The sequence below is a fragment of the Alligator mississippiensis genome, chromosome 7 (genome assembly GCF_030867095.1).
Source record: "Alligator mississippiensis isolate rAllMis1 chromosome 7, rAllMis1, whole genome shotgun sequence".
Lineage (NCBI taxonomy): Eukaryota > Metazoa > Chordata > Crocodylia > Alligatoridae > Alligator > Alligator mississippiensis.
In genome coordinates, this window is record NC_081830.1 from 69,819,999 (window position 1) to 69,964,177 (window position 144,179).

Here is a 144,179-nt window from a genome sequence, read left to right on the forward strand (position 1 = left end):
GCCATCTTTACTACAGTTGATTAACACATTATTTCATGAGCACTTGTACTGATGTGCTGAGTAAGGGATTCTTTCACCTTGAATATGGGAGGCAGAATAGGCTCTTAGAAACTTTCTGTAGTTTAATGTACTTTAATTGTCTATGATCCAGAGTTGCTTGGTGTCAGGATAAGCTAGAAAAATGCTTTATAAATAGGTAATTTTTCTAATGTCAAGAGTTCCAAAACATTAATTTAACATCCCTTTTATTAACATGGGGTCCCATTTGTGTCACTGAATTTTAAGGAGCTCTGAATTTTATGTGTTTATAATATTACAGTTAATGAGCTGAAGTTATTTTAGGCAATATTGCCTTTGGAGGGTCATTTCAGTCTTTAAGTAGGGCTTTCTGTTGAAATCACTGGAGAATTTTGCTTAAAAATTTAGGCACAGCATGGCCCAAACTTTATGAAGTCTTGACTGGATTTAATTTATGTAGTTTATATCCTTATTATCACATAATTCAGGCAGGCTGTATCACATATTAAAACTATTGATATTAAAGAAATGTTAAAATTCCATAGAAACTCTACCAAATTAGCTATTTCCAAGCTGTAACCTAGGTACAGAGATCACATAGATACAATTTTTTTTCTGGACTTAATGTTTAGAAGTTAGTCAGATAAATTAAGTAAAGTTGAAACCCATAGCACCTAGAATCCTGTGATTATATGCACTCGTTTTGAAATGCTAACGCAGGGTTATAGAAAGAGAAGTTGTAAGAGAATAAATTATTATTATGTCCAATTCTCTTTTCCTTTAAAAAAAAAATCAAAGAATATATATATTCTTTAAAAATCCAGAAGTTTTAACAAAACATTTTTCTAGGGCAGGAGCTGGGCAGGACCCCTTAGGCTGCAAGCAGCCTGTATGCCACCAGTTGCACAGCTCTACTATAGAATTTAGTATTTGAATCTCAAGAGTTATTGTCTGTAGTTTTTTAAGAGAGGTAACATAAATGCAGTGGAGGCATCTACACATGCATTAATGCACATTTGCTACTGTGCATTAAAGTTTAGTACCTCTAATATGAGGTACTACATAAGTGCACAGTAGCTGGCATTACTGTGCAGTAACAAAGGTGCATGGTGTTTTTGTGATGCTTAATGTGCGGTAGGCTAATTCTACTCTGCATTAGCATGTTTTTTGCTGTGACACGCTAATGCACATTAGAATTTAGTCTTCTGTGCATTAAACATCTCATGTAGACATGCTCAGAGATAGTGAACAAGGTTACAGAGAAACAAATATCTTTCTGTGACTTAACCACAAATTCATTTTTTAGTCCATACTAAATCCCTCCAATCCAGAATCCACAAAGATATCCCTCTCCAACCCTCCACTCCCATCAGGGCTTCTGATCAATTATGCCTAGCTGGGCCAAACCCTTGAGCCTTCACACCTGCCCCTTATCCATGGGTAATGATATTGCCCTAGTTTTCAGTACAGGCAAGCAATCAGATTTGCTGCTGAAAATGTGGCTCACCCCTTTTGAGCACACCTGCAGCCTCAAGATGCAGGCACGCCTTGAGGCATTTCAGTCCATTCTGGCAATCCTCATGTTTATGGCTCCTTCTGATCTCTTGGCTTCTGACTCGGCTTTGGCTTTTCCCAACTCTTGACCTTGGATCACCCCTGGAATTAGACACCTGCTCTCTGACCCCTGGTTTCTGATCTTGGCTCACTTCTCAGATTATGCCTTTTGGATTTCACCTTTCAATCCTCCTAGAACTTGGTCCCCATGTTCTCAGCCCCCCCTGACATATACTTTGGTCTGATACCCTGGTAATCTGCACTCCCACCTTGCTTATCTGCTCCTAGTGGCCTACCTGCAGGCCTGGTTGCCGACATCCCAGCTAAATCCTTATACCCCTGCTCCCTGAAATGCCACACAACCTTATTATAAGTTGTACTGGGTGTTCTCCCTTGCAAATCCAGCTTGCATATTATATTTGGATGCATAATACTTTTATGGTACCATCTGACTTCTAACAAGGGGAGTTAAGGTATTAAAGATTTATCAGCCCACCACAGTAACTGTTTAGCTGCAGCATTACTCCTTAATGGAGACACAATCTCTTATCAACCTAAGTAAATTAGCAGTCAGCATTTCAAAACCAAAAAGGCATCATAATATGAATGATACATATTAGGAAGTATCTCACTCTGCAGTGAAACTTCAAAATGAAACGAACACACACCCAAGACCTTTTCTCTTTAATTAGTCTTACTCAGCCTTTTTCACTCAAATACAGTTGGAAGGTAAAAACAAATTTCAAAATGTGCAAATAATCCTAAAAGCTTCTAACAGTAGTTTGTCTTAGAGTCCCTGGAGTCTCTATCTAACAATTTATATTGGATGCCAAAAGCTGGGAACTAATTTGTAGTTGTATTAAATCTACCAGTCTTAAAATAATGTCTAAGTAACAGGGATGTTATTGGTAGCAGGCATATTTTTAGTAGCTTATATCTTCTGTACTGAAGGAGGTGAGGAAGTATACTTCTAAAGCATGCTCTGAATCCTTCAGCTAACTTTTATTACCTTGGAAAAAGTTGATGAATATCCACGCCATTGCTAATTAATGTATTTGTCAGTAGTTTAAGCTGTTATTTAAAAGGTTTGTCTTTAGCACTTACTTGGAGAGAAGCAAACACAACATTTAGTAATTTACATACGTTAGAATCAACTAGTCAATTTCCACCACAGACGTTAGCGTGCAATGAAACTGTAGAGTTTGGAGTCATCTTAATGGTTACATTTTTCTCCTTTTGTAAATGGGCCAGTACTTTAAGATTTCCAATTCATCCACATAGGTATATGAGATATTTATTTACTTCAGGGGTGCCAAACATTCAGCCTGCTGGTGAGATCTGAGGATCAGCTCTCACTCACTCCAGCCAACTTCAGAGGTTGGTAACCATGGAGCCCACTGCCCCTGGACCTGCTGCAGCTGCCACTGTCCCAATTGTCTGAATTCAGCCTGGAGTAAATTTAACACCCTTGATCTAATTAGTACAATAAACTTAGGCCCCTGCCACATTACACTTAAGACATGATTAGCCAATTAATCACATCTTAAATTGTAATCTGGCCACATTTTAAAGCAATTAATAGTGTCATAAAACAAGGAATAAGTCACAAAGTTACTTTACAAAAAACATGGAATAATTTTGTGGCTAGTCTCTATCACACCATTAATTGTATTTGTGGCCAGGTGCACCCCTGTGGCTGGGAGCCCTGAAACCTGATGGGGCTCCAGGCCACAGGAGCTTGTTACTTGCTGGTGCACAGGGAGCCCAAAATTGTGATATTGGCCTCTTCCTGCATCAGTAATAAGGCATGTTTGGATCTGATGCTTGATTTCCCACAATCATGCCTCCTGCCATGCACATATGGCATAGCAGGAAGCATGATTGGGTGACTTATGCATCAGATCTCATCATGCCTTTGCCTGCATGTCTTGCATGGGTCTTAGGAATGTATTTATGTAGCAGAAATGTTCCTAATATCATAACATTTTCTGCACTCATATCTGCATTGACTTTGGACCTTAAATATGAATTTTGTGACATTTAACCAGGACTTAAAATCAAATCGATTTGATTGCTTGCCTGTTGTGAGCTGAACACTATTGTGCAGCACTGACTGGAACTTTTGTGCTTTCTGACAAGCAGAAACATTTTGTGAGATCACTCAGTGGGTTCTAGAAACACATGTATGTAGGCATATGTGTTGCCCTGTGAGGTCAGGCCAACACTCAGGATCTCAATATCGCGCTGTTAGACAGGAGGGTGTGGTGTACAATTGCACATACAAATCAATTAGGTGGATGCACACACATCAATTAGGTGCATACATCCCCACCAGGCATGCACACGCACATGCACATTACCAACTCGGGCACATACACATCCAAAATTACCAGCCTAGGCACATAAACACCTCTTACCAATTCAAGCTCATACACACCGAAAATTAGACAAAAATCAGTTGTCAATACCCATACACTCAGTACACATACACGGATCACTAATTCATATATCATGAACACAATGACACATATATATATATTCACCAGTTCACACACAACCCACGCAGCTCATATACACACAGGTGAGTTCCTAACTTGGATGGTATGGTATTTATGTGTGTGTTTGGGGTACTTGGGATACCTGGGGGAAGGTTAAGGTGAGAGAGAAAGCGTAAGGAGTGTAAGTTGCCGGACCCAGGATTAGAACTGGTAGACTAGAGAGAAGCTGACTGAGGAACTGAGCCTTGGGGTTACTTAAGGTCAAGTAGCCCCAGGGTTACTTGGGGTCACCTGGTGCCGGGGTGGAAGCAAGGGAAAAAGCCCAGTGGCAAGGAGGAAACAGAGGCAGAAAGCTGGGAGATCAGGGGAGAAGGCAGTGGGGACAAGGCAATAGAAGTGGCAGAGATCTGGGGAAAAGGCAGTGGGAATGAGACAATGGCAGAGATCAGGGGACAAGGCAATAGCAGTGGCAGAGATCCAGGGAAAAGGCAGTGGGGATGAGCTAATAGCAGTGGCAGAGATCAGGGGAAAAGGCAGTGGGGATGAGACAATGGCAAAGAAACAGCTTTGCAGGCAGAGAGGAGCTCAGGACAGCTAGAGCCACACGAGCATGGGACAGGTGTTGGAGGTGGTGCTGAGGCAGAAGCAGGAGAGGGAGAAATGAGATAGAAGTTAGAGGGACGAGGAGCAGAGATTGGAGCAGGGCTGAACCGTAGTAAAGCAAAACCCAACTCAGGGGTCCAAATAACAGTTTTATTAAATGAACACTGTACTGTACAGCTTGGTTCCCACACACACTCACACAATGGTAGCAGGAGAAAAAGACTCAGTGAAAGGGTTGGAGTCCAGGTAGGGAAGAGAAACAGAGTCCAAGTCCTTAACTGAAGAGAGGGTAGGGGTGATAGCTACCTATCCAGGCTGGAAGGGGGTCCTTGATGGTCAGTCAGGGTCTTTCTCCAGCAGGTGTGGTCCAGAGGGGGGTTGTCAGCAGGGCCTCTGGGTTGATAGGCAGTGTGACATGGACCAGATCTGGTCCAGGTGAAGATGGCATCCCAAGGAGTCAGTCTTCACTACCCCTTTTTATGGGGCAGACTACCTATGATCTCCTCTGGGGAGGGCCTGTCCAGGCAAGGTCAGCCATGCTCCAGAGGGCTCCAGGTGTTCTTACTGAGCATGTGCAGTCTTGGCACAATGGTGGGTTGCCTCATCTTTTGTTTCTTGAATGCTGAGGGTGGTTCCAATTGCTGGGTCATTGGTCCAAGTACTGGTTTTGATGTTGGGGTGATTTAGTAGGGGGTCCTATTAACATTGTGTTTCACTCGTCCATTCACTCTTTTGTTTCAGGCATTCAAGGAAAACCAATTTACATGGGAGAGGTTACAGAATTGCAACATACTTATACAACAGGGCATGGGGAAAAGATGGGAACAAGATAGGAATGTGCTTGACATCACTTTACAGACATAGGCCTAAACCATACAATATTAATATGAAACAATAAAAAAATCAATGCATAAATGACAGGAATACAATATAAAACAGTAAAAATCAATACATGGATATATAAAAAAAATCAATATATGGATTTTTTATACATCCTGGATATATGGATATTATCCTGGATATATAAAAATATACATACCAGGATATATAAAAATCAATACAAACAGAACACTATTTACAATATATAAAAAGGGGGCTTATTACAAGTATTTAGCTTAGCTTACCTAGTACTACTTATAATCACTTAGAAGGGATAGAGAGGGCAGAGAGAAAGTCAGAAATGGTTGGGGAAGGGGAGGGAATATATTTTTAAATAACACCCCCAAACAAAAAAAAAACCTTGGAGGTTTTGCTACATATGTATGCATGCTCACAAAGCTTTTGAAATTAAAAATGACGTTAAGATTACTCAGTTGAAGGTATATATTCACTGAGACTGATTGGAAAACAAAGAAAAACCAAGTGTTTGACACAGGCATGATGGCTGTTGAGTCCTGTGTTTCCACTGGCTTTCAGTAAAATGGTATATCTGAGTTCTGTGATTCTCAGCCAGAGTGCCAGGGTACCATGAGATTCTTTTAAGGGTCTTGCATGATATTAATACTGTTAGACATGCAAACATATTTCACAAGATAAACTCAGAGATTTCAAATAGGAATCCATAATCTCTAAAACATTTTGACCGTTGTGGTCTCCTGGAGTTCTTTGCAGAACAAGAATTGCTATATTATTTTTCCATAGTAAAAAAACCCCTCAAAATAATGAAAAGGTGCCTAACAGGGTGTGCCTTGAGCCTAAAAAGGTTGAGAACCACTTGGACAGCTGGGGATCCTGGTGATTATTCTATAATTTTGTCTTGGAAGAAGCTGGAAGAAGCTTTGACTGTTAGAAACTTTTTGCTTCTGTGTTTTTAGAATGAAATGTTTGAATATCTTATTTTGGAACAACTTTTTTGAATTTTTAGAATTTTGATTATACAGTGTGTGCGCGTGTGCACATGCACATATGTGTATGTTCATACATGTGTGCACACACACACGCCCCCTCTGAAGTTAAAAAATGAAGGCAAGAATACTGATATAAAAGTACATATTCACTATGTTCAGAAAACAAAAAATATTAAGATTTGCAATCCATCCACATAGGCGTATGAGATAGTCATCTACTTCATGAGTGTTAAACATCCAGACTGCAGGTGGGATCTAGGTGAACAGCTTTTGTTCACTCCATTGTCACCCAACCCCTGACACTAGTTACATGACATTGCCACTGGCAGCATTCCCTCTAAGCTGTGCGATGTGTGTGGCCACACAGGTGCACTCATGCTGTGATGCCAGGCCTGCCTGAGCAGCCATGCTGCTTAGAGGGAACACTGGCCACCGGAGCTGCCATATTGATAGATAGATAGATAGGTAGGTAGATAGATTTATAAATAAAATATTTTGATTGACCCAAAACATTTTTTAAAATGTCCTTCAGGGAGAATTTTGATATATTGGTATTCGCTCTGAAAATAAATGAAGCAAATTTGGAAAAGTTAGAAATGTTTTTTAAAAATTGCAGTTTTCCCCTGTAGAGTTCTTCTCATAGCTTCTTATATTCTAGTACTCACCAGTTTAGTTGTGAGTAGGATTTATGATAAGCAGATATCAGTAAAAAGTCAGGATTTAGCTTCATCAGAGTAATGTCTTTTTTTTTCCTTCTAAAAAAAAAAATCATTTTTGGGGGTTCATTTTTCTGTATGCAGGCCCATCATCCTTACTATGACAGGCATATTCATCACAAGAAGAAATCTGTAATACAGTAGAAGCAGCTAGGTTAAGCTAAGCTGTCAATGAACCAAAACAACTCCAGTGGGCAAAATTTTGCAGATGCTACCGTGACAGCAAAGAACATTTTCTTCTTGTCTAATACAGATCCAACATATAGTCTTAAAAATAAATCAATCTCAGTGGCTCAGACTATCTATAGCAAAGGTTCTCAACCTAGGGTACATGTACCCCTGGGGGTACTTGGAAAGGGGCTAGGGGGTACTCACAGGTGGGTGGGGATGGAGTGCTGCCACACACCACCCTGCGCCACCACCGCCCAGGAGCAGGGCTGGGGGGTGGGAGTAGCGGCTCTCCTCCGTGGGCTGCACAGGAACTGCCCAGTGGGCTGGACTCAGTGTGGGGGCAGGGGGAAACTCTCACATGGGGGCTGCTTCTGCCATCCTCCACCCTGCGCCACCACTGCCATGTGCAGGCCCCTCCTTCCCACTCCAGGTCTGGCCACTGCCATCCCCCCACCCCTGCTCTATGTCTGGCTACCACCCCTCTCCCCCTGCTCCTCAACAAACGTACCCAGAAGAGGTACACTCCTTAAAAAAGGTTGAAAACCCCTGGTCTATAGGGTATATAGTAATACAGACTGGGTGCATCTACACATGCAGTTAACGTCACGTGAGAAATTCTGGAACTGTTTGTGCTGGAGTCAACTGCTCCTGGGTGCAGTGTTTGCACGTGTACCTGGGATAGCAGTAGTTTGAGCCAGGGCAGAGCATCCCCGAAATGGCAGCAGGCTTAGGGGGGCCAGCCCTGGGCTCTGGGTGGTGGCATCAGGCAATGGAGGGGCTAACTGGGGCAGGAGAGTGCTAAAGTACAGAGCTGTGTGGCTGGCAGCTCCCACGCTTTAGCACCCTTGTGCCCCAGCCAGTCCCTGTCACCATCTACACATGCATTTTGGCAGACTAAGTAACTGTGCTGTAAGATAGTACTCTCCCTGACAGTTCTATCTTATGGCAGTTAACTAATTTACTGCGCCCTAATACCGGCACACAACTCTTCAGTAAAGTGCACGCGTAGATGCACCCACTATGTCCACATAGGGTTTTGTACTGTTAAGCTTCACTAGAGCATCTTCTTCGTAAAAACTGAATAAAAAATATCAATAACATATTCCTTAGTCAGCTTCATAATACCCCAGGCACATTTACCTTTTGAGGCTAATGAGGAAAATATGAATGAGTGAGTGGAAGGCATAGGGAGAGCGAGTGGACTGGCAGAGAGGACATTTACTAGCTAGTATAATGAACCAACTCCCAAGAGTTCACAGAATAGTCACTTGATAAAACAATATTCCCCTAGAGCTTCCAGGAAGCTCACTTGTTCAATTAACCCTGGGATCAGACCATCAGAACAGATCACAGAAACTGAGAGAGGGAAAAATTTAGTCTCCTGGAAAGGTGCAATATTCACTGTTCAACCTCCCATTACACTAAATAGAATCATTAGCTAAGTATAACCCTGCTGTAGCTTTAACGGGAGTAAAAAATTCTTAATTTATTGAGAGGAATTTTATCTATGTAGATACAGTAGTCATAAGCTCTATCAGTCTAAGCATCCCCAAAATGAGGAACCTGTTGAGTCCAGGTTGGGAATCTGTGTGTATCACTACGAACACTGCCTTTTCCTTATGCTTTCCATACCCTTTTATGGTGAACACAATACAATTATTCCAACTCAGATATGAGTAATTTCCTACATATTAAGATGAGAAGCAAAATGGAGAACAGCTGCTTCTCTTTGATATCTCTTTTTTAAAATTCTGTTTCTTTCTGAGAGGATCTCTGGATGCATTTCCTCATTTTGCAGTTGCAGCACACTTCAGTTCATTCTTGCCCTTCTTTGCTGATTCTACTTTATAATACCCTTCAGCACAAAAACCTTTTAATTGCATGTTTCCTGTAAAAGATATACCTGAATGATTCCTATTCACATCTGTTCAGTAGTTCTGTAGTGTTTGTGGTGGCTGTGTTCATTGCACCCACATACTATACCACTTTAGTAAATGGTTGCTTTCTGACAATTATGCCTTCTGCATATTCTTAGGCTGCAAAAATGCGTTTGTCAAATATCCTCAAAACACACCAAGACATTTTAATGTTTTGATCAGTTCTTTAGTCTTGCTGTAAGTATTGTTTTCCCTGTCCTGTCAGTCATTCCAGTGAAGTCTGAATCTCTCTGCTTTTACCAAAGGGTTTGTAAAATATCCACCGTGCTTTTAAAAAACTTACCAGCCAACTTTTCTGGCACAGCTAGGCCCTAAGAGATGTACTAAACATTTTGCCTTTTTTTAACTAAGCAGAGCATATCCTGTATTCTTGACAATACAGAAATGGACTTTTTTTTAGGGAGATCTGTATGAAACCTTCCAAATCCAATTCGCACAGTATTTTATCTTGCGTTCCCATCAAATTATACATAATTTCTCATCTTATGTTTTATATTCATTCAGTAGCAGGCTACTACAGTGAAAGTTAACTGCAAAACCTACACTCATGATGCATTTTCAGTGTGGTAGGTATCCAAAGCTGTACTGGACCTGCCTTCTCCTATGCTTACCAAACTATTATAAAATAATTCCCAGCAGTCCTAACATAAGTTGACCTTTTTTTGCTGGATGAATGAAGGATTTACCTCCATCTGTTCACTGGCTTTTCAGAATAATGAGCCAAAGACACAAAGGGAAACTCTTTCCCACACACTTTATATTATCAGATTCTTGTGAGAGCAGTTCATCGTTGCAAAGTTCATTGCATTGGTTCTCCAAAGATGATGCTAAGTAAATAGCTCCTACAGTTATGATTAATCCAAGTGATGATTTTAACTATGCAATATTGTGAGATCACCACCTTCCTGGCTGCAAGTTGTGTACAGGTTCAGTAATGTCACAACAGGGCTTCAGAATATCTCATTTTTTGTAAGAGTATGAGATTAAGGCATACTCTTAAACTCCATGTACAGCATTTGCCATTCAAGTCTGTGACATAGGCTCCCTCTACACATGCAGGTAAAGGCACAATGGGAGCTAATGTGCAATCCACACAAGTGCACCTCCTGCGATGCCACATGTGCATGGCAGATGATGCGATTGTGGGTTTGTGCATTAGACCCCATCTTGCCTTATTGCCAGTGCAGGGGTAGCCCAACTCCAGTGACAAGAAGCAAGCTCCCATTGCTGGGAGCCCCATGCACCCCAATGAAGGTGATCCGCCTGCCCTAGGAGTGCTTGAAACCCCCAGAGTGGGAGGATCACTGCTCTGGTGATCTCCCTACCCCAGGCTTGTGTGAAACCCTTGGGGCAAAAGGATTGCTGCAACAGTGATCCTTCTGCCCTGGGGGTTGCATGGACTCCTGGGGCAGAAGGATCACCACTGCAGTGATTTCCCCACCCCAGGGGTTCATGAAAGCCCCAAGGCAGGGATATTGCTCCTGCAATATTTTAATGTTTTGTAATGTTCTAGCCCTGGGGTCTTCTAGCCTCATGCACCCGTGGGGTGCGGGACAAGAATCACTGAGAGGCATGCTATGGCCCTCTGGGTCCTGGCAGCTGCAGGGTGTTGCTAGAATCCAGAGTACACAGCTGCTGGGGCTGAGAGTCACCAGCAATAATAACTGAGTACATTTCAGTCCTACTGGAAATTTAAGTAAGGACTACTTCTTAGTGGGATTAACAACAAAAAGGAACTACATTCTCAGTTTTAATTTACTATGTTGAAGTACCACAAGAAGTCAAGTTCATGAAAGCTGCAGGAGTCAAATGTTAATGACAGGCAAAGACTGTCCTGGTATATATTATTGCGCCAGTGTTATTAGGTTTGTTACACCATCTGCAGCGCTTTGGCTGTGCCTGCAGCCCAAAGTCTGTGAGATAACTAATAAGCAAACAAAGTTAGCTCTCTGATTGCAAACAAGCAAAGAAAAAAGAGACATATCAGAAACTCATACAAACCTACAACGTGTGAGTCTGCTTAAATCTGCAGCAACATGTTAATTTGCTGTAATATGGTGCATTGCTTTCTTGACTGGCTTTTCTTCAGTTAGATTAGTTTATCAATAGGGTTGACTTTCCGAGTGCCTGAGACCACATAGCCTGAGATCTTTTACTGAATCTGGTTATATGGGCTAACTAATTTAATTTATTTTGCTTCCTGGCATCACGTTGTGCTTTGGGCCTTCCAAGCCTGGGAGCATAGTTGCCTTCTACGTCAGCTGCCTGGCCTTTGAAAGCCAGCCAGCATTCTCATTTCATTATGATCCAGGCCTCCCAAGCCTAGGGCGCAGCTACCCTCTAGAGCCAGGCATCTTTAGGAAATCATCAGCTATGGTATTTCTAAAGTGCCTACCACCATAATCTCTAAATTGAGTTATATGCCTTCACTGTACTTCAGTAGTCATGGAATTCAGTCACCTCCTTCAGAGCCAGCTTGCCAACCTCCTTGTCCATAAAGTCAGGGAAGCAGGCCAAAAGGCTTTGAAGTTTGTGCTACAAATTTTCAGAACACCTCAAAGCCTGCTAGGCCCCTACTTTCTAGAATTTTATCAAATTCTAGCATTCTCTTTGCAAAGTGGGGGCAGCACCATGTTTTATAGAAAATGCAAAGATGCCAATTTGCATATTTCTTCTGATTTAAAATTAGCATAAAATTCTGCTTTTGCTGTAGATAATGTACTTTATGGTTATTTTAAATGCAACAAATATAAAAAAAAAACAACCCATGCTTTGATTCCCACTGATTTATAATTTGCTTATAATACTGTTGCATTACTGGAAGAAGAAAGGTCAAGAGGTCTGGTTTTATTTTATTTAGATTGCATTGATCAGTGCTGTGCGCAGTTAGAAAGGGGGAAAATCAATATGTTTTGTTCCACATGACTGAAGCTGTAGAACAGACATCTATTTATGTACAAGGAAGTGAAGTAAAAGCAGTCTTTTGTAATAGAACTCCATTTAAAGTAGTAATTCAACAACAATTTGGGGAGATAGTATTGTTTAGAGTCTCATTAATTGAAGCTGATTGAGTTTCCAAAATAAAACTTGATTTTACAGCAATGGTGGATGAATTGCTTATTTAAAGGCTTGCTGCGAAATCTATTGACTGTAGTAGACATTGGGTCAAGAGCTACAGGTTGAAGTGTGGATGCCAGAGGACCAGATTCAATGTCTGAGAAAAGTCCATAAAATGACTTCATAGAGAAGGGGCGTTAGGAAATGAGAAAGGCTCCTTCTCTTGTGTCTTTCAGTATTCCTGCTGGTCTGCCTTTGACTGAAGAGGGTAACAGTGTTCAGTCCCCCAGCCCAGGGATCTTGTTTGGAGCCTGATTTTTGGCATTTAAATGCATTTAGCATTTAAATGCACTGGAACCAAATTCTCTTCTGATTGATGTCCCACACAGACCCATAGAGGTGTGTGTCACACAATTTCATAGAGATCTTAGAAGCAAGCCATTTTTACAACAGTTTGAGGAAAAGACTGGTAAAAGGTTAAGGCAATTGTAAACCAAGAGCTTCATCATAAATCAGTGAGGGCGAATGAAAACTGTCTCTGCAGAAAAACTGGAGACTTGCTGGAATTAACTAGACTGAAATAGACAAGCTAGGAAGAGAGAGAAATGTTGAAAAAAGAAGCAAAAAACCCTAACAACTAAAGCTCTTTTAGTTTTAAAATTTTACTGCCAAGGCTTAGATAACAAAATGCAATAGCTTTAAAAAACACCAACAAAAGAGCAACTAGCATTAATATAAAGAGAATTTTACATGACATTTGAAACCCCAAGAAGAACATACGATTCATTTTCCACTTACTTTTACATTAGAGCTTCTATAATTAGACTCCTCAGTGACCCTTCCTCTCCAAAGAAATGTTAACATAATGAAAAAGAGTCATGATTCAGCTCATCAAAGAAAGTTTTTTTCTTGCCATGTTATTAAAAAATAAAGCAAGGGCAAAATTGAAATGGGTGGATAGTGAACCAATGTTAGGTTTTCAAAACAAACTGGCATGTAATTAATATGGATGGTCCCATGAAAAACAAAGATTTTTTTTTTTTTGAAACAATAACGCAAAGCACTGGAAATCAAACACGAGTTTTTGTTTACTTTCCTAGAGACACAAGAATAAAACAGACAAACAAACAAAGAATAAAATATGTGAAAGAAAATACAAACAAAGTTTCTGAAACATTATGTAGTAAATTAAGCACTGATCCAAGTGCTATTAAGATAGTGGAAAGTGGGAGTAGGGCACAATCTTTATCAAGGAAAACTTTCTAGTAGCATTCCATAAATTGTCTCTTAAAATACAGCAAGAACACCTACTCAAGAAACAGACCTATTCAAGTAACCGTTGAAACAAGAACAGCAAGCCTTTCCTATCATATTCAGATCTGCCATGCACTATTCAAGTTATTTCAAATAAAGCAAGAAGCCTTTGCTATTGTATTTCATCTATTAGAGAACTTATTGAAAATTATTTGATGGAACATATTACTGTTGGGAAATCTGTTGATTTCAATGAAATATTTGAAAAAAACAATGAAAGGAAGTTATTTTAAGATGATTTTTTTTCATGTTGCTGTTATTGGAAATGTTATGTTTAGATGTTCTTGTTCTGAAAATAACTTTTAATTGATTTCAAAATTGATATTTTAACATTTTAAAAAGCTAAAATCAGAATGAAATATTTTGACTGACCAGAAACCAAATTTTGAGATTTTGACCACCTTTTTTTTTTTTTGGCTTTTTAAGGAATTGTCCACATGAGGGAAAAAATGCTCCAGAAATGAGTGGTATCAACTGGAGAGTAGCCTGATTTGAAATTATAGGTGCAAGTTGGAGCTGCCTAGAAAATGGAAAGTCTGTCATGTGGAAACCTGAACTTCCAGAAGAATGGGAGGGAAGAAAGGTTCATCTTGATTTGGGGTGGAATGTAAAACCTCAATTTCTTTGTAGAACAGAAATCCTCAAAATTTCTATTTCAAATGAACCAAAATACATTATTTTTCTATCCACTTTCTGCGCACTAGGGAAATAATAACATTGATAAGAGATTTAAAGGCTGGGACCCAAGATATCGTGATTTCAGTTTTCCTGACAGATTTTTTTTTTTTTTGATAGAATAAAAAATTATTTTCTGGAGATTTTGTTTTAGCAAAAATGCATTTTATATAGGTCAATTACTCTGATGGAAACTTCCCAACCAACCAGCATGGATGCAAATCCACCCATAGATAAGTCATTCAGATCTAGTTATAAAACTGGTTCCTTTTCCAGTATTTGTGGGTCTGAATTTTTTCAGTGCAGACCACTCAGAAGTGAAATGTGCAAGTCCATGATTCTAATCTCAGTAGTTTTTCTTCAGCATGTCTTCAGGGAATTTAGTGGAGTTTAGTTTAGTTAATATAAGGTCTAGAATGTGGTCTATTCATCCAAACACAGACCTTACTAATATACTATATGGTTTTCATTTTGGATTCAATCTGAATGAAAAAAAAAGTCTCTCCACTTTAGGTGCAAAAGAGTAAGCCAAGTTGTCTCAGCAGATTTGGCCATGTAGACAAGTGGACGAGCTTTGGGAGTTCCCTACAGTGATCACCAAAGACCTAAAAAGTCCATTTAAACTCTTTAACTGCATTATTGTGCCGTCTTAATGGCATCATCGTAATACAGTTAATTGAAAATGGAGATTTTCTTGTTGTTAATGGATACCTCTTCCTGATCCAAGCTTTCCAGATGTTAATATTTATAATGATAGCATCTTCATACTCTGAAACAAGTTAGTTTAATTTTCAATAAATTTTTTGGACTTATACCTGGCCCAGAAGGAATGGTACTGAAATCTGAAAAGGTCCATACACGTACCTTTTTCTTGAATGAAGATAATTGTTTGATACACCAAGTAATTTAATTTAAGGCAGACCACTTAAACTGGGTTTGCTTACATTAGACTTATTTGGTGAACCACAATTAATTGAATAGACAGAAGAATGTGTGTTCAGCTCTAAGTGGATGCATGAACTAGAAACACCTCAGTGTACTTTTTCTAAAAAAAAAAAAAATGCTCATCTGAAAACACATTGTAAAAATCCAGGCAAAGTAACTCACACATGGAAAAAACAAAACAACCCTCCACCACCCCCAAACCCCGCTCCCAGACAAACACACCAACCACCTTGTTTCTACTATATAACAGTCTTCTTGTTAAAGCCCTCTGGAGGGACTTGAGGAAATTTATTGGGACCAAATAAGATGTTGGAAAATTTACAACCAAAGTGTTAGAGTCAGTAATAATTTATTCAACAATACTTAAATTCAGTTTAGAAATCAGCTGTGTCATTTAAAAATACTTCTGCTTCTTCAATGATGCTTTGAGAAGGTCCTTTGAAGCTACGTCAAAGCTTCAGGTGAATCAGGAGAAAGTTTTAAGCTGCAAGTCTAAACAGCCTCAGTGTGCTATATAAAATTGTTCTGAGGATTGAGCCTCCTACTGTGGTACCCTGGAGCAGCCAGTCATTCTCAATAAATTTCCTTTAATAATTTCTCACTCTTCCTTGTTATTTCTGAAAGCAAGAGCATCTCAAGGCAATATCAAAATAGAAGGTTTAGGATGGATGCAGGAGCAGGGCATTTTTTTAACGTTATCAAGGTAAAACAATGCAAATATGAACTTACCGGAGAACCTTTTCTCATGTGAAGTTACAGATATGTTGTTCACCAGTTTGAAACTTTGTCAAGTAGGTCACTACATCTTTGACTCCAAACAGTTATGCTGTAAAGTCTGGTGGTGGTGATGGGGAAATTGGGGGAGGTGGAGCGGGGGGAAGGGTGTTGAACATGCTCACCATCTATTCAAATGTTCTGGAGGTCTGTTTTCTCTTTACTAATACATTGCTATTATTTTCTATTATTTCTTTGATGAGCGGGGAGGGGTGGGGTTAAGATTATGTTGGGAGTATGCACCATTAAATAATTTTTTGTATGACATAAAACTATGGCTAGCTTGAACTTTGACACCATTTTTCCAGGTTTTTTAAGGTTTACATTAAAGAAAATATTATTGTGTATTTTGGAAAAGAGCATTTTATGTGATTTCTGTTAATTCTTACCCTTACACTTGGCTACTTCATTTCCCTGTTGCATACTGTGTGCATAATGTGATAAAATATCAGGTTTGGGAATACTTGTCTGTCTTCGGTTAGATGCAAAATTTGTTCTCCACAATTTTTCCAATGAATGTATGCAAATATTGATATTGCTCTGGCTCATAATTCCTTCCAGGATAATTATCTTAGTAAATAAATGTAATTCTCTTTATAAAGTGAATGGGATCAAAGCAGCAGGTTCGCTAAAGAATCTTTCAACCTCTGTAATTATTTCCCAGCAAATGCACACACAGGTGCTATTAATTCATTTGAGCATGCAGGTCATTAGCCTTCCTGCAACACTTTTTACAAAATTAAAAAAGTTATATGAATTAATAGTAAAGAAAATCCAAACCCATATGTAAGGTTTGAAATATAAAAATTTCACTGGGTTCAGTGAAAACAAAGTTAGGCCAATGCTGAGTGTTTTTAAAGTTCCCATCAAATGATTTTTCATGGAATCACATTAACCTTCAAAAAAATAAAATTCTACATCACGTATACTCTGTCTTTATGTAAATATTCTATTCCCTATAGAAATTCTTTTTCATGAGCCAGCCTTCAATGAAAAGCCTTAGTTAACTTAACTTGCTGCCTCCTTTTTCAACATGATTTACCTATATACAGTGTTGTTAGATGGAAGTTTTCCAGACAAGACTTGAAGGAAGCAAGGCCGTTGAAAAAACTTTGCACAGTAAGGAGGGATTTTAGTCATTCAGAATACCATACAACTAGTGAATATGTGTTGGTGCCTAAGATTTTCTCACATTGGAAGCCAATAACAGAACCATGCTGTTCTTCAGGAGATGATGTTTTGTTGAGCTGTACCCTGGTGACACCAGATGAGGAAGAAACAAATCAGAATCAAATCATTCGCCAGCGATAGCTTTCTTCTTTGGCAGTGTTTTTGTTCTTGATACAAAAGCTAAGACTATGGGGAAACAGGACTCTCATATAAAGCTATGTGAGAATTAACTTTTCCTTTTGTGAATATTCTCTTTTTATATACAAAACTGAGCTTTGTTCTGGTTTCCAGCTATCTGGTATCCTATGGCAGCAGGTTGATGAGATTCAAGTTATATGAAACATTTGACAACTGCAATGACAGTTTTAGCTTGGCAGCTTGTAGAATTATCAAAGAAGGTTTACACATGCCAGCCTTGAAATTACAGAGCTAGGTTTGAAACTGATGTGGTCCAAAATTCAAATTATTCAGTATGAGACTAAGGCCCTGGGACACATTACAATTATGCAATTGTATTAATTGCCCCATAAATAGTGCTAGATGTTCAGCCAATCTGTGGTGACATAAGGTGGCAAACTAGCCACAAAGGTATTCAACAGAGAATATGGAACATGGAGAATAGAGAATATGAAGAAAAACCCTGGCCAAGCCTAGGCGCATGCTCCAAGGTGGCTAGGAAATGCCTCCTCAAGACCAGGCAGGCACAGCAGGATCATGCAAGGGTCAGCTCTGCAGAGGTGTGATAGGTATTGAAGGAATTTTATGCCCCATTCCAAACATCATGTATCCTGCCATGCCGGGTGTGCATAGCAGGATGTACAATGCTTGGGGACATAACTATGAAATGTAATAGAGATGCTTGTGACCAGATTAAACAATAAGATGATGTTGTTCTGATAGAGAGAGAGAGAATTTTTTTCATAGCCATTTGAAAATTTAATAGGATGAAAAGGACCTGGCTGGAGGCATGGCTTTAAAAACATTCCCAGTGTAAATAATGTTAGTAATTACTGGGCAGATAGACAGGGGAAATACTCTCATTTATCATTGTGATTATAATTACCAGACTGCATTAATATAAAAATTTATGGCTAGAAAGGCATGTATGTGGGAAGCAGGGTACACTGTATGCCCATGATAGGCTTTTAATCAGACAAAAGCAGATTATATTGCATTTTGCTTTTCTGTTAACTTTTCTCATTTGGACTCAGATGTTACCTTTCACACAAGAGGACTAAATGGATAGGACTTGAATCTGAAACAGCTGTGGATTAAATGTGCTTTGTCTCCAAGTTCTACTTGGTAGGAAGAGATAGAGTCTACAGTGAACATGTGGTACAAAAAGCAAAAGTGTAGAATAATATTCTGAAATACCAGCTCTGGTTGGCTACATGACAAAGTCTATCTAATGGACACCTTGGACCAGTCCACCATATGTGATAGTATGGCCAGGTCACTAGCCATTGCCAATAGCAGCCCTTTATTTCTATCTGTGATCCACTAAGGAAAAATCAAAGTGCACCAAGGAATTGATACTACTTTGTGTTCATTACTTTGGTTTCATATTTTTGACAGGATTTAAAAGTGTTGGTAAAGGCATAAATATGTTTTGTCTACAGGACTTCTGGAATAGTGGAATTCAATAAAGTAAAAATATCATTTGAACTGATTTCCCAAAAGTCAGATAAGTGAAATACTAGTGATTTACTTTGTGATATCCTTTACCATCTAGGTCATTGTGCCAAGTTTGTTATTATCATATCAGGGTTTTGAGGGAGCCAAAATATAAATTTACTGAGAAACATCAATCTGTTTTGAGCCTTCTATGAATTTCAGGTTTTACTTTTACAAGTTTGAGACTGGCTAAACTGATAGGCTTGCTCTGTTCCTTAGATGCATGGAAAGTATCTCCTTAGATCAGGGGTGCTCAACCCATTGCCCAAAGAGCCATGGCATCCAGCCCACAGTGCTCTCCATGGGTCAGAAAACTTGGGAGGGGGAAGCAGTGGCAATTAATACTTCCACCCCTTCTTGCTGCCAGATTCCCAAGACCTGTGTGGCTTGGTCAAGGCTGGGCCATGCCTCTCTACCCCTCCCCCCCACACACACTCCGCTTCACATGACCAAGTGGGTTAGGGCGCCCTGGGCCATGCTCCCTCCTTCTGTGTCTCTGGGTAAGGACCAGGTCATGTCCCATTCCCACATGAACAAATTGATCACATTGTGGCCTAGATACATCAGGCACTGCCCATCTGGCCCGTGGGGCAAAAAAGTTGGACACCACTGCCTTAGATCTCTCCCACTTTTCCTTTCAAAGGCAATCCAAAAGTAAGGCAATTGCAAAGTAAGTTACTAAAGTTTTGAGCTAAAAGACTAAGTCTGAAAATCCTAGCCTCATGCAGTGAATTGCCCAGAATTGCACCTCAGGTTCATGTATCAGGGGCAGTATTGGACTTAAAATTATATATCTATACATGATATATTACAGGTGTGGACAATTACTTGGGCCCAAGGCCCAAATAGGGAGCTTTAGTGAACTGTTGAGGGATGGGTCAGCACCCCCTCCTCCCATGCAACACCTCACCAAAGCTCCCTATGGGGCTTTTGGTGGGTAGGGAACAGTGTCCAGGAGTAGAATGAGCAGGTGAGGTTATGACCATGGGGCTGGGTCATGGGTCGGTGACAGTTCAGTGCTATGATCCACTCCCTTTACATCCCTGCACTGTGGGGGGCTGTGGGGTGCGTGTATGAGGCTGTATGGGGTGTGTGGGGGGGTTCATGTGTGGGGAAGGGTTGTCTGGGTACTAGGTCCCAGGAGCCAGCCAAGGGTGAGGTGGGAGAGCAGGGGATGTGGGGGGAGGGGTGCAGTAGAGCTTGCCCAAGTGGTGTGGTCTGCAGCTGCCCCTATGGCACTCTACATGGGGATAAGCCCCACCCAGGGCAGCCTGTACCACGCTCCCAACTGTGCTACTGGCAAAGCCCTTGCCCCAGATCCTGGTGTGCAGTTTCTGACTGAGCTGTTCCCAGTGTGGCTGCAGCCAGCCATGTGCTGCTCTGCTCCCCTTGCCTCCTTCAGGAGCTCCCTGGCTGAAACTTCCTCCTCTGCAGGGGTAGGAGAAAGAGAAGGAGCCAGTGCTGGAGGTGAGGGGAGAAGAGGAGCACCATGCCAGCTGTAGCTTCACTGGGAACTGCCCCATTAGAAGCTGCTTGTGCTGGCCAGGGCCTGGGCTGGAGGGGCTGTTCTGCTCCCCTCACCTCCAGAGGTGGCTTCTCCTCCTGCTCCTGCACCTGCTGCGCTGCTCTGGGCAGGTGGGCACGTGGTAGGGGAGGCTTCAGCAGTGGGGCTCCTCCCCCAGTGTGTGGAGCTCTGGTTCCAGCTTGCAGCCACCTTCCATCCACTCTGCTCACCCACATATGGCTGCTTGTTGCATTGGGTGTGCCAAGTGGGTGGAAGGTAGCTGGGAGCTGGAGCCCTGCATGCTGAGGCAACAGCCACCTGACTGAAGCTGCCCCCCAGCTCAGAATGGTGCAGCAGGGGCAGGAGCTGCAGCTGGAGCATGGAGAGCAGAACAGCCCTGCTGAGCCAGGTCCTGCCAATGCAGGGGGTCGGACTCGATGATCTATTGAGGTCCCTTCCGACCCTAACATCTATGAATCTATGCACTTAGTTTCCGGTGGGGCTGTTCCTGATGCAGCTGCAGTTGGCTGGGCATTTCTCAGTTCCCCTTGCCTCCAGTGGTGGCTCCCCTCTTGCTTTTTGCCCATGCTGTGCCACTCTGGGTGGGCAGGCAGGGGGGAAGTTTCAGCCAGGTGGCTCCCACTGGAGGTGAGAGGAGTAGAGCAGCATTGGGAACAGCCCTGCCAGAAGCTGTGTGGGATAGTCAGAGCCCTGGCCGGTGGGCATGGGCAGAAGCATCGTGTGGGTTGTCCTAGCGGGAGTGGGTAGGGCTCAACCCCATGTGGAGCATTGCAGGGGCAGCTGTGGGCCAAATCTAGTCAGTTGGTGGGCTGAATCTGGCCTGCAGGCCATGTTTCGCCCATCCCTGGTATTTTACATTTATCCTGCTGATCTGGAATTTCCAGGGTGAGGAAACTTTTGTATTATAGCTGTGAGAAAGTTACCAACTTTGTACAATTCTGTCCAAGGGATCTGTCAAGTTCCTCAATCATTTTTATGCCTACAGAAGTAGTTCCCAAAAATGACTTGTCCTTCTGAAGCTGAAGTGGGCTAGCCACTAAATAGAGATAAAGAACAATGCTGTGCTAGCAGAGGGTATAAGAGCATAGGATCAAAAAACACTAATTTAGTGGCTGATTCAGGGTACATTCTCTTTTATAGTTCAACTGAAGCTGCTATATAAACTTACAGTAGCAGAAGTCAGTGAAACTGCCTATCTATTGAAAGAGTAAAATTTGGTCCAGTGTACTTACTAAGTACTGGAAAGGATAATATACATCAGAACTACGTTACATCTTCCCCATCTATTGATTCTGAAGTGGAAGTGAGGACAAGGCTTTTGAATTATAAGGACTCACAATAAGAAGAGAAGGGATGGAAGGTTGTAAAAAATATTTAAAGCAAGTTCAGAAGTCATAGCATGGGTCTTGTTTAGGCTAAACACAACTCTATGGAATCATGGCAAGAGAGCTTGATGTGTGAATTAATTAAAACTTTTTATCTATGGTAATTATTTCCAATTAGTACTAATGAAATGAGGATGGTACAAACAAGCAGTATAATCTGGTGATAAGAGTTTTTTAATTAATCTCAGTGGCATGGCCGGTACTAATTGATTCATAGTTTGGCATCATATATATTTCCCCACTCCCCCATTTTTTTTTCTTTTGGAAGAAGCTTGTTGTAGAAAGAAGCAAAGCCTCTGTTTCTTTTCTTTCTTTTTTTTTTTTTTCTGATGCAAAATATTTGACTGCATGTGATTTAAAACTTACCAAAATTCCCTTTTATCATAGACAAGACATTGTCCCAGGACATGACATGACATGACATGACACGACATGGTCCATCAATTAACCAATAAATTCAATGGCTGTTCCCCATTACACTCTGCTAATTGCAGATGTGTTCTATACATGACTTTCCAATGATGTTCCTTACCAAATGATGGATTCTATTTTCCTGTGGATAGTTAGCTAAATTCTTGCCTTGAAGAACAAGCATAGTTCCTACTAGTGTAAAGGAAAGTAGAAACTGAACTTTTTTTAATAGAAAAAAATTAAAAACCTTGTGTTTCTCCTAGAAAAAAACTCAGGTATCAAAGCAACAAAATAATTTTCATATGTAATGACTGGTAGCTGATTCATTTTCAATATTTATGATTTTTCCAAGAAAGGACAGTAATAGAAAAAGTGCATTTATAATAGTTTCTTTTTCCATTACAGTGCACCATGTATTGCACTACCATTCACAGTCTACTAGCTTTGCACCAAAATGGAAAGAGGAAGGAAAGATTAGGTTTGGCTCTTCTATGAGATACAGACTTCAGCTGTGAGTTTAGATTTAAACTTAGTCAATAGTTTCAGGCCTGTTATCTCTATCCATAACACAAATGTAATTATAAATTTGATTATAAACTGTAAAAATGTATTGCTTCTCTCACGCATATAGAAAACTTTCAATAAACAGGCCACAGGAATTTTGCTGTTTTTTGTGGACACTGCTTGTTCTGATGCATCCATTACACAAATTTAAATACTTTGATTACATTCATTCTGCAACCTTCTGGGAGAATCACTACTGAAATGAGTTACTGTTCAAACTCTGGCTAATGATCTTTTCAATAAGAGCAGTAGGAGCATTTGGGCTCCTACTGTAGTAACAGACTTAAATGATCTGGCTTAAACCAGTTTATGCAATGTCTGTCTCAGATCCCTTTCTGGTTTAAGTTAAACTAGAGTCCTCCAGCATCCCAGAATGCTCTCTAGGCTACGCTGTGCTCTCTGCTCCAGAGAAGGACTGGCCCCACCTCTTTTCTCTCTAGCCCAAGCAGGGACAGGCCATAGTGAGACACTGGCTGGCCTGGCCTTGTTAAGGCAAAGTGGGCAGGGAGGGGATTAAATCTTTCCTCCTTCCCCTCCTCCCCCACCACAGCTAGGATCTACCTGTCTGCCAGGGTGCAGGGGCGGGGTGAGGAGGGGAAATGTGGCGGTGGCCCCTGGGACTGGTAGACCCCAGCTGCAGAGCAGAAGGGACAGAGGGAGGAATTAACCCTTCTCCTTGCTGCCTTCACCTTAGTGGGGCCCTGATGGGGCTCTATTCTGGGCTGGGGGGGACTCTTCCCCCTCCTCCTTCTCCCCCCAGGGTGGGGAGGGGGACTCCTCCCCTTTGCTGCTGCCGTGGGGTGCAGAGGGTGGCTCTATGTGGGGCTGCTGAACCCCAGAGGGAGGCTCTTCCTTCTGCTCCCCCTCCTATGGGGTGGGGGGGAGCTCTATTCAGTGCTGGGGGGTACTCTTCTCCCTCCTCCTCCTCCTCCTCCTCCCCACATGCCCCACCATCACAGGGTGGGAAGGAGCGGGGGTCTTTGAGATGCTTCCTGGCCTGGCCCAGCCAAGGCATGGGAAGTGGCTATAACTGAACTGCAGATGCTAGGTGTGGCCTTGCCCCTGCGGCCCAGACTTTCAGCCCCAACCAAGACAGCTGCATGGTCTGGCCAAGCCGGGCCATGGGGGAAGGGCCACCCCTGGCAGGTTCAGCTCAGTAACAGGGGTGCTGAGCCCAGTCAGTGAGCACAGCCTGGCCTGGTGCGCATGGCCAGTGGCTGACTGGGCAGCAGGCTAGCTGGGCCAGTTCAGAGGCACCCTGTGGCAGGTGGCTGCTGGGCTCCAGGTCCACCGATGCCTCTGAGCCAGTCCAGCTATCTTGCTTCCTGGCTAGCTGCCAGCCACGCACAGCAGGCTGAGCTGTATTTGCTGAGCTGCACCTGAGCTGCACCTGCTGAAGCCTGGCCAGACTGTGCAGCTGCCCTGGCTGAGGCTGAGCAAGACTGGGCAGTGTTGCATAGAACCCCACATCCCTGCTCCATGGCAGCAGGGGGAGGGGAGGAGAAGGAGGAGGGGGAAGAGTACCCCTCCAGCACTGAACAGAGCCACCCCACCTGAAGAGTTCTCCTCTGGGGCTGGGCAGCCCCACATAGAGATCCTTCTTTGCCCCATGGTGTGCGGGGAGAAGCAAAGGGAAGAGTACTCCAGGGCCGGGCAGCCTCGCAGAGCCCCCCTCCCCAACCCATGGCAATGGAGGGGAGGAGAGGAGGAGGAGTCCCCCACCAGCACAGCACAGAGCTCCTCCTCCCCGCCCTGCTGTGGCAGGGAGAGGAAAAGGAGGGGGAAGAGTTCCCCCAGGGCCCCCCTCCCTGCCCCGTGGCAGTGATGGAGAGGGAGAAGAGGAAGAGTTCCCCTCTGGTGCTGGGCAGCCATGTGTTCTGGGATTGCTCCTGGCAGTCAGGGAGCTGCTGGGGTGGGCAGATTTCTTCCCTCCTCCTCCACCCCCATTTCAGCGGTGTGGCCACACTCCCTCTTACCCCACTTTCCAAACCCTGCAGGCCAAGGTTGGGGTTTAAACTCCTCCTTAGTCTTACTTAAGCCTGTCCAGATCTGCCATGCCCCTCCCCTGCCCTCAACTTAGCTTCCCTGTGGAAAGGAGGGCTGCTATAGTGCCCCCAGGGTTCTGGCCTGAGCCACTGCAGGCATGTGCCTGTGTTTCCAGAATGAAAAGTGAATGTGTATCCACTTGCAAACCATTTCAATCTCTGCAGGTTAGACTAACCTGCAAAGATTAAATCAATTCAGACTCAGGCTTTTTGAATGTCAGTCCCTAGCCTTAAAGCCTAGTAATAATAATAATAAAACCCTGCTAGCCAAAAGTACATACTTCCTTCAGATTGACGTGATTATGTAGTTGCATACACTATTTAAACATAAACATGGGCACCATTTAAACTATAATTTTAAATTCCCTGGCATGTTAATGCATTATGAGAAAAAATTCTGTGATTTGGTATGTTCTCCTGCTGGGACCAAAGCTGGAGGTTCCTGACTATAGGATCTTGCTCCATCACTCAGGGTGAAACCAATCACTATAGTTAGGGTCAGGAAGGAATTTTACCTTGTGATTAGCTTGGTAAGGACTGTGCGGGGTTTTGCCTTGCTCTGTAGTTGGGGGGCGGGAGGGGGGAGGGGCTTGCCTCTCTAACTAAGATCTCGTCAGCATATATTGACAGCATTTAATAGAAGCAGGACATTGGCTGCCACAGTTCCCCTTTCCCCTGCTTTACCTGTGGCAAGTTTGAGTGTTAAGTTTGTGTTGTGCCAGGGTTGACAGTAGTATTATGTAGAGTTTAGATTATTTTTTGTATGGGATGGTTTGGATAGAGATGGGCAGGGGGTTAGAGCAGATGACCTTTTCTGGTCCCTTCCAGCCCTAAGATGCTATGGTATATATCAGCATGATTCACTTCTGTATGGTACTTATTCCCAGAGATATATCCATTGACCTCATTGGTATAACTCAAAGCAGAATTTGATTTTATTAATAACATAATATATACAATTAGAAATGTATGTAATATCCATATTTGCTATTTGGAAATGAGCCTACCCACTCATTCCTTTTCTAAAAGTGCTGAAAAAATACATAATGCAGCTGTTGTTTGACATATGCCTAGCACTCTCCAGGTGTGTGGCTCATTTCTGGGCATGCTTTGTGCTCAGCTCTACTCTAATTGCAGGTATGCTATTTTATTTTTTTAATTTTTATCTCTGCATGTGGTGCAGGAATAAAATGGGTGGAGCAGGTTTTAATGGCAAAGTCTCTAACATTGTAGGCATATGCAAAATCTAAAATCATGAAATTTATCAGACCCTGAGCTAAGACATTCTGAATCAATGGCAGCTAGCCTGTATCCATTAGCATAAGCTAAAATGAACATATTGACAAAGGACCATTTAATTGCATACAGAGCTGATGGTTGAAAAATAAAATTCCCTGTAGGGAGTGCCTGACAGATTGTGTGAGATCAGGCAGGAAAATCAAGGGAATCTGCAATACAATAGATTGCCTTTTTCCAAACAGCCGCTTTGCCAAGCCTGAAGAATCTGATAGATTTTCATCATAAATTCAATAACCATCACCCCTCCATGGGACTCTCTCTTGAATACTCTAGCGCCAATATTTTGTTCTTAGACACTATGATCAATATTCAGAATGGTAAAATACAATCTACCACATGCAAGAAACCAACAGACCAAGATACATATCTACCCAGAACCAGCAATTACCCTAAACACACCAAGAAAGCTGTAATATACAGCCAAACCCTCTGATACCACTGAATTTGCACTGAGGAGAACACCCATAATTGTCACCTTGTAAACCTCAAAAGGGCTTTCACCCTACAACCATACTCCTCCAGAGAGATAGATCATACTTTTGAAAGAGCCATCTGGATACCACGTGAAGAATTGCTGCAGTATAAAAAGAAACCCCTCAGAAATTGCACACCATTAGTTACGACATAACATCCTTCCCTGGAACCTATACGGAAAATCCTCAAACAATTGCAACACAGACTAGAAGAAGACCCAATCCTTAAAGACATCTTGCCAGAACCACTCATCCTAGCTTTCAAACAAGCACCAAGCCTCACCAACCTCGTAACCAGAAGAAAGCTTCCTATGGCCCAAAACATATGGAATGGATCCAAAATATGGATCAGAGTTTGCACCAGAGTTTATTGCTCCTAGGTGCAGCATTTACAAGTGCACCTGGGACTGCAGCATGTTGAGCTGTGGTGGCACAGCCCTGGTTGGCAGGAGGTCTGTGGGGTTAGATTGCCAACCCAGAGCTACTCAACCCTGGCTCAGTGTGTTGTGGAGGTGTTGGTTGGGGCACAAGGGTGCTACTGTGCAGGGCTAGCTGTCAAGCAGCACTGCACTGTAGCACCCTTGTGCCTCAGCCAGTCCCAGTCACCATCTACACGTGTTACAACACACTAAATAACTCCATTATAGGATAGTACCTGTGCCCGTCAGTACTATCTTATGATGGGATTAATTAGTTTACTGCAGCCTAATATCACTGCACATGTAGATGGTGATGCTTTACTGAGGAGTTAAGGGGTCAACTTCACAATAAAGTACATGTATAGATGCTCCCAGTGACTATGGAAGTTATTGTAATTATTAGTGCTTAAGCACAGTTTTCACATTCACATCATCTCTTTGGTACAAACACAGAAGGAAAATACTTCACCACTGTATTGGAACTTCACTAATCTGTCTGAAGCAGATTATGAGGAGTGCATTTTCACTGTGGTCTGATTAATCCCTCTTGAGCAATAAAAATGTAATTACTGTATATCAATCTAAGGGGCTGATTGTGAGAGATGTGATTTCTGCTGCTTTACAATGGAAGGCCTTTAGTCCTCAGCATATCTTAATAGCTGGCCATGGACAGGGCATCATACATCTTTTCATTACTAAAATGACTTATTTTTAAAACATGTTAGGTGTTAGCACTTAAAAATGAGGAAAAAATTAAATCATAATAACGAGTAATATTTATTTTCTATCCACATTTTTAGGTGAGCAGCATGTAGTCGTTGTCATAATAAACCATGATAGATGCTATCCTCTGAGTCTTAATGGATGAATATGGAATAAGAGGACCTTCACACAATTCAAGGAGCTTTAACAAGCTGAATGAACTACAAGAGAACTGCAATTTTGTTAAACTGCACACATTTCTAAGATAGATTATACAGTTAGCTGGCAAATTGGTGAGCCTATAAATAAAACATGTACAAGGCAATAGAAGACCAGCTATCCACTGATAATGTATCTGTACTGGTAAGTATGTTTTTTAAGTAGTTGGGTAAAATCTGCCTCTTCCAGTCATTCAAGCATCCGTTTGAAATTATGGAATGACACCCTAGTACTAACTCTCATTGTGTTTGGAGATATCAAGGTTATATTGTATCAGATGATGTACTGCGATAAATTTATTCACACCTTCCTCTGTTTCATATCTCTAGGGGCCTATTTTTCTGTTGATAGAGATAACTATCTAAAATTCTCCATTGCACTAAGAGATTTTTTTACAGCTCACAAAAGACCCAACATGTAAGAGTATGTGCTCCCACTCTGCACATTGCTGAGAGTATTTCACTTTCCAGGTTTTTGTCAGACACAGATTTACATAGACAAAATATGACTAGAACTAAAATAAGGCACATTAGTATTGAAACAGTTTTTCTGATTTTAAATATATATAAAATATATATTAAATATAAATATTATATATATATATTAAGGCTTGCAATATTTTATCCAGCTTTCCTTCTACATCGGGGTGGGCAATTATTTGGGCCTGGGAGCCACGTAGGGAGTTTTGATGAGTAGTCATGAGCTGGGTCGGGGCCCCTGCTCCTTCCCCGCCACAACTCACCAAAACTCCCTATGTCAGATGGGGCCACAGGTGGGTGGGGAGCAATGTTCAGGAGTGGGATGGGCAGGCGAGGCTGAGATCATGAGGCAGGGTCACAGGATGGTGACAGCAAGGGACCAGTGCCTGGGGTAGGGTTACAATCTGCTTCCTGCATACCCCTAACCTGTGGTGTGTGTGTGTGGGTGGGTAGAGATGTGGGAGGACATGTGCACATGTGTATGTGTGGGGTGGGAGGGGGAGCTGCCTGGGCACTGGGTCCTGGGAGCTAGCCAGGGGTGAGAGGAAGGAGGAGGGGCAGGGGCCACATGCAGAAGAGCTCACCCAAGTGATGCAATCCATGGCTGTCCCACAGTGCTCCTCATGGGGCTGAGCCCTGCCTGTTCCCACCCAGGGCAGCCTGCACCTGCTGGCCTGGTCTCAGCCAGCATGCAAAACTTGCTGGTGGGGCTGCTTCTGGTATGGCTGCAGCTGCTCAGGTGCTGCTCAGTTCTCCTTGCCTCCTCCAGCAGCAGCTCCTCTTTCTGCTCATGCTGCACTGCTCCAGGTGGCCAGGAAGCTCCATCAAGGCAGCAACTGTCCCAGCACATGGGGCTTCTACTCCAGCTCCCAGTGGCCTCCCACCTGCTTGGCCACCCATGGCAGGCAGGCAGAGGGGGTGGAAGACAGCCAGGAGCTGGAGTCATAGCCCCGTGAGCTGGGGCAGGAGCCGCCTGGGTGAAACTTCCTGCCCACCCAGAGCAGTGCAGCAGGAGAAGGAGGAGGGGCTACTACTGGAAGCAAGGGGGGCTGAGCAGCACCTGGGTGGCTGCAGCCATACCAGGAGAAGCCCCACTGGTAAGCTGTGCACTGTGCCCTGGACTCAGGCCAGTGGACATGGGCAGGAGTGCAGCGCTTGTTGCACTGTGGAGACAGCTGCAGGCTGGATCTGGCCCACCGATTGAATGGATCCATCCTGTGGGCCATATTTGGCCCATACCTATTCTTCATTGTACTGGGAAGGGCACACAAACAGTGGTGAAAATCAGACATGAGCATGTTCCTGATTTATCTAGTGTTACATAGTTTTAGGCTTATTACTGGGATTGTTTTTGGATGCAAAATTAATAATGATAATTGCATGGTAGGGGAATGGAGTATTAATATTTAGCTATTGATTTCCTCAGACTGCAGGAGGAAGGGTATATAATTACTGTATAATTTTGGGTAGGTGATTCTAGAGCCGGCTCTCTTGGCTAAAGACAGACATTCAGGAAGTTAAATTGGGTTCAGAATGGTGTCCCAATCTACACTTAGCTTATCTTGATGTTGAACTTGCACTTGCAGATCCAGTCTCAGTGACGAGCAATCAGTGTAAACCTATAACTGAACAGAAGTTCCATGCATACAAACTGATCTCTAAATTGCAGAACACAGTTTAAGATAAATCTGGATCTGTGTAGTATCAGACTCATTTGATTTAAGTCCAGTGCATGGAACTTCTGTCCACTTCCTCTGTACAGCCCCAGGGCTGGGAAAACGGAGGCACTGGTTCCAGCCCTGGGGATGCTCTTTTCACTCTTCCCTTCCACTACACTGGTCTAGTTTTTGCCTTCCGCAGGCCCTTATTCTTCCAGCTAGGCCCCTCAGCCACCCATCCTACAAGCCATTCCAGGTGCAGCTGCTTTTATCACATTCACTGCCATCAGAGCTGAGCAAATAAGTCCTGGTGATGCAGTGCACCTTTGCACTGAGAAAATAGTGGTGGTGCACTTTGAACTAAAGTATATTTGATGTGCTTTAGTTCAAAATGCACCACCACCCTTTTCTAACCATGGAGGTATGCTGTGCCACTGATACACATTACACATGAGGTTGCTAGAGCATGTCAATTTACGTACTCCAGCGGACTCGATTAATCAAGTCTGCTCCAATGCACAGGATTTCCAGTGTGTCAGAGCAGGCTTCCGGAATGTGTGTAAGTGCCCTTAGACAGTAGGCCTGAAAGAGGAAAGAGGTCTATTATTCCATTTGAAAATGCTAATTGCCCTGAAGCTTGTGTTTTTGAAACCAACAAACAACCACAGCCTTAACCAGATTGTCCCAATCAGGTCAACATTTCCATTTTAATCTTACTGATATGGGATATTTCAGTTTCCTGATTTTGGGTTTTGCTTCAGTCTCCTAAAGTAGAGAGGCAGAGCGGAGTACAAACTGTTTTTTTTTTCTGACACCTTCTCTGATTTGGGGACCTGATCCAGTATTTGTGAAAGTTAATGCTCTTCTAATTAGGACCAGAGTTGAGTTAAAAAAATCCAAACACACCTAACTGTCTTAGTCAAGAAAACTCCCTAACAAGAATCAGCCTCTCTTCAGGCTTTTACATTAAATTTTGGTTTCATTGAAATCAATGGTAAAGCATCAGTGTATTGAATGTGGTCCCCTTTCTCAGGAAGGGTTAATTAGGGTCTTTGTCTCTCTTCAGCAAAGCCTGATTTTGAAACTCACTGAAGCTGAGCTTTGTTTACTGTCTATGCCCTAAAGCTGCAATGCAGGGAAAGGAACAATGACAATAGAGTCAGAAAAGAAGTGAAAGCTGGGAGAGCTTAGGTAAAGTGGCCTTTTTAATAGAAGCTGTTCCAAGCTCAGAGAACCTGCCATTAGAGGGACACTGAGACATTTCAGTTAATTAAATTCAAGGAGCTGAAGTCATTCACAAAATGCAAGAATACAGGTAGCTTTAATAATTATAAAACAAAAGTCTTTTAGAGTAAAATAATGGTTTAAAAATCTCTCCCAGGACCTGGATTTAGGTCCGTAAAAATATACAATGTTTCCCCACAACAGTTGACAACTTACTTACTGGAAACACTTAGACACAGCCTGATGTTCCCCTATATCTTGCTAACTTCAATAGCACTGTCTGTCTACATATATTTCCCCATCACTGCAGTCAGTATCTGAGTACTTCAAGGTATTTATGGATTTATCCTCATTTAGCCTTGAGAACTAAGATAGGAAAGCTTAAACCCCACTTCATAGATTGTTGTGAAAGGATGGAGAGGTACGAACCTAAATATCTTTGAAGAGCTGGGCCCAAGTGACCTGCCCATGGTCATGCACTTGAACTCTATGGCGAAGTCCAGAACTGTACCTGCATGAAGCCCCAGTTTCATAATATTGGTCTGATATTGTATATGATGCCTATACTCCTGCTGTTACTGTTACATTTTGTAAGCATGTTCAGGAAATATCCTTAGACAAAGGGTGGAATGAAGCAATTCCAAAGCTTTTAGGTACAGTAACATTTGAACACAATAATTTAAGGGACTGGGCCTCTTAGTCCATAAATTAAAACTGAAGGAAAAAGAAGAGCGTGATCCTTTAGAAACTGATCTGATAGGATGAGATTTTTCTACCAGTTTATATTATTTGCATCTTTATAAAGATACTAAGAAAACAGAATAACTATTTTATTTTTGTTTTACACAACTCCAAAGCCCTTTGTTTTTAAATGCCCTATGCATTCTTTCTTTAAAGGATTTCTCTTCCACCCCTAAGCAAAAGAATCTCCATGGTTAACAAGCTTGTTGGGCAAACAGGGTACCAGTAGTGTAGTTTAGCTCATATCTGGCACCCAGGGGTTTAATTTTTCACTTGTTTGCTAGCCAGGAGCAGCGGCCACATTTTGGGGGCTGATCAAAACCTCATGGTTGAACACACATGCACAGAGAAAGAATTTCACTGGCCCTCATCTATTGCAACAGGATCAGTGTTTGAGCCAGAGCATCTGTTACCCTCTCCGACTTTGAGACATTATTGAATTCATTTCTCTATGCACCATCATTGCTATTCCCTAAATCTCTGTGCTATATGTTAACAGACGGTTATATATGAGTGCTAAGAATGTTACATAGTAGCATTAAAATAGATTTGGAAGTATCAAACCTGCTTGTGGTACTAGGAATTAAGACAGTTGCTAAAAGGAAATTCTGGCAACTAACTATATGCCTCAAATTTGCATAGAAAACCAGTATTAGAGGAAAACAATGGAGTATTTCAAAACTGACTGCATTGCCCAGTTAGTTAAAGTGCCTTACATTGAGACTGGCTTTACTTTTATGGAAATATCCTACTGAATTAAATAGGAATGAAACCCTATACTCTATGGTTAGAAATTACTAACCTTACAAATTCTACAGAATTTGATGGAGACTTACACCCATTCTGTAAAGATGCTTAGCCATTCCACAGAAATGCAGAGCAAGAATATAATTGTTTGTTAAATCCTATGTAATGAAAAGTAGTCTACACAAAGCTTACCATTTAGTAGTACTTTTTCAGGCTTTCCGTTAGAAGCCCTAGTTAATCAAATTCTACCCTACCCCATCTACCAAAAAATAAAAAAATAAAAAAAATGGCCAAACAAACAAACCTAATGAATGACAGAAAATACCCTGATCCACTGTTTTGATTACATTTTGGTGCTCTCCTAAGAGGCTTCAGTGCCACTGGATGTCTCCAGGAACACCACTTTTACGTGCTTGGATATCTCTGTCTTAGCTCGTCACAATTTCTCTAATCCTAGTTCACCACAAATATGACTTAAAGAATTCCACCATTTTTCTTTAGCACTATTCTACCGGCTTTTTATGTGGCATTTATTTATTTAAAATGAAAATGCTAATTATTGAAATCCGAAACCATTTACAAGAATATTTCAATTTTGAAGACATTTTCAATCATAATGTAGGACACACTTCCTGCATCCCCTGAGCAGAGCCTGGCAGTCAGGGCACTTGTCAGCATTTTCTGCTTCCAGGTAAGTTTTGTCATGTTGGAGCTGCTGGCTATTCCGAGGTAGATCCCCTCTGCCTTCCTTTCTTCCCCCAACTGATTTTGAAGGGCTTTTTTTTAAATGGAAAACCATTTTTTCCTGAAGCTAGGAAATCCTGATTTATAAGTTTTTTGAAGGGTTAACATTGTAGCTTTTACCCTGAAGGGTGAACTCTGCCCCTGCCTTCCCTGAGGCTGGCAGGGGGTGAGCCATAGCAGTCATTTTACAGTATTTTAAGTACTTGGATAGTTTCTCACAGTTCAGCATAGAAAATTAACTCCCCTGCTTAAGACTTTTAAGACCAATCTTGGAGGGCTGATTTTGGGGAAAATGTGTATGTGGTCTTTAACTTTTCAAAGGTACTACACAGAACTCTTCTTTCTGTTTAACACTTGTATTGCTGATAAGGACCATAGATTCCCAGATGTGTATTGTTATTTGTGCCTCTTGAGTATGGATTGCTTGTGTTTTTAATAGATTTGAAAAATATTTACACCTTTGCTTTGTTTTTTTTTAAGCAAACCTAGTATTTACTATAAAACAATTAGTTGATATCCAGTGCATTTCCTATTGGAGTTCATGGAAAGGTTTTTATTGTTCTCCGAGCATCTTGCAAACTGAAAAAGTCTAAGTTACCACTAGCCTCAATATTTTTATTTTCATCCTCATTGGTTTCTATCAAAAAAGTCAGTATTTGTCAAAAAATTGCTATGCATTAGTGTCTGAGATACTATAGTTTTGCAGGATAGGAGATGACTTCTTGTCATACCTGTGTGGTTATTTATGGACTAATATTGACCTTTAATGGTGATCTTTGCATATTACCTGTCTGAAAAAAGCCTATCAAAGTGATGGAAATATATAAATAACAATATATCATCTTCATTTCTTATTCATCATGGAATAATCTTACCGTACCTTTGACATATTGACATTCTTCAACTACTAGATTACCTTGGTATTTTCCTAATCTACATACTGAATGTATTTTAAGGGCATTGATCACTGAAATACTTGAACAGCAGCCAGAGAAACTGTAATGTAAAATGCACGTTCATTTTCTCTTTTATCTGTTTTTCATTGTTTCCTTTTTGCTTTGGCTAGCTAAAGGCAAAAAAAAAAAAAATGTTTAAACAGGAGTTTTTCTCCTTTACACATCCATTTTGTTATCTTTCGTGATCCTGCAGTGAATGAATTATCCTGACTATATGACCACATTAATCATTTCCATGGAAACAGTTTGGGGTGGCATAACACAGGATTTTGATTTCCCTGAATGATTAGAAAAATACGGAAAAGATGTGAAAATAGAGAGCTGGCTTGAGATATGACCCCAGTTCAAACTTGGCTTAGGTCAAAAGTTGTTACTATCTGTTTGCGGGTGTATATGTAAGGAGCGTGTGGTCTTGTTCCAGCTTCCCTGATGATAAATGTTGACAACAAACCCACAGGCATAGGATGGCACTAATTGGAACTCTCTTAGCAAGAAAAGGTACCGATGATATGAGCACAGATACTGAGCTTGCCACCTTTGTGACCTTGTCCAGGCTAGGATGAAAAGTATATTTTAAAATGAACTAGTTAAGAAAGATACCAGTAGGATATTCAGTCGGCTGTAGTGGCAAGTGAGGGCAACAATCAAAGAAATTTAACTGATCACAGAAAAAAACATCTCTAAATGAAGCTGAATGGAAGTGAAGATCAATAAAACTGGGGTTAGATTTTGGTGCAGCAAAGAGAGATCACTTACTAAATAAAAGAAGGTTATTTGGATATATGTTACTTGTGCAAGGAAGGGGAAAATAAGTTAGTAGGTTAAGCCAATGTTTTCCCTTCACCAGTGCTGTCAGAAGGGGAGACCCTTCCTCTAAAGGCAGTGTGGGCCCTTTAATGTAAATTGCTTGAATGTGAGTTAGCTGAAAAATAACCCAATATGTGCTTTAGGATTCTGTAGCTGCATACAGCATCCTGAGTACATTCCCTAGATGGGTCCAGAGGAAAGGAAAGTACCCGTCATAACAGGACTGTCCAGCTGCCCGACTGCAGGCTCTGTGGACCATGTTGCTTGGGGGGGCATGGGTGTGGGCAGGAAGGCTAGCCTGGAGACTGGCAGCAGCAAAAGATCCTGGCTTAGGGGAAGATAGAAGGAAGCAGAAGCCTGGAGACAGCACATAGGTCACAAGTAGGACAACTTTACTTTAGGACTCGGGTGCATTTTCACAGATGTTGTGTTTTTGTGACCCGGAGAATCAGCAAATGTCTTTTAGGACCCAATCCTGAAGGATGCTGAGTCTTCTGTTGACTTTGCTTAGCATCTGGGAGGATTTAGCCCATATGTATCTAAAAGGAGGATTAAGTTTTTTTAGAGTGAGAAGCTATCCAAGTACTTAAAATACTTAATACTAGAAAAAGACTCACAAACCATTCAAGAAAGAAATCAGAAACAAATAAGGACACTAAATTATAAAGAAATTGATATAATGAATTCAGCTTATAAGGGAAAACCTGCTGTGAAATGCTCTAGAAAGATTATTAAAAGAGTAAAAACCAACTGGCAACTACCTTTTAAAAATTAATGTTATGACAGTCTATGAATTGTAAAATTTGAAAGAATGAAAAAGAAGCAAGGAATATAATGATTATGGTACAATAACATCAAAGAAACAAACAAAAACGGATTTTTTTAGGGTATTGGGGTATGGGAGCCAGGCAGGATATTTATTGAACCTTAACTTTACAGGTTATATTGTCAGCTGGATGACTCATGCAAACTAAAAAAATATGGAAAGCAAATTAGATAGATGAAATACTGTATCAGGACAAAAGTACAAGTCCGTTTATCTAGACAACAGCAGATTCTAGGAACATCAGATGTTTAAATTATATATAATGAAGATATATAAAATCTTGAGAGCTATTACATTAGCTGTTTGAACATTGTACTTTATTGATTTGTCCTGATAAACGGGGTTAGATTATTTTTCAGATTTCTTTTAAGAACTTGTAGATATTCATTTTTGGTAAGATATGTTACTCTCCATCTCTCTAAATAAATAAACACCCTTCACCCCCTTTCCATGGTACTTCTACCAAGTATGTTACAGGAATAAATATTTTTGTATTTATATCACTGACCCAGGAGAATATGATGGAAAAAAATAGATAATAATTATCTAATAATTCTGTTTTCTGTGGATAGCTATTTATTTCCCTCTTTAAGTCATACTAATTTTCCTCTTGGAGGCCTGGCTACCTTTGAATTATAGGGATTGTAGGTTTCAGTCACCAGCTCAGAAACTATGACCTTAAATTCTTTAATGAACTGCAAGCAAGGAAGTAATCTTTAAGTAGGAAAGTTGTTGAAAGATGATTATTTCTTTTTAAATACAATACACTCTCTTTCGTGCATGGAATTTACTGGAAGCTCTCAGGGAATCCTGTTTGCAGCACGTATTACATGCCTGTTTAAATGACACTAGAAGTATCATAATGAAACATTAAGAACTAGGGAGTTAACCCCAAAACCAGGAACATGAACATTTTTTTTTCTTTAGAATTGGGGTTAATAAACCTCTATATGTTTCAGTGTCATTATCTGTAAAATGTGTATGAGTATTTTCCAGGCATAACAGCTAATGTCTGTTAAGTCTTGTAAAAATGTCTGTATCTATGGAAAATATTGCCAAGTATAACCTGTCCCTCTAACTTTTATCTCAGTGGATGAGTTTAGACAAAGGTGCTGCAATTATGCTTGTTTTTTTAAATTATTATATGAAACATCCGGTCTCTTTTCCCTTTGGATTTTTTCAAAATGAAATAAAAGGAGGAAAAACAGAACAAAAGGAAACAAAACCCTTCCATCTACTATCAAGCTGTTACCTACAGCCCAGTTCCATGCTTGCTACACATGCATAGACTCTGGTATCTGCAGTAGTTATGGTGTCTTTATTTTACTTACAATCACTGTTAACTTCAGCAGAGCTATGGCAATTTATATCAGCTGAAGACTTGCCCCTTTGTTCTTCAACCTTAAATGATTGTTCTGAGGCAGTAAATAACTGTCTCACAATGTTAGAATGCCAGGCATATTGGTTTTTTTATTCCCTGAATTTGCCCTGAGATTCCTTTTTTGGGGGCAGCTCTAGTCATATAACCATAGCTGGAGTTTCTTAATCTTAGGTAGTTATACTGCAGGTTGTTCTGTTATGATGATAATCACCCTCTTTATTGACCTAGATGTGTGAACTAAGGAGCTAACATTATTTAAACTATAAATCAAATCCTTCTTTAATGAATATTTTATTAGAGAGGTTGCACAAATCATAAGTGGTATTGCACGTGTTCTTAAAAATTGCTTTTGGATTTACAAGGGCTAGTTACAGGAATTGACCTGACTAGTTGAAACAGGAAAGCACTGACTTGAACTTTGGCCTAACCTTAAACTAATACTCTGAAGCCTGAAATAAGTTGTGTTCTTCTACTTGTGTCTCTGTCAGCACATATTGAGCCAGTTTTTTAACTAGTAGAAGTTGGGTGGTGCTTTATGGAAATCAATGGAATGATATGTAGCACCTGTGAATCAGGAGCTGGGCATTCCCAATTTTAAGCACCTGGCCCTTGGAGAAGACTGTCTTCAGTATTTCTTCTGTTAGGTGCTGCTTATAAAGGAGATAGTAGTTTGAAGTCCATTCCTAATTCTACCTAAGCATGTTGAGCAAGATGCTGCCTAGAGCTAATCAACAGGGAAATACTGAAGACCAGAATAAGTTTTGGGTCCTGTGCTACAGGCTTCTTGCTGAGAGCTGTAGAGAGATTCTTTCGTTCACTCAGGTTACACAATCCTGTCCTGAAGGTAGGCAGCTCTGGTCTCTTTCAAAGTGGAACAGGGTTTGTTTTTTCTGTGGTTAGACCATTTGTCCTGAAAAAGAAGGACTCGGATTGAATTATTTTGTCTGCCTGCATGTTCTCACAGTTATGGATACAGCTTTTGGCCTTTGTGTCTGAAGTTAAGCATGCAAAATTAAATGAGGTTCTGAAGATTTAGGCTTTTACTCATCTATACCTTTGTTTTTCAGCTAAGTCTCTTAGGACACTTACTTCTTAACATATAGCATTTGTGGTATGTGGGCTCTGCTGCTGCTGTCTGTTCGTTAAAACCCACATGCACAGCACCCATATCTCCCCTCACCCCTACCCCCATGATCCCTGAAAGATTCTAGAGAGATGATTATTTAGTTTTTGCAAGGGTAAAGTTGAGTCACTCTTTCATAAATGTATTCTTTAACATACAATTCAGAAAATGAGGAAGCTAGTTCTGACCTTATTATAGTTTTTAATCTGGCTTAACTCATGGATTTAGTACTCCTTGGGTGCGTCTACATATGCTGCTGCGGCACCGTTGCTGCTGTACTATCATGTAATACTTCCTTTTGGGAGTACGAAATGATGGTGTCGTAATGGCCTGTACTGTGTCGTGTGTGCCATGCACAGTTATTTTTTGGCGCTACGTCACTGTAGCAACACACTATAATGAGGAAGTGTATTCCTACAGTGGTGCCGCTGCTGGACGGACACTTTTTGTCTGTAACCTTTTTTTAGGCCATCTTTAAATCATTTGTCTTTGTGCACCAACTCCTTGAAGCTGTTTTCAGCTTTGTTGTGAAAAAAGGTTGTGATTTCTATGCCTGGACACCAAGATAAAGATCTTTCCCCAAAGGGCAAAGTAGTTCTGGATCTCAGCACAGGTTCAGCTGGAAGTGCACAGAAATGTCATGATGCAGGTGTAGCTGGTAAAATAGCATGGACACTGTCACTAGTGCATTGCTATCATGGCGTAGAGTCACGTGTAGATGCTTCCCTTTTCTCTGAGGTGAGAGAGACAATATATTAACATCTTTTGTGAGCAATACAAGATCAAATATTTTTACTTAATTTTTTGGATAGGCATTTAATTCAATTGGATTTTAACAATGGTGGCTCTATTTACTCTTGGGGAGTGGTAGATGACTCTGGAGCTTCACCCTGTGCCTCTGGGTAGGTGGTAAAATCTACTGGACTTTGGAGCTGGTCCCTTCTCTCGGTGGAAGAACTCTAAGGAAAACCTGCAAGAGAAACAATGCATCATGCAAGTTCCCAAGGCAGAAATCTAGAAATAGTTAGTGAAGGGCCTAATTACCTTCCACAACTGTGATAAGGAGATGGGAAAGAACAGTTGTTTGCTAGAAGTGGCTTTACTGGAGGATATAGGATTAAGACCCACCTCATTACCTCAATGGTATTGAGGTGCAAGGGGAGCAAGCAACTGTTCTTTCCTATCTCCTTATCACTTCCCTCACTTGTTTCCTACCTTCCCAGTACCGCTCTCTCTCTCTCTGTCCCTGTTGCTCTTCAATTAGTTTCCTGTCACCCTGAACCACTGAAAGTTCTCTCTCAGCCTTTTAGATTTTGAGGTCTGACTGGATTTTCCTGGCTGTTGAGTCCATAAGTTAAAGAGAAAGAAGGGGTCAATGGGTGGCAAAAAAATGGTTATGCCAGACCTGGGTATGTCACCACAAACTGGGGGCTCCATTTGACAGATTGTCATAATATTTTAACTTAATTGTTTTATCTATATTTATTTTTTATCTCTTTCATGTATTTTCCCCCTAGATGTTGTCTGAAATGGTAGGCCTATTTGTTACCTCCACATGATTGTGGGCTTACACCCATCAGGTAAACTATTAGTCCCCCTTAAACAGGGAGGCTACTGAGAAGGCAACAAGTGATTCACCCCTGATCTTTTACTCTCCTTGGCACAAATGGTTAATAGCTAATGTGCCAAGAAGGGACACTAAGCAGAGTACACTGGACAGTGCCCACTGGCCCTTAAACAAATGTCTGAAATACCAAGGAGCTGAATTTGATAGCTTGGGAGGCCCCTTCCCATTTATGTTTCTATGACTTCACAATGTGGTCATAGATCATGTGGAGGTGGGTTGAGTTAAAACTTCTGCTACTACAGGGTTCTATAAAACACCCTATTTTGAGAGATGACTTTTTCCAATAATAAGCTGATTGGTAATTGATCATGTATTTTGCTCGTAAAATATTTTACCTGAAAATGATTGCCTAAGAAAGGGAAAAACAGTGTGGTGGTGTTATTCAGCATCATTAAAGACAAATACTGTAACATGCATCATGCAGCACATGAAAGGAAAGCACCTATACTTAAGCTGATCCTCTTCCATGGCCATACATACTGGCTTGCTGTTTGATCTCTTTTCTAGAAAAGTCACCTTGTTCAAGCAAATGTTAATATCTTTCTCTTTCCTTTACATATTCAGATTTTTTTGTCCTGCTCTATGACTGTGCTTGGAATAGTTTCAACAAGACTAGGGTGGGGAAACTATTATCAATTAAAAACTATTTCATAACCTTGAAATACTCACTGATTTTTTTTATTTTTTTTTAATGTTTTCTACCCAAGTTCCTAACATAACTTGGCATCAAACTCTCTGAATTCATTTTTTCAAACAAAGTCTTAGTCTTAATATGTGGCAAGACAGAGCTAAGAAAGTACTAAAATAAATGTGGTTTTCACAATTTCTTGGGAACCTGGTTGAAGCACCTGCTTCCCCAAGTTTGTTTTTGGGAAATGGAATGTCAAGATCGCCTCCAAATTTTGCAAAATGGAGTTAGGAGGAGATGAACTGTTGTTTTCATAGGGGTAATTCTTTTTCTCCACTAAGCATAAAATATTGAATATTGGTGGTGATTTTATTTTAAAAAACAAACGGGTTTTATTTCAGGTTTGTAGATTTGTCCAACCTGTTCTTCAGTGAGAGCTGAACTAACCATCACTGAGGAGCAGTGAGCCAAAGGTAAAGGGTTAGTGATTTGATTGCAGAATATTCCTGTCTGGCTTCTGAGGTTAAACAGTAGTTTGAATTTTGCTTTTGGTTGTAATCTTCATAGAGCAAAGACAATTTTTTTAGCTCTGTGTTAACTATAAAGTTAGTACATATTTTCGAGGTCTAACTTTATAGCTGTTTGGAGCTTTTTCTGGCATGTTTGATATTTTGCATGTGTAACTGGTCTCAAGATTATTGTGTAATTAGCCAGTTAATTGTGTGATACGTGTAACATGTAGAGTTGGCTTTTGAAATACAAATTCATCATTTTGATGCTAAATGAGGATTTCCCCTCTTGTTTTAGTTTGAGATTTTTGCCAAACAAAACACTTGAGGGTGAGTCATTCATTAAAATCATTTAGACTTATGTAATAGATTTAAGTGGAGCCGCTGTTTGACCTGTGGTCACTGAGCCCAGATAAATGTTCTGATTGAATATATAATATTCAATGCCCCTGGCCTAATAGGTAGAGTCATGGGGAAAAGAGATAATGCAAGATCAATCATCAAACCATTTTTAGTTTCTTTTTAGGGTAGGAGTTTCCATTTGCATGGAAAGACCCTAAAAATCTCTATCTTGATTTCTAATTTCATAAATATATAATCAATCTGAGCTTTATTATTATTATTATTATTATTTTTTTTTAAAGAAATAAAGCTTGCTGCTTGGGACAATCCCAAGAAAGTCCATCCCTCCCATGTGAATTCTGTATGTTTACCCTCACTGATTTATCTTTTCTTCTAAGCTATTTGTTTTACTGCCTACCTGCTTTTCCCATTATCCTGCATATTCTTTTAATGTAAAGAAAGGAAGCTCTGAAGTTAAGCAGAAGCATTTATGAAGTCAGATAAAGGTTCCTGTTAACCTTAAGAAGAAAAATGTGGTAATACCTGTATCTCGGCAACTACGCTGAAGCTGAGTATACTTATGTCTAATATGCAGTTGCATGGTAATCATCATAGTCTTGGTCATTTATTGTCAAAAGTAGCCACAAACTAACAAATGTGCTGTTGTAATATTCCTGACTCCTGGATTAGCAAAATAAACTACTAAAGGGATTTAAATGAACCACATTGGTGTCTTGATGCATACAGTGGCAGCTTTTTGAAAAGAAGATTAAAAAAGGTATGAGAGGTGTACAGCTGTCTCCTGTTGGCTATCCAGTTTTCTTCGGTAAGCTGTCAACCAGCATCTATAGCCTGATGGATCTGGCCCTTATTTTGCTGCAAGATATAGCCCAGTGATAATGGACAGTGCAGTAACAGCAGAAATCGTTGCACTAGTCTGCCAACAGTTTGGTTGATGAACCAGAAGTTCCTACAAGAAGCTGCCCTGCAAGACTGGGACTAACAAAAGTGCCTGTGGCCAACGTTTTCTTTGTGCTGTTTTTTATATTTGACACTTTGGAGGCTGAGCTTTGTAACAGACCATTAGCTTTTGGCTCTGGGCTGCTGAGATGAGACTTCACCAAGATGTAGAACAAACATACAACTTGTGTGAGAGAGAAATTGAAATGACAGGGGTGTTGAATTAGCATTAGCTCCTGTTGCATGCTGAGCTGGCTTCTTATTATGAAGGGAAATGAAATCTGCAGAAGACAATGCTCAGCATGCCCTACATGCAGAAAGTTATTCCAAAAAAAATGTTCTTTAGTTTTCTTTCTTATTTAGTATGGATTAAATCCTTCTTGCCTTACTCATTTGACTATTCTTATTGATTTCAACAAGGTTACTCAATGGATTACACAAATAGCCCTCCCCCCCATCAATAAAAGAATAAATAACTTTTTCATTACATTACTTCTTAGCATTGACCAGTACTATTAACTACCTGAAGGGCTACAGTCTAAGATGATACAGAAATTGAAAAGATCGCAGTTCTGTCATAAATGTTTTGTGAATTTTAGTGATTCTGCAGAGCTGCTATTGTAAGCAATAGATAATGTATAAGTAATTTTTTTTTTTTTTTTTTTTAATGGGGGTGCAGGCTATGCTGGTTACTGTAAAGCTTTCTCATCATCTTCTGGCTCAGACTAAACGCGGCCAGATATGGTCAACAAACAGGGAACTGAGAGAGTGAGAGAGAGAAATAATAGCAATTCATCACCTCGCTTCTTTAATTCAGCACAGCAAAGCATTAGTGTTTTGCCCATTTTTACCAGGTATCTCCCAAAGAATGAGTGGAGCTGCTATTGTTTGTGTTGTCACAAAATTGTTCGCTTACCACCACGTTTTTCAGTAGCTCTGCTGGATAATCAAACATTTAAAACAATGTATGATGGCTGGCAGCTGACAGCACCCTATGCCAGCTGCCAGATTTTAATTTTTTTTTTAGCAGGTGCTTTTAAGATTTAAAAATACACATGGCTGAATGTCACCTAACATTTATACTTTTCATAGCAACTTTTTTGTTTGTTTGAACCAAACGCTTACCAAGGGGCATGCAAAACTGATACTCAGCCTTTTTCTAGGGTTGCACTGGACGTTTCCAAATGTAGTCTCCTCTTCTGGAATGTCAATGTGAAAGGCACACGTTCTGTTGGTGGCATGACAGCATTCTCCTCTGAGTTTTGAATGAGATTGGATAGAGAGCTTTAAAAACTAAAATGAAAAATATTGACTATGTCACAATCAACTCTTAGCATGGCATGTTTTAAATATTGTCTTATGGCTGTCAGCTGAGTGATTCATATTTCTTAATCATAGAACAGATAGATTTCAGATGATTTGGAATTCCTTGCCTTATTGTCTTTATTGGTGCTATGGTAAATTATTTTCCCACTGCAAGTCTACCAAGAACTTCTGCCCTTGACAAAACGGCATCTATGGCGCAGATTATGTGCCACCTCCAGTATATTTCCATATATAGTGCTGTAGCTACATGTTTTATGATGCTCTGTTTTGGTGATGTGACAGACGGGGATTTGACTGGAAATTGTTTTTCCTTGCTGGTGTATATTCCATCATTTGGCCAATATTTTACAGAACTGATGCAAACAGAATGCCTTCATGTTTCTGCAGGGTCACCTGCAATTTTTTTGCCCCTTTTCAGCTTTGTGTTGAAATTTATAGAGAACTGAATGCAAGAAGGTCCGTGTGACCACTAGACCATAGCAAAAGCTAGTTTTCTTCTGGAATGTTGGAAGGATAAATTGGACTGCTACAGCTGTAATTCTCTCATGAATGCAGCAGTCAACTACTGATGTTAGGCAAAAAGGTGACTGATTGAGCAGGGAGGGGACTTTTTTTTTCACAAAAATGTATACTTAGAGCACAAATATAAACCCAAGCCAGATAACACATTTCAAAATGTTTATCCTTATCCACACTTGGTATAAGATCCAGTTTAATACTAATGTCCAACTATACTGATGTTTTGCCACACTTGAAAACATGAATGGAGTTGATTTTGCATGGACTGAAGTCAGTGGTCATTTTTATTTATTCATGATGTCTATTGCCATATTTTCTCATATGCAACACCACCCCGCAAATATACATCTTGTTTTTTGGAAAGCAGAATGAAGAAAAATAAAGGTTGGTTTTCATTTTTTGTTTTGTTTTTCTCAAGGTATGGCTGCATAGAGAAGGGACAGTGTATAATCTTCAGCTGACTCACCCTTTCACTTCCCCCTTAAATAAAAGTTGGAGCCACAGCTGTTGCTGAAGAGTAGTCTCCTAGTGTGGTCTGCGATTTGAAGCAAACCAGTTTCCAAGGATGTTTAAATGAGAGAGAAGAGGAGCAGTTAGCAGGCAGCAGAATTGCCCTAAGAAAGGTTAGCTTGATTAGTAGAATATCAAGACCATTGAAAAGCGATATTTATTAGCACTTCTAGAGTGAAGAACAAGAAACCATTAAATCAATGAACTCTCTCAGATGCCTGAATAGTAATGTAACAGCTGCTATGCTGTGAAGCAGAATGTGTTGGATACAGTGGGTCAAGCTATGCAGACTTTCCTTATGGTAATCTCCTTTTGATCACAAACTTGATTAAGTTTACGTACTCTTCAGCTAGGAAGTGAGTTTGCTTCTGAGAGAGAGAAGCACCAGAAATAGTTTCCTATCTTGGTTCTATATACCATACTTTGAGTTCATATTGTGCTATATACCACAGTAAAACTTCATCTGCCTCAATCTGGAGGATATTAAATATTGGTCTGGGACAAACTGTAATCATAACTACAGATGACAAAGTTAATGTCTGTAGCAACAATTCCTACACCTATAGCACTCCCATGTCTTTTGCAGCTTCTGGAACATCACTCATACCTCAATAATATCTTCATAAGATTATCTGTGCTTCCTTTTCTACTACTCACTTACCACCAAGCAATTTCTTTTCAGAAGAACATTTCTTAAATGAAAGCATGCCTGGATTACTTGTTCCTAATGGTGAGGATCGTTCATATCAAATATCTGCTTCTTTCCATGGTCCTGAACAAACTAAAGGAGGCCTCCTTTTGCAGGCATCTGCTATTCTGATGGGATTGTGTGCACTTCAGGGGTGATTGCAGGCTTAGCATCTCGGAAGGAGACCATAATATAGAATGCTGTTTGGCAGGCGTTCTCCAGTTTTGTCTTCCAAAGGCACAATTTGACTGTTCTCCATAACTGTGCATATCCCATTACTGATCCCCTGAAAGAATGTGATATGTGTATTTATCAAGGAACCAGTCCAAAGTGTATTCTCCCTTTCATCTTCCATTCCTTTCTCTCAGTGTTTTTTTCCTACCATAATGATTGCACTTCTTATTTTTCCCCCTAAATTAGTGACTTCGAGATATTACAACCAGGCAGGTTTCTCAAAGCACTCTCAGTCCTTGTGGCTGTAGTCCCTTAGCTGGGAAATCGCTTCTATACACTGATACAGTGATGGAACTCTAGCAGTTTTACCCTGCTTTGTTTGGTCTTAGTTCGCGGGCTATCTTTTGCAGGCATCTGCTATCTTGATGGGATTGTGTGCACTTCAGGGGTGATTATACTACTTCAAGCAATAATTATAACATGTTGATATCTTTTCTTTTCACTGGAAGACATGATGTTTACTCCAAGGTGCACAGTTAAAGATACAATTATGCAGCTAGCTCCACATGAGTGGACTGTGCCCATATAGAGCTTTGTTGACCTGATTTGTTAACATAGATCAGCTTAAAGAAGGAAGACTTCCCTTCATTCACACTGTTCATGAGATTTGTGGTATTTGAATAATGAAAGAAAATGGGACATAATGGTTAACCTACAGGGAACCGTATAAGGGAGTAGGAGAGAGGAAAAGGTTTGATAAGATTTGTTTTATTAGTGTAGTGAACAGGATGAAGCCTGTATACTCATGAACCAGAGAAAAAGAATAGGAGTGATGCCCACATAACCAGTACTGACTAATGAACTTGGCATGTACAGAACATATATTCTTAGAGTTTTTGAAATTCAGCCAAGGTCCAAAGCTGATGAAAGGTATCAGTCTCACATTTTCGGTGGGTCTGGTACAGATGGCAATATATCATTTATCGACCAAAGGGTAACATAAGCAAGCACTGAGTTTGAATAGAGCCTGGAAAATGAGAAGCCTGAATATATATAATTACAGAAATGTTTGGAATGTCCTCTCTAGTTAAGCAAATTAATGGCATGCACTTGTTCAGAATGTCCACTCAAGGCCATAGATACGAAGGATTTTTACATTTTTAACTTTTTATTTGTACACTTGGTTTTTTTTTAAAAATATGCTAATATATATAATGATTCATTTCAAACATTATAGTATTCATTTCATACAAAGTAAAAAAAAAAAAAAAAGACACCTCCTGTATATTGTCACTTTTAGTCACCTCTTAAAACCCAGAAATTACTGAAGTGAAGCAATTGTTATCTGACTGTATAGCAGCTAACTACTTTAATCCAGTGAATATAATATGATCTGAAATGAGCCCTTCTTCTGCCATAGATTTTTTTTTGAATAATTACTGTTATACTGTAAGCCAACAAGAGTTATTCTCTGTTAACCACTTGAAAATAATATGCTCTACTTACTGAAAAAATAAATCTGATTATCCCCAAAAGCTCAATATTCTTTCTACAGCCGTGCTTCAATGTAACGTTTGCTAGTAACCTGAGCAATTTTTAATGGGTCTTCTTTTGTACCTAGCTTAGGAAATATCGCCTAACCTCAAATACCTGTCAGTACCTAATGTGCTCTTCACTGGCTTTGTCTCTGGTTCAGAACAGCCTACACAGACTTTGAGTTGTGTGTCACTCTTATTGTCAGTTTCTTGCATAAAAATGCAGAATAATGAAAGTGAAGTAAAAATAGTTCCTTATGTCCCTTGATATTTTTTTCACTCTTCTTTCACACTTCAGAATGTATAGATTTGCTTTTCCTTATGTTCAATATTTTTTGTGTCTGCTTTTCACCCCCATCCAGCCCATTATCAACAGATAATTTGATTTGATAGGTGGGAATACTTGACATGAAGATAGATGGAAGGCAAAATAACTCTGTCACTCGAGTCAGAGTGGTCACAAGATGAGATGAGGGATGTATCCGTGGCACATGGCAGATCCATGCTGCACTAGCTTTGTGCATACTAGTACTTGAACTAGAAGCTGTATATGTACATACTGGGCACTTACAGATGGAATAAAAACCCCAGCGGTTTACTTTCAGTTTGGTGTGCCCCCACATTGAGTGCAGCACATGCCCAGAAAAGTCATCACATTAGTTTGAACCAGCTTGCCCAACATCTGCATAGATCAGGTGCTTCAACGGAGCTTTTTGGCACTCTTTTATTCTAATAGCTCATTGAATCGGCTATTAGATAAAAATGCCAAAAAGCCCTGCTGAAGCATGCGATTTTATACAGATTCTGGGGAGCTGGGTTGAACTAATGTGCTTCCTCTTCCAGAAAAGTGCCAGTTTTGGGTGCCCCCCCCAATCTGTCAGCGCCTTAACATACTAAGTGTAGGTTAATAAGGTCTGATGAAGGAACTAACACAGATATTATTTCTAATTCACTAACCAGTTAGAAGAGAGAGTCTTAGAATGGCTTTGACTTGCACCTGACTGACATTCATTCAAAGGGGACCAATGAGTAGCAGTTGAAATCTTTGAGTGAGTGAAGGGGACATAAATGGGGGACTGTTAAAGAAGTCCAACTTTGACTATAGCTGCTGATTATACCATACCCATGTTGTTTATAGCACTGGCACAGATAGTAGCAACCTATCACTTCCTGATGAATGGGTTGTTAAAGCAAGTATACAGTTTATTTGGGGATCGGAAGACATGAGAGTATTCTTGAGGCTTAGAAATGTGGTTTGAATCTCCACCCTAGTTAAGAACACTGATATTGTGGAAGTTGCTCTCTGGTAGTTACTTAGAGACTCTATGGTCTGTGGATCAGGAGAAAAAGAGCAGGGAGGGAGGTATTTGTTCAATTTGCACAGAATTCTTCCACATTCCTCAACCCTGGGGGCTTTGATGAACATCTAATGTACTCCCCTCCCCTTTGTACTGTGAGTTTTTTAGGGTGTCTAAGAAACAATAGCCAACCGAGGGGTTACCTGGTGACAAAAGGAGTTTGGTCTCTACAGACCCAGGCTTTTTTAACTGGGAGCTAAATGTAGAAACCTATAATTGATGATACGTCTCGAGAACTTTGTATTTTAAGTAAATCATGGGTTACAAGCACTAATGCAAAATGCTCATAACTCACAAACCCACTTGGAAATACAGGCTGTGTAGGCAAAACCAGAGGCGTGTATTCATGACACTTTAAAGTGGGCTAAATGCTTTTGCAGCACTTAAATGGTGTTGGTGTTTCCACGCCTAGGTGGCATACTGTGCATTAATTACAGTGTTACCTGCCAGCTCTGTCTTCCTGAGGGAGGGCTGGCACCCAGCTTGCTGGACTTACAAAGGACTTTTTCTATTTTTCCTCCCCTACATACACACATACCTCATCTAATCAGAAGTAAGCAGAAAAGAAGTTCACTAGGCATCGCGGCTGTACGTTCCCTGGTCCCACTGTGGGATGCCTATTTAAACTCGGTTGCCTAAAACTCGGTTGCCGGGTTAGGGAATGCTGAAGCAAGAAACTGAGTCGGAGAGGGTATGGGTGACATTTGAACAATGGTTAAGGGTTCATTACAGCATCCAGCCCATTGGAGCCCTGACCACAAACGCTGTCATATTTTTTCCGGAACAACTGGTGGAAGTCCTCCCCACAAAGTTGATAAACATTCCCAATAATCCCCTTAAGTCTGTTTAAAAGACTACAGTAAAATCTGAGAGTCATGCTAAACTGAGACTTATTAACAACAGGTAAAATACAAATGCAAGCATAATTAAGACAAATGAGAAGAAACAATGTAGTATCCCATCCAGTATATCTTTTATTCATAATAATTTCAAGCTGGCTCCTAGGTGTCTGGTTACTCCTTAAAACTTAATGTTTTTCCTGGTTGTTAATCAGTTTCTTGAGAAGTTCCCAACCAGAGACCTTTTTCAGTGCCAAGGGGTTAATTCATTTAAATTTAAACTGTTTATATAACAGGATTTTCCCTGTCAATTATGGCTTGGGACCCTCTTGATTTACACAATTAAAAGAATGCTTTGAAGAGGCTAGACTAAGGGTATACAAAAAGCTGTAAAAGCAGCAAACTGTGCTTCAAGAGAGAAGGCTCTCTGACACCATCCGCTGCTGTTCTCAAGAAGCTGGAAGAAATGGATTATCTCCCTTCAAGGATCATGCTGAGAACTTTACCTGTCAGCAAACAACCCAAGTGCTTTGGAATGGTGAGATCCCAGATCTCGCTCTATCTCTCTCTCTCTTTTTCTATCTAGGCATAGATTTCTAAATCTGAATTGTATTAGTTAAGCTTAAGTTAGTTTTCCCCAAATACTCAATTAAACCAGGGTAATATTGTAATCATTTTATTGTTTTCCCTTGCATATGTATTACTACTAGTGCCATCATAAATTTCATATACTTGGCAATAAATAACTTTTATAGTCAAACTGGTGGTAACCAGGTGTATTTTTCCTTCTCTATGTTCCCTTCCTCACTTGCTCTGCAGCAATGCTTCTTTTAACTAAGCCACAGATGCTGGTGAAGCCCAAAATACTGTAAAGTCTGCTCATCAAGAGGCTACCGTTATTAGGACAGTTAGGGCAAAAGATTGGGATGTGCTGAGTTTGAAACGCATAAGGGGATCAGCTTGTACAGCCTGATTGACCCAGTTTGGCTCAGACATACCCTAATGAACTGAATGCTGGCCCATTATGGTGTCAGCTAGACACCCAGCTGGATTCAGAGGTATTCCATTCATCTGTGTGCTGGTGTCTGACTGCATTTTATTGTTACCTTAATGAACTGATTCCTGACATATGAGGGTGTCAGCCTGTTCATGCTGATGAAGCCAGCCAGGCCAGGTGTGTCACGTTAATCTGTGTGTGTATTTGACTGATTTGGTGACTGGAGGTACCTGGCCCCATTGAAAATGAGTCCTGCAAGATGGCTTCACTGGGGGTGAGGACTTGTAGAAGGGAGAGAGACAGCTTCATATAGAAACACAAGCAGCACATTGATAGAATTACAAAGATCCTAGAAACGTATCCTCAATAAATGAGCACACTCCAAAGTGATGAGCAAATGTGGTAACACCAACTGCTGCAGGAATTTTGGTGGTGTAATGTGCCTTAAATGACTTGGGGTGCTGCAAAATAAAGTTCCTTCAAGGAGTTCTAGTTTGCTGCCCCTATAGCTGTGGAGTGAAGCACAGGGCTCTGTTCAGCTCTATGGCTCTGCAGAAAGCCCTGTAGGCAGCCTAGCAGCAGCCTGGGAAAGCAGCTCTGCCCAAGAAAAGTAGCAAGCCTGATCTATCTTATTTATTTATTTATTTATTTTTCTCCTGGAGTCTGCCTGCCTGAGCTGCACGGGGGCCTGGTGCTTCCCTCCACGGCTGCAGAGCCCCCCCCAGGACCACCCAAGCTGGATGCCTAGAGGCAGGTGTTGCTTGTGGGGGGGGGGAGCACCCCCCCAACTCTGCAGCCGAGGGACTGCTCCACAGCTTGCCCTCCCCTTCCTGCTGGAGAGGCAGGTAAGTCAGTGGGGTGTGTATATGACATGGGGGTTTAATCATCCCTAGATTGAAGCAGTGTTTTTTAAAACCCACCACTTCAATTTAGGGCCCCTGTTTCATCTACACATGCACTGTAAAAACTAAGGTTATTTTATGTCTTATTTAGTTTCTTATCTCTCTTTACAGTCGGTAAGATCATGAGAGAGAGTGCAAACAGAAGTCACTGTGATAGTCTGTCATGCTACAGAAGAATAAAAAAATATAGGGTGTGGAGAGATGTAATGTTTATAGCACTTTAAATATGTGTTAAACCCCAAGAGCCTAGATGTACAGGCCACTTTAGAACAGTTTACTCTTCCTGGAAATTTCTGAAAGCACACCAGGAAAATCAAGTACTATTCTGAGCTGATTCTCCTTGAACTTCACTGTTATGAATCCTATCTTACAGTGTGTGTGGGGAGGGAGTCTTCCTAGCTTCTTGCTGGTGATGAGTAAGTGGTTGTGCCCGTAATAGTAAACACCAATAGGTTGCTGGGTGAAGTGGAGGAAAGCAGTCGTTGCACAGTGGGCACTTAATAAAAAAGAATGGCTGTGAATTCCATGCTCATTGTGAAGTGAATTTAGCCATTTAAATGTTAATTGTTCATCACCTTTTGTGCTGTAGTCTTGCAACCAGCTTTGTCAGGCAGGTCCCACCCTGAATGCGTATCTCAGCAATTGCTGAAAATGTGAAGGACTTGAGTGGCTGGAGAAGCTGGGGAGTTCTTAAAGGGGGTGTCAGAGCACTCAGCCTCCTGGGAACTGTAAGAAGTAGTCCACATAGCCACCCAGCACCAGGCTATACCTCCACTTCAGGCCCTGCCCTGCCCCAAGTGGGTCTTCCTCCTCATTTAGGGGAATCCTAGGGACCTCTGGTCACTGATCCCTGGTAAGCATGAAGGTCTGGGTACTTTAGTTTGGCAACAATACATTCCCTGAAGGATCAAAGTTCTACTTAAAACCCTTAGCAGTGTATGTGTGGACACTTCTGTACAGGGACAATTGTGGACTGGTTCACAATCAGACATTTTTTTTGGAATGGCTCAGGTGTTATATTTGTCTTCACCCATGAAGGCTCAGGTTGCTATAAGTTATAGGATGCCTTGAACTTTCAAATCTGAAAACTACCACTAAACATTACAGTACAATGCTACATATATAATCTCTTGGTAGTTTGCAAGATGAATTATGGCATTTTAACCAAATCTGCAAAATAAAACCACTCTGTCATGTGCATTGTCCCTGGTATTAAGTTCTATGAGTCAAATTGGCCCACATGACACTTCTGCTGACGGTGCACAGGCATAGAGGTAGCTGAAAGAAAGTTAGAAAAAGCGTTTGGCTTCAGAAGCATAAGCTAGAAATAAAATATGGACTCTTCTCCTGGTTGTGTTTGCTTTTTAAAACTAATGGATATTAAAACTCTTTTTTTGTCACAAGCACCAGCCCTGATTTATATGTTCAAGTTCTTATTATTAAGGCTGAATAGGAAATTACTAGTCCACCTGGTTACTTTTCAGGATAGATCTGTACTGTTAAACAGTGATCCCTCAAGTTCCTAGTGAGAAAATTACCAACATATAAAAGAGATTCATATTCAAAATATACATTTGAAAAATGGATTAACTGCTGGCCCATGGGGGTGGGGTGGGGTGTACAAATTCAGAACAGGTGCCATTCCATTTACTTGAGGAAACTTGCATGTATTTAATACCAGGGATGATCTGGCTCTTTGGGTATATTGCCATCACTCATGGAACTGTAATTTTCTACAACTTTGGATTTGTTGCCAGCACCCTACCAGGACTATTGAATGTATCAGCAGTTTTTAAAAACTGCCTTTTATAATGTACATATTCTTTCTTTAAATAAGTTGTCTCCATGTAGAATAACGGGCTTAAAAATCAAACATTTTTCAAGGTTTACATTATAAATCAGAGCAAAATGGTATAAAGGGAACTTTTGCATATGCCTTAATTACTGTCATTTTTGTGTGAAGATAGTTAAGGTTTAATAGACTTAAAAAAAACATGGTATAGCAAAATGAATGGCAGACACTAATATTTTACCAAAATGTGCATTTAGCTGCAGCATTTAATCATCATTAATAATTATGTGTTAACAGTCTTTTTGTAAAAGTTCCAAAATTGGATCTCTAGTGTTCTTTATGGGTTACTATTGAAAAGATATAAAAAATGATGATGTTAAAAAGTGATCCAAGGGTTTCATTAAGTTTTACAGTTCTGGCTGCATGGAGACAAGATCTTTTCAATGAGTATATGAATATGGGCTTGCACATTTGAAAACCACATGAGTGGAATGATAAAACAAAATGTTAAAGACTGAATAATGTATAGAATATGAATGCTGTTGTATGCTGCCTTCTTTTCCCTATAATATGTCGATCTTGTGAATTATTTACACTCTCTACATTATTCTCTCTCTGGTAGGACTAAATGATGATTCTTTCATGAATTTATGATTTTTTTTTTTTCTGGAAAAAACAATTTTCCACAGTTCCTAAATTGTGATGCTGATTACAGATAGTCCCTCAGCCTTTTTATCTGTTAAAAACTGAAAGCTTTTTCTTTAGACCCTGCATGGTACTGTGGTTTTCCTTTTCTGATGGGCCATGTCACAAATAATACAACTTTGAGCAAAATGCTTGTTACCATTTAAAATTCAGTTCAAATTGTAAAACAAATAATTAATGGGGTAGGAAGGGCCGGGGGCGGGGGGAAGGATTTTTGCCATTTTTTGTTTGTATATCTTTCTGTAATATCAAAGAATGATGGCCTCACAAGCAAATTAATATTCTATACTGTCCTTTTTTTTTTTTTTTTGGATTATCTGATTTAGTTACCTTCCTGTTGGGTACCTTGTCTTAAAGCAACACAGTCTTATTCTTGGATAAGTCCAGGTCCTGGACTAGCTTACCCTATGTTCTAACAAATCTTTCTTCATTTTTTCTAGTTTAACCCTTATCAAATACCGGTTGTTCTTCTACTAATCATAATTTAGAGAATGATGATCAGACAGCTTTCTAAAATCAAAGTAGTGTTAGATTTGTCAATAAAAATAAAGAATTTGGAGAAACACAATTTTCAAACAACAAATAGTCCACATGTTACTATCAGAGGATGGTAAACCAACATAGCCGGGCTGAACTTCTTCAGACACCTCTACTGGGTTTCTGCACTCCAGCCTGGTTCCTCCCACTTTTTCAACAGTGAACCTTTTGAAAGATGCCAGTGTTGGGGTTTGTTTGTTTGTTTGTTTGGGTTTTTTTTAATCTTTTGTATTAGCAAGCTGCTTCTTGTCCTAATATTCTCTTAACAACCTTCAAATGTTTTTGAAAAGGTGGCTTATCTGGATCCTTCTTTCCCTTCTTTGCTTGTTCCTCTTCTGCTTGTTCCTTCCCCTCCCAACAGGCTCCCATTATACTAAACCAACACTATTAGTAAATGACTACAAATCAGCTCCAAAATTGTTAGAGAGAATTCTTTTGAATGAGTAGATAGTATGGCTTGTAAAATACTATGACTTTTTGCTTAAGTAGAATTTTTTTTTTTCTCCCTAGAACAAGTTATATCCATGTGTATGAAGTAGAAATAATTGGCATTTTCATTCCAAAACATCCATCATTTCCCCCAGTATACTGCATTCTCTCCCTAAAGTGTTTCAATTTTAACTGTGAGCCACAGGTCATTGTACATAACGAAGCCCCCCTGCATTTGATTCACAGAGGATACAGGCCTATTACAGCCTTTAATTAGAGAACTTGACTCTAGCTCTAGTTGTTTAGATGCTCGGGTTGTCCTCAGTAAATCACTGTCAAGATGGCAGCCCTTAAATTGAACATGATTCAAGCAAAGTTTATGTAAAAATCTGAGAACTAGCAATCATGTTGTTAGTAACAGCTGCTGTTTGTCTTAATTCATATACAGGTCAGATTAGCTCTCTCCACCTCTCACTTGTAGTGAACTGAAGTGGAGCATAACAAAAAAACCCAAAAGGGTTAAAACCTCAAACAAGTATTTAATAAGCATACATATATACAACCAGTGTTGTACATTCATGTCGAGAATGTGGGCTGGATTAACTTGGCAAAATAGCACATAGCTCTGCATTTTTGAAGGGGTTGATTGGGATGGATGGCAATGGCACACTATCGCCAGTTCAAATGGTTCTTTTACTGTTTCCCAGTACACCGTAAGTCCTGACGTGGCCTGCCTGCTTCACTTTGGGGATTCCTTTGCACAGTAGCCAGCCTGGGCAAAAGCCCCACGTTGGTGTCAAGCTCACTTGCAAATTTCTTCACCAACAGTAACATTTGTACCTTCAGATTAGGTTTTTGAAATCTTTTAAAATGTATTTGGCTAGGATAAATAATGAGCATTCACCAGTTTTGAGAGTGTCTTGGGATGCTACCAGACATGCTTGAGGTGTAGGCATCTCTCTAGGGTTTATAATGGAGGATGGAAAAAAGGGAAGGATTGGCTTGTGGTAAAACTATTTTTCTAGGGAGACATGAAATGCAAACTTTCCTTTCTCCACAACCCCTCCCTCCCCTCTTTCAACATCTTTGCTTAAATTGGAATATGTAGCTTTTGGAGTCTTTGAAAAGACATAGCAGAATGGTACAGAGTGATACTGTAATCGTCCTTAACCCTAAGCACCAGGGATAGCACTGCCCTGCTGCATCACTAGTACTGTCCCATATATTCAGTTCTCTATGAGTACATCTACACATGCAATTAATGTGACATGATAAACTCTGGAGCAGTTTGCTCTGGAGTACACTGCTCCTTGGTGCAGCCCCAGGCTGGCAGCAGGCTCAGGGGGTCAGCCCTGGGGCCCAGGTGGAAACATCATGTGGTGGAGGGGCTGGCTGGCGCACAAGAGTGAGGAAACTGTGGAGCAGTGTGGCTGCCCCCCTGAGCCTGCCGCCAGCCTGGGGATGCTCCATTCTGGCTCAAAGTGCTTCTGTGTCAGTCACTATCCACAGGTGCATTGCAGCACAGCGACTCTGCTGTAAGATAGTACTGTCTCCAACAAAAGTATCTTACAGCACAGTTAATGAATTTATGGCATCCTTCTTTCATAATGCTTTAGAAGCAAGAGCTATTGTCACAGTTCTAATTCCAAATTCCCCAACCAGACTAATGCCCTACTGCAAAGCGACTGTAACTCCAGGATGTCACACTCAAACTTGTATCTGGAACAGGATGTTATGTGCTCCATGGTTTAGTCAGGATTTCCACAGGCACAGCCAGGTGAGGTTTATAGGTGCTACTTGTGCATCAGGTGGCCACACTGACCAGGTCCTGTATGTATCCTATTAAGAGTTGTCCACATGCTCCATGGAAGGCTGATACCTGGTTTTTGCATTGTCAGGTCAGAGACGAGGTGTTTATTTGGGAAAGCATTTTCTGTCCAAGCTTCCCTCTAAGGTTCTTTAGTGTTGTGGTATAGGAGGTGCTCAGTTCATGCCCAAAAAGGGTTTTGTGAAATCATGTGAGAGATTGGGAAATCTTGAAGGTCTCTGTGGATGGGAAGGTCTGGATTCCTATTGATTACTACTGATATGTATTATTTCTCTGTATGTTGCTGCATCACATCAAATAGAGGAAGGAGTAATGTTTGAATATACTGGTAGCCACTACACTGGAGCTGATATCAAAGTTCCAGGGACAATTCTTATTACTGAGTAGAGTTGTGTGCACCCTAATACTGTTGCACATGTAGACAGTGGTGCTTTACTGTGGAACTAATTAGTCAACTGCAGGAAAGCACATGTAGATGCACTCTATAATGAGCAAAATTTTGTGATCATGTTTAATGTTGCAACTTTATTCAGCATAAGGCTTACTGCTACTCAATACTTAAACTACTTTTGAGAACAGTATTGCTCAAACTCTGGTTCCATGACAGTGACCAGATGTACCTGGTGAACAATCTCATTTGGATTTTATTACTTCATTTTTTTTAACTTCAGCACTAAAATGCTGAAAGAGCTGAGTGTATCTCTTTATGGATCCCAACCGCTCACACACGTGACCTCTCTTTTAGCTTTTTTTGGATGCAGAATTTTCGGTGTTTTTGCAAGAAAAGGAAACTTCAACATTATCTTAAAAAGGATGTACAAAATGTTGTCATTACACACAATTTTTTTATGTCTTTGCAGAAGTGGTATAATCTTCACTGTAAATAGTGCCACAAAATGCTATTCAGAACAGAAAAATGTAGCTGCAATCTTACATTGACACATCTCCGGCACAAAATAGGTTGTATTCCATACCTGACAATTATGAACAGAAAGATAAGTAAAGAAAACGAATTGTCAAATGACTGCAAATTTCATACGTATTTGTATTATGATAGTCTGCAGTAGTCACTGATTTAAAAAAAAAAAATGTGTGGGAGCTGTTTTGAAGGGGTATGAACATGTGTGTGTGATATATATATATATATAATACATACATGCACGATGTGCGTATGTGCTGTTTAAGAATGATGGTACCATTAACAAGATATTCTTTTATCTTATAGTAATTAGAAAAATAATTCCCCTCTAATTGTAGCCACATAATGGTGTGTTTTTAGTAGAATACTATAATACTGTGTAAACTAGGGGACTTTAAAGTTAGTGAATTTTAAACTTACCTCAAGGACATGAGCTTGATCTGAATTTTGATTATCAGTTAGTGTTGGACACTATTCAACCATGTCTGTACCTTCCAGGACAGGTGGATTTTCACTTACTTCATGGATCTTCTTGAAAATTATTCATTTTAGGAGTTATATTGGAGCAGGGGCCAGGTTCCATTGCCGCTACTGGTACACCCATCTGGGAAAAGCCGCTAGAGCTTTCTGTCTCTTTCCTTATTCATTAGCTTAGAGGGTCTTACGATTTGTCTGAATGTTCCAATATGATACGTTCACCTAATTTTAGGAATGTGCTTTTTTAGGAGCAATCCCGGGGTTCGGCAGCCCTCTGGCCTTCCTTTTGGGGCTGGACTCAATGATCTTCCGAGGGCCCTTCCAGCCCTAATGTCTATGAAATCTATGAAATTTCTAGGTGTTCAATAAGTCATATCACTACCATAATTTTCATGGTCATTTTGGTAATGAGTGAGGCCATGGAGACAGGGTGGGTGTCTCTCTGGGTTCTTGTAATCCCAGTAGTTCAAGTGAACATGAATAGTTACACAATCAAGACATACAGTCAGCACTGCACCTAGACTCCCGGTGGCCCTGGGCAAACTTCTGGTATTGGTCCCACCCTTTGCCAGACACGAAGATAATGATAATAATAAAAATTGCCATTTTTTGGGCCTCCTTTCTGTCTGGGCCCCAGGCAGCCACCTGGTTTGCCTATGCCTGTGTCCAGTCCTGTATACAGTCTAGAAGCAGAAATGAACTTCTATATGAGATTCTGTAAGCTAAGGCTTCTCCTCCTTGTGCATCCACAGGACCTACAGGGTTGAAAGTCTCCAGCTTTTGCCGGCTTCACCTCCTCTCCCCAGATGGACCATTACAGTGCTCAGAAGCTGTGCTGGGTTAACTTAATTATGCTTCCTGATCCTTATGCCACCCTTCTTAAGGGTTTCTTCATGGGTAGAGACAACTCATTCCTGTTGTTCTTAAGTGTGAACGTATTCATATAAAGAAAGAGTAGGACTGTGTGATACCATAGAACTTTGGATTTTGTACATAAAAAGTTTCAGTTAAGAACCTAGTATGAAAAAATCAGCTGATTTTTTTTTTTTCCCCTTTTTTTTTTGTTAGAGGGATTCCTTATGCATTCTGCAGTTCTGTTGAGATGACAATTTAAAACTCAAATCACTTAGGCTAATATCATGATTCATTTGAAGTGAATGAGAATGTTGCCATTGACTTTCACTTCTACTATTTTTACTTTTCACATGCCCCCAAATAAGATTCACACCTTGTTTTGAGAAGGCAGAATAAAGAAGGAAAGACTTTTCCATAGTTGGTAGGATCAGAAGGGACCTAAGTAGATCATCAAGTCCGAGACACCTCCCCCTGTGCCATAGGCAGGAAAGAATGCTGGGGTCAAACGACCCTGGCTAGATGATTGTCCAGCTTCCTTTTGAAGACCCCCAGGGTAAGAGCGAGCACCACTTCCTTGGAAGTTGGTTCCAGATCTTAGCTGCCCTGACTGTGAAGTAGCACCTCCTGATATCTAGCCTGAGTCTACTCTCCATCAACTTATGGCCATTATTCCTTGTTTCTCCCAGTAGTGCTTGGGGGAACAGGGACTCTCCCATTGCCTGCTGGTCCCCCTTGGCCAGTTTGTAGATGGTCACCAGATTCCCCCCAAGCCTTCTTTTGTGGAGGCTGAACAGGTTCAGGTCCTGTAGCCTCCGCTCGTAGGGCCTGCCTTGCTACCCCCGATCATGTGAGTGGCCCTCCTCTGGACCCTCTCAACCCTGGCTAGTTTGACCCCAGCATTCTGCTCTGGCTGAAAGCAGGGGATCCTGGCTACAGCAGCTATGGCTGTGAAAGGATTGAAACTGTAGCTTTGACTCGGAAGGGTAAACTTTAGTCCCCTCCTATCCTGATGCTGACAGAGGAAAAACATGATGACAATTTTGCTTCATTGTCTCTAGGCTTCTATTCCAGTGATGGAAAAAATCAGCTTCCCTGCTTAAGACATCCGCCCCAGTTTGGACAGCTGATTTTTCAGGGAAGAGTGTGTGTGGTATGCATGAAAATATGGTATGTTAGGAATTTATTTCCCTCTGTGCTTCTCTCTCTATATGAGAGAAATATTTATAACTTACTTCAGTTTGAGATTACTTCCAATGAAATTTGAGGTAATCAAATTGTTTTAAATGAAAATGAATCAAAGGAGAGAAATAACTGTCTTGGGGGAGGGGATACTCTCTGAATTAAATAACTCAAGTTAACCTTTTTTGCAGAACTGAGTAACAATGATGCAATGTATGCCCTTATGTTTAACTTTGCTAGTGCTTACTTGATGCATTCACTTTGAAAATTTTTGGTCTCCAAACAGCCCATTGCCATGGTGAAATCTATTTTGTCAATGACTATAGGACATTTCAACTTTGTATGTATATCTGTTGGAAAAGTGCTAATTTTCCTAGCAAGTAAAGAATAGAGCATCTGCCAGTCTTTCTTTTCTAAGCATAAAAAAATGAAAGGAAACAGCTTTTCCATGATATTCAGATGTCAGTGTCACAGTGTGTATTCATTCAGCATGGGATATATAATATATTATATCTGCCTGGGTGGTGAACGGTCAGCTTGATAAGCAGAGGCAATCTTTATTTATCAGTCTGTGGCGGTCGAGTGGTAGGCCGGGCTGTGGCTAATACCCCGAAACGGCAGGTGGGTACTTTTGACTGATGGAGCAGAATTAGGCACTGAAGCATATTGGTTGAACAAAGAGATTATTTACTTATGCCGTCGGTGTACACAGCGCAGGAAGAAGAACTGACTTAGGTTACAGTTGCAAACGTGAGCTCTCCGAGTCAGACAAAATGACATGAACGGCTTATCGGGCTGGCAGGGCACGGGGGTACGTCAGGACGGTTGACGACGGAGTCGTTGGTGAGTGATCAGTCCGCCAAGTTCACTCCGAGATGTGCGCGGAGTTCTCCGACTTGGGCGGAAACTGCTTTAACTTTTATATGACTGACTAACAAGCCAATCGCTAGTCACCAAATATGAATAATTATAACCGGCCAATGGTGGTGCGCGTATTTGCATAAAGTTGGCAGGAACTTTTACTGCATCGGGGTTTTCTACCATAGCAGAAAATTCCACTGTGGCGAGAAATTCCACTGTTATAGGTAAACATTCCACTGTGACAAGGGCACTCAACTACTGGGTTCTGACACTATCAAAATTAAATATCATTTACCAGTACTATTAAATTTTTTCTAAAGTGTGCAGTTTAAGTACAAACACAAATAATGATGGCTATGAACAAGTGCATCTTCTTGAGCCATAACTCTTCCAAAAATCTAGTAGTGGTTCTTAAAAAATTATCATTTTATAACTTCAACACAGCCAATATGCTATTCATAACTAGTCATTACCTTGCAGAACATCTGGTGTATTTGGGAAATGAAGGTAGACAGAGCTGTTTGGGAGGGAGAGGTGTTTGTGGGGAGGGAGAGGCGGGTGCTTTTCTGAGAACAACGCCCAGCTGTCTTGCAAGCTTGGGTGTGATCATGCTTCATTATAATGTGCATAATGTGGTATGAGGCATTGAGAGAGATTATAAATGCAAATGAAATGGTATGAGGTATCTTTTATAGTTCTGTTAAGGAACAATGGAAAGCATTTTATATTCCTTGTTGAAGGAAAAAAATCTGTTAAAATATGGACTTTATTTTTATGTTTAAGCTAATAGCACATTGAAACAAATGGACCATGGGGAAAATGGCATGCTCTGAAGACAGCAGTCCTCTTTGTTTCGTATCTAACCTTCAAAATGTGGAAAATAGTACACGGCCTATTTGACAAAAAATGCTCTGCAATTGCTATTGTAAATGTGGTTGTGTGGCAATTATTTATGGTAAATTACCTGGTAAGCTTTCAGTTTTATTTTCCCTTTGGGCATGATTGTTATATCTTTCCTTATTGGTGAGCACTTGTTATATTTCTACTTGCATTAATTCTTCACATGGAAAATGACTTGAGTAAGGCATACGCAGTTGGCCCAATAGGGTTGAATTTTCAGTAACATTCAAAGTTGACCTAACTCTGGTCCCATTAGTTTATGGTCCCATTAATCTAATTCTTCTTTCACTGAAACCAATGATGAGTCCTTTTTAAACTCCTGACCTTAACATTGATTTGATGGGTTGACTAAAAAATGTAGTGGAGCTTATTTATAAATAATAAAATCCCTTGATTCTTACAGTGGTAATATCTATTGATTTATAATCATTCAGTAGCATGTAATGTAATAGGATAATGATAAAGTTGACAGAGCAGATCATATTCTGATGACAAATACTTGATAAAATTATAATGTCTCTATATTGTGAAGTACAATAAGGATACAGTCATTAATCAACTTATAACAGCTCTACCTTTCTGTGTGTCTGATGGGTGCTGTTTTTGCCTGACAGTGAGAAGCCTTCAGAGTTAAAAAGATGAGTGTATGTAGCTTGAAATGAAGATTCAGTGCCTTCTAAGGCAATAATTTTGGACCGTCTTCCTCTACATATAAAGAGAATTGCTGAGGAAGAGAGTGTTTTCTCTGCTTAAAAAGGGGGAAAATGTAACTTCTTACACAAAATGCTACTGCTTCTTAGAGTAGCTAGATGTGATCTAGCAAACACATATCTGGCTCTAATGTGGTGTGATGTTTCCATGGTCAAGTCAATAAGTCTCACTTGAAAGTCCATTTCAGCAATATCCATCAATAGAAAAAATGGCCTGGTTCCAAGCCAAGGCCTCTTCTTGAGAATTTGCTTTTCTTCCGAGAAGGTTCTTTGTATGCATCCCTGGAACTGATATCAGGCAAAAGGCTTCATATTTCTTAGGTGTGGTGGTACACTTTGAATCATAGTGATGTACATGCATCATCCTTTACTATAGATGAAAGAACAGAATGAGAGGTACACCTGTATGGGCAGATCTCTCATGTCTTCGAGATTTCTTTGCTGGTGCTTGTTATGAGCAGCATCAGCACAAATAGGGGCATTGTGCATAGTAACACCAGCAAAAACAATAAACTCACTTCAATATAATTTCTGTAACTGTTAGCTGCTAGATGGGAAGATTATCATGAGCTTTCCATCTGATCTTCCCCTTGCATCCCTTCATGTGTTTTGGATTCCATGCCTATTTCTCTGACTAAGCTTACTTAGACAAAAATGGCTAATTTAAATGCATAATCATATTCCAGTTGATTTGGAATCCTGACTATATGACTTAGCATTTCCATTTTATGGAGTATAAACAGGAAGTCAAAATCCCTGTTAGTGTAATTCCATTCACTCCAAGACAGCCAGCTTGGAATGGCCAGTAAATGTGACTGGATAATCAAAATTAACCAGCATAAGTTTGGTAAGTTGTTACATTGGTTATTCAAATTAATTTATTTTAATAATATGTAATAATGAATTTGAAATGTTACAATGCCAATTTTGCCTCTTTACCCCCTTCCTACCAGAAACAAGCTATGGAGAACATATCTCATCTCATAACTCCCCATACATGAGGAGCTAGAGAAGAAAGTATTTGGGGCTGGTGGTACATGTATGTCTGCAACACGTTTTTGTTTCGAGCACAAATCATCTATGCAGTAGTTTTATGGATGGGCCTCATAGATTCATAGATTGTTAGGGGCTGGAAGGGACCTTGCAGATCACCGGGTCCAGCCCCCTCCACTCTAGGCAAGAAGACAACTGGGGTCAAATGACCCCAGTGAGGTGACTGTCCAGCCTCCTCTTGAAAACCCCAGGGTAGGCGACTGCACCATCTCTGGAGGGAGTTTATTCCACAGTCTGGTCACCTTGACTGTGAAGGAGTTTTTCCCTGGTACTAAGCCTGAAGCAGCCTTCCTGGAGTTTTATATCCATTGGTCCTGGTCTTCCCCAGGGGTGCCCTAGTGAGCAGTTGCTCACTGGGCTCCTGATGCACTCCTGATATAGAGGTAAGCTGCTATCAAGTCCCCAGTCAATTCTCTTCTTTAGGCTAAAGAGGCCCAGGTCCCTCAGACTTTCTTCATATGGCTTGCCTTGCCAAGTCCCAGATCATATAGGGCGCCCAGAACTGGATGCACTACTCCAGCTGTGGTCTCGCCAGTGCTGAGTACAGCGGGAGCATCACTTCCTTAGTTTTACATGAGATGCTTTGGTTGAGGCATGTCAGCATGTTGTTTGCACTGCTGGCCACTGCATCGCACTGTTGGTTCAAGTTCATGCGATGGTCAGACATTACCCCTAGGTCCCTTTCAGCTGTGGTGCAGGTCAGGCTGTCACCTTTGAGCCTGTATAGATGTTGAGGGTCCCAGATGGAGCACCTTACATTTGGAAGTGTTAAACTTCATCTGGTTCTGGTCTGCTCAACTTTCGAGCCTGTCATGCTAGACCATGTTATTGTTTTTATAGTATACATCTTTTCCTGCTCGATGATCAATCCATGCATGTTTAGAATATGGCTCATAAAATACCTACCACATATACAGAGAAACAGTAGAGGATATATTCCTGTGATCTACTCTTTCATGTTTATCAATAGGATAATATACAATTAGATGTACAGATATTCACAAATTGGAATAAAAATAATGTCCCAGATTCTGGGGAGCATGCATGTTACATTAAATCTCTCTCTGTACAGAATCTAATAAATATCCTAGGGTAGTAGGACAGTTTAGAGCCAAACCCTTATCTCTCTATACAGTTGATTCTGCTGCACTGCCTCAATATGCGACTACTAGGACTTAATTGTTTCTGAAACAGATCGTACTTTTATGAATGGAGCTCACAAACCAGTGGTGGTCCATGGACCACAGTTTGAGAACCTCTGATCTAGCCCATTCATTGTCCACTAGTAATCAAGAAAAAGCTGTAAGTGTAAGAAGTTTGGGCAGTGTTTTCTATTGATTTTGTTTATTAATTTAAAAGATGTATATAGAGACAAGCAACAACACTGGCATTCAGGGCGCATTTGGTAGTTGTTTCAAACTTTTAATAAATAAACATGATCAATGAAAAAAGAAAATTAAAATTGAGATCCTATAACTGACAATCATCATGGGTAAAATAAATATTTCCCATTTTTCCTGTATGTCACTCTTGAAGTTTTTATTTTTGCCAAGCCCAGGCTCTTTTTCCTATTTGCATTACCAGATCTTCAGCGGGCGATTTTTCCTGTTGACTCATAGGTGGTGTTCTTTCTAGCCCCATCTTTGCTTTAGGCCCCTGTATACCTCAAACTCATTATGACTCTGTTCTCCCATATAAAAATATGGTTTCATCCCTGTTGTTCTGGAGCTGGGATGCTTACATTGGATTCCTACACCTAGGTACTAATGTTGATGGGTGAATACATGAGATTTTAAATAAATATCATAACCTTTTTTTCTCTCTTCTTAAGCTGCAAATTATGCCTTGCTAACACAACACAATTTTTCTGAGAATTTCAAACCACTGTATTCCAGTGCATTCAGTACGACCTTTAGTTCAATCACTGTGTATGATAACAGTTGGCTGAACTGTTGACAAGATAAGATTTTCTTTTTCTGTAATGAACAATAAAGGCCTGGTCCACAGCCCATTGAAGTCATGGTCAGTTGACTTCAGTGAGCTTTGGATCAGGAACTGAGAGAGAGAAGAGGCAATTCATCTTGTGTTACATTTTATATTGTATATAAAATTTATTTGTTTGTTTGTTCGTTTTTTTTAAACGAAATGAATTTAGACAGGAATTGCATCCACACTGGATCCTGCTGATTTTCAGGGAGGCTCTGTATTGAGACCAATTAATGCATAATCACAACTTCAGGGTCATGGCTTCAAAACTCAAATATTAAGAGAGAACTTCAAGCCTTAATACTCTTGGGTACAAAAATGCTGCTTTTGTAAATTATACAGGTTAGCTTCTGGAGACCCAGTTAAAATCAGGCACTTCTAGTAAAGTTGTACCACATAAATAGAGCCTAAGTCTAGCCTATGCTGATTTAAACTACAACAACCCCGCCCATTTATTTATTTATGTATTTATTTGTGAATGAAACACAAGCTATAGTACTTTCAGATTGACTTCAATAGGATCAGATTCTTGCCTCTAACATTTATCTTGTTATTTACCTGAATATTAGCATTTGTATGGACATATTTAAGAAAGGGGAAAAAGGAGGATCCAGGGAACTACAGAGCAGTCAGCCTCAAGTCAGTCCCTGGAAAAATCATGAAGCAGGTCCTCAAAGAATCCATCTCAAAGCACTTGGGCTAGGGACAGAGATTACACACAAACCAGTTTAAGTAATCGGAAACTGGTTTAAACCTATAATGAAACATAAACCAGTTTCAAAATGGCTGAACCAGGTTTGAGATGAAGCTGATTGAATGTAGTATTACACTTAACTGCATTGGCTCAAAGCAGTTTATGCAATTTCTGTCCCAGACCCCTTTCTGGTTTAACTTAAACCAGAGCCCCCCAGAATCTGGGCATGCTCTCTGGGCTAGGCTCTCTGCTCCCGCCCAGCAGGGCTGGCCCTGCCCCTCTGCTCTGGGGGCAGGCAGGGGCAGGGTTTTGGCCAGAGAGGGGTTTCATTCCCTCCACCCTGGCTTGGGTCCCTGCCAGTAGGACAGGGAAATGTTGCCAGGTGCTCCCCCCTCACTGTTGCAGTGGCAGGCTGGCATGGCCCTTGAGGCGGGGGGGTGGGGGGTGTTATTTCCCCCTTCTATCCCCACTGCAGCCAGGTCTGCTTGCCATGACTGCTGCTGCTGTTGCTTGCTTCCTACTTGTGGCAAGTGGCAGAATAAGCCTCCTCTGGCTGACATCAGAGGGAGAGGGAATAACCCCTGTCCTTTATCCCCCCCCTCCCCCCCCCCCCAAAAAAGAGAACCTTCTAGGTGGCACCTTGGCACACACCTGCCCAGCCGCTGTAGTGGCAAGGGGGCATGGCTCTTGATGGGGGCAGCAGCCCCTATCATAGTGTTGGGGAGCATGATGCCTTTCCTGGCAGGGGCCACTGCTGTGGGGAGGACAGAGTTGCCATGGACTGTGCAGCACTGGGGCTCAAAGGGGTCCAGACCCCTCTAAATATTCCCCCCCCAGCACCATGGGTCATAGCAGCTTTTCCCACCATGCAGCACAGCCTCCCACCAGGAAGAGGCTTTTGTTCTGGGAAACTCTGACGGGGCTGCTGCTTCCATCACAGTCACTCCCCACTGGCCACTCCAGTGGCTGGGTGGAGGCAGGGCCAGACACCATCAGCAGGGTTCCTTAGGCGGGAGGCAGGGAGCAGGTTTACTTCTTCCCCCCCCCCCCTCCTCAGGTCACTGCAGTGGGGTCTGCTACCCCACAGCAGGGCCCCTCACTGGGAAGGGGCTTGTGTTCCCTTATACTGTGATGGGGGCTGTTGCCCCCATTGAGGGCCCTGCCCCTTGGTCATTGCAGTGGCTGAGTGGGGGGTAAGGCCAGATGCTGGATAGCAGGGCCCTTTTCAGGGGGCAGGGATAGGGTTATTCCCCCTCACTCCAGTGTCTGGTGGAAGAGGCTTATTCTGCTGCTATTATTGTGCTGGTACAAAATGGTTCAACCTAGACAGGTTAGAATTATCTGCAAAGGTTGAATCAATCCAGGCTCTGGCTTTTTGAATGTTTGTCCATAGCCCTGGAGGACAAGAGGGTGACTAGGAACAGTCGGCATGGATTCACCAAAAGCAAGTCATGCCTGACCATCCTGACTGCCTTCTATGATGAGGTGGCTGGCTCTGGATGCAGGGAGACCAGTGGATGTGGTATACCTTGATTTTAGTAAGACTTTTAATATGGTCTCCCACAACATTCTCACAGACAAGCTAAGGAAGTACAGGCTGGAAAAATGGACTGTAAGATGGATAGAATACTGGGTGGAACATTAGACTGAGAGGGTGGTAATCAATGCCCTGATATTTAGTTGGCAGCTGGTATCAAGTGAGTGGTCCAGGGGTTGGTCAAAAAGAAATCTCATGAGGTTCAACAAGAACAAGTGCAAAGTCCTGCACTTAGTACATGGGATTGTTCCATCCTGGTACAGGTTGGGGGCTCACTGGCTGGGCAGCAGCTCTGCAGAAAGGGTTATAGTGGACAATAAGCTGAATAGGAGCCAACAGTGTACTCTTGTTGCAAAGAAGGTTAATGACTTAGTGGGCTGCATTGGTAGGAGTGTTGCCAATAGGTCAGGGGAAATAGTTATTCCCCTCTTTTCAGCACTGGTGAGGCCACATTTGAAATACTGTTCTCAGTTTTGGGCCCCCCACTACACAAAGGATATGGACAAATTGGGGAGAGTTCATGGGAGGGCAACAAAAATGGTGAGGGGGCTGGGGGACATGACTTCTGAGGAAATACTGAAGGATCTGGGCTTATTTAGTCTAGAGAAGAGGAAACTGAGAGGGGATTTAATTGAAGCCTTCAACTACATAAAGGTGGGGTTTGAAAGAGGATGGAGCTAGATTTTTCTCAGTGGTGGCAGATAACAGAACGAGGAGCAATGGTCTCAAGTTGCAGCAAGGGAAGTTTAGGTTGGATAGTAGGAAGAATTTTCTCCCTAGGAGAGGTAAGAAAACACTGGAATGGGTTACCCAGAGAGGTGGTGTAATCTCCATCCTTGGAGGCTTCTAAGACCCAGTCTTCTAAGACAAAGTCTTGGGAGGAATGATCTAGTTTGGGATGGTGCTGCCTTGAGCAGGGGGTTGGATTAGATGACCTCCTGAGATCCCTTCCAACTCTAATTTTCTGTGATTTGTGTGTACACACAAATTAGAAGCTCCTTTAAAACAATGTGTTGCTATTTTATTTTTCTGTCATAATGATGATTTACAGAATCCTACATTAAAGACATCATATTAAAGCAAGTTGTTCCAATATGTATTGTCTTCATACTTTTTTGTCTCTGTGTTGTTATCATCGTACTTGTAAAGCTAACTCAGAATCTTAAATATTTGTTTGCAGCTAAATCCTAGAAATTGATTCTGATATATTTTTGTGTAAAGTGATTTATAATGGTGGTCATTGTGTAACTAACAGCACTGTTAAATGTTAATAATATCCTAATGAATAATGTTAACTTCCTTTTTTAAATGATTTTGGCTGGAACATCTATGCAGTGATTTTCTATATATTATTTGTATTGAGCTGTTTTATTTCAGACGTTTGATCATCTGCATCTAAACTTTGGAGGATCCCAGTACTCATGATCTGGTTCCAGTCATGAGTGGGGGCTAATTAATACATCGATCCTTTGTGGCAGGCATCTGGAGTTCACACCCATGTTGAGCGGTGTTAAGCTTGGTCACCTGGCTTGCAATGTTGTTCTCCTGGGGTCCAGCCAATGAACTATATATTAAATCATGAACCTTTTGGTTTTAGAATAATATTGTGCATACTGTAATTTGGAGATACCATGATCTTCTTGCACTTGAAAGACTTGATATATTTAGACACTGTCCCTTGCACTGTGGGCAGGCTGACCCCTGCAAGAGTCTACAAGTGCTTCTAAATGTGAGGATCTCAACACAATTCATGGTGATGGTGGTTTGCCCTCAGGCTTTCCCTCTATCTTGCTCCTTAAGCCTTTTGACTAGAGGCAAACAAGACTAGGAGTCATCTGAACTCCAAGGCTTCCTGGCTTGGGGCTTGCAAGTAACAAGCCTGCCATAGATTTGGGAGTATTTGAAGCCCCTGAGTGAAGAGTCTGGGAGGTAGGATACTTGCCAGTGGTAGTGACGTACAGACTTAAATGACTGAGCTCTGCACAGTCAGAATTTGGAACTGTTTTTTTTTCCCTTGCAATTGAAATTAAAACAAAAAAAAAACAAGAAAAAAAACACAAGGAAAATGTTGTACTTTAGGTCCAAACATGTTGCTTAAAAGTGTGTTTATGGAGTTACCTGTGCTAAAACTTGCAGCAGTTTCAAAAAACGTAAAATGCATCAGTTCTGGACATGTCTATGGATACCTGTAGCCATTTTTCTATGTGGCAAATTCTGTCTATTTCAAGGTCAGTGCTTTCTTCCATGTGCTCGGGGAGAGGAGGGCCTGATGGTAAGGAGAGGGGAGAAGGCACTGGAAGTATAAGAAGGTGTTGGTGGGGGTTCAAAAGGGAAAGGGGCTACTTGACTCCCCCCCCCCCCTCTTCAGATTTGTTTTCCCTGCTGTAGTTGTGGGATAGGGGCAAATTCAAGGCAAACCTCCAATAATTAGATTCTATACTTGGAAAATGTATAACAAATTTATAAAATTTCCATAAAGAGAGTCTAATTATTGGGGGTTGTCTTGTATTCAAGTATGAATGGTATTTCTGAAATCTTAATTACCTAAAGGTCTGACAAGTGACAGAATTCCTACACAGTTATATACTCTGGATTTACTTCATAGTAAACTCATTCTCTTGTAAGGAGTAGATACGTGATCAGGTCTCTCAAGCAGTTTGCTTAAAGTGTTATGCAGAGTCCGTTATCTATCTGCTGGGGGAGCCTCCAGGGAGGAATTTGCTGGGATCAATACAGCAGTATAATTTACACTGATATTAATTAAAAAAAAAAAATCATTGCTTTTTGAAGGGTAACCTTTTCCTGGAGTGGAAAAGCATGAATTATGTCGTGTAAGATTCTGCATTGTGTCCACTTTACTTTACTACACAGCAAAATGAATTTACTTTGTAGTATTCATTTTACATGTGTGCAGCCTAAAACAGATAAGAGATGGGAACAAATCCTTAATTCTCAGCCGATGCAGAAGGTTTTGTGAATAAAAATGGCAATATTGCTAAACTCAAGCATTCAAAAATAGAAGTGTCTTTTTGTTGACAGGAAACCAGCAGGGTCTCTGTGTTTGAATAAACCCAGAGGGTTGTTATGCCTCTCACCCTGTCAATTAATTAAATTTTTGGTGGACCTAAAAGGGACTCCCTGAGCATAGACCTATGGCCTGGTCTCACCCAGAGGACAATAAACCAATAATTACAAGACAGTCGGATATACATTCAGTGAAAATATATTGTAACAAGTCCAATCACTAACAGCACTAACAAGAACAACAAATAGGAATCTTAAGACAGACCAGTATATACAGTATTTACAAGTAACAGCCAAACTGTAGGCCTGTACGAAGCGGCAAATATTCACTTCGGATTTGGATTTGGCCGATTCAGAAGGACAGTGACTCGATTTGGAGATTTGAATCATTGTTCTGATTTTGATTTGGCACTCCTTCAGAGATTTGGCCATAGACTAAAAAGGCAGCAGTTCTTGCCCCACTGGATAGAGCTGCCTCCAGCTGGTAAGTCTGTGGTGGGAAGGAGTGTGGGGGAGGGAGGGATTGGGGCTGGGACTGACTGCCAAGCAAATTTAGTATCTTTAGCAATGGCCAAGAGGGTTCAGGCCTCATTTCATCACAGCCCAAATGCATCTGAACATCCTGTGTAAGTGTTGTCCCCAGTAACAGTAAAGGGTAGGGCTTCAGTTTGCAGGGCTTATAGTCAGGAAGAGGGCTGAATATAGGGCAGGTTTGGTCTAGAGTTTATCATTTCACTGATGTTAGCTGATAACACTTTGCTTTATAGGATAAAACGGCTCCTATTTGCTCAAGATCCCTCTATTTTAACTTCCGCACAAATCCTTTTTGTATAAACGGTTGTATTAGTTGGGTGAAGTAAATGTATCCTAAGTTTGATCTTTTTTTTAATTCACCTTATTTAACGGTACAGTTATCTGCTTCTCTATCTCAGAACGCTTTGTTAAGATACTTTATATTTAAATAGTTTTGGCTCAGCTGCTTTGTAATATGCCAGTAAGGCTGGGAATAATACCAGATCATTAGAGAGTAACATGGAGTAACCTGTTTTAATTAAGTCCTAGGTGGCTATTTACACTTCCTTGATGCATGCATATTAGAAATGACAGCGTTATCCCTCTTGCTTGGTTTTTATTTTCCTAAGGTGACAATTTAGGGTAGCATGCTTTTAGATAATATACCAATACATTTATATATGAGCACTACACACTTCCAGATTTTAATATAATTTACTTTTTTCCATTATTAGGTTGTTGTTTTTTTTTTTCCCTGTTTCCTTTCCTCCAATGTCATTGGCTTGCTTACAGAGGAATTTACTGGTTCTAAAATGTTCTTGTTGTATTTTTGTGAAACATTTGTTCCTGGTTTCGTTTATTAACATACCTACAGTACTTTTAATGGGTCTAATTCAATTCCTAAATATGGAAAGAATAAGACTTGACTCTCCTTCACATACATTTCAGTGCAACTCTACTGGCATCTGTAGAATTACTTCTGATTTCTGCTCCTGGATTAGAGGTCAGATGCAAAGAAACTTGAAAGAGCTTCACTTCTCAACATGAAACACTAATAGCCTCTAAGAACACCTAAGGTGAGATTTGATTTTTCTTTTGTTTTTCCCCAAAGGGGCTTCATAGAATTAGATGCCTACATTCTGCTGACTTTCAGGGGGATTTAGAATCCCAGCAGCCATGAGTTCTTTTGAAAACTAGCTCAAGTCCATATCATATGTGACTTAAGTAGGGAGGGGCACGTTTTACATTCCACAATATATCATGGGTTCTAAAGATTGATTTGAAGACAAGTATGGGATTCATGTTTTTGGGGACACTGGTGGCAGGGAGGAAGCTTAAAGAAAAACAGAGCTGACTTCTATTATGAAGATTAATAAGCCATTGATATTGAATTTGCAAATACATCTTCTCATGTGACTCATTTCACAGATTCTGTCATAGTAAACCAATATATGGGACTTTCTATTTAAATTCTAGGATATTGGATTAGATTGTTCAAATGGAGTTAACTCATATGAATTGACTCTACACTCAATGAAGAGGTGAGGTTATATAAGTTTATCTTAAAAAAAAATATATAAAATGGACAAATAATGTCAACGTTATCTCCTTCCCCTTCTCAGAATCTGTTTCTTTCCCCAAGGCAAATCCCTGCATTTTTAGTGCTAATAAAGTACTTTGCCATTGACTTTTTAAAAGGAATTAGGCTAGAGTTTTAGTTTGTCATATATTATGTTTCAAGGATGATAATTGTATATTCAGCTATCTTCCAAGAGGTGTTCATTGAGATTCTCCTTTCACAACCAATTTAAAACACACTCTACCTCTGTGAAAAATTGTTCCAACTCGGTGAATGACGTGAATCTTAATACACTGGAACATATGGTATCATCTCCAGTAATTATAATCTTGGAACCATTATTTCATCTGAAAGTTGCATAGAATCAAAATGATTATGGGAAAGTCATAAGTTTTGGTCCCCCGTCCCCACCTTTTTTTTAAATTTTCATATGAGAGAGATAAATGAGAGAGTGCAGATAAGTTTCATTGTTTCAGCTCAAACCTTAGATCTCTTTGCAAAAGCTGAAGTTCGGTTGTTGGTGGATTTGCTTAATGTATTTCTGTCTGGTTGATAAATATATCACTATAAAGTCTACACCTGGGCATTTTGAGGAAATTGTCTGCTAGCCTACAAATATTTGGGTGGGGACCTGGGAGAAAGAAGAGCTGTGTACTTTTTTTAGTAGCTAACATATAAAGAAAACGTGAATGTCAGGTACCTGCAGGTTAATGGTTGTAAATAGGATACATGCTCGATGTGATTTCTTATTGATGCCAAGGCAGATCCTATTACATTTAAAATAGCCTTGAAATATATGAGGTAAAGAGTGGCTTTCTTTTTTGTGCACAAAGTATCACTAAAAAACATTTTTTTGGATAAACTTTAAATGTGCTAAGAATATTGCTCTTCAGCTTTGTATTACTTTGAAGAATAGAAGACTCTGAACTGTTTTTTCCAAAATTATTAAATATACAGGCAAACATTTCACTTTGGTTTTGGTAACTCTGACAGCATAGAACTTGTTTTGTTTCTTTTGGCAATTTAAAATGTGTACTGTGTAAACTGGATAAGTACTTTGGACTACTGACAAGAGACTGGGAAACATCTCTCCCAGGTTGTTTTGTGTGTTGGCATTCTTTCTAATTATCTGCTATATTGTGGGTAGCTCTTTAAACTAATAATTAAGTTTGTCTTCAAGGGTTTGCATTTAGTAATAATATTAATTATATAACACATATATCAAAATCTCAAAGTATTTTACAAACAGTTGTGAATACTATTTTAATTATTTTTTTAATCCATGGTCCTCACATTACGAAATGCATTTCTTTATGGATAGTGCAAGATATGCAAGTCAGCAGCAACAGAACATCCAGTCAGAAATCTAGGTTACTCTTCCTTTGAAAACTCAAGTCATATGAAACCAATGGCCAGATTATTTTGGTGCATACTATGAAGAGGTTTTTGCTAACTGCTTGGATACTACTGTCCTGCAAAATCCAGGCTATACCTTTTAGTATAGTCATAGTAACACACAGGCTTTAGATAAACAGCTGTTAAATCATCATGATTTAGCTACATGTAGTGCCCAAGCTTTCTGTGGAGAATACTTTTTGTTGTATACCAAGGCCTTGAAGGAATTCTCTTATGGCACATGTCACTGATAGTGCATTATAGTGTACAGTGACAGACTGTAGGCTAAAACATTGCAAAAAGTATCTGCAATCTCACCTGACAGTACAGAGATGCCCTATATCCACCAAGATATAATCTGAATTTTTATGAGATCACTTAGGTTGAATATCTGCTAAAAAAGCAAGTGATATGAATTATCCAGGGATGATTTGAAACCACTGACAATTCATTGCCTCCATATCTTTTGCTTCAAACAAAGATGGCAATCGCTGCTGTTCAGAAATGTTTCATCATGGCAGGCAGCCAGGAAAGATAAAGAACCATTACACCTATGAAAGTGTGCAATGTCAACAGTCTGAGAAATGCCAACATAAAACACAAGTAGACTCTGGCACTAAGCAAGTCTCACATTTTAAATTCTGAAATGTTTAAAAGGCCCAAGGTGATACTTTTATGAAACTTGTTTAATGCATTTAAAATATTTATAAGAGAGGCCCACTGAGATGTTACAATTAAAAAGAAAAGTCTGATTTATATGGATGATCTTTTGATTAGACATATGCTGAAGTCTCTGAAAAGAGGCTGGTGAACAGGGCATTGCTAACAAGCTTTTCATGTCTGAAGCTTTTGATCTAAAAGGATGCAAGTCTTGTAGGAGTGTGTGGTAGGTGAAGTGCATTTCTTTTCGATGATGGTTTTTCTTAGGCTTCCTGCCAAAAAAGATCAAGTTGCAACAGATTTGACTTGTGACACTTAAACTATGTTGTCATTCAGACTTCTGTTCCAGCAGTATATCTGAAAAATTCACCAGGTGGAGCAAGAATTTATCATGGGACCAGACATATCACATACCCCTTTATCATATCAGGAGTGGAGCCAGAATACCAAAATGGGTGCCTGTAGATGTGTGGGATGCCTGCTCCAATGCTCTGTAATAACATGTCGAAGCAGACTTGATTAATCGAGTCTGCTGGAGCATGTGAATTGGTACGCTGAACGAGCTTTAGTTAAAGTGCTCCTGCTGCCACTTTGAAGTGCGGGATGCTGAATACGCAAGATGCTGCAGGCACTTTAATTAGAATGGTCCCAAGAGCTGCTCTAACTAAAGGCCCTCCCTGACCCCTGGAGCACATGGATTTTTTTTTTTTTTTTAAACAACAACAACAACAAAACCTCAAAACACCCGATATGTCCAATTGTCTTTTCACAGCAAAGGCCAGTGGATTTCCATTATTCTCCTATTAAATTTACTGCTTTCATGTTATCCCCTATCTTTAGTATTGTTACTCAAGACTGTTGCTAAAGCTTAATTGTTTCAGCTAATATAATGAGACATTGTGTTTTGATTCTTTTCTGATTCATTTTAGTTGTGAATTGTAAGCAACTCTGCTGAAGTAGTGCAATTATACTCCAGTTGAAACTCCTGCAAATGAAAAAAATCATCAGGTCTTTATTTTCCAGACTTGCTCTGGAGAAAGCGTTCTGAAGACTGCACATGTGTATTGGTTTGGACTGGAAGAAGGGGTCCCTAGGGAAAATCTAAGAACTTTTCACTTGCCTGAATGGCAAGGATAGCAATCAGAGTTTCTCTGTCATTTGGTTAGTTAGAAATAGGATGACCATCATCCCAGTTTGCCTGGGGCAGTCCTAGATTTTGAAGGCTGTTGCTGGTTGTTTGGCAAAAATTAAAATGAGAGTCCTGCAATTGCAGGGGTGCGGTGCATATCCTGGCAGAATGGCATGGCATGTGCTAGGCAGCTATACCTCTGTGCCAGACTGTGCTGATGCCCCTGTCTTTTGGCCTCTGCCACTGCCTACAGCTGTGCTGCTGACTTGGGGTGGGGCAAAGGGAGAGGGCAGTGTCCCAGATGTTCCAGGTTTCCTTATGGTCATTCTAGTTAAAAAATAAACTATATATTAAGTGTCACTCTGGTCTTGGAAAATGACAATACATTATTCTGACATTTTTTACAAGTCAGATCTGTTGAAATCAGAATTCTGTAGCAAGACAATGAATGCATCAAATTGAACAACAGTAAATGGGCTTTGGTCAAGTATCCAGTATTAATAGTGCAGTAAATTTTCCTTGTGGGATTTCTGTGATTATACAGTAAACAGCATATCTTTTCTTTGTTTCAGGGAGGAAGGGTTTCTTTTTCAGTGTGCCACTGTAGCCTGATGTAAGGAGAAAAAGGAGGGTCACTGTCTGTATTAGTGGATGTACTGTAATATCAAATTGGGACATAGCACAATATCTTAACATTGAATACAGCGCGATTCTTTGTTCTGGTGTGACTGCAGGCTGTGGTTCTGCAGTCTGTATAAATTTGTCATAATCTAGTGTTATAGTGGCTACGTACAGGTGTTGTATTTCTATTGGGAGACTTGCTCTCCCAGTAGAAATTACAAACATAAAAGCGTTAACTCTCTCAGGGGAAACATGCCCCCTTTGGGGGGAAAAAAAGAAAAGATCTTCCAGGTATCTACTTGGAAAATTTCTCTTATAAGTGTGAATACTTGTATGCTTCCAGTGCTAGTGTAAATTGGACTTGAAGTTAGGAGTCATAATCTAGTCTCCAGCTCAACATATCACTTGCTCCATGCTTTTCCTGCCAAAGCCAGTGAAAAGCTAGCATAGCTAGCTTGTACCCTTCTTCCCCCCAGCACCACATGTCTATATTCTGAAATGTAATGAACTGCACTACTGTTTCTATGATAAAATTTCCTAAAGCTGGTTAGGATACTTGCCTAGTCCCTGACCTCTTGCCCTGTAAGTGAACACAAATATGTGAGATATTTTGAAAACACTAGGAGTAGAATCAAATATTAAAAGGGACTTCCGTTTTTAGTCCTGTAAGGAGGACTCTGGCATATTAAATTACCTATCACTTCCCTGAAGTGTGAACCTTCCAAAGTCCTTTGTCTCCATCTTAATTAATGTACAATTCCTGTTGTCCCTCATAGAGAGACAACAGGAAGTCTTGCCCTTGAAAACAGTATATCATCCTCAATATAATTTTTGTAACTTCATCTATCCAGTGCTGTAGATATTATACATAGATCATAAAGATTATAATTTACATTATATTGCCACATAAAACTTTAGTCAGTCATAGTATTATTATTGAACTATTAAACAATGAAAATTGTTGCACAGGATGTATTTCTCTGAAGGCTACATGTGGTATTTTAATTGAGTAAAATTATAATACCAAAGCAACTTGAATTATTTTTTGTACTTTCATTACAGTCTGTAGAAAGAACTTGGTGATTATTCTGGCACAGTTCATATTCTAATGGCGAATGGACATTGTGCGTGAATAGCTACAGGTTAGAGCAGTGCCTGTGAAGGCTGGATGGTATTAGCCTGAATACATTCCCTAACATCTTTTTTTGGTCTGTCATTCAGTAAAGCCATTAGTTCTGGCATTAAGGTGTCTATTCACATTATAATTTGAGGATGAAGATGTTCAGAGCAATACAAATGGGACATATAAGTGAGATAATAAAATTTAATAATGCCATAGGACAGTTTCAAGGTTAGCATGACCCACTTTGACACACAACCTCTAAGAACCCCTTTCTATTTTTCATGAGTGACAAGAATTCCATCAAAACCCTCCAACAAAATGACAAGCAAATCTCTATGGGGGAAGAGGAGAAAGATTCCCTCTTTTAATCAATTCTTTCTATGGGAATTTTTCACAGGAAGTGGTGGTTTGACCTGGGAAAGTTAATATTACTGTTTCAACTTCTAAGTGCCAATTTTGAGCTAGCAGTTGGTACAATGGTTCAACTCTTTTAAAAAAAAAAAAAAAAGGTGGCGGGGAGCGCAGGGGGAGACCAGCACAAAGTTGAACCTATATATAAAGCTTGGCGTGGTATCACTACCTGGGAATGTAAGAAGTTCTTTCTTCTCTCTAAAGTGGGGAGAGAGACACTTATTTGGATCACATTTCCAAGAGCTGATGGGATACATGAAAGCATGCTACAGGTTTACATCGTTAGACTGAGTGTTTAATGTGCCAACGGAGAGGCTTGTACTAATTTTAGCAAATCTGCAGAGCTGTCTGAACGAAGAAAAAGGAATAGTGGTTGCTCCATTCATCACTTGTCCTATCATTTCAAGAGCCTTTCAAAATCCCATTATGTTCTGCAAACTGAAACAAGTCAAAATTACAGATTCTTAGACTTTTTTTTCCAAGGCTTGCTGCATGTTTGTAATAAGTGAATTGTTTCTAATACTGATAGTGTCAGTAATACAAAGTTTCCTATCCCAAGTATTGTAAACATGCTTTCAAATTAATTTTCTTCAATTCACTTTTTCCATTAGGCAAAGTTATTCTGATCCTCAAATTACTTTATGTATATATCCTTCAGGCAGTACTTCTGCTGTTCCATTTATACTATCTTTACCCTTTTGACTTGTATGTATCTTAAGTTTCTTTTTTTCACTCATGCCTCTACCAGAGAGTACTAATTCCCAGCTCAGTATTTTTTGCCTGTCAGTGGGTGCATCTACACATGCTATTTAGCATGGAGAAATAAACTGGTGTATATCACGCTGGAGTTTATCACTCTCAGGTGCCATGTTTGAACATGTACACAGGACCACAGCACATGGAGTTGGGTTAGAGCATCTCCGGCTGGCAGGGGCCTGGGGGGTCACCCTGCCAGCTCAGGGCTGCTCTGACCCAACTCAACATGCTGTGGAGGGGCTGGCTGGGGCATGAGGGTACTCCAGTGCTGGGCTAGCTGGCACATAGCACTGAAACACCTTTATGTCCCAGCCAGGCCCCTCACTGTTTACACACGTGTTACTATGCTGTAGGATAATACTTGTATTTGCAGGTATTAACCTGTGGTGGAGCTGATTAGTTTCTTACAACCTAATAAGGCCAAATATGTAGCCATTGAGACTTTACTGCAGTGCTAATTAGGCTGCTCCACAATAAATATCTTATGTAAATGTGCCCAGTTTGACTTCTATTTGGGCAACATATTTGATTTCCTTTCCTCAGGTTTAGGAAGAGACTTGGTGGTGGCACCATTCCCTTGATATGAGAATAACAGTCTTCTAGTAAATAGGGAAGTCATAGATATGTCCAGAGATGACTGAAGAGGTCAATTGGAGATCACATCTTGGCTGCACATGAAGACATTTAAAACCCAGGGGGCTGCCTATTGATAGCCTGCATCTTCCCTGGCAGGGAAGAGGTCCAGCTATGAAGAAGTGGGCAAGGGTGACCCAGGGAGCAGTCCCTAATGCCCCCTGGCTGAAGAACTCACCTGCGTAGCATTCTAGGCAGGGGACTGGAATGCATGTAAGCTCCAGCTTCTGGAGAACTTGTACAATATTTCCCCTATACCAGAAGAAGGGTAATTGTGCCCAATAGCTTGCAATTATAAAAATATAATTTTTTTGCAAAAATCTAGTTGGCCTAATAAAAGATATCAGCTCTTCCATGAATTCTGATTCCTTTTGCCTCTAGACCAATACAGCTACAACCTGGATACCTGCCAGCTTCTGGGCTACTTTTAGCTGAAATTCTTACCAATAGAACTAAATGCCTGTTTGCAGCTTTAGACTGCATGAGTTTTTCTGCTGGGGTCAATGAAGTAGCTCTGCCTGCTTTTTCCTTTTTTGTCTTCAGCTGTAGATTTGTGTTTTGAGTTTTTGAGACCAGAGTCTGCCTTGGTACTGGTGTAATAAAGGAGAGTAAAGGTGCTGACAAATGCAAAGTGCTCTAAGACCAGGATTCTGTAAGAGTGGCTATTGTATAGCAATGTGCATAGCACTTTTTCTACAACTAAGCAGGGAAAACTTCATGTTGACCTCGTGCCAGCTGGCACTTGCTATTCACAGCAGAATACATGCTAGTTGACTTGGGGTTTAGATAAACCCCTCTTCCCTTCAAGAAAATCATGTACTTAGTACATTTTTGTGAAGCAGAAATATTCTGCATGCTTGCTCATGCATTAAGGAGATAATCTGGAGAATCTTTTTCCTAAATGGACAAAATTATATGAGGGCTTTCTGATTCTGTCTTTGAAATGACCAGAAAATGTACCTTGTTTGAACAGAGTGAGACCCTATAAAGGCAAGTTTGATGTCCATATAAGGACCTTGCTGCATATTAATTTTAGAGGGTTCCTGGAGCTCTTAACCCTCAACGTCCACCCATTAACACCTAAAACTAATTCTAACCACAGTGTAGGTGCCTTAAATGTAGTCTACTTCAGGATAAGTTTATTTTGATCCAGGTTATCCAGATCATGTTCCATTAATATGTAGCCAGTCCCCACAGATGAGACAATCCTGGAATGCTAAAAGACTAACCTGGATATGTCCCCTCCCCCACCCTCCTGTTCTGTGTGGACAAACTGTCCACCCCTAAACTCTACTGCCCAGGGGGCAGTTGTGGAACCAAGCCAACTCTCCCTCCTTCCCTTGAGAGTGTGACCTTCCCACTTCAGGGGTGCAGGCCCACGCAAACAGCCTGCAGAGCACATGCCAGCAAGCCAGGTTGCAGTGTAGAGTACACGGTGCCCCATTCCCTGGCCTAGCTTATCCAAGGTGTTGGTATAATGTTAAAAGCTCAAGTCCTGCACATGTGCAATAGGTCAAGATTCTGCAGTGAACTTTTTACTTCTCAGGAGGGGCTAACCTAAATGCATATACTAGCATGCACAGTAGGTGCCAAAAGTGGAGACCACTATTCCTTGAGGTAGAGTGGATGATGATTGGTTAGAATTGTGAAAGGTAAGATGTTTGTTTCAACATGTTGATTGATGAACACGCCAATTTTATAAGTGTTTGAGTGACAGATACCTTAGATGTGATTGCATTGTGAATGCGGGGCAATTTTGAAGTCTGTGGTCCACTTGGGGGGGGGGGGGGAGGGGGGCAGGGAGGGAGTGTAAGGAATGGTGTGTGCCTTGAGGCCTCTGTCTGAAGAGCGACTGCTTAGGTCTAGTGAGTCTGAGACCTGATGAATTAAGGGTGTTTGGTGAGTGTCTGGTGTCTGGAGAAATTGGAGATGTGTGTATCCCACATAGAGCAAAACATGTAACAAGGCCCTAATTCTGGAATGGGTTTTCATATTTCTGGAATTGTGCATGTAGCCTGCACTGACAATTAATGCATTTCCATGCTCAATATTGATGCAGCTTTAATCTATTCACTTAAAACCCTCGTCCTCCTTGATGACGATTTAATATTCAAGTACATTTGTTATCTGTCCTTTAGGCCTTGAAAACAACCTTCATGCATTTTCATTGAAACTAAATGTAAACATGCCATTCTGTGGCATTTTTTTGTTTAAGCACAAAAAATCTGGTTATAAATTGAAGGTGTAGTAGTGCAAGAAATAATTGTATCAGTACAAAGGAGGGATACATTGCCGGCATGACTGAAAACATAGAGTTAGATTTTTATAAATCACAAAATGCATCTAAAATCTGGTGGAAGACATTCTTCTGTGTATTAAACCAAATGGTACAATGTGTTTTAAATGAGGTAGAGAATTTGATCAAGATATAAACTCCTAACAAAAGAACTTTTTAAAATATGGTAATGGAAGTTCACTGGCAGTACACTTGGAGTAGTGATCCAACCACATATACAGAATATAACCATGTGGCTCACTTACATAAGTTTTTAAATAGTTTGTTGCTCGTCAAAGAAGAAAATATGGTCTTTGCAGGCAGGCTACAAATACAGGTGGAACTGGAAAATTGGGCGAGTCAGAACCAGATGAAGTTGAACATTGAGAAATGTAAAGTGCTCCACTTGGGGATGAACAACCCCCAACACACCTACAGGCTTGGTGGTGCTGAACTGACTAGCACCATGAACAAAAGGGACTTGGGGATAATAATAGATCACTGTCTGAATATGAGCTGGCAGTGTGATGCTGTTGCCAGCAGGACAAATAATACCCTGGCATGCATCAATCGTTGCATCTCCAGCAAAACCAAGGAAGTGGTTCTTCCACTCTACTCAACATTGTTGAAACCCCCAACTAGAGTACTGCATCCAGTTCTGGGTGCCGCACTTCAACAAGGATGTGGTAAAGCTTGAGAGAGTCTAGAGAAGAGCCACATGCATGACCAGAGCCTTGCACGGCAAGCCATATGAGGGAATGCTGAAGGACCTGGGACTCTTCAGCCTAAAAAAGAGAAGGCTGAGAGGGGACTTTGTGGTGGTAAACTGCTACCTCAGGGGTGTACATCAAGGGCTCAGTGAACAACTGTTCACCAGGGCACCCTTGAGAAAACCAGGAGTAATAGCCAGAAACTCCTGGAAGACCAATTCAGGCTCAACATTAGGAAAAACTTCTTCACAGTTAGACTGTCCAGACTCTGAAATAAGCTTCCTCCAGAGGTGATGCAATTGCCTACCTGGAAATCTTCAAGAGGAGACTGGACAGCCACCTTGCTGGGGTCACCTGACCCCCAGGTATTTTTCCTGCTTGGTGCAGGGGGCTGGACCTGATGATCTTCCAAGGACCCTTCCCATCTTACAATCTATGTATTTGCCTTTAGTTGATTTAGGTTACTTAGGTGATTTTATAGGTGTTAGTAGAAATGATAAATCCATTACTTGAAAAAAAAAATGTTAATGGTATAATCATGCTGTACTTTGTGCAGAGTTAGTATTTGGTTTCTATAGCATTGGAATGAATGAATAAATATTAAAATACATATTTTCTCAACTAAAACACTCCCTCTCCCTCCCCCCAGAGCCCCCAATGTGCCCAAATTGGGTACAGGTTATAACCAGGGAAGCTGTTTTCTTTGCTGGAAAAAAAGCATGCCTAGAGACATGGCACATGCCATGCAGCTGCCCAGATGGTTGCCATTTGTGTCTAACTTAAGACTCTGCCCCTTTAGCTTCCTATTTTATTTTTCTCTTGGGTATAGCTATTGGCTGAGCACTGTAGCTTGTACCTGAAGCAAACAGTGACCTGCTAGTAGTATCTTTATGAAGCTTGTGATTTTTGAACAACAGTTTTGATTTACAGGAACTTACTTTAAAAACTACATATGGTATAGAATTATCAGTCTTGTTGTTGTCCCTGCAGAGGTCTGGGGCCTAACCTTGTGCAACACAGAGTGAGTCCCCTTGGGAACACTGTGTCCAGGAAGTGTGGCATCCCAGGAGACAGTCTGGGTGAGGCAACAGAAACTTTGACATGGCCTGCTGCCTCTCACTTGGGCTGTTTTCTGGGATGCCATGCTTCCTGGATACATTGGACGTGTCCAGACATGCAAGCACATGTGCTTGCAGCAGCTCAAATAGAAGTGGTGCAAATTTGAGCCGGGCTTTTTGCCTCAGCGCATGTACTTAGACATGCACTCTTTGTTGTGGAGCAAATTGTGCTACTTGGGGCAAAATAACCGTGCCTGGATCCTCCTGGATCAGCAGCCAGGGGAGCTAGAACCCAGGGCCAGTACTTGTGTTGTCCCCAGCAGTATAAAAAGCCACCCTGGCAAGTAGCTCAGGGCTACTCACTCTCAGGAGCTTCTGGGCCCCAGCCAATTGGTACCTGGGGACACTATCCCTTGTGCTAGCTGGACTGCTGAAGCAGCCCTGAGGGTTCCCTGCACCCTCTACCCACTGCAGCAGTCTGGCAGTGGGGGCTGCTGCCTGGCTGTGACCTGCTGTGCACCTGCCAGACCTGGATGGAGACTGCACAGCTAGTAGAGGCATCTCCCCTCTGGGCCAACTGCCAGTGGGCTGTGGTTACAGGGTTGGCCTGTGTGCGGCACTACTGCCACATGTGCCCCTTGCCTGGCCATCTGGACAGCTATTGCCCAGAAGATGTTCTGGGTGTGGTGGCCTGCTTTAAACTGTCAAAACATGTCCTCCTGGCCCCGTTTGGCCAGGAGGGCCACCACATCCAGCTGGGTCTGAGGCGCCAGCTCTGAGCAGGCAGGGTCCTGCCACTGGCCTCCTGAGCAGGAATTCTGGAAAAAATCCCTGATTGAAAAAAATAAAATAAAATCCCAAAGTCACTCTGTAAAATACCCCCAAATCCATGTTCCTCCACAAGTAAAATAAAAGACCACTATAAAGAGAGACAGACAGTGATCAGTTGGACAATGTTTTATTGATTATATCTACAGTGTTAAAGCAAGTCTGAGGAGTCTGGGTCTGAGGGGGGCACCCTGGGTCCCCCCACTGCTTATCCCCAAGCCAGAGGGGTGTGTGGGGGTCCCCCTGCCTGCTTCCTGGCAGACCCAGAAGTGGACCGGAAGTACTTCTGGGTTCGTGCCCAGTATGCAAAGGCCAATAAAGATACCAGGGGTGAAAGTATAAAAATGATTTATTGCTAGCAATAAAAGGTGCAAGCAGAATAATCTCCCAAGACAAGCACAAGCACATTCAATACTGAGCCCCTTATATACCAGAGGTTGAATCTTCATAAGCATCCTTGTTTGCTAATTGGTTATAAAGGAGTGACGCAAGGAGTTCTTTACTGAGCATGTCTCTATACCTGTGTTTTAGCTATGTATCTCATTAACGTACATATATGTTCCATTAGCCTATATCTTCCCCGCCTCGGGGTGTGATTTTTAGTATTTTAATGAGCTCTTTGCTCCAGTACCTCTGATTCTGTTTTTTGTTTTCAAGCTTCCTCTATCTAAGACTGTCTGCCCCTTATCATTGCAGATGGGCATTCGACACACAACATTCACTTTTGCTTAGGCTTTGCATAGTAGTTTCTAGGTCAAACCTTACATTTCCCTCATCTGGAGCATTTATAATTATTATTAATTATGATTGCTCCATTCAATTTGACTTAACACAAATCTAGTATTCTCAGCTTTCTTTTTTTGCAAAATCATTTGATTTACCTTAGGCCTGAAGATAGATGCGATACAAACCGGTATACAATGGATACAGAAACAGATCATAATCCCTATAAAGCAAAACAGAATAACCATACAAAACAACTGCTTCAACCATCCAAAATTGGGAAGCCAGGAAGTTAACCAGGAAAAGTTTAAGCCAGATGTTTCTTTCAATGTCTGTGTCAATCGTTGTAAGGCACCAATTTTGTCTTCAATTAGCACAGAATTATCAGTGAGGTTGAAGCAGCACATTCCTCTTAAGGTTTCACACCCCAGATTGTGTCGTAACAAGAGATAATCAATAGTGGCTCTATTCTCTAAGACAGCATCCCTTAGTTGTTTTTGTTCAGCATTCAAGGCTGAGAGCGCTCGAGATGTAGCATTTAGTCCTTTTGCTAAAACACAGGCTACTGCATTAAGATTTCTGCTATTACTTACAGCAAGACCTGGAACCCCCACCATAGATGCAGCTAATGCTATGTATTCTGCCTTAGATAATAGTCCAGGGGAATCATTCTCGTCACAATCAGCAGTGAGAGTAGTGTATGCTCGTTTAAACCTCCCACCAAGAGGGGTTTGTTCAGTGTGCATTAGGTCAGACTTCCTTGGAAGAGCTGCAGTTACCCGGGCAATGGTGCATGGTCCCCCAGTAGCATTTGCTGGAAGGCATGAATATATCATTCTCCCGCAGGCCAGAAAACATCCTCGAGGAAGGATGGTATGTGTATATACATAGGATATTTGACTGGTCTTATTACAGAAGATTTTTGTACCTTGGTTCAATTTAAAGCAATTACTGGTACAATTCACTATTAAGAAACATTCAGAAGCATTAGCTGTTGCCTGAACCCGTACAGAAAACATGTCTCTGCTTTTCTCTTTTACAATAGTCCCCCACTTATATATATCCTGATATGTATTTTCCTTCTTTACATCTTTCAGCATAGTATAATTCTGTAAAATTTTCAAAGGGGTAGGTACTGCAATTAAGCATGAGGTAAAAACCAGATGAGCATTGATCCCTCCTGCCAAGCAGAGGTCTGTTCTATTTAATATTTCCCGGGCCAGATAAATCCAGACATTTTCCTGAGGGTCAAATTCTTGTGGTAAAAGATTTTCCCCTCCTATAAGTAGGAGTGGACAAATTAGGGTGCCCCACACTAAAACCTTGAACAATTTCATAATAAGGCTTGTAAAACTTGATCAAAGATTGACAAATTATTCAAAGTTCCTTTCTTTTGAATAGGAATTTTAAGTCCCTTATTGGCTCCACCTTCCACTGTTCTCTGCCTCCGGTCCCGGAGTTTGCAGGAGTTTCTTCTTGTTCTGGTTCAGCCACCGGCTTTAGGTGACTGGAATGTATCCAAGTCTTGATTCCTTCGAGCTTTGCTGCCGTCGGGGTCGTTAAAAGTACTCTATACGGGCCCTTCCCTCTGGCTCGAAGTGGTTCCTCGTTCCACTCTTTCACAAGAGCGTAACTTCCAGGTAATAATCGATTTTTCCGGGGTAGGAGACTGGTTCTGTGTCTGCAGCAAGTCCCGTACCTGCTGATGAATGGAAGACAAAACAGAAACCAAAGACCATACATATTCTCTAATCATTCCCTCTCCTAAAACATGTAACTGTTGTTCAGTACTCATGGGCAGACTCAGAGGGTAAGGCTTACCATACATTATTTCAAATGGGCTTAATCCCAATTTAGAATGTGGTGCGACCCTTACTCGCAACAGGGCCAAGGGTAGGGCCTCTGGCCATTTGAGTCGAGCTTCTTGGCAAATCTTTGCAAGGTGTCTTTTTAAGGTCTGATTCCTACGTTCCACTTTTCCACTGGACTGGGGTCTCCAAGGGGTGTGTAAATACCAGCTGATTCCCAGGAACTCAGAAACCTTTTGAGTAATTTGTGCAATGAAATGTGGGCCGTTGTCTGACCCTATTCCTTTTGGAAGTCCGAAGCGAGGTATGATTTCTCATAGGAGTGCCTTGACCACCTCTCGGGCTTGGGCAGTCCGACATGGGAAGCACTCAACCCAATTAGAGAAAGTGTCCACAAAGACAAGGAGATATCTCATCCCCTGTTGCCGGGGTAACTCAGTAAAATCCACCTGCCATTCTTCTCCTGGCCCATTGCCTATTCTCTGATGTCCTGAAGTTTCTTTTCTCCCTCCTTTTGGGTTATTTCTCTGGCAGACCTCACATGTCTCTGATACCTTCTTGGCAGCCTCTCTTAATCCCACTCCAGTTACATAGTGACTGATCCACCTTATCAGGGCCCTGGGTCCATAGTGGGTGCCATGATGAGCTCTCTTCACTACCACATGAACCCAGGCAGCTGGGATGATAATGCGGCCATCCTTTGCTACTAGCCACCTGTGCTCCCCCTTCTTTGCTTGAAACTCTCTTATCAATTGTTTGTCTCTTTCCCTGTACTGTGGTGTCACAGGCTGGTATAAGTCTGGGAGGAGAGGTAACAGATTACTTACTTCGGGCAGCAAGTCTGTCTGAGGTTTTTTAGCTGCTTTCTTTGCTGTAGCATCAGCAAATCGATTACCTTTTGTGGATGAATCATCATTTTTCTTTTGATGAGCTTTGCAGTGCATTATCGCTACTTCTTTTGGTTCCCAGACTGCCTTAAGGAGGGCTTTTATCTGCTTGCTATGTTTAATGCCTGTTCCTTTTGAATCAAGTAGATCTCGCTCTTTCCATAGCGCTCCGTGAGCATGTAAAACAAGGAAAACATATTTAGAGTCAGTATAAATATTGACAGTTTTGTTGGCCGCCAATTGCAAAGCCCGAGTCATAGCAATGAGTTCAGCCTTTTGAGCTGAAACAGATGGGTTTAAAGGTCCTGCTTCTATCACATTCTGTGCAGTCACGATAGCGTATCTGGATTTTTGAATTCCATTCTCTATACTCGAGCTGCCATCAGTGTAAAACTCCAGGTCAGCTTTTTCAAGAGGTCTGTCTCTCAAATTTGGTGTTGAAGAATAAACAGTTTCCAATGTTTGCAAACAGTCATGCACAAGATCTGGTGTGTCACCCATAGATGGCAACAGTGTTGCTGGATTTACATTGCGAGAAATGGCTAATTTTATTTCAGGCTTATCTAGGAGGATGGCCTGATATCGAGCCATTCGTCCCGGAGTTAACCAGTTCCCTCCTTTCTGTTCCAAGACTGTAAGTACCGCATGAGGAATATATACAATCATTTCATGGTCTAGGGTTAATTTTTCAGCTTCTTGTATTAGCAGACAGGTAGCAGCAACAGCCTGGAGACAAGCAGGCCATCCACATGACACAAAGTCTAATTTTTTTGAAAAATATGCCACTGGTCGTTGCCAGCTACCCAATTTCTGTGTTAAGACTCCCACGGCTACCCCACCTCGGTCATGCACAAAAAGGGAAAAAGGCTTACTCATGTCCGGTAGTCCTAAGGCGGGTGCTTCAATGAGAGCCTGCTTTAACTGGCAGAATGCTTGCTCACACTCTTCAGTCCATTAGAGTACCTTTTCATCTCCGTGTGTTGTCTCATAGAGGTTTTGCAATAACCCCAAAATTTGGAATCCAAATCCTGCAAAAACCTACTGTACCTAAAAATCCTCGTAGTTGTTTCTTTGTTATTGGGGGTGCCAGCCGGCATATAGCTTCTTTTCTTTCAGGCAACAGGGCCCTCTGACCAGGCTGTAATTCAAATCCCAAATATGTGACCTTCTGGGATATGGGCTGCATCTTTTTCCTGGAAACGCGATACCCTTGTTGACCCAGAAAATTAAGGAGGCAAATTGTTCCTTCCAGGCAGCTCGCTTCAGTGGTGGCTGTTAAAAGCAAGTCATCTACATATTGCAAAAGAGCACAGGACAGTGGCAATTCTAGCCTGCGTAAATCCTTGCTTAATGCATTACCAAATAAGGTTGGGCTGTTTTTAAATCCTTGGGGTAAAACAGTCCAGCATAACTGAGTCTTAATGCTAGTATCTGGGTCTTCCCATTCAAATGCAAATATTTCCTGAGATCCCTTCTCTACCGGTATACAGAAGAAAGCATCTTTTAAATCAATAACCGTAAACCAATTATGATCTGGGTTCAAAGCAGATAGCAAGGTGTACGGATTAGGCACAGCCGGGTATATACTCACAACCACTTTATTTACAGCTCTCAAGTCTTGGACGAAACGATATTCATTACTCTTAGGCTTCTTCACAGGCAAGATGGGTGTGTTAAAAGCTGATGTACATTCACGGAGAAGGCCATACTCCAGGAACCGTTCAACTAACGGCTTCAGTCCTTTCCTGGCTTCCATCCGCATTGGATATTGTTTCACACATGGAGGCTGGGCCCCTGGCAAAAGTTGAATCTTCACAGGGTCAGCATTTTTAGCCTTCCCAGGTCGGTGACCTGCCCATACCCATGGAACAACAGCATCGAGCAGGGGTTGAGGAATATCCGGTGTACTCTCCTCTTGGAGAAGGCCGAGAAGGCAAGCCTGTAAATGCCACCCCTTTTCAGGAGGCACTGTTAAAAACATTTGCCCATCCTGGAACGACAACGTAGCTTGCAGTTTACAGAGGAGGTCTCTCCCTAAAAGGGGAACGGGGCAGTTTGGCATGTACAAGAATTGATGGGTAACTTCGGCCTGCCCGATATTACAGGTCATTGGCTGTAGGAAGGATCGTGTTACTGCCTTCCCTGTAACCCCTACCACCGGCACAGTCTTTTTACTTAAAGGTTTCAGTTTTTGAGTTAAAACAGAATGGGCAGCACCTGTATCTACGAGAAAATCTACCAATTCATCTCTGTCCCCTAGTTGCATTTTAACCAGAGGCTCATCAGGGGACACTGGGATCTGGGTTATCTTTCCCTCCCGGGCCTCCGGTCCCCTTCAATCTGAATCCCTTCCAAAAGCGAACAATCCACTGCTCTCCTCTTTCTTCTTTTCACCTTCCCCAACTTTTCGATAAGGGCATTCCCGCTTCCAATGTCCTTTTCGTTTGCAAAAGGCACATTGATCTTTCTCTAATGGACCCCGTCTCTGCGGCTGTCTCCAGGATCCCTCATCTCTAGGTTTTCTCGTGATTGCAGCTGCCACTAGGGCTGCCTGCATTTTTATCTTTCTCTCCTCTTTCTTGTCCTGTTTCTTTTCCTGAACACTTTCTCGGTTAGTAAATACTTGGTAAGCAATGTCTACTAGTTGGGAAATAGGCATACCTGTTGCTCCGTCTGCCTTCTGCAACTTCTTTCTAATGTCTGGTGCACTCTGAGCCATAAAGATCATATTTACCATGCGAGCGTTCGATGCATCCTCCGGATCCTCATGAGTATATTGTCTGAAAGTATTGTAAATTCTTTCCAAAAAAGCACTCGGGGTCTCATTAGCCTCCTGTTGAATCTCATACACCTTACTGAGATTTTGAGGTTTTTTCACAGCATCTCTCAATCCTCGGAGGATATATTCTCGATAGGCACGGATGGAGGTCATATCTTGGTCTGGTTTCCAATCTGGCTCCTGGATGGGGACATGATCGTCTCTATTTCCTTGCAGGTTCCCTGCAATAATTTCCTTTTCCACGTACTCACGAGCTTTGTTCACTACCATTCTCCTTTCCTCTGGTGTCAACAAGATATCTAGAAGAGCCTGAACATCTGCCCAAGTTGGGTTATGGGTTTTGAAAATCGTTTTAAACTGGTTCTGTACCTTTTCAGGATTCTCTCTCTCAAGCTGGGGTTATTGTTCTTCCAATTATACAAATCTGAGGTATTAAAAGGAATGTGCACAAAGGTTCGACGGTAGGTTGGCTCACCGTCATCTTCGAGAGGCCCGGGTACCACTTGTTCTCTTAGGGGAAATACCCCATTTCCCTTCCCACGGCCAGAATCAGATTCCCTGTGATATTTTCCCTTAACCCCGGAGTCTGTTTCTAACTGTACTCTCCATCCTCCTCCCGGGCTTATATCAGGAGAAGTTGGGGAGTTTGGAGATTGCCAAACACCTGACGGCCATGGTTGGTGCTGTTCCAGATCCCTATGTCGGGGAGTATTTACAACTTCTGCCTCAGGGGGGGAAGAAGCAGGAAGAGCAGATGCCAACGAGGAATCAGATGAATCAGGAGGAGGAGGAGGAAGAGGATAAGGTAAAGGCAACACAGAGGGAAGAGCCTCCGGCTCCAGACAGTCCAGGACAGGATTTGCAGCTGGTCGAGCCACAGCCATCTCACAGATCCCAACCCCCTCCCCCAATCCACATTCCTCCAAAACTTTTTTATCTCTACAAAGAGACATAAACGCTTGCACATACATCAATTCCTCCCATTTACCATTCTGCCGGCAGAACAAAATCAATTGTAAGATGGTATTATAATTAACACTTCCCTCCTGAGGCCAATATTCTTTATCATTTAGCTGATAGCGTGGCCATGCAGTTTCACAGAAGAATTTAACTTTCTTCTTAGTCATAGCATCCTCACCAAACTCTGCCCAATGTCTCAATACACAAGAGAGGGGGGTACATTTGCTAACCTTACTGTTAATAGTACCCATTTCAGGACTGCCTTCCCGGTTCTGACCGTCCGACTCTACCTGGGATCCAGGGATCTGTTTTTAGTCCTTGTCCTCACAGGGGAAAAATCACTGGTCTTGGACTTGGGCCAGACAGAATACTTACAGAGATAATCCCAGGCAGACATACTGACGGTAGGCCTTATGCCCTTTCTACCCTCTCACCCAGGTGCCTGTTACTGATACTTTCACTCTATGGCGTTGCACCATTAGGCTACTGCCGCCTCAGCGATCCAGCTTCTCCTGAAACAAAAGTCTCACCGGGAAAAGAAATCCCGGGGCGCGCTCGACTTTTGATAAGAAAAAGCAGATAAACCGGTCGTCAGTTAGTCCGGGCAAAGCTTATCTACGGCAGTCCCATCTGGGTCGCCAAAAACTGTTAGGCCCCAGCCCAAGTCTGGGTTCGTGCCCGGTATGCAAAGGCCAATAAAGATACCAGGGGTGAAAGTATAAAAATGATTTATTGCTAGCAATAAAAGGTGCAAGCAGAATAATCTCCCAAGACAAGCACAAGCACATTCAATACTGAGCCCCTTATATACCAGAGGTTGAATTTTCATAAGCATCCTTGTTTGCTAATTGGTTATAAAGGAGTGATGCAAGGAGTTCTTTACTGAGCATGTCTCTATACCTGTGTTTTAGCTATGTATCTCATTAACGTACATATATGTTCCATTAGCATATATCTTCCCCGCCTCAGGGTGTGATTTTTAGTATTTTAATGAGCTCTTTGCTCCAGTACCTCTGATTCTGTTTTTTGTTTTCAAGCTTCCTCTACCTAAGACTGTTTGCCCCTTATCATTGCAGATGGGCATTCGACACACAACATTCACTTTTGCTTAGGCTTTGCATAGTAGTTTCTAGGTCAAACCTTACGGGGGGGGGGGGGAGTTGCGCTAGGGGGCCTCCAATCACACTCCCTGGCAAATGCAGAAGTGGATCCGAAGTGCTTCTGGTCCACTTCCATATCTGCTGCTGAGCATACTGGGGAGCCCCCTGCACTCCTGTGGGATGCTCCACGCACCCATTCACGAGCTGCCTGCTACCTAGAGGTATGTAGAAAAAACATTTAGAGCTGTGTCTAAGTCTGAATAGCCAAATCTCTCCAGATCGATTTAGAGGGTTCCGATTCAATTCGGAGAGATTCAAAGGTCCTCTGATTTTGTTTCGGATTCAGAGATTTAGCCACCGAATCAGGCGGAATTTGCACCAAATGAAATTGGGGACTGAAGCTTTGCACAGCCCTAATAAACTCCACTATTTCTTTTTTTTGTTCCTTAATTTTGATGCAATAATTTTAAGAGCTGATTGGACATTCAGTGTAGAGTAAAAGGAATACAGTGCTCTTGGCTCCTCCAGCAGTCAACTTTTTTTTATTTAATCCATCTTTCTTCTCCTGCCAAGATCCTCCTATGGAGGAAAAAAAAAAAACCTCCCAGGAGTGAAAATATCTCTAATATTTATAGATGGTCACAGTGGTCTCTTATGGCATGGCATCCTAATTTATATGCCATCACTAACACAGTATCTAAATGCTACAAAATCATTAATGTATTTATTTTCCCAATACTCCTGTGATGTAGCTAAACACCAGTGTTTCCTTTTCACAGATGATTTGCTCAAGATTATTCAGTTAGACTGTACTCAAGAAAGGACTTAGGAAAGAAGGTAAGTCTTAACCAGATCATTTTTCCTGTTTCTTTGAAAAGAGCTTGGAAATGAATTATAAAATTTTATGAACAGTTTGGGAAGGAGAGAGATGTCATCACAAACAGGTGTTGTGGGTCCATAACATCCCTAGGATAATCTGGATTCAAGCAAGAGGACCTTGAGGCACTGAAATACTCAACTTTTCTTCACTGTAAGATTCTTTTGATTCCTGGCAATGTGCCTTATCAGGACTTATTATAGTTATATAACATAAATTATGGCATTATGAATTTTCTCCTAGGAGAGTTGTTGCTCTCCTAGCTGAAACTGCAAGTGTAAGTTGTTCTGGTTTTTTTTACTCTGGGGGGGAAAAAAAAAATGGCTGCCCTAGGAGAAACAAGCTGGGAACAAGCAGGGTTAAATTACTCCCAGGGGATTTACTCCTGGGAGAACAAGTATTCATATATTCCAAACGTGTATGATTGTGCCTAAAAACTAATTAAACATTTGAGTAGCTTAGCTCATTAGATATCTAGATAGGAATACTTAAGTTCTCATGACCGAAAGGTTCAGTTATAGGTGGAATCAATTTAGCTCTACTTCCTTCTGAGTTGGAGGATCCCCGTGCATTTTAGTGTGTAAGACTTTTTCAGATCTCATAATAAAAGCACAATTACAGCATAATCTGTGTGAATTCTGAAGATGCCAAGCTACTTCTTCTTGCTCTCCTGTAGCTGCTTTTCTACAGCTTTCTGTGAAGTGGGTATATTGCCCCAGAAAAATTGGTTTGACTTCATAAGGCCTTTCAGGATAAAATGTACAAGAAAAATAAAGATGATTGTGCATTTATTCTGGTTAGTTTAGAATTTTCCTATAATTAAAAAATTATACATAAAGAAGATGTAATGAAAGAATTAAACCATTTTGACATTTCATTTATTTAAAGTTTTCTGTATAGTTTAGCTTCCTACAGCTCTTATTTGTTATTAGCTTAAAAGCAATTGAGCAATATGGCAATTAGGCCAATGACATTTATAGCTGGACAAATTAAAATAAATTTGCTGCAGGTTCCTAACCTGCATCCTATTGTCACTTGCTTCCTACTGTTGGACTGATAATTTCTTTTGTAATATCTGTTGGTCCTCACTGAACATTCTTAGGTGCTTCCATTATTTTGGTAGGTGTATTAACTAGCAATTTTTTTATTTTATTTGCCAATGCCTGTATTGGTTCATTCACTACTGAATTATAATGTAGTATAATGAAGAATCTTTATTTTAAAAGTTGCACCACTGCATATGCCTAAATTCTTGTCTACTTTTTTGTCTCCTTTTTCCTTTTATCCTGTTTAATTCAGAAAAAGGTGTATCCTAAGGTGAAGCCTTGAGTTCTAGAAAAGGAAAGGTTATTTTCTACTGGATGCTAACTCATTGGGTCAAATGGTGAGAGAGCTCAAAACCACTGGGATTGTTCAAATTGTTTCTTTTTCAATGAGAGAATTCACCTTTATTCTCTCTTATTCCTTGTTATGTTCCAGTGCAGTTTAAGGTGCCCTTGCAATTTTATTAGCCCAGGAACTAAAACTACTTCAGTACTCCTACACATGAGCCTGGGGAAGGGTGTGTGAGCCTGAAAGCTTGCAGAACATTTTTTTTTTTGTTTTATTTTTCTTATTCATGGATTTGTTTGTTTTTATTCACGTATTTATTTGTCTCACAATTTTTAGTTGGTCTAATAAAAGGTATCATCTCTGAACCAAGAGTTCTAGAGCTTTGCATTTATTTTTGTCTCAGACCAACATGGCTACCAAATAGACCCCTGAAACATGGACGATGATGAATTTTAGCTAATTTTGGATTCAAACTTCATTGCTGAGCAAAAACAAAGATTTCTACACCTCTCTGCCTGTCTGCCATCTGACCCAACCAGGGAAGGAGTCCTGCCTGATCTGCGCAACAAAGAGCAACTCACAAAGACACAGTCATAGATCCAGAGGAACAGACTTCCATCTACAACTTCCTCTGTGCAAAAATGCAGTTTATTTTCTACCTATGGGAACTTTACCATCCCTAATTTTCCCTGAGCCTGAGAGAGAGAGCATGTGTTCCCAAAAGCTTGCATAAAATGATTTTTTTTTTTTTTTTTGTGATTTCTTAGTTGAGTGAATAAAAGGTATAATCTCTGAACTAGGTTCTAAAATGTTGCATTTCTTTAAGGAAAAAACACTTAAATACCAAAAAGTTACTTTCTCCAAGTGGGGCCAATTTAATGAATAATTAGGTTCAAGGATTTTCTTATTCAGATTGCAATCTTATATTGTCCATGGAATTCTATGATTTAGGAGACCTGTTTCAGATTTGCCTCTCAAAGACTCTCATATCAAAAATTGGTATTTTACACAAGTGCTTCATGAAGCTCTCCTTTGTGTACATGTTGCCAGATCTGCCAGTTAAGAACATACTGGACTAATTCAAGAAACTGTTGCAAGACTTGATTCTCAGATGTCATTTCTTGGTTTGTAGAAAGAGATGGATGGAGAATGATGCAAGAGATACAGGCAAAAACAAAAAGTTACCCTAAGAAACCTTTGTTGATAGCTTTTTACCTGTACTACGTATAAAAAAGGCACCCAAGAGCAAGTCTTTTGACAGAAAGCTAATTTAAATGGGGGAGTATCTGTTTTCCCTTTAGACTGCTTTATGAAGCAATGCAGCAAAGAATAGTAATCTTTTTCTGGCATGCTTAATCCTGATATAGGTGAAATGTTGACCACTGGGCACACTGTAATAGGTCTGCTAGTGACCAAGTTTATATTGTGTGCCCAGCATATCTACACATATCTAAGGTGGCAGCATTACATCCTTTTTGGGGTTGATGAATATCTAGAAGAGGGATAGAGTCTACTGTCAATTCTGAATGAGAGCAGGAATCTCTTCTTACAGAATCCATTGTAGAAATGTGGGCTTGAATAACCACATTAGCCTCAATGGAGCATACATAACGTTTCTTATTTGTGTATTAATATTTATTGAAACTTTACTCACTATATTTAATCTGTAGTCCATCCCTTAATTATTGTAGGGAAAATGCAGATACAATTTTAACCAACTGACTGAACTTTCCAGATTGCAGGATCTGGTTCTTATGGGGCACTTTAATTACCATGACTTCTGTTGGATGAGAAACACAGTAGTGCACAGGCAATCCAGCAAGTTTTTGCAGTGTACTTTAGATGGCTCTCCACCATTTGTACCAAGAAGCTCAGGGGAGATCTTCCAACTTGCAGCTTGCAAATGGGGAGAAATTGGATGAGAATGTGAATGTGAAAAGCAGACTTTAACCAACTCAGGGGACCAGTCTGAGATTGATGACAAAATATTTAGCAGATGCACAATTCTAGAAAAACATCTAGTTTCTGACAAGTACACAAGAGGAAGGGGACAGATGGGGAGGAGTACCTGAGATGCAAGTTTGAGAGGCAAAGCAATCTAGGGGAGCTTGGCTGTATTTCAAGGAGACCATTCTATGGTGGAGGAGCAAGCTATCCTGATGCAATGACTGTTCTGACTAGACAGCAATCTCTTCAAAGAGTTGAAGCTCAAAAAGAACTCCTTCAAAAAGTGGAAACTCTGTCATTACTGATGGAAAAGTATAAGAGTATCACCTGGGGCAAGGCATGATTTGAAATGCAACTGTCAAGGGACATAAGGGAATAAAAACCAGATCTACAAGTATGTCAAAAGTAGGACGAAGATGAAATAAACCATAGGTCCTTTTCACAATGCAGGACAAAAACTTGTTACAGATGATGCAGAAAAGGCTGAAAGATTTTAATGCCTTTTTTAACTTTTGTAGTCACAAATATAAGGTCCTCAATGTTCCTGAACAAGGCTCAAGATAAGTCTCCTAATGGGTGAGATGGAATGCACCTGCACCCTAGGGTAGAGAAAGAATTGGCTCAGGTGATTTCAGCACTTTTTGTTGTTCTTTCTGACAACTTGTAGAGGTCATATGAGGTCCCAGATAATTGGAAAAGGGCAAATATTGTGCTCGTCTTTTTAAAAGGAAAAGAAGGAGTATCTGGAGAGTTTCATAGCAGTCAGTCTGACCTCAATACCTGGAATCATCATGGAGAAGATCCTCAAAGAATTTTTGTGGAGCACCTGGAGATGTTCAGGAACAGCCAGCATGGATTCATTAAAAGCAAATCATATCTGACGAACCTCATTTTCTTCTCTGATAAGGTGACAGGGTCTGTGGATGGAGGGAGAACAGTGCATGTGATATATACCTTGATTTCATCAAGGCTTTTGATAGTCATGCATGACATTCTCATTAACAAGCTAAGGAAATGCAGGCTAGATTAAAGTACTGTAAGATGGATACATAGCTGGCTGGATCATCATACTACAGAGTAGTCATCAGTGATTCAATGTCTAGATGGGAGATGGTGTAAAGTGGGATTCTCCCTAGGGCCCTGATCTAGGTCAGGTATTGTCAAACATTTTCATTAATGATTTAGGTGCTGGGATTGAATGCACACTTATCAGATTTGAAGATGGCACTAAATTGGGTAAAGTTTCAGATACTTTGGAAGGTAGGGCTAGAATCCAGATTGACCTGGGCAGACTGGAGATATAGTCTAAAATAAAACCTGATGAAATGCAACAAGAAATGCAAAGTGCTGCATTTGGGACAGAATCATTGCATGCACAGACACATTCTGGGGAATGATTGGTTAGGCTGCAAAACTGCAGAGAAGGGCCTGGGGGTTCCAGTGGATCATAAGCTGAATATGAGCTAAAAGTGTGCTATTATGTAAAAAAAAACAAACAAAAAAAACCAAAATGAAACAAAACAAAAAAAACCTCAGTAGAATACCAGGTTGTAACAGGAGTGTCATGTGCAAATCAAGGGAAATGATTCTGCTACTGGTGAGGTTTCTCACTGAGTACTGTAGCCAGTTCTGGGTTCCACACTTGAAGAAATATGTGGAAAGTTTGGAAAGAATCCAGGGGAGAGAGAGAATTATTTGAGGCCGGAAAAGCATGATTAATGAGTAAGGTGATTTATAGGACAATGTGAAATCCAGGACACAGTTCCCCTTCCTCCCTCCCCTCCTGGGGCACGACTGGTATTCAGACAGCTTAAGAGTCAATTGGGGCTGTGTGAAATTTCACTGAGTGTTTCATTTCGATGCATTCCAAATTTGAAACAGCGAAATGAAACAAGGCAGCGAAACAGCTATGAAACAAAATGAAGGCATTTGAAATGTTTTTTAGTTTTGAAGCAGCTCAGTGATGGGAGGCAGGGGAGAACGAGGGCTGCACTCCAAGTGGTTCTGCTGGGTCGCTCTGACCATGTAGCTTAGCCAAGCGGGGAGCACAGGCCTACCGCTCCCCACCTCCTGCTGCCGGGCTGCTCTCCAATCGGCTCTGCCAGCCCCACGAAGCTCAGCCTGGTGGTGGGAAGTGGAGTGCAGCCCCGGCTCTGCCTATTTCCCGCCATCAGGCTGCACTCTGGCTTCACCGGCCCCATGGAGCTCAGCCTGGTGGCAGGAGGCGGACAGAGCCGGGGCTGCGCTCCACCTTCCACCACTGGGCTGAGATCCATGGAGCCTGGCGCTGGGCATGGGCTGTGCACAGTGCTGGTGCCAGGTGGCACCAGCATCCTTCTGTCATCTGGTGCAGATCCCAGGGCCTGCTCTACCAGTAGGAGTCCAGAACAGCCCTACAGCCCTCCTGGGGGTGCGGGCCCCTGGATCTTCACCTGTATGACAGGAGGCTGCCGCCTGGGGCCAGCAGCAGCATTTGTCTTCCCTGGTCTTGGGTGCGGGCTGCACCCAGCAATGGTCTCAGGTGGTGGCAGCAGCAGTCCCCTGTCATCTGGCACAGATCTGGGGGCCTGCACCCCTTGGAGGAGGTCTGGCACAGCCTGGCAGCCCTCCCGGGCATGTGAGCCCCCAGATCTGCATGCCAGGTGACAGGATGCTACCACTGCTGGCAAATTTTGCTTTCAAAACTTTGAGATGCAGTTTATGAGAAACTTGCATCTTTATGAGAAATTTGCATGTGAATCAGGCAAGAAATGACAATGTTTTAGGCATTTTCATGATTCCCCAACGAGTCAAAACAGCAGAATGGTTTTGACGAAACGGCACAGTGCTTCAAAATGAAATGAAACAATGAAATGAAGCGCTGTCCCTTTGAAATGGTGAAATGATGTCAAAACAAATGATGGTGTTTCACATAGCCCTACTATTTATTAATGGCCCATTGTCCTTTACTTCATAGGTGTTAATCCCATTTCAATCGTCATTAATGGTCATTCCACTAATCAAGCTAACTTATTAGGGCAATTTTACTGTCTGCTAGGGCTTCCTATTTCAAAACTCATGGCCAGCATGCTCATTTAAATTTTCACTGGCCAGCCAGGACTGGTCTCTGTGATCCAGGACTGTCCCAGCCAATCTGGGTCATCATACTTAGGAGGACAGACTGGAAGAACTGGGGTCTCTTTTCAAATCCCACCCCCCCACCCCTTAGTCTTCACATGTTTGAAGAGTGATTATAATCAGGATGGAGATGGACTTTGAGGACATTGCTATTATTTTTGTCTCTTATGGGCACAGAAAAGTGCAGCAGAGGGAATTTTAGTTGGCGATTAGGAAGAACTTTCTGAATATGAGGGTACTTTCTGAATTAGAATAAACTGCCAAATTGTGGACTCTCTAATCTCGGAAATTTTAAAGAGCAGGTTAGACACTTGACTGAGATGGTTTAGTTGGGGCTGATCTTGTCTTGAACTGGAGCCTAAACTAAATGAGCTCATGATATCCTTTTTAAGCCCTGCTTTCCTATGATCCTATTGTTGTTATGGAGTTAGTACAAATGTATCTGTGTTTTCTTTTCCTACAGAATCCAGTAGCCTTTTGCAGCTACATTAGTGTTCAAGAAAGTGAATATACATGAGAAAACACAGTATTCATGCTGAATGAATTGAGTATTATAGTAACAGCATCATCAGTTGTAGTAGCCTTCTTGATCCTGAAAAATATCTAAAGAGTTTAAACTTTGGGCTGAATTCAGAGACAGCAACTTTTAGCGGAGAAATGCTGGTACATCTACAGCTGGCCAAAGAAGGAGGTAGATCTTTGCTGAAAATGTTTACCAACACTTTCCACTGACCTTGTGAATTTTTCAGTCTCTCTGAAACTAAAAAAAAATTTTGGTGTTAATCAGAAAATATACCTACTTAACCATGTTTTCCCTTATGAAAGTTGTGGTTTGGGTGTGCCATGCTCTCATTGTCTTCTATTGGGTATGATTTTGTTGGAACTATATCTCATAGTGTACTGTTTGCTCTCTTGTATAGGAAAGAAACTGTTATAGGAGTCATGGAAAAAGAGATGTACCTACAGTAAGAGAGCTCAGCCCTGGAGAAGAATTGGATTGGAGAATCTGTGAGCTCTGCTGTCCAAAAATCATATTGATGCCATTTTGAATTAAATATTTAAATTTTTGTTTGAAAACACAGATCTTAAGCATTCATTTTTTCTCAAGGAATATCCATTTTTTTTCTCATTGGAAGCCCACAATCTTTCCAAAAATCACAGTGCCACTGACAATTTAAGACTGCCATTAATTAATTTTTCACATTCAAAACTAGACATTTTTTTGGTTATATTTGTGTTACAAGTTTTGATCAGACCTGTGTGTCCAAATATGGCCCAAATACACAGGGATGTTTCACATATTAATGAAGCAGATACCATTGGATTAGAATTTGACAACTTTTAATGTGAAAGGAAGTAAGTAGTATGTTTGCACATTAAAAATATGGAGGGGAATCTTAATAGCCAGAATATAATTATTCAAGTTGGAACTTAGGCAGTACATGCAGAGATGGTATGCCTATTAGGCATGATTAGGACCAGAATTTTACTTATTATGGTAATTACTTTGTCTTTCTGGTGTTCACGAGAATATAAAATCATGTGTGAAATATTTTAAGAATATTATTTTTTAAAAGAAAAGTGTATTTTTACAGTGGTTAAGAAATACTCCATATTCAGGATAACGTAAAGATGGATTTCAATAATATTGTTTGCAAATAAGTATTAGCCATGTAATAGAATTAAAGCATTAAATAAGGTTCATAAAGAAGAATGAAAATGAAAAATAAGGCTATCCTAATTACCTTTGTCTGAACTGCAACATTAAATTTATAGCAATCAGTTATTCTTTCACTTTTTCATTGTTTGATGAAAAATCCTGAAGGAAAATACTATGGAGTCTTTAATAATTTTTAATTTCAGAATGCTAATGAGGCGTCTATCTGTTTCTTAGAGCTACTTGGTAGAGTTGTAAATTAAAAATGGCAGACATTAGAATCATGAGAGCAATCATTCATTATAATCCTCTTCTAATGAATCCTTTCTAAAAAGGAAAATAAAAATACTTACAAAACTGATATTAACATCAGTTTTAGTGGACCATACCAGGCTAATTGGAAAAAAAAGATCCATTACAGTCTTTTAAGTTAGTTGAAATACTCAACTAGTATATCAGCATAGCACAGTTGATGTCAATAGAGCTATACTAGTCTACCTGAGATAAGGATCATTGGTCCATAGTTATTGATTATGTATTATGGTAACTGTTACCAGGCTCTCTTGTCAGTTACTCGTCCTGCCTGACAAACTTTCCTGCCATGCCTTGATGGGAGATGATAGAAATGAAACACGAGTGAAACAAGTTCTTGGTGATCTATCTTTTAATCAGTAACAAGGTGATGTTGCCAATTACTTCCATATTTACAGATACGTTGAATAACATGCCCTGCGTGTTTTACCCCTTGGTCCAGTCAGTTGGTACATCAGTCAACCTACATCCGTGCTTTTGAGTTGTCTCCCTCTTTCTTTAGTTTCAGGTTGCACCTCCATGTTATCCCACTCTGAGGAAGAAGCTACAGACTGTTCAGGTAAGGAACAGCATAAATGCCTACCCCTCTCGCAGTCTATTCTCATAGTGTATCCTTCTCTCCCTTATCCAGCATCTTTCTGTCAAAGACTTTAACTTCACTTGCAGTCACTCTCTCAATCCACTGCTTGTCCCCTGCCAGGGGATGAACTCTTGGGCGGATTGTCCTTTTATCTGCCAGTTAGCTATTTTGTTGGCAATTGGCTTTGGACCTGCTGCTGGTATGTCTTGTTTTGTTCCTCCCTCTCTGTCCCTTGTGGGCTTCTCAGGTGTTCTGAATCTTAGTGCTGCTCCCCTAGTAACAGGGTTGACTGCTTCTCTGTTACAGTAATCCTGAGAAGTAGCATGTGTGAATCATGACCAGAGCAGAAGAGATTAGGTCCAGATCCTTAAGAGTATCTTTGAGGATCCTGATGGTAGTGTTGTTTTGGTTTTTTTTATGTATCAACTCTTATCCTGCCTTATAGTGTTATGGTCTAATCCTATACATTTTTACAACCAAATTTATGCATTTAATGCTAAAAATAATCCCATAGTCAAGGTCATAATAAATTACACTTTAAACCTCCTCACTTTTTTCTTTCCTTGAATTGCCCATCTTCATGACATTTGGGACAAAGGATGTTCGTTTATTAATACATCAATATTGCAACATCTAGAGAGGCAAATTTAGAGGGCTTCAAAACCTTAACCCAAACTACTGTGTGCATATTTCTTGATTGGAAAAATGCTAAGGAACACCATCCTGACAGAAATGTGCCCTGGATGAGGCATTAGTCAGTCAGTAACAGCTTTACTCTGTTGCTCTTTGGCAAAAGGTATAACCACTGAGGCACCGAATGTGTGAACTCGGTCTGACCTTCAGACTCTGTCTCAGTGGTCTAAAGGGAACATGGTAGGTCTAGGGCAACCTCCCCTCTTTTATACTCTTGCCTAGGCATACACACTGAAGGTCTTGGTGTGATCTATACTTGCCAAAATGATGACACAACTCACATTCTGGTATATTCATACTCTGATCCCTAGGTTTGATTTGGGGTCAGACTTATGGAAAATGAAGTGGTTAGACTCAGAATTGATATTGCAACATTATCAGAAACTTGGTTCTCAGATACAGGTTCCATCCAAGAGAATGATTATACCATATTCTGGCATTGGAAATCAGCAGGTGAAAGGAGAGAGCAGGGAGTACGCTTTGTTGTTAGAAGTTTACTATCTTTTTGTGAAAGCCTCATTGTTTATCCACTTGACTCAGAATGCACACACACAATGGCTTCATCACATTGTTTAGTGTCTATGGACCTACCCTTCAAGCTAGCAACGAAGACGAGAACATTTTCTACCAAGAACAAAAAGAGATTGAGAACTCACAGAAAAGACGCTATTATAATAATTGGTGACTTCAATGTAAGAGTTGGATGTACTTTTAAGAACTGCCTGGTATTCTGGGCAAACAAGGAATTGGTAATATGAATGAAAATGGTCAGTGAGTGTTATATTTTGACTTGTACACAATTCTATGTGCTACCAACACCTACTTTGATGGGGAAATTACAAGAAGGACATTGTGGAAACATCCAAGAGCAGGGCACTGGCACTGATTAGATCTAGTAACTCCCTGAGTGAAATCTTGCATCCAAGTTCTTATCACAGTGCTGACTGTGACACTGACCATGACTTTGATTCTGACTTTGCAGCAGACTATGTCAAAAGGGTCCACTATAGCAAAAGTACCAGTTGCCATCAGAATAAACATCAGTCAAACTAAAGACATAAAAATGCAGGCAATTCAATGAAGAAGTTGTGAAAGCAAGTTTGACTAACAACTCAGCCATAAAGGCTTGAAAAAGCTTAAAAACTAATTTGTACAATACAGCTATAGTAGCCTTTGACAAAAAATGCAAGAAAAATGCAGACTGGTTGGAGAAGCACTCTGAAACCATTCTAAGTATGAGTCTGAATTGGTTGAAAACAAAGGGACAGCACTAGCTAACTATAAGAAATATCCCAACACTATAAGCCTAGAAAATCTGAACAAACTTTGAAGAAAAATGCAAAAAGAAGCTAAGTGGTTTGCCCACGTTTTTTGGCTGAAACTCTGTGATGATATTCAGAAAACAGTGGACACAGGGGATAGCCATGGAACGTACAAAGGCATCAAACAATTGGTCTAATCAAGAAGAAAACAGCTTTGCTGAAAGACTTAAATGGAAATGCCATTACTGATAAATAAAAACAACTTGAGTGTTGGATTGAACACTATAGAATTATATCCTCCAGTGAGACTGAAGTCAAGCATGAAGAGCTCGATGGATTATCACAGTTTGAAGTTACGATGGATTTAGACAATGAGCCTACATTAGGGCTAGGAACCGAAGTTACACACAAACTGGTGATCAGAAACTGGTTTAAACCTGTAACAGAACATAAATTCAGCATACATAACCCAGTTTCATAATGGCCAAAACTAGTTTAAGATAAACCTGGTTGAATGTAGTATCAGACTTAACTGACTGAGGTCAAACTGGTTTATGGACCTTCTGTTCCAGACCCCTTCCTGGTTTAAGTTAAATCACAGTCCCCCAGCATCCCAGCATGCTTTTCAGCCCTGAGCTGGGCTGTCTGCTCCAGAGAGCAGGGCTAGCCTCACCCCTCTCCTCCTTTAGCTGGAGCACTATCACTGCTCTGGCTGCCTCAGAAGGGGGTGGGAGACTGCAGCCAGAGTCTGCCCGGCAGAGAGACAGCAGCATATGACAGGCTTCCCCCTGCTCCCACCCCTCACTGCTTCCTGCTGAAGCAGGGATTCCCCCCTCCCTCTCCCATGGGCATGGACCTAAGCCTTGAGATGCAGTTTTTGTTTTTTGTAGTCAACAAGAAGTGGTTGATGGGCTGATAAGCTTTGTGTTATGATAAGCTCCTTGTCTTGCTTCAAAGCCATCCGAGTGCAGGCATCTCCTACCCTGAAACCCTTATATCAAATGAAGTTTCACTATACAGCAATTAATGCCTGTGATTGCTTCTATGCATAAGTTACTTAGCTTAGTTAGAATGCAGCTTCTGGGTCCCCCAATCCATCAGTGTTCAACAGGGGACAGAGAGAGGTGTGAGAAATTACTTAGTTTGCAATAAATGAGACCTGTCAGTGCTGTCAATTTGAGATTTAGGCAAGTATGAAGCACTAACTGGCAGGATCATAAGGTGGCAGCAGATCTACCTGGAACAAACAAGTTCACACTGTCACACTGCTCTCAACTCTTTTTGGGAAGTGGCTGTGCACATCCCAAAGAACAAGATAGCAGAGACACTTCTGAGAGGCTCTGGTGCCACTCACTTTCTGTCCACAGCTGCAGATGGTATGAAGAAGCAGGGAGAGGGAGATTGAAATGCTCATCCAGTATCATCAACAAATGCATGCACTCCACACAAGCAGCTCTTCCTCCCCCCTCACTTTGCCTCAGAGTGCTAGCCAGGGGCTGGGGTCTGAGAACACTTCCCACCCCTTGAGCTGGGGGGAGGGAGTGGAAGACTAACAAGGGCTGTATCCCCCTCCCCCTCCAGGCACACCCTGGCTGGGGACTGTGCAGGCCAGGGTGGAGTTTTAAACCTCTCTCTAATCATAGGAGCTTGCTGAGGCCTGGCCATGCCCCCCATCTCAGCACTGTATAAGGGAAGGGAGAGCTCTCTCTAGTGCCTCCTCAACTTCTAGCCTGAGCCACTGAAGGCATGTACCTGCATTTCCTGAATCAAGTGAATGTCTATCCACTTGCAAATTGGTTCAGTCTATGCAGGTTAGACTAAACTGTAAAGACTGAATCAGTTCAGGCTTGAGCTTTTTGAGTGTTTGTACTTAGCCCAAAAGATTTGCAGAAAGCCATTAAATCAGTTCCTGGGAACCAGGCAGCTGGCAACGACTGCTTGCTTGCTGAAATCTACAAATGTGCCAACACTCTATTACTTCAAAGCTTCATGAAGTTATACTGATCTGTTGAAGTGGTACCACAAGATATTCAAAGATGCTTGGATTTTAAAATTATAAAAAACCAAAAGGGATAGAAATGACTATTCCAGTGATGTTCAGATACCTCTATAGTTGTCAAAGTGGTCACTTGCATTATGCTCCCTGGGCTGCAATCTTTAGGTGAAAGTACCTATCCTCAAAGTCAATGAAGTTTTCGCTTGGACACTCCACCATTCATCTATTTTCAGTCAAGCAATTGCAAGAGAAGGGTAAAGAAAAATGAATGCTGATGTGCGTAGCCTTCATCAATATGACAAAGGCCTTCAATACAATCACTAGATGGGGCTTTTTTACTGTTCTGAAGAAACTGGGTTGTCCTCCCAGACTATTGAACTTCATTTGCGTATTACATCAATGTACGAAGGCAACTGTAGTGTATGAAAAGAAAGAATCAAATACCTTTGATATCCACAACAGGGTGAAACAGGATGCATCTTAGCCCCTGTGCTCTTTAACATTTACTTTTCATTCCTGCTTCTTCATGCCTTCAAGGACAGCAATGATGGCATTTATCTTTGAACCAGACTAGACGGAGACTGTTCAGCACTGCAAAGTTTAGAGTGAAAACCAAAGTGAAAGAACTGGTTTTGAGAAATTTTTTGTTTGTGGATGATGTGGCCTTGGTGGGGAGGAAGATGGTCTGTCCTGTCTCTCCTGGTGCCTTCCTTCGGTTGTCCCAGTTGTCCTTCCCATCTGGGGCTCCGCCTCCCCTACACCTTGCATAACGCCAACCAAAGATAATGTTTCCTGGACCACCAGAGTTGGTATCGCGTGTGCTTTGGTGCTTTCGTTCTTTAAACTTATGATGGTGGGATAAGGATGTTGTTTGGCCCGAGTGTTCCCTACCACCCTTTGCCTTGTTTATGTATCTTCCTGATCCCAGGTTGCCTTGTTCCCTGGTGTCTTGCTTTATAAAGTATATATTTAGGCTTTATACTTGGTTTGGGCTTTATACTTGCTCTGTGGGTCAGTTGTCCATCGATCCTTGCCCTGCTTGGTCCTGTTGGGATCCAGACTGTGCTGTGGATGTCCGATATCTATGGAGTCTCTACAGGTAAGTCCTTGAGCCTTCTTTGGTCCTCAGTATTTGAGAGAGCCCCTTCCTGGGGCAGCCACGAGGTCCTTGTGCTGGGACTGGGCTCTGGATCTGGATTTGGCCCGTCCGGGCTGGTCGGGGACCTCACTTCCAGTTCCCCCTGCTGGTCTCCTGCCTGGCTTTTTATCCCAGCTTCAGGAGCCCAGACGGCCTATTGGCCCTGGCACGCTGCCATAAAGTGTGCCCATGCTGAAGTGGGAGCTGATCCCGGCTCCTTCTGGCTCAGGTGTTTTCTCCCCTTTTTTTTATTTACTGTGGCATCTCTGCCTGCCGCGGTTTCACTTTCGCTGTACTCCGGTTCTAGCGTAGTGTCCTGCTGGCTCCACTCTTCACCTGGCTGAGGTAAGTCTTTCACAATGTCATTGACAGCTTTTGCTACTTGGGTTCAATGATTCATAGATTGTAGTGTCAGAAGGGACCACAATGGATCATTGTGTCTGACCCCCTGCCCCTGGCAGGAAAGAGGACCAAGGTCAGATGATCCCAGCCAGGTGACTAACTAGTCTCCTTTTGAAGACCTCCAAGCTAGGTGATAGTACCACCTCTCTTGGAAGCCCATTCCAGATCCTGGCCATCCTTACTGTGAAAAATGTCTTCCTAATATCTAACCTAAATGCACTTTCAACTAGTTTACACCTGTTATTCCTAGTCATTCCCTGGGGCACCCTAGTAAACAGCACTTCCCCTATTCCCCATTGACCTCCCCTAATACGTTTATAGGCAGCCGCAAGATCTCCCCTCAGCCGTCTCTTGTGAAGGCTGAAGAGATTCAGCTCTCCCAACCTCCCCCTGTAGGGTCTATCATGAAGGCCACTAATCATGTGAGTGGCCCTCCTCTGGACCCTCTCGAGATTCCCTGCATCCCTGTTGAAGTGTGGTGCCCAAAACCTGACACAGTACTCCAACTGCGGCCTGACCAGTGCCGCATAGAGGGGGAGCATCACCTCCTTTGTTCTATTAGTCATGCACCTGCTAATGCATGACAAGATGTGATTGGCCTTGTTGATGGCCTCCTTACACTGCCGGCTCATGTTCATCTTGGAGTCATAATTGACTCCAAGATCCCTCTCTGCCTCCAAGCTGCCGAGAAGGACATTCCCCAACCTATAGGTGTGCTGGGTCTTCCTCCTTCCCAGGTGGAGTACCTTACATTTATCTTTATTAAATTGCATCCTATTTCTCTCTGCCCATTGATCCAACCTGTCCAGGTCAGCCTGAATCTGCTCCCTGCCCTCCGGTGTACTAACTTTGCCCTGTAACTTGGTATCATCAGCGAACTTGGAGAGGGTGCTCACCATGCCCTCGTCCAAATCGCTGATGAAGATATTGAATAATATCAGTCTGAGGACCGAACCCTGTGGGACCCCACGGCCTACCTCCCTCCAGGCTGAGAAGGAACCATCCACCACCACTCTCTGGGTGCAGTCCCTAAGCCAGTTGGCCACCCACCTGACCATGTAGGCATCCACTCCGCAGTCTGCTAGCTTCCCAATGAGGATAGGTGCGAAACTGTGTCAAAGACCTTCCTAAAGTCCAGGAAGATGACATCAGCATTGGCTCCCACGTCCAGGCAATATGTGACCTGGTCATAGAAGGCTACAAGGGTTGTCAGGCAGGACCTACCTGTGACAAACTTGTGCTGGTTTCCCCTCAGCATCGTTTCCCCTGCTGGGCCTGCACAAATGTGTTCTTTGATTATTTTCTCTAGCATTTTCCCAGGAATAGAGGTAAGACTGACTGGTCTAAAGTTACCCTGCTCATCCCTTCTCCCTTTCTTGAAAATGGGCACCACATTGGCCCTTCTCCAGTCCTCAGGGCCCTGGCTGGAGCACCATGAGTGCTCAAACAGCTGTGCCAGTGGCTGAGCTATGACACTGGCCAATTCTTTCAGCTGCCATGGATGGAGGTCATCCAGGCCTACTGACTCGTACCCATCCAGCTCCTCCAGGAGCTCCTTAATTCTTTCAGAACTAACCGTAGGTGGACTGGTGCCATGTGGACATCTGTCAATGATTGAGGTGGGGGAATTGGCTTGGTCGGTACATAGTAATACTGAAGCAAAGAACTGATTGAAGAGCTCTGCTTTTTTCTCCGTGTTAACCACCAACTGTCCTTATTTGTCCTGCAGGGGGCATTATGTTGCTCTGAGCTTTCCTTTTGCCCACTATATATCTGAAGAAGGACTTTTTATTGTCCTTGATTGTTGAAGCCAGTCTGAGCTCAAGCCCCGCCTTGGCCTGTCTAACTGATTCCCTGCCATAGCGTGCCAGGGAGAGAGATTCCTCCTTGGTGGCTGCTCCCTGCTTCCATTGCCTATACATCTTTCTTTGCCCCCAGATTCTCCTGGAGTTCCCTGTTCAGCCAAGGGGGCTTTTTTGCTCCCTTACCTCCCTTCCTACATAATGGGATAGACTCCTTTTGAGCCCTGAGGATCACTCCCTTGAGATGCCTCCAACCCTCCTGGACCCCCATATGTTCTATGTTCTTGAGTTGCATCCCCTCACTGAAGGTCAAGATCAGCAGGAATCTTGACCTTCAGTCTGAACTGATGAACAGAATCAAAACAGCAGCCAAGAAAATTTGGCTATTACAGAAACATGGATAGAATAACAACAAACTATCAGCTAAGGTGAATATATGAATCTCTGAGACTTGTGTGCTTTATAGTTCAGAAACACGGACTACATATGCTAGGCATATCAAGAGAATGAACAGTTTCCATATAAGGTATGGAAGATCCTGAAAATAAAGTAGGGAGACACAATACCAGACAGAGCTACTGGAATGTTCATGACTGACACATTTAGAAACCACTGTCAAGAAGAAAAGTTTGTGGTGGACTGGCTATGTCAGGAGAATGGGAAAAGACCAAAGACCATATCCCTAGAGTATTTTGTATAGTGAGATTAGAGATGGGTCTAGAAAGTAGGGTCACCCTCTATGGCTGCATCACAATCTGTGGGGAAAATTGTATTAAATTGTTCAACATCAACATGGAAGGCTGAGAGAAGCATGCAGAATCCTGTCTGATTTTAGAGGGAACATCTGGCACTGGGTGCAGCTCAACATGAAATGGCTTTGATCCAGAGGATGGAAGCAAAGTGAGAAGAAGGCAATGTGCTATAAATTTGGACTCCAATTTAGACAACATACGGATCTGTCAAACTTGTGATAAGCTGTGTCACTCTCAAATTGGGTTTGTCAGCCATGAACAGATTCATCAGGCATCTGACTTAGATCTCTTATGTGTACACCATGATCCAAAGGACTGAGGGTTGCCTGCTATAATATTAGCTATTATGTTGGTTTTTCAGACACAGTTCATCAAATATTTTTATTTCATAGTTTTATAGTTGGTAGGGTCGGAAGGGACCTGAGCAGATCATCAAGTCTGACCCCCTGCCATGGCAGGAAAAAGTACTGGGGTCAAACAACCCCAGCAAGGTGTTCCTCTAGCCTCCTCTTAAAGACCCCCAGGGTAGGAGCCAGCACCACTTCTCTTGGAAGTTGGTTCCAGATCCTAGTTGCCCTGACAGTGAAGTAGCGCCTCCTGATATCTAGTCTGAATCTACCCTCTGCCAGCTTGTAGCCATTATTTCTAGTCACTCCTGGTAGTTCTCGGGGGAACAGGGACTCCCCCAATGACTGCTGGTCCCCTCTGACTAGTTTATAAAAAGCCACTAGATCCCACCTCAGCCTTCTCTTGTGGAGGCTGAACAGGTTCAGGTCCCTTAGCCTTTCCTTGTAGGGCCTGCCCTGCTGACTCCTGATCATGTTAGTGGCCCTCCTCTAGACCCTTTCCATGTTGTTCACATCCCTCCTGAAGTGAGGCACCCAGAACTGGATGCAGTACTCCAACTGTGGCCTGACCAGTGTCACATAGAGGGGGAGGATCACCTCCTTGGACCTGCCTGAGCTGCATCTGTGGATGCATGACAAGGTATGGTTGGCCTTCCTGACCACGTCCCCACACTGTCAGCCCATGTTCAATTTGGCATCAATAACTCCAAGATCCTTTTCTACCTCTGTGCTGATGAGAAGGGAGTTCCTTAGCCTGTAGGTATGCTGCTGGTTCTTCCTCCACAGGTGTAGTACTCTGCACTTGTCAGTGTTGAAACCCATCCTGTTCTCATCCGCCCACCCCTGTAACCTGTCTAGGTCCAATTGCAGCCTATTCCTCCCTTCTAGCATGCCCACATCCCCCCACATCTTAGTGTCATCAGCAAATTTGAACAGGGTACTTTTTACCCCCTCGTCCAAGTCACTGATGAAGATGTTGAACAGTGCAGGCCCCAGGACCGAGCCCTGGGGGACCCCACTGCCCACATCCCTCCAGGTTGAATAAGGCCCGTCCACCACCACTCTCTGGGTGCAGTCAAATAAAGTACATGAAAGGGTATGGAGCTAATTGTAAACAACACTTGTATATAATTAAAAATAAAATTTAAAAACTTTATCTAATTCCAGATGTTGCTAGAGCAACACAGACTTCTAGGGAAAAATATGGTTGCTTAAATCAGAGTTCACACCTGTTGATGTAATTGCATCTATTTTTTTCTGGGGTTGTTTTTTCCCCCCTGTTAAGCTGAGAATGTGTGCAGATGTGAAAGTTTGGTTATCTCTGATGATGATTATGTGAATGTTTCTCTATGACAAAATTGAATAACAAGCGGAGTTTGAGTGATGAGGGTATATGGGGAATGAAGGGCAACCTTATGGCAGAATCTATTTTCCCATGCTTCATTGTAGTCATTTGCAATATGTGGTTGTATTTCATTCCATATCAATTTGAAAGCAGTCTGTACCATATTTGTCTCGTCTTCTACTTGGGTAGTTTTGTTGGAATGCTTGGATATTTTTCCTTGATTTATTTTTCTGGAAGTGACTCAAAAGTGATTTGATGACATTAACCAGACAAATTGAAGTCTATTTTGTATTCTTTTCTCTTTGGGGTTTATCCAAAGCCTGTTGAAGTCGATAGGAAAAACCCTCATTGACTTTAGAGTGCTTTGGGTCAGGTCCTCTATGTAAACTACTGTACTGTCAGATAATTGGACATTATAAATGGGTGTGGTACAAAAATTGTACAGTGGAATATAAACAGTTTTTTGTTCAAAAGGTTTAAATAATAATTTCCATTACTGTTTCTAAATATTTTACAATGAAAATATTCAATGCAGCTTAGATGTGTTTTATGCTGTGGTGAAACTAAATGAGTCAAGTGTTTGTGAAAATTATTTGATGCAGGAAATACTTTTAAATGCTGTTGCCTATCTAAAAGGTTGAAAACCAATAAATATAGGGAACAAATTAAAATCCATTTCCTCAGTCATGAAGGGTGCCACCCAATACTGCAGTGATCACTGTAGCAGATTTATCACTGTGCAACCAATTTATCTTAATGCTGGTGCAGGCCATATGTCAGACAGGAGGCAATCTGTAACTCTTGGTTACAAAAAATATATGTTTTTACTTCATCAGCAATATTAAACCAAAATTACTTTAAAAGAGAACATAAAAATGGTAGCATTTTAGGCAAATGGGTAACTCCCTGTTTTGTGGCTGGTCAAACCTTATTTGGCCAAAATGAAATTGATTTCTCTTAATATTGAAATTTACTTTTTATTTAAAATTTTATTTAAATTTTAAAAAGTTAAAGAAATCAAACTAGGTACTTCTGAGATTTTGGATATTGTAAATAATTTTCCGTATGGTGCTCATTCACACTATTTCAGTGTCGCCACATCTGTATCTTTCACCGAAAAAAGTTGCATTGAAAATCCATCTTTGCAAATAGAGCTGGTTAGGACACTGCCATGAGTTGGGGCAGCATTTGGTGTTGCCATAATTCATGCCCCTGTTACAATAGCTCTTTCAGGCCCTTCTGGGCATTTACAGTACCCAGAGTGTATCAGTTCACAGGTCCTTTTTTAATGCATCAGTAACCTTCTGTAATCTACTCCTCTAGATCCCTGGTTATCCTAGAATTCCCTCCGCAACAGAAATTGTTGGTTGGTTAGTTCATAGTGAGCAGACACAGGGTTTGCTCTTGGCTGAGCTCCTGCTGGTGGAGGTATTGACATAATCAACAAACCAGGTGCAAAATAGGGCTGCAGTGCATGTTGGGCAGAACATATAATGAATGTAGGCAAAAGCTAGACCAAACATGTAGGGAATCCACTATAGTGTAAACAGTGTAATGTATTGTAATAGTGGACATTTCCCACAATACCTTGGACAAATTATTCAAGGAAGCATATTTTTTTTTGGGGGGGGGGGATGGGAAGGAGATGATTTCTGCAGATTTAAGCCTGAAAGAAGCTAATAATTCATTAAATGGTTCCTGAAACATATTAAAAAGGTACTTTAATGCTACAACATTAGTGTGGTGGCAGGAATAAAACAAACATAAATATATGTGAAGGCAGCTGACCTCAAAGTAGAAATTAAAAGCAGAATTTGAGGTTGTGGGCATAAGTAGATAAAGCATGCCTCCACCAGTCAGCTAACAAGCAAGTGGTCCCTGAATGTTATAGTTGGATCAACATCAGCATATTTTAAAACTAAAGACAAAGGAAAATGAACCCACATATGTTGTCCTGAATTTACTAGTAAACCCAAAAGCTAGTTTTGGGAAGGGATCACCCATTCACCTGTAACAGTTTTTGGGGTTTTTTTTGCGAAAGGAAAGAGCAAAGCACCCACTGTGAATCCAGGTACTCATTCTTACTGCCCCCCAAGTCAGGCTCATTATCTATGATGTAAATTACAGGGGCAGATGTATAATCTGGGAACTGCTCCAGATTCATCTTTTAAACAATTAGTGCAATCAGTGGCGAGCACCTAAGACTGTTCTTCTCTCTGTATCAAAGCCACGAGTAGCAATGAAGATCTGCTTTGAGTCATGCTGTTTGGTAGACAAGTCAGGTAGGGAAATGTTTGCTGCAGTTGGCCATAGACAACATATTTAGTTCAATTTACATGTAGCTCAGTTTATTGAAGACTGGTTTGCTAATGTCTAAGAAAACATTCTTGCATATTCTCATTTTATATTACATTAGTACCATTTCATACTAATCAGTTTTTCTAGGATTGTCTTGCTCAATTCTGAAAGTTAAGCCCTGAATTGCCCTTTAAAAAAAAAACAAAACTATTGTGCATTTAATGAGTTTTCCATTACTAATCTTTTTTTTTTAAGGTAGTTGGTACCTAAATTCCATCATCTGAGGACTTTTTAGGGTTACAGACCTCAGATACTTTTAACCCCCAGTAAAGAAAGATTTGAAAAAGCAGATTATATTTAAGACCCAGGAAATCCCTTTGCATTATTTTTCTAGGCCTGGTTAGCTATTGGTTTAAACTCCAGGGCTTATTAATTTCATCTCATCTTCAAGACATTTGTTTAAGCCCTAGTGTTTACCAGGGTTATTTTCACAGCCCCGCAATTAAGTTCAGCGAGAGTATATCCACCTTCCAGCAAACAAAATAGTCAGGCAGGACTCTGAGGTGGGAATTCATAGCCAAGAACATCCAAGTGACCCAGGATAAAAGTTCTCCATTAGAAGTTGCTCCATTTGACATTCAAGAGATACCCATGTAAATCTGAAGTAGTTCAGAAAGGAATGAGGCTCATAGTATATATTCTATATGTGCATACTGTATGGATTATATTCAACAGCATATAGAATGGAAATAGCCATCTAGGTTTAAATATAGACACTTTTGGGGGTTGGGGGAAGGTTAGATCAGGTTCAAAATGGCTATATGATCTAACTTAGCTTGCTCCTGGTGTGGACCTTACACTCAGACCCCTTAGTGATCAGAAATCATTCTAAACCCTAAATGTTTGGGAGTTACATGTATATAGACTTGTCTAAAATGGCTTAACCTGGTCTAAGATAAATGGATTGATGTACATTCAAACTTTAATTGATTTAAGTTAGAGTGGGGCATAGATTTCTGTACAGTTACGTGCACAACCCCTGGGCTGGGAAAGCCCAGCCACTGGTCCCAATCCTGAGGCTACACTATTTTCCTGTCCCTGCCCCCCTGGCACTGAGCTATTTTTTAGCCACCCAACCCTTTCCCCCCCCCCCCACTGCAGACTAGTGAGCTGCCCCCCCTTGCCCCCATGATGCCCCAGGTGCTGCTGGTTTTATTGTCCTTTGCTTCTGCCAAGAGCTGAGCAAGTAAATCCCAGTAAGGGGAGGGGTGGGAGAGAGAGGGTTGTAGGTTTTCTGGGTGGGGGAGCTAAAAAATAGTGCCAGGGCTCCCCAGAAAACCTACAGTCCCATTCCTCCTGCTTCTCCCCCCACTGGGACTTAGTTGCTCAGCCCTTGACAGAAGCAAATGCTGACAAAACTAGCAGCACCTGGAGCAGCATGGGGCAGGGTCTTTCTGGTATGTGGTGGAGGGAAGAAGTTTGGGTGGCTAAAACTAGCCCCTCTGATCCCACTAAACCTTCCTGGAATCCCGCATCTCCCATAGACCTTCCCCTCCATCCCTCCTATGGACTCCCAGTTCCTTTCCTAATGCTCACACAGATTGTGCCTGTCCCCCACCCCATACCCTGTGGATTGCACCTGCCCCCCCACTCTTGCGGATCATGCCTACCCCCCACCTCTTTGTAGATCACACCTGGCCCCCTTCACTCCTGCAGATTTGAACCTGCCCTCCACCCACATATACATCATACCTGCTCCCCATCCTCTCTTAGACTCCCCACCCCCTATAAGCCCCCACTGTCCTGACTTCCCTTAGATCAGATTTGCCATTTGTAACATGATCTAACCTCCTAGTAATATCCCTGAATGTCTCTGCTTAGCCCAGAGCAGTGGTTCTCAACCTTTTTGGACTTGAGGCACCCTTGATTGGACTCGAGGCAGCCTTCCTTAGTTTTTGTGAATTTAGTAGCATCCAATTTCAAAACCTAATTTAGATTACAATGCCTGCTTCCTTTGTAGAAGGGCTGGCACTGGGAATGGTGGGTCATTGAGGAAGGGGCACACTTAGCCCTAAGCTTATCTGCATAATTTAGCTGCTTATTTTTCAACACCTCACTTATTTCCCCCATACCTCACAGCACCTTTCACAAGATCCAGTGGCAACCCCAGGTGCCCTGGCACCCTGGCTGAGAAGCACTGAACTAGAAGATGTATTTTTGTTTTCATGGGTTTATCCAATCTGTATATCCAATGTATAAAACTAAAACTCACAAAAATAGCAGTATATGATTGATGTTTAAGTTGAACCTGGGATTTTACACTCTTAAACTGAAATTGATCCTCACTGCCTGATGCCAATAAAGTTATTTAAACTGACATGGAAATTCTTCTTGAACTTTATTGTTTGAGTTTCACATAAGATACCTTCACTGCTTGTCCGGGTGGGGGGGAGGGGGGTAATCCCCACTGCCCCACACTGCATGGGGGGCTCTGCACAAGCCCCCCAGCCCTCCCTCATGGCTGCCCTGCCTGCCTCAGCTGCAGGAGCCAGTGAGTCCATGGGGGGGGCATTTTTTTTCTTAAAGGGCCAGAACTGGGGTGGGTGGGGTGGCTGGGGGAGTGGTGGGGTGTTGGGGAGGGCTTGTGGCAGAGCCCTCACATGGTGTGGAGCAGTGGGGGGGAGCAGCAATCATTTCCCACCCCCACTGGGCAGCACCTGGTGAGTGGGGGCTTTTTTTTTTTTAAAGGGCCAGGAGCTGGGGTGGGTGGGTGGGTGGGGCAGCCATGGGGGGGGGCTGGGGAAGTGGGGGGGTTGGAGGGGCTGGGGGAGTAGGTAAGGGATGGGGTCTGGTGGGGGTCCCCCCCAATGGTCTCCTTCCCCCTCCTCCAGCCTCCCCTCCCCCACGCCCTATTTACTAGCTCCAGGTCCGGCTCCAGTTCCCTGCTTCAGCGGGTGGGGACTGCCTGAATCACTGAAGATCTCCAAATCTTTTCCTAATCAATTCAGGAAGCTTTGAATTGATTCAGAACTTTTTATTGGTCCCCTGATTTGATTCGGATTTGGAGATTCAGCCACCAAATTGGGCTGAATCTCCTCCCAATTGAATCAGCATCTGAAGCTTAGCACTTACTAGCATATTTTTTTTTTTTTCCAGGAAGAAAATGGGGTTTCATTTAGCTCTTTCAATCACTGATGCTAGTAAGAAAACAACAAGGGACTACACAATAGGAGACCAGACCCATTTTATTCTACAGGGGATCCCTTCCAAGTTTGTTTGCTTCTTTCTGGTAACACAACACCCAGAACTAAGAACCATATTCTGGGTAAAGCCTCACCTGTATGTAGTTACATATGCAGTGGCTTAGATCTCATAATAAAACTTGAAGGTTCTCAGAAATATTAAAATAGTAATCCCTACTGATTTTTCCATCAGCGTTACATACAGCTGTTGATTACTTTAATACACTACTGTGATTTCAGATAATGTTAGTGCTTCAGTGGGGTGTTTGTCAAATGTATAAAAGCTTTATGGCATCTCAAGGGTACAGTTAATAACATTATCAGATAATTACAGTGTTGAAAACAGGATGTAATATGTGCTCTCTGCCATGGGGATTTGAAAGGCACCCTATCTCAAAGTGCTCTTAGCAGTGATATCTTTCTCCCACCTTATGCTAATTTCTAATTTCAGAGGGCAAACTGAACATAGGGTAATTTGCTGCATTTTCCATTCTACATTGCAAATATGTAACATTTTCATTCTTCCCTGTCACCCTTCTGTCCACTGGGAAGTTAACAATGAATTACAATTCATTTTTTCTCCGTCATTATACCACATTGACTTGCATTACCATATTCACTTTTCTCCCAAAATCAATCCTCCTAAATTGGGGTGCCTGTCCTAAGCAGGGAATCTTGATTTGATTTCTGTGTTGGAATTAAAGTTGATGGAGGCTGTTATACCTTCATGGGGACGCTGTAATGGCTGCTGGGGCTGTACTTCTTTTCTAGCAAGGAAGCAGCAGAGTGCATTGCCAATTCAGCAGTTGGTGTAAGAGTTTTAAACTGTAGTTTGTTTTTTTTTCCTGAGCAGTAGTGGAAAAATCTTTTTTTTTTTTTTTTTCTTCATTCTGCCTTCCCAAAACAAGGTGCATATCTTGTACAGGAGTGTGTGAGAGATTACTGTCTTCTGTATCTTTGTGAGGATCACTTGGACCATACAGACACAGTTGTGGATATACTATGCCTCTTCAGAATAGGTGAGTGGAGAAGTAAAATAAATATTCTTAAAATTATCTTCCCCTTTCTCCCCCTTGCATTAACTAATTTGATCATGGTTTTCCACTGGTATGAGTCTGAAGTGATGCATACATCCTTTGGAGCACGAGCCAATGAGGGGAAGATTCATGACTTAGACCATGTACTTCCTGGATAAATAAGTCAATCTAATTATGGATTTGGGCCTTCACATTGGTTCTCTGTACATATATTCAGAGCTTCAGTATGGATGCAACTATTAGGTTGGTTTGAGGGAGGAGAAAGCTCTGGATTTATGGTTGTGTCGCAGGTATAAGCTAAAAGTGTTTGTTAATTTTTTGCGGGGGTGGGGAGGTGGGGGTGGGAGATTGTATCTTCACTTCCTTGTCTATTTTTTATACTCTATTGACTTGTATTCAGTGTTCACGTCTTAAGTAATCCCATACAACACTGTATGATGTACTATTAAAATCAGGAATGGTCATTTACCTCTTTCCCTTTCCTATTATGCCACACAGTATGACAGATTCCAAATGCCAGAGGGCTATTACAAATGACTGCAATGAGAAACCTGAAGGAATGTCTTTCTTTGCTGTTTCATGGTCTCTTCTTCTGTACTACCTTCAACTTCTCCAGGCTCTACTTTTTCCAAACCACAAATTGTATTTTCCTAAAACTAAATAGTTTAGTTTTAGGACACTAATTTGGAACTAGTCATACTTATGGGGTCTGATTGTTTCTTGTGACTTGTAATTTCTCAGCAGATTGCTTATCCTATAATAACTATACCCTCTGTTAGGCTGTACTCTTTAATTACCCTCTTGGAATTTGAAGCATTGCAGAAAATAGATACAGGAGGGAGAGTTAACCTCCTGGTCATGTAAGACTGGATATATTTTAGCTAGGTTTCCTCATTTAATAAAAAATGTGTAGACTTGCTCAGTTAATGAGCTTTAACTGTATACATCTGATTAAAGATTAGTGTTTCTGTGCAGAAAATTGTTTGTTCTTTGTACATTTGTTCTTTGTTTCACTGAAGTCTGAAAAATAATATATTTGGTTACATATTGAATAGCATCACAGAAAATGTTCTACAGATGGAAAGCGTTTAGTGAAACCAGCTGACACTGTTTTGGAGAACTCCAAACATACTGTAGTATTTGTCACCCTGGAGTCTTGTCAAGATTTTCAGAAAAGGAAGGAAATTTTGTTCAGCCTTTTTCAATTATTCATTTAATTCCCAATAATGTAAGGTCTCATTCTGTATCATGAAAGTCAATAAGAATTGTGACTTCAATGAAACTGGGCCCTAAAAGTTGGAGTTTTAATGGAGAACTTTAGGTTTTGGCTCAGGAAGAGTATTTTGCTATAAATTCAGTTGAAAAGTTTATAGTACAAATTATATACCCAACATGCTGTCCTAATTAAATAAGAATAATTTATTTATTTTAATGGGAATATATCGTAGAATCATAGAAGTCGGGTCAGAAGAGACCTTGTAGATCTTCAAGTCCGACCCCCTGCTTGGGCAGGAGGAAAACTGGGCTCAAATGACCCCAGCCAGGTAGGCATCAAGCTGCTGCTTAAAGACCCCCAGGGTAGGAGTCAGCACCACTTCCCTTGGAGGTTGGTTCCAGATCCTAGCTGCCCTAACTGTGAAGTAGTTCTTACAGATGTCTAATCTAAACCTACTCTCCAACAACTTGTGGCCGTTATTCCTTGTTATCCCAGAGGGCGCTAGGGGAAACAAGGACTTCCCCAAACCCTTCTGGTCCCCCCTAGTGAGTTTATAGACAGTCACCAGGTCCCCCCTCATTCTTCTCTTGTGAAGGCTGAACAGGTTCAGGTCCCATAGCCTCTCAGTATAGGGTCTGTCCTGCTGTCCCCGGATCATGCGGGTGGCCCTCCTCTGGACCCTCTCAATGATGTCCACATCCCTCTTGAAGTGGGGTGCCCAGAACTGGACACAGGACTCCAGCTGTGGCCTGACCGGTGTCACGTAGAGGGGGAGGATCACCTCCTTGGCCCTACTTGAGACGCACTTGTGGATGCACGATAAGGTCTGGTTAGCCCTGGCGATGTGACCTCGCATTGTCAGCCCATGTTTATCTTGGAGTCAACGATGACTCCAAGACCCCTTTCTGCCCCCGTGCTCTAAAGGAGGGAGTTTCCCATATTATAAGTGTGCTGCTGGTTCCTACTGCCCAAGTGCAGCACCTTGCACTTGTCAGTATTGAAACGCATCCTGTTCTTGTTAGCCCACCCCTGCAACCTATCCAGGTCTTTCTGCAGTCTTTCCCTCCCTGCTAACGTGCCCACCTCACCCCAAATCTTGGTATCATCAGCGAATTTGAACAGGTTGCTTTTCACCCCGTTGTCCACATCACTGATAAAGAAATTGAACAGTGCGGGCCCAAGGACCGAGCCCTGGGGGACTCTGCTGCCCACTTACCCCCCCCAGTCGAATATGACCCGTCCACCACCACCCTCTCAGTACGACCCTTCAGCCAATTTGCAATCCATCTGACTATGCAGGCATCGATGCCACAGTTGCTTAGTTTTTTAATGAGGATGGGGTGGGAGACAGTGTCAAAGGCCTTGCTGAAGTCCAGAAAAACTACATCCACGGTGACACCTGCATCCAATGCTTTTGTGACCTGATCATAAAAGGCATTCAGGTTGGTCTGACATGACCTGCCTCTAATGAAACCGTGCTGGTTGCCCCTCAGCATCACCCCTGATGCCGGCCCATCACAGATGTGCTCCTTGATGATCTTCTCAAAGATTTTCCCCAGGATTGAGGTAAGACTGACGGGCCTATAGTTGCCCGGGTCCTCCCTCCTCCCTTCTTAAAGACGGGGACCACATTGGCTATCTTCCAATTATCTGGCACCTGGCCTGAGCACCAAGAGCACTTGTAAAGCCATGCCAAGGGCCCTGCAATAACCCCTGCTATCTCCCTCAACACCCTGGGTTGGAGAGCATCTGGATCTGCTGATTTGAACATGTCCAGCCCCTCCAGAAGCACTCTAACCCAGTCCTCCTCAACCTTGGGTCTGGAGGCATTCCCCTCAAGTCCGTCTTGAAACACGGTTGGGGAGTCCTGGTGACTGCACGAGAAAATGGAGGTGAAGAATTTGTTAAAGAGGACTGCTGCCTTCTGTGGCACAACCGCTAGATTGCCCAGTGTATCTTGCAGGGGCCCCACGTTTCCCAGTGCCTTCTTCATCCTCCCTATATATTTGAAAAAAGGACTTTTTATTATCTTGGATGCTAGTCCTAGCTCTATGTCCGCCTTAGCTTTCCTAACAGCCCCCCTACAGGCCTGACCAGTGGAGGTATACTCTTCTTTGGAGATAGCACCCCCCTTCCACCGGGTGTACGCCGCCTTTTTGGCAACCAGGCATTGCCGGGCATCCTTGGTGAGCCAGGGAGGCTTTTGGGCACCCTTGCCCCCTTTGCTTCTTGTTGGGATCGTCACCCCTTGGGCCCCCGAGTATCATCTCCTTAAGGAACTACCACTCATCTTGGGCACTGAGTTCCCCTGCCCTCAAGAACCCCAGCACCTTTCCCACCAATCTCAACTCATTGAAGTCTAGGGCTACCACCTTGCTGCAGGCCCTTGTCACCCTGCACTGGATGATGAATTCCAGCAAGTGATGATCACTATCACCCAGGTGGTCAAGGACCTGGAGCCCCCTTACCAGATCATCGCCTGTGGCCAGGACCAGGTCCATCAGGGCATTTCCTCTGGTGGGACTGTGCACCTCCTGGGTTAAGTGGAGGTCCTGTATCTCAGCCAGGAACCTCCTGGAACGGTCCGACCTGGCTGACTGCTCCTCCCAGCAGATGTCCGGGTAATTTAGATCACCCATGACAGCTACATCCATTGCCTTAAGTGCCTCTGCAAGCTGGACCGAAAATTCCCAGTCCAGCTCCTCCCCTTGGTTGGGGGGTCTGTAGTAGACCCCCACCGTTAAATCCCTCTCCCCATGACCCCCTTGTATCTTGACCCAGAGCACTTCAGCTTGCCCCTCCTCTGTCCCCATTTTGCTGGCAGAGGATGTGTATTGTTCTTTGACATAGAGCACCATACCCCCTCCCTTCCTTCCTTCTTTATCCTGCCTGTAGAGCCTATAGCCCCTAATGCTAACTGCCCAGTCGTGGGGTGAATACCACCACGTTTTTATAATCCCTACTGTGTCTGGGTTTGAACTGGCTATTCTGAGGGTGAGTTCCTCCTGTTTGTTCCCCATATCAGAGAGATTTGCTGTTTGTTTATACATACATAATACACACAACTTCCCTTCCATTTATATAACTCCTAGCTATTCTTATGCAGATTGTACCTTATTATTTGCTAATCTCATATACAGTACTCCTTTTAATGAAATTTAAAGTGGGTTCTTATAGACTTCAAAATTACTTTTAAAAGCAGCAAAATATTTAGGGAATAAACGAGTTTGTTTTAAGATGTATGGCACAAGTGATAGGACAGGTTTTCCCATGTCAGCATTTTCATCTGACTGGTTCTATGAAGAAAAAAAAAGCTAGAGTACATCATTTCTATTTGAAAATGTTTTAATTCAATCTACTTATTTGCTGTATGACCATTTGAAAACTGGAGTGAATTTAGGTGTATACTCTTATGCGACGTCAATGGAAGGAACACCTCGAGCCAATGAAAGTAGGAAATGTAATCCTAAGGAAGTAATTAGGCCAGAAGTTGGAAATCAGAAAAGATGGAAGGATACTGGTTTATCTTGGTTTCTTTCTCATGCTTGTGATCTCTGCCCAGAGGCTTCTCTAACCCATAGGGCTGGCTATGATCCTAAAAGAGCATTCGCTGTTTGGGCAGAAGCCCAACCGTGCTCCTCTAAGCTGTGCACTGGGGCAGCTACAAAACTCTAGATTTGATTCCGACTGTGATGGGACCTTTTTATAAAAATGGGTATTTCATAAATCTGAAAAAAAAAATGAATTGAAACTCATACAGTCATTGGCTGTTTACAAAAGCCATAAATGCTGCAAGAGAAACAAATGTTTTCTTTCTGCCCCTTTTTTGGCAAAGAAACCCACCATCACAGGAGACTGAGTTTGTGAGCATCACAAATAGAGCCCCCTCACCAAACAAACAAACAAACAAAACATGTTCATCAGTGAGAGTGTTCTCAGTAAAGGTCATTTCTTTGAACATCTGTCCTAGGATGGTTGATTAGTTGACTCAAGGCATTTTCAAGCCAGCTAATCAAGTTCCTAAATGAAATCATTTTCTTTCTTACTGCTAAGATCGTGTGGCTTTCTCAGCATGTATGTGAGTTGTAATATTGTATGATTTCTTACATATACATACTCTCCAAAGATTGGTGTGCTAGCATTTTCTGAAGGTTTCTGATCTTTATTCGTTCATAGCTTAGGCAGCAATCTTTGAGTAACAAATAAACTCACTGGCATTCTCCCGTCTTCATGTTGTATGAGTAATTGATAGAAAAATATTAGTGGTCTTTAGGTCATGAACAATTAATGTTTTCTATCACAAATATTGGTTAATTTAATTCAATTTAATTGTTTGTAGTAAAAATGCTGTATGTGAACTGATAGATGTTTTGCAACTACTTTCTTTTTGAAATGATGACAACTCCGCTTGATTATTTAGTGAAAAGAATGGACTGTTTTTGGATCAATGGAAGTCCACTGTATGAAAGTCAAGAAATCCTCCTATGTTCTCTAAGGAATCCCACAATAGACTCTTTGATGTGTACCTCTTTTAAAGGATAGTTTTCTTTTAAAAGTAAAAGGATACAGAAGCAGTCAAACAATGGGGGCACAGTAGGTAAACCCTACACTCCAGGTAGTGGTGGTCTGGAGGTTGGCTGCTGAGGCTGATTGGGTGCAATTTGCAACCAGTGCTCACCATCTACACATGTGTTTGATCTCACATAATGACTCTTCCAAGAGACTGTACTATTTCTGGTAGTACTATGTTATGGTGGAATTAGTTTACTGCTCTCTAATACCAGCACACGTGTAGACTGTGATACTTTACTTCAGAGCTAATTAGCCAACTCTGCAGTAAAGCACGTGTGTGTAGATACACCCACTGTGTTCGAATGTATTATATAATGAGGGACAAGAGGCTACTCTTCTTTCTTCAGTTGTATAATATGAAAATGTTGTGGGTAGTTTTAAAAAGTAATTTTTTAATGTAGCACATAACCTAATCTATAGAATTTGCTATCACTTTTGTTATTGGAACAAATAGCGTAGTGCCAAACTAAATGAAACAAAGAACTATCAGTTAAAACAGAAGATAAAGATTCCATGTGTACAGGAAGAGACTGGATGAGAAACCCTCAATGTGAATAAAGTATCGCCTGGGAAGGGGTACTTATGGAAATGCATTGTAGAATGCATTGGATAATTGTAAATTGTGGTAATAGGAAAGGAAAAAGGAAAATATGTGTTATCTTAAATAGTAAGGCTAACCCTTTCAAATTTGGACAGAAAAAAGTTGACACCTTCCAGGGGGAGCTGTAATGGTGCACTTGCATCCCTGCTCCTTTGATGCCTACTCCACCCTAAGTATAAAACCAACTGCCTGGCAATGGCAACAGAATTTCTAGTCAAGTAGTGCTGAGGGAGTCAATTGGCTTCATGGCTTATTATAATCTAGTTAATCTCTTCTAAACTTTTCATTCCACAGGTGTTAAGGATCATCTCTCCTCTTTTAATAGTCTTGATCATCCATCCATCAAGCTATCCTTTTGCTAGCTGCTCCTGGTAATAAAGTTCCTATTTTACAGCTTGATTATTTGTATGTCATTCCTAAAAAAAAGTATATTTGTTTTTACTTCCATCTTAAACTAAATGATATAGCCCTAGGCCCTTAGTAAGTTAGTAAAGCTTTTAGTTCAAAATTCTAGATTGAGGCAGGCAATTATTTCGGCTGTAGTGTTGCTTCACAAGTTTTGGTGAGCTATTGAGAGCCGCGTAGGTAGCACTTCCCCTTGATAGGTGCTCTACTCCCTGGTTGCCATCTTGGGATCAAAAGTCTGACCCCCTAACCCTCTGACCTTTGACACTGTAAGTCGGTCCCCTTGCCCAGAAGTACTCCTTTTGGGAGGGGAGGGGGGCTTCCATCTTGGAACAAGAACCCCCCCACCACCACCATATACTAAAAAATGAAACATCTACTATAACATGTTAATTTTATTTTATTTTATTTTTTAAACTTCTTCCTGGTTTATGTGTTTGCATAATCTATATAGAGGTGATTGCATAATAGCTCAAAATACAGTCTTACTTTTGTAAGGGGGTGTTGGGAGGGTAAGAGGGTATATGTGGGGGTGTGTGGGATGTGTGGGTGGGTGTTTGTGGTGGGATGTGGGAGGGATGTGTGGGATGGGGGGTATGGTGGGTGCGGTGTGTGGGGAAGGGTGGGTGTGTGTGTGGGTGTGGGCCCATCCATGATCCAGCCCAGCATGTCATGTGCCCTCCTGGCAGCATGCAGCTCCCTGCTGCATGGTTGAAATTCACACAATGTGGCACAGAGGGGATGGGCTAGGCTGTGCTGTCTCTGAGCCACTTTGTGTACATCCTGGCCATGCAGCAGGGAACTCTGCTGCTGAGATGGGCCAGACCTGATTGACTCCATGCTGCACCATGTGGGTCTCAGCTTTGCAGCCAGGAATTTCATGCTGCCAGGAGGGGATGGGATGGGTCCAGCTGGCTCTGTGCTGCACCGTGCAGGTCCTGGCTTTGCATCTGGGACTGGGTTGGCTCCATTCTATGCTGTGTGGTTCCCAGCTGCAAAACCAGGACCCGCATGGAGCAGTATGGATCCAGCCAGGCCTAGCCCATCCCCGACTGGTAGCACATGGTTCCTGGATGCATGGCCAGGACCCACACGGTACAGCATGGAGCTGGCCCAGCCTAGCCTAGTGGCATGTTAGAGTGCCAGGAGCCACAGAAAGTCCTGTGCCATCAAGCTGGGCCAGCTCTGTGCCTCTACAGGTGCTCCTGGCACTCTAGCCAGGAGTGGTACATGGAGGCACAGAGCCAGAGTTCTGAAAGCCTCATGGAGTGGAACTATCTCTGGTGGAACGCCCCCCCCCCCCCCTCCGTTCTTTCCTGGATTTCAACTCTGGGATTAGGGAGGGCTGGGGAACAGCTGAAGGATCACCAGGGCAGAAGCTTCAGGTCCTTAGAAGATTCTGGGTGGTGGGGGCAGAGCAGGGCAGGGTGGGGAGGTTGGGGTTGGGTTGATTTGTATTGCAACCAGAGCCCAAGGTGCTTGTTGCTGCTGCTGCCAATGTCTCATGCCACTGGCATCTTGTGCTACCGGTGACTCATCCATTTCGAGACAGGCAGTCAGCAACAGATAATAATTACCTAAATTTTAGAGAGGCCCTGTGGGCTGGATAGAATGGCTTGGTGGGCCACATCCCGCCTGCAGGCCATATTTTGCCTGCCCCTGTTCTTGATTAGCCTATGGTCACCTCCTGTAAACATCTATTAGCCTAATTTTCCCCTTTCTAAACGCTTCAAATTATCTTCAATGAGAGCTCCAAAAGCTTCACTTTGAGCTATTAGCTCCCTGGAAATAAACTCGCAGGACATCTTTCCACATGCTCTGGGGTGGAGGAGTGGGGGTGGACCCACTTCAATTAGAGCAGTTCTGAGAGATGCTGTAATTAACGTGCCTGCAGTATGACATGTATTCGGTGTTCTGTGCTTCAAAGTGGTCGTGGGGGCACTTTAACTAAAGCTCTTTTGACACATCTGGAATTTCAAAAAGTGGGGTGCAGATGGTCACATTTAAAACAACACATTTTTATCCAGTTAATAATCAACAAGAAGCTTCACTAATACTCTTGGGGCCTACAGCTATATTATTCAATTAATTGAGTTTGCTCCAATGTGTGAGCAGATGTCCAGCACATGTATAGGTGCCCATAAATCAGTGGCACCTTAATTCAGTCATTTTGTAACTTCTCTATTTGTATTAAAAGTTAAACACAGTTGTGTGACTGTTGCATCTAGAACTACTGTGGCCAGACTGGTCCTCCTTTACTGAATGTTTAGTTGGGAGCCCCATGGCAGTATATCATCTAGAAGAGAACAAAAATTAAAGCCCTAATGCTGCAATTACTATGCACACAATTTCCCTTGATTTAAACTTGAGCTTCACCAATGTTAGGAATGACTGATCAGTATTGAAAATCAATGCAACTGGTGTTTATTCTAAAATGAAAAAATAAATAACTAATATAAATTATACTTCTATATAGCAATATTAAAAGTCACCTTGTCCCATTCTAAAAATTAAGGAAAAGTAACATTTCCTTATTTTCTTTTTCTTAAAATATCAAAATGATTTTGTGTAAACCATTTTATTACAATACTAAGACACTCTAGGGTATAATAATCTGCTATGTAATGTTCATAACATACACTGCATATAATTAAATCCCACTTTCAAAGGTAATTTGGACATGAGGAAGTTTGTTGTTATCAACTGAAAATTACTAACTCTGAGTTAATAGAACTTTCACAGCTCTGGATTTTGAAAATTTGGCCTATTTATACATAAAATAAGAAATGGTGAAGTGTCCGAAGACTGGAAGAAGGCCAATGTCATGCCTATCTTCAAGAAAGGGAGGAAAGTAGATCTAGCAAACTACAGGCCCATCAGCCTGACCTCTATCCTGGGGAAGATCTTGGAAAAGATTATTAAAGAGGCCATTCTTAATAGACTGGATGATGGCAACATCCTGAGGGATAGCCAGCATGGGTTTCATAGATTCCATAGACATTAGGGCTGGAAGGGACTGCAGAAGAGCATCGAGTCCAGCCTCCTGCCCAAAGGGCAAGAAGTCAGCTGGGGTCATAGGATCCCAGCAAGATAAGCATCCAGTTTGCTCTTGAAGGTGTTCAATGTAGGCGCTTGAGCCACCTCCGGTGGCAGGCTGTTCCAGACCTTGGGGGCTTGGACAGTAAAGAAATTCTTCCTTATGTCCAGCCTGAAATGGTCTTGTAGTCGTTTATGACCATTCGACCTAGTCGTCATCCCTTGGGGAGCTCTGGTGAACAAACATTCCCCCAGATACTGGTGGTCACCCCGATAAACTTATAGGTGGCCATCAGATCACCCCTGAGCCTGCAATTTTCCAGGCTAAAGAGCCCCATGGCTCTCAGCGTGTCATCGTAGGGTCTGCTTCCCTGACCTCTGATCATGTTCGTGGCTCTTCTCTGGACTCTCTCAAGCTTCTCCACATCCTTTTTGAATTGTGGAGTCCAAAACTGGACGCGGTACTCCAGCTGCAGCCTCACCAAGGCCGAGTACAAGGGGAGAATGACGTCCCGGGATTTGCTTGAGAAGCATCTATGGATGCAAGCCAGCGTTTTGGTCACTTTACTAGCTGCAGCATCGCACTGCAGGCTCATGTTCATCTTGTGGTCAATGATGACCCCCAAGTCTCTTTCTTCCATAGTGCTAGCCAGCATAGCACTGCCGAGCCTATAAAGATGCTGCGGGTTTTTCTTCCCAAGGTGGAGAACCTTGCATTTATCAGCGTTGAACACCATCAGATTCTTGTCCACCCACTTGCTGAGCCTGTCCAGGTCAGCCTGGATCACCCTCCTGTCCTCTGGTGTGGATGCTTTGTCCCAAAGTTTGGTGTCATTGGCGAACTTGGCCAGTCCGCTTCTGACTCCAGCGTCCACATCATTAATGAAGATGTTGAACAGTATGGGTCCAAGGACAGAGCCTTGGGGGACCCCACAGGTCACAGGACACCATGATGAGTGACTTCCATCAATTACTACCCTCTGGTTCTGACCACGGAGCCAATTTTCCAGCCAGTGGATCGTGGTGGACCCAAAGCGACAATTGGCCAGTTTCACCAAGAGGTGATCATGGGAAACCAGATCGAAGGCTTTTTTGAAGTCAAGATATATGACATCAATCTCTTCTCCCTTGTCCAGGTGATAGGTCACCTGGTCGTAGAAGTGATCTGGTATCCCATGATCACCTCTTGGCAAAAATGGCTAACTGAAGTTTCAACCTCACCATGACCCGCTGGCTGGGTAATTGACTCTGTGGCAGGACCCAGAGCCTGGTTGATGGAAGCCAATCATCTTGGTGTGCGGTGACCAGTGGGGTCCCTCAAGGTTCTGTCCTAGGGCCTATATTGTTTAACATCTTCATCAGTGATGTGGACATTGGTGTCAAAAGCAGACTGGCCAAGTTTGTTGATGACACCAAACTCTGGGGTAAAGCATCCACACCTGAGGACAGGAGGGTGATCCAGGCAGATCTTGACAGACTCATGAAATGGGTGGATGAGAACCTGATGGTGTTCAACACCAAAAAAATGCAAGGTTCTCCACCGTGGGAGGAAAAACCTGCAGCATGCTTATAGGCTTGGCAGTGCTACACTGGTTAGCACTACAGATGAAAGGGACTTGGGGGTCATGATTGACCACGAGATGAACATGAGCCTTCAATGTGATGCTGCAGCTAGTAAAGCAAACAAAACACTGACTTACATCCATAGATCCTTCTCAAGCAAATCCTGGGATGTCAATCTCCCCTTGTACTCGGCCTTGGTGAGGCCACAGCTGGAGTACTGCGTCCAGTTTTGGGCTCCACAATTCAAAAAGGATGTGGAGAAGCTTGAGAGAGTGCAGAGGAGAGCCACTTGCATGATCAGAGGTCAGGAAAACAGACCTTATGATGAGAGGCTGAGACCCATGGGACTCTTCAGCCTAGAAAAGCGTAGGCTCAGGGGTGACCTGGTGGCCACCTATAAGTTTATCAAGGGTGCTCATCAGGATCTGGGGGAATGTCTGTTCACCAGAGCACCCCAAAGGATAACAATATCAAACGGTCACAAACTCTGCCACGACCAATTTCAGGCTGGACATGAGGAAGAACTTCTTCACTGTCCGAGCCCCCAAGGTTTGGAATAGACTGCCACCAGAGGCGGTTCAAGCACCCACTTTCAATGCCTTCAAGACACATTTGGATGCTTATCTTGCTGGGATCCTATGATCCCTGCTGACTTCTTGCCCCTGGGGCAGAGGGCTGGACTCAATGATCCTCCGGAGTCCCTTCCAGCCCAAATGTCTATGAAATCTATGAAATATGGGATGAAATGAGGTTTTTCTATAGTCAGTGGTAGAAATTGAATTTCATCCTTATTTCAAAGATGCTGCTCACCAGCAAAGTTTAATGCAAATGGGTATCTAGTGTTTGCACATGCAAAGTGGATGTAAATGCATGAACATTTTTGCCAGTCCATACCTTTCAAAAAAAGCCAAATAGTTCTTTACAATATGATATTCATACAAAATGTGGTGTTTGCTTTTTTAATTGTCTAGTTAAAGAAAAAGAAATGCACCATGACACAAGCACTTATTTGGGAGCATTAGACTGTTTGTGGATGTTAAATAGACTATCTTTTGAAAGCTGGATTCTCTATTGTACCAGGCTAGGAAGTTTTAAAAAACTAGGGAAACCTGGGAACTTTGAAAGCAGTCATCTGAAAAGAAATATGGCACATACTGCCCTACATCCTTCTGTTATGCATGTAAAAAGTAATTTAACAAGAGATTTATTTTTTACAAGAAAATATATTAGCTTGTATTGGTCGATCCTGTTCTCTAAAAAATTAATTTACTATGGAATCAATTGTTTAAAAAAATAGAATATTGTTTTCTAAAAGGGACAGAATAATGCATTTTTCAAGGGTGATTGGTTACCCTCATTTAGCACCAGACAGACCTACCCTAAGGTTACTTTTTTGAGTCATCTGCTGCTTTTCCTGATAAGTTACTGCCCTATTAATTGGGCTCCAGAATTCATTTGCCCTTCTTTTCTATGGGAAATCCCAAATGGCATGTGATTTGAATAAATTGCATTTAATTTTCTAAGTGGACACACATACTGCAGGTATGAACACTAGTACGACAGCTTTTGTTTTCCTTTAAAAATAACCTCAGTCACTGGTTCTGAAATGGACTTAAAAGGAGTTAAGTTGAAATGAGTGGAGCTCCATATACCATAAGGGTCTGCAAGTACATTTAACCACTGGATCAGGGCCTTAATATTTATCTGCTAATACAAGGGAAATAAATACGAGTCATTGAATTAAGCTCCTTTTACATTGGGGTGGACAAATATTTTGGTTGGAGGGTAGCTTAATGAGTTTTGGTGAGCTGTTGAGGGCCATGAGGGTAGCCCCACCCCTTGACGGATGCCCTGCCTCCTGGTAACCAGATCAGAAGTCCTGCCCCTAACCTTTGCCACTGGAAGTCCTTCCCCTTGTCCCCAGAAGTACTCCTTTTCAGAGTGGGGGTAGCCATCTTTGAAGCAGAACCCCCCCCCCAAAAAAAAATGCATACTAGAAGTCAAAAGCCTACTATAACATATTTAAATCTCATTACAAAAAATATTTTTGTCATGATTTGTGCTTACTTACTGTATATAGAGATGACTACATAATAACTCAAAAATAGTCTTACTCTTGTATATTGTGGGGGGATGTAGTTGGGGTGGGTGGGTATGTATGGTGAGGTTTGTGTAGTTTGAGACAGGATGTGGCTGAGTAGGAGGGCATAGGATATGTCAGGGGTGTATATGTGGGGGAGTTATAGAAGCAGGTGTGGGGTGTGGGGACCCCCCCCACACACATGCCCCCCATCTTGCCCCTCCCTGTGGTTCAGAGCCCAGCTGCTGGCAACAGCAGCAGCAGGCACTCATGACCTGCACAGGTGCTACTACCTGGCAGCACACAGGTTCAGGCAGTCCTGCATGTGGTGGCAAGGAGTGCAGCCACTTTGCCCCATCTCTATTGCATAGAGCTCCCTGCTGTGCATGAACAACTCCTGGGATTCATACTACTGTGGGGAAACCCTGCGTGATGGAGCCAGTTGCCTTCCCCATGCCCTGCTGGGCAGGTCCCGGGACTCCACCCAGAAGCAAGAGTCAGGGCTCCCCTCCACTTCTGGCAGTCTCAGGCCCTGCCCAGAAGTGGGTGGGGATGGCATCCAGCTCCATCATGTTGGGCTTCCCCCTTGTGGCACGCATGTGTTGGGAGCTGAACGTATGCTGCAGGGAGCCCCACCTAAGAGAGGTGGGCCAGCCTGGCTGCACTCCTCACCACCATATGCAGCTCTGACCTGAGCCACATGCCGCTGGGGGTAGTGCTTGTGCAGGCCACAAGTGCTCTGAGTGCCTGCTGCTGCTGCCACCAGCAGCAGCAGGGTTGTGCATCATGTGGGGAGTGTGGTAGGGGAACCTCACACCCACAACCTGCCCACCCAAGTTCTAAGCTCTGCACTTCTGCTGCCCCCCTGGGTGCAGGCTCTGTACTTCTGCTAGCCCCAGCCCCATGCTTCGTGGTCCCACCCAGCTGCAGCTCCCCTCCCTGAACCTGCCACTTCCCTTCCTGCTTCCCAGAGTGAGCCCTGCAGCAAGGAGATGAGGAGGAGCTGCTGGACATGTGAAGCCGAGCAGGTCCCTTGGCAGCTGTAGCAGTGGCAGCAGCAGCCCAACCTGGAAGCTGTGTGCTGCCTGGGTCAGGCCCTTCCACACATGCAGGAGTGAGGGGAGCAGGCTGGGTGGGGTACAATTAGTTGGTGGGTGCACACGGACTGGATGAAGTTGCCTGACAGACCGTATTTAGCCCACAGCTGTATTTTGCCTGTCCTGTTTTACATAATTACGGATTTCATTTAAGGAGTTAAACTCCCCGTACCCAGACAGGTGTAATCATATTGCAGTGGTTAGAAGAAAGGTCTTATCTGAATGTGGGTAGATACCACTGCAAGAGCAGCTGCTGAGGATTTAAAAAAAGTCCCCAAATTGGATAAGAATTCCCCCTTACTCCCTTCCTTTGTATGCTCAGCAACACCTCTTCTTCCCTCTCCTCCTCTTCTGTTCCAGCTGTCTTGAGGGTGGATCAGAAACAAACCTGACTGTCTTCTATGATGAGATAACTGGCTCTATGGATGCTGGGAAAGCAGTGGATTAAATATATCTTGACTTTTAGTAAGGCCTTTGATACCAGCTTCCACAGCATTCTTGTAAACAAGCTGAGGAAATTTGGGCTGGATGTATGGACTGTAAGGTGGATAGAAAGCTGACTGAGTTGTTGGGCTCAAGGGGTAGTAATCAATAGCTCAATCAATGGCTAGCTGGAAACTGGCATTAAGTGGAGTGCTCCAAGGGTCAGTCCTGGGGTTGGTTTTGTTTAACATCTTCATTAATGATCTGGCAGATGGGATTGCTTGTACCCTCAGCAAGTTTGTGGTTGACACCAAACTTGGAGGTGTAGTAGATGCACTAGAGGGTAAGGCTAGGATTCAGAGTTACGTAGACCAAGTGGAGGATTGGGCCAAAAGAAATCTGATGAGGCTCAACAAGGACAAGTGCAAAGGCCTCCACTTAGGACAGGAGAATACAATGTAGTGATACAACCTAGGGACTGACTGGCTAAGCAACAACTCTGTAGAAAAGGATCTGGGGGTTACAGTGCACAATAAGCCACATCTGAGTCAGTAATGTGCCCTTGTTGCCAAGAAGTCTAACAGCACCTGGTCTGCATTAGTAGGAGCATTGCCAGCAGACTTAGGGAAGTAATTATTCCCCTCTATTCAGCACTGGTGAGGCCACATCTGGAGTACTGTGTCCAGTTTTAGGTCCCCCACTACAGAAAGGATGTGAACAAGTTGAAGAGAGTTCAGTAGAGCAACAAAGATGGTTTGGGGGTTGGGGCACATGACTTGTGAAGAGAGGCTGAGGGAACTGGGCTTATTAATCTTCAGAAGAGAATACTGAGGGAGGATTTGATAGCAGCCTTTAGTTACCTGAAGGGTAGTTCCAAAGAGGATGGAGCTAGGAGCAATTGTCTCAAGTTTCATAAAGGAAGTTTAGGTTAGATATTAGGAAGAACTTTCTCATGAGGTACATAGTGAAGCACTGGAACAGGTTACCTTGAGCCCTGCTTGGCAAAGCCTTGGCTGGAATGATCTAGTTGGGGATGGTCCTGCTTTGAGCAAAGGTTTGGACTAGATGACCTCCTGAGTTCCCTTCCAACCCTAATTTTCTATGATTCTGTGATTTTTATGAGGCTCCAAAGCAACTCCTGCTTGCCCCTGCCAGGCCCTGTGGGGAGCCAGGTTCATTTAGGGACAGTGGTAGCAGTGGGCAGATTCCTCATCCCTGCCCAGTCCCTACAGGGTTTCCGTGCCAGCCTGGGAGAAGTTGAAGGGGAAGGGAACATGCCTGTTGCTGCTGTCATGTCTGACCAAGCCTCGCTCCACGTGCAGCCCAGCTAGAGCAGTTTTTGAGTCTCCTCCCTCTTCACCCCAAAGCCAGCTAGGGACCGTGGCAGCAGGAGTTGTAGGTGGGGGAGGGGACACTGTGGTGAGTACAGCAGGGAAAGGCAGGTAGAGGGAAGATTCTGAACTGACTGAGGGACTGGCAAAAAAGTCACCTGCTGCCACTCCTGTGATGGTCTGCCTGTCCTGGTGGGCTGGATTTGGGTTTAGTGTGTGGATGCAGTCACCCCTGCAATACTGGTCTTTGCATCTGCACCCTCCTTTACAAAATCCTGGAAATGCCAATGGCAAGAAGTAGGCCTATTTTGGGGAAAGCAATTGTTTTCTCTAGCATCCAGTTTTTTTGTCAGGTTTATTTAGGTGTGTATATAGGGTGAAGTTGCACATTATGCTTAGACCATAATAAGGGCACCTAAAACATGCGTCCATATATTAAAGCTTGTTACTCATGCAAAGTGCCCACCAAGCATCCCAAAGTCATGTCATTTCAGGCAAGAATTGAGGGCATGCTACCTAGCTGTTGCTAAGGTGACTTCAGTCTCCTCCATAGGATAAAATCAGTTATTTGCAGTCCTCCAGCATCCCAGGATGTAGTGCTTCTAGCCTCCACATCCTTAGAGCTCTAGCCATGTCTCTGATCTCTGCCCCTGTAGTGGTAAGTCAAAGCTATGCAGGCAAGAGATGGCATTAAGATTTTATGGGTGACCACTCACAGAATGTTCTGACTTCAACACTGCTTAACACCCCACAGATTTAGTCTGGTTGAAACATAACATATCACTTCTTAAGGAACCAGCAGGAAGAGATGGGGAAATATGTTCTGGCAAATCATTTATGTATGTAATTTTTACGATGATATTTAAAATGGTATAGATAATGATGATGATTGATGGTTAATATGAATTTCTCAACATAACCTTTAGGAATGCTGGGAGTTGTTCATTCTATTAAATTTTAGAGTGACACTCGCGTACGAATTTTTTAGAGGGCATAATGCCATGAATAGGGATGGAAATATTTAAAGAACTGATCCCAAGAACTCCAAGTCTTGGACTGTTTTCTCTATGAAGGACAAATTTAAGACTTAAAGTGTCAAACTTGGAGCATGTATGCTGCTTATGTAAAGAGTTACTTTACCTCAGTCAGAAAAGCAGATTAAAACAAGACTGCGCTCTTAAATTTAATTTTATTCCTTAGAGATGCCAAACAGTTTGACAATAGATTGACACCATGTCAGTTCTGTTCCTTTAAAATTACAGTCAGATAAGTTGCCCTCTAAATTTGTCCTGAAAATGATGTTGGTTGATGCCTGACCTAATGAAATTAGTGAACTAAATTTATCCGAGAAAGTTATTATCTTAACGCATGAAACCCTTTCAGACTATATTATTTGTTTGAACATTAAATTAAGCAATCTTGTTCCAAAGAGCTCAGAAGAGCACTTAAAAGGAATAGTAGTATATCTTCTGCTCCCTCTGGAGGAAAATATATTTACTTTGTCTGTTCATTCTGCTCTCGATAATTGAAGTCTCTTTGTGAATAGTGTACCAACAATAAACTGACAAATTTTGTAGGACACTGTTTACCGATGTAACGTTAGACTCATGTCATAGGTCTTAAAATTTATTCCAGCAGTAAATGAAAGTGTAGATGCTGATGCCCCTAGATAGGTGCTATTTGATGATGGTGAATCAGATCATGCATGGAATCAGAACGATACTGGGAAGGATGTTTGGCAAAGATTTTGAGCAAATGCTGTCAATATGTAATATATCCTGTTAGGTATAGTTTTTGTTTTGCTATAAATCCTCATTGGTCTGGAAACCGTAGGGTGAAAAAAGTGGACATATACGCAGAGAAATATTGGTTAAAGTTTAAAGGCTACAACTTCTATTCACTCCAACATTAAGCTGTACAAGGGAGAGATTGCAAACAGTTTTGTTTACACAACAAACTACCTGTCAAGCTAAGTCCACTGTTAAAGTTTAATCTGTAAACTGTGATGAAGGTAAATCTACCGCTGGTCCCTTTTATGTTGCATTTGATGTGATTTGGTGCTTTGTCTTCCCCTCACAACCTTCTCTCCTGAAGTCAGGTGATTATATTAGGATCTCAGTTTAACTTTAAAAAGTTGTTTTCTGGCTCTCATGTTTACATGGAAAAGTTTGAAAATGGGAATTGTTAAAGCTAAGACACCCGAAGGTAAAGGGAAAGAATCTCAAATTTTAAATCTCTTTTTTTAACTAATCTCAAATCTTTGAGGGGAGCTATCTCATAATTTTGAATGCTTGAGTTTAGTAAGAGAACATGAGAAAATAAATATCCAGTGCCCAGAAACTGTGTTTTAAAAGATGCTTTCTTCTGCCTTGAGGTAAGAAGATAAACCCAGTGTCTTCTGTAGTCTCCAAATGGGCCAATCAGATGTTCATGGCAGAGCAAGCACACTCAGTACTAGGCCTCTAAGGCACAAAACTACTGTGGGGAGGATATAGACGCCTAACATATGCATCCCAGGTCTAGGGACAGAAATTACACGTAAACTGGTATAAGTGATTGGAAACTGGTTCAAATCTGTAAGACAACAGAAGTTCAGTGCACATGAACTATTTTCAAAATGGCCAAAACCTATTTAAGATAAACCTGGATGAAGGTAGTATCAGACTCAACTGATTTAGGTTAAATCAGGTTATTGAATTTCTGTCCCTGATCCCCTCCAGATTCAAGTTATCTTACAGTTTCCCAGCATCCTAGGATGCTTTCCACCTCCCCTGCAAATACCATCCCCTCCCCCCCATAGGGTGGGAGGTCTAGCCTTGGGCCAAGCTGTCTGCTCCAGCTGAGTGGGGAGGCACCCCTTCTCCCCCACTCTCCCCAGCTTCTGGCCTGGGCGATTGCATGCCTGTGGCTTTTTTTCTGGAATAAAAAATGAATGTCTGTTCACTTGTTTGTTGGTTCAGTCTACACAGTTTAGACTAACCTGCACAGATTGAATCAATTCAGCCTTGAGCTTTTTGACTGTCTGTACTTAGATGAGGTGATTAGCCAGGATCCCAGAAATGTTTGTTTCAATGATTCTTAATTAGGGTGCCACAGCCCCATGGGGAGCCTTCAGATACTTTTAAGGATACCATGGGGTGACACAGAATGTTAGCACTGTGTGGTTTACAAATGTGGTTCATAAGATAAACCCAGTGACTTCAAGTAGAAATCTATAGTTATCGTTTTTCTGAGTTCTTTCAATGGAAAAACTGCTCTATTATTTTTTCTGCACTCAAAAAAGCATGAAAACTAGGAGCTGGCATTGCTGAGGGGTGCCTTGTGTCCTTTCAGGAGTGCCTCCTGTTATCCAGAGGTGGCTTGAGTCTAAAAAGACTGAGAATCACTGGTCTATTCTCTGCCAGAAGCAAGCTGTATATTAGCGTTCGAGTACTGTAGCTGCGAGGGTCCGGGGAATATGTGAGGAGCAAAGTTTGTCTGGTAATTCCTATTGGACCAAGTGTTTAGTTGGAAGAGATGTTAGAAAAGCCTTCAGGCACAAAGTACCCTTTCTCAGGTCTAGGAACGAAGCAGATGCAACTGAAGCTAAAAAACAGTTAACCAATGGCAGTCATTTAATACCATTATGTATGTGAAAATAGTCACCCGAAAAAGGGCAGTAAACCTGTGGAACAAAGTCACCAGAAGCACCTACATGATAAATAAAGGGCAATATTTTTTTCTTTCCTTGTTGCCTCTGCACCCCTTCACCTTTTTGAAAGTGGTCATTCTGTGCTCCTTTTCACTCTCCTGATTCGAGTGTCTTAAAACCTCCTGAGAGAGAACACGCATTTGTTGGGTGGATGCTGGGTAGCACTCAGAATGTATTTTCCAGCCCCAAAGTAGCAAAAAAAAGTGCAGACCAAAGCAGTGCTGGTAACGGACAATTAAGGAGCTCATTCCTTTCTGGACTAAGAAAATCTAGAGGGTTAAGAGCAAACTTTTAAGAAAAGTGGGATTATTGACATATATCTAACATCTCAAAGAGCAGGTGTTTGTGCACATTCATCTTTGATAGTCATTTTCCCCCCAACAAATCTTGAATAGATTTAGATGTTTTTAAGGGTGGAAAGCATGGAAACAATATAATGAAATGCACTTCAATGTGATACTGTTTTTCATATGACAGGCCGGTCCTGCCTGCAGCTTGTTAAGCATGCAATTTATTTTATTTATATCGAAACATCTGGTAGTTGGCCAGTTATGCACTGTTAAGAGCATATATCTAAAGGGTTTTTTAACTAGCTTTTTTGAAAGCTTTCCCAATTAGTTTTGACTTCAGCAAATGAGTGACAACCTGATGAATACTGTGACTGAAGCACATCATTACTAGCAAATTTGGCTGTGCTTTAAAAGAATTTTTAAAAAGGCAATAATTAAAATTAGCAGCAAAAAGTAAAACTGACTTGATGTGGTATCTTCAATGAAGTCAAATCCTTATAAGTTAATGATGGCTTTTGATATACATGGAGAATTGCTTTGCTTTCAGTGATCATCTGTGACCTTTTCCAATACGTGGAAATGAGATGTTAACATTTTCAGTACAGTGATATATTAAAATAAAGCATATTTTATTTACTGAAAACGAAGCTTTTAATTTTCACCTTTTTAAACAGAGAAGGCCAGATCCTCAACCGATATACATTAAATTCAGTTGACTTCTCTAGAGATATCTAATGCTGTTGGCTAAGGGTGTGGGTGGCAAGTTTGAGATTTTGATTAAGATTCCTGCAAAAGTTTTTCAAATTACGACAGTATTTCAATTTCTGCTAGCTCTTATGTATACAGGATTACCTTCACTCATGTACTTGATAATAAAAATATGATGAAAAATACACTCTGGCTTCACACTCTAATGTTTCTCTTGTTTATGCTGCTATAAACCTGCAATAACATGCTTCCATATAAATCCAGAAGTAATTCTTATAAAGTGATTATATAGGGTGAAGCTACTTTAGAAGAGAAATTGATCTACCCTGAGGGTATGTGCAGATGTTTGCTGCACCTCTTAAGCTGGTGGGTTGAGGGTATCCTTTTGCGGGTGGGAGGAGTTTTGTGTCTAAAAATAGCTTGGCCAGGGTTGGAGGGAAGGGGGTAGCAATAGCATAGTTAGTTCTACTCAGGTAGAGTAGCAAGTTCAGGTTTTGGTAGTGTACTAACTGTGACACCACAGAGTTTAGTGTTGGCTAATTAACCTTGACTAGAGGCTCCAACGCTGAGAACAGGACTATAGTGCAGAGCATTATGATACATTCTTAATTTTCCTGTAGCCCATGTGCAGCCTTTAGCAGCTCTAATTTACGCTCGAGCCACCATGGCCTCTGGAACATCCGAAAAGTAGAAGAGGATGAAGATGACTTCAAGGTACCTTTGGCCATGTTACTGTTGGGCTATACTGTGCCATCAGGAGGTTGAATTCACCCTAAGGTTGAAGTCTATGTATTAGTACCTTGCATAGTGCAGGTTGGTACTAAGAGTTCCCTCTCTTACATATACAGAACATATAGCCCCCTCACATTTATAAAAAAAGAAAGCAAAACAAACAACAACAAAAGCCATCTCTGCTTATTCCACATTCTCAGGTGCCAGTTGGATAGCCTTTGCTGCAACATGCCCTGAAGGTCAGTAAAAATGGACTCTCTTACCCACAGGAGTTCAAAGCCTTGTTTCCTTTCCAGGAAGCAATGTGATTTCTTTGGCTCTTGTTGCACATTAATTTTGGGTGGCCTCTGGAGCTCTTAACCCCTGAATTTTCCACACGTTAACACATTTAAGTGGCTGAAAGCACTTGTTATATGGCTCAAAGTTGTGCCACTCCAGGGCAGGATCCGCATAACCTAGCTGCTGTTCCATTAAGGTGTGGCCTATCCCCACGGATGTGCCGCTCGAGTTGAAGGTATAACGGCAAGCTAGCGTTAAGCCAATCAACATTTGTGTATTTCACAATGTAATGTGTAACAGAGTCCTTAGTCGCATAGTAACTGAAGTCTCACTGTCAACAGCAAAGATTAAATTATCCGTTTTTTTGGAGAATGGTGGTGGTAAATTGACAGAATCTATCAAATGGAGAGAAACTGGGATCTGATTGTTTTCCCATGTGTTTTGACACTTATTTAGTGAATTGTTGGCTTGACAGCTTTGGATATGGATTTAATACTACGGATATCTGTGAAAACTGAAGTGCTAGATCCCTACTAGGAATCTAGGCATTATCTTCTGAACTAACTACCTATTACAATGGAATGTATTAGTCTAATTTAATTTGTTAGTGCCATTTCCACCTATGTTCTTCAGGAATCGCTTTATTCCAAGACGCAGATGTGAAGGATGTTCAGATGGCATCAATCAGCACTGGATGGCACTAGTGTATTGTTCTAAACAGCACCATTGTAAGCTATTAAGAGGACCCTTATTGCTTCAGTGCAGACACTGACAAGAGATATGCATGTGTGTAAGGTGACAATTATTTTTAAGTGCTTGAAAAACAAGTGCATCATTTCATATGTTTCAAGTGTAAAAACCTCATTGACAAATAGTGTATATAAATATAATATCAGGAATATGTACTTTAGCTTAGCTTGAACCTTAGTCGCAACAAAAATAGATGTATACACTGTGCTTTTAAGCATTGTAATGGAAGTTATTTAGCATGTGCATCTACCAAGCATGTTTTTAGTACTAAGTATCAATGGAGAAAAAAGTGTATTGTCAGTTTAAAATGGAATTTTTGCATGCTTATTTATAAGAATGAACTGTAGCAGAAGCTTTCCATCATACAATAGCGAGCACAGTTCATCAGAAATATATAAAATTCTGTTTTGAAGTCTGCACAGTATCTAGCAGTTAGAATATACTATTCTAGCTAGAAAAGGTATTGTTCAAGTAAGTTACGCATCTTCAACTCAAGACACCCTTTTAATGTTCTCCTAAATTAGCTGGTGTTTTTATATGATGGAAAGTCAGCTCATACTTGTTTTGTTTTTTTTTTCCCCAAGCAATTTGAATTAAAGGTTCACAGCACATGCTAATGAAATAAAGCAAAAAAAAAAAAAAAAAGTGACAGGTGCAAAATATAGTACGTGTTCAATAAGCTTGTATTTTTGGAAAAATTTACTTGGTAAATCTAATTTTGTCTTGGTTCAAAATTGTCTTGAACATCTAGTTCTATTTTATTGAACACACCAGAATGACTATAACCATTTGTTTAGCACAAAGTGTTCAGTCTATAAGAATGAGCTTAATGAAATTTAGTTTTCTGTGGAAAAAAAAGATGATCAAAGGAAAAAAAAAAAGCAAAAAAACCTGTAATGTCCCTATGAGGAAAGAAAAAAGAGAGTATATATGAAAGCCTTTTGCTAGCTTTAGACATGAGATTGCCAATATCATTCTTAATCAAAGGATTGGGCAGAAATTTTGGAGAAATTTTCAGACTGCCTATCAATTTTTTAATATGAATTATCTAGGATTTAGTTGTACTCCATTAAAATCTTGCACTTGAGAATCAGCTCTTCTGGCCTTTTCTTTTCTTTGCTCCCCCCCAATAAGGAAACATTTTATAATTTTATACCCAGATTACTCCATGGATGAGTTTTCAGATTACTCCATAGGTATTCAAACACAAGCCCAAAGAAGGAAAATACGATCCATCTTCTGTATGGTAAACAATGGCGTCTGGAATAAAAACCTTGCAACCTTCATGTATTGAACGGATATAACCATGCATTCTTTGGAAAGGACTAATTGTATACATGTCCTGGGACAGCATCCACATTGTGACTCTGGACCAGGTTGAGGCCTCGGGGTACCACTCTCTTAGAAATTGGATGTAGTAATAACAATGATGCAGGACTGATGAGGTGTTTACATATTCTTAAGTATATTATTGGTTAATGACCCTGTATACCAAAAAAGAAATGGCAGTTATTTCCACTTACTGTGTGGAAAATAGAGCGATATTCATACCACCATTTGCAACCGAATCTGTTTGTATGCTAATACAGAGTTGCAGGTTACCTTTAGAGGTTCATGTAACTGTTGCAAAGTACTCTTTTGTAATATGCATTCAGGAAAAGCTGTTTTTCTTTCTGATATAGCTGTTGACCCTGTTATACTTCCTTTTGTGAACTGCAGGTTGGATTTCTGTAACAAGTAGAGGTACTTTTGACAAGGCAGAAACTACAGCTGGTGGCTGGAACATGCTTATTTAGAGGTGCTAATCCAGGGGATATTAGTTCATGTTTTTCTACTTGCTCTTGATGTATTTCATGCTATCGACATTGATGTTGGACACAATCCTTTTAGTGTTTTCTAGATATCTGAGATCTTGTTTCTCCTTGGATGCAAGTAACAAAATCAGCTGCTGTGGCTCTGCTTAAAAGTCTGAAAACCTGAATAGCTAGGATCTGGCACAGGAGCAGTTTAAATTTACTTTCTGGTCGCTTTCCAAGCATTTCAGGCTACAATTCAAATGCAAAAAGGAAGGTCCTTGTCTACTTTTCCAAGTCAAGACAGCCCTTTGTTGTTAATGTTGTAATACCTAGGAAGCAAAGTCTTGGATTATTATGCATTGCATTTGGATTTATTTTTTTAAGGTGTAAAAACAAAACTATTTTTACTTGATGGTACGATGGTTAGGTGTATTCCTGTAGAGC

General features: G+C 41.7%; 1 long non-coding RNA gene across 2 annotated transcripts; it reads left to right on the forward strand.

The window, feature by feature from the left end:
• Nucleotides 1-38,003: 38,003 nt before the first annotated feature.
• Nucleotides 38,004-102,345, forward strand: LOC106738174 (uncharacterized). Of its 2 annotated transcripts, XR_009463504.1 has the most exons (6): nt 38,004-38,402; nt 72,543-72,670; nt 93,809-93,866; nt 95,206-95,290; nt 100,766-100,993; nt 101,223-102,345. It is a non-coding gene; the product is annotated as an uncharacterized LOC106738174 (long non-coding RNA). The 2 variants fall into 2 exon arrangements; XR_001372779.3 differs by lacking the exon at nt 100,766-100,993 and having other exon boundaries at nt 38,010-38,402.
• Nucleotides 102,346-144,179: the final 41,834 nt, after the last annotated feature.